The sequence below is a fragment of the Thamnophis sirtalis genome, unplaced genomic scaffold, assembly GCF_051295495.1.
Source record: "Thamnophis sirtalis isolate CommonGarterSnake01/CBP01778 unplaced genomic scaffold, rThaSir2_p1.2 scaffold_9, whole genome shotgun sequence".
NCBI classification, from domain to species: Eukaryota; Metazoa; Chordata; class Lepidosauria; order Squamata; family Natricidae; genus Thamnophis; species Thamnophis sirtalis.
In genome coordinates this window covers 45,580,960-45,702,240 of record NW_028261389.1, presented here as the reverse complement: position 1 = coordinate 45,702,240, position 121,281 = coordinate 45,580,960, and the positions used below count along the sequence as shown (strand labels likewise).

The window sequence follows — 121,281 nt, the reverse complement described above, 5'->3', positions numbered from 1 at the left end:
ACATCTTCCCTGAAGACACTGCCAACCTGTACACTACACCAGTACATGACTGGAATCTCTCAGAAGCAAGAAAACCTATCTTCCTTTTTCCCTCACAATTTTACTTCATTGCCAAGGCTCCACAACAATTCTAAACTTCCTGAAAATGAAAAAAATCTTCAAATGTTCACAATCTCATCAGCTATACAACTGCAGTGTAGTGCTGCCCTGCTTAGTTACCTGTGGTCTCCATAACAGGCCACCTTGCGTCTGAAGAGGCAACGTTCTCTTGACTTAATATATTCATGGATATCTTCAGTGCAGGGATATTGACTACATGTGCATAATTGCATCTTCTAAATGCCTCAGTTTATACATTTGTGTTAGACATTGAGCAAATATGTAATTGTTGTAGTCATATGAGATGATATTATTTCTGTTCAGATGTGTATTTCTAGGCACTAGAAAAACAAATGAAAATGTAAAACTTTTCCATTTGGAAAAAGCACATATATTTATCTGAACCACAAACTGCAGGAGGCCACACTACAGTACACCATCTTTTGAAAAGTGGGATCTAAGTGCATTCATGATACAATTCAATGTCTTTTGGTCTACAGTTTTATTCTATTTTTTTTCCTTGCTGGATGCTGCAGGGGAAGAAGAGTTTTCCTTTGGGGTAAAACCAGTGGTCCAACTTTGGGGTTTAGATTCTTAGTTTTCTTAATATCTGTGAAGTAAAAAGTGGCAATCCATAGTTTTTTGCCTCTAGAAATTTATGAGTACAAAAACAAAGCATTTCAGAATTTAATTGCTTTCCTCCTAGCATCAGTGAGACAAATAAGTTAAAGAAATAACAAAATAAGCCATACCTTTTTGAGTGAAAGTTGTCTACCCTTTTTGTCAAAGTGGTTAATAACTTCAAATCTTCAAAATGAATAATGATGTTGCTCACAATCAAATTACAGAATCCACATTGGGAGCGCAATACAACAATTTTGTTAAAGAACAAAATGATCAGTAGCTTGATATGAAAAAAACATGTCTTTTCTGTTGCATCCTCCTACCCTATGGAATACTCCCTCCTGGGGGGCTGACAGGCTCCCACCCTTTAACCTTCCACAGAGCACTCAAGACCTGCCTGTTCCTCCAGGTGCTGGGATAGGGTAAAGTCATAATGGAAAGAGAATGTTATGGGTCGCAGCAGAAATGTATGGTTGCAGTACCAGTCATGTCAAATCTTTATTATGGTAATAGACCAGCATAAAGATGGTAGGTATAGTCAATTAAATTAAATTAACAGAGGTGAAATGATAGAAGGTGTTGAAGCTACAGGAACCTTGGGGGTGAATGATCATGCAATATTGGAATTCAACATTATGCAAGCACAAGCTATAGAACAAAGTCAAACTAGAGTCTTGGACTTTAAGAGAGCTAATTTCAATAAACTTAGAGCTTGGGAAGGATTCCATGGATGAGAATCCCCAAGGGGGAAACAATTAAAGCTTGGAAAATTTTGAAAAGTGAGATTATAAACGCCCAGTCTAGTGGAAAGAGGGGCACATAACTAAGGCAGAATATCAGCAAACAGCCTGAGCCTGCAAAGATGAAGTGAGGAAAGCTAAGGCTCACAACAAACAAAGGCTTGCGACAAAAGTAAAAAAAATAACAAAAAAAACTTCTTCCAACATGTTAAAAACAAGGAAAAAGTCAAGAAAATAATTGGTCCAGTGCTCAGAGAAAGTGGCAAGAAGGTGACAAGTACCAGGGAAAAAGCAAAACTGCTTAACTCGTTTTTAGCATTTGTCTTTACACAAAGGGAAAAAACAGTCCAACCTATCAAAAAGAGCACCACAAAAAACAGATTAGGAACACAAGTTAAAATAGGGAAGAAAATGGTAAGTGAGCACCTGTCTACTCTAGATGAGTTCAAATCTCCAAGGCCAGATGGATTACACCCCAGGGTTCTGAAGGAACTGGCAGATGAGATCTCAGAACCACTGAACTATAACTTTCAAAGATCCTGGAGCACCGGGGAACTGCCAGATGACTGGAAAAGAGCTGATATAGTTCCCATTTTCAAAAAAAGGGGGGGAAATAGATCCAGGAAACTACAGACCTATCAACCTGACCACAATACCAAGGAAGATTCTGGAAAAGATAATCAAGCAATGAATCAGTGAACACCTAGAAACAAACAAAGTAATTGTCAGGCCTGCAGCCATTTTTTCTTTTTGATCTCAAGCCTGCCACACTTTCCATTATTCTACTATGCATTTTATATTGTGGAAAAATGGGAGGGGGTATTATACGGAATTGGATGATATGTAGCCATAACAAAATTCTTTCTAGAAAGCCAAGGTCATCCTTTGTCTCTGCACCTGGCCAGAACTGGATGGGTGGAACTGCCAGCATGGCAGTGGAAGGTTGGACCATGTGATGGACTTGTGGGTGTGGGGGCAAGATCTTGAACTTTGAACTGGGTGGGAAAACTGGGAAGCTTTCAGATTCGGGTTTTCCCAGACGTGCCAATGTGGCTCTCTTAATAAATTGGAACTTTGAGGAATCCTTTGCCTCGGACTCTAATTTATTTTTGGATGCTATTTGGAACCCTGACAGTAACCAAAAGCCAACATGGATGTGTCAAAAACAGATCATGCCAGACTAATCTTATCACATTCTTTGACAAAGTGACAAAATTAGTGGACCAGAGGAATGTTATCGATATAATTTACTTAGACTTCAGTAAGGTATTCGATAAAATAGATCTTAACTTACTACTAGATAAAATAGAAAAATGTGGGTTAGACAGCATCACCACCAAATGGATTTATAACTGGCTGACCAACCACACTCAATGTGTAGTCCTCAATGGAACTGCATCTATATGGAGGGAAATATGGAGTGGGGTACTCCAAAGCTCTGTTTTAGGCCCAGTACTCTTCAACATCTTCATCAATGATTGGGATGAGGGGATAGATGGGGAACTCATCAAATTTGCAGAAGATACCAAGGTAGCAGGAATAGCCAACACTCCTGAAGATAGGCTTAAGATACAGGTTATGATTAGGGTTAGGGTTAACCCTAACCTCACCAGTCCACAAAGCCGGAGAGGTTGGGGAACTCTGATGTTTTAGATCTCCTCACTTTCTATAATATTCAAATTTGAGGGCTGTGAATGCCATTCGAAACCTTCATTTTGAGCTAGAAAGGTTCTGCATAGTTGGAAGAGGGGTGGGAATGAAAATAAGAAAGCAAGAATTGATTTTTAGCTAACAATAGGAAATATTTGAAAAGTCTTATTCCTGGCAATGGTGGCATTATAAAGTTCTGACCAAAAAAGTAATTATTTTCTCATCATGAACCCGAAAACAACCAGACATGAAGTTTGTATTCAAATTTATAGAGAATTTGAAGACATTCACTGTTCCTCTTGAGAAGGGCTCCTATATTTTTCTCTTTCTTTTTGGCCACTTTAAAATACTAATCCTACCTCAGGTCAGTTATCAAAGAAACATTCTCAGGTAAAATCTTTGTTCTAGGTGTCCCATAGGCTATTCTGGAAAGAGGGTCTTGGTAGTACCCCTTGACCCAGAACAGCTTGCTTGGCATTTTGGGTGATTTTCTAGATTTGAAATTTGTGAGTATCTGCATTTTTGAACTGTAATATTTAGTAGCATACTGTCTTTTTGTGCTTTCTTTGTCTACTGCAGATATTTTTAATCTGAAATACATTTTTATTATTTTCAGTTTTTTTTAACTATGGTGTTTTCATTTCACATTGGCTGTATGCTGAGTAATAAGTTACTGGGTAGTATATAAATCCTATATTAACAATAAAGTCATTGTTTCTTTCAACACATACAGTATTGCTTTTTGAATGATGAATGTCTTTAAAAATGAAATAACACTTGCAAGAGTATTGCTAAAATTCTTCTTCTGTCTCCTGGGAAACAAAGGCAGGCTCTTAAATGCCTCTTGGTCAGTTTTGTTCCGCATAAACAGGTGCAAACATGAAAGGATTTTATGATCTGAGATAACGCTCCCTTCAATGGAAAAGTAAATAAATCACAGGGACCTTGCCAACAATTGCTCAAAGATTGATTTCAGTTGCAAATAATCTTGCTTTATTGTGCAAGATAGGCAGGCGTTAATACATCCCCAAGTGCAATAAATTCTAAAAAAAAAAAAAAAAACCCTGCCCACCAAATCTTTCTACTTTACTTGGAACATCTTCACTACTTACCCAAATCAGAATACAGCCATTTCTTTAAGAATGTAAACCTGAATTATCTTTGGCAAAGAAAATCTGCTTTTGAAAACTAGCACTTGGATTCTTTTCAACTTTTCTATGATTCTGAGTTTTCTCCAGTGATTCAAAAATGAAACCTCCGAAAGAATTAAGTGATCTATTTTTTTTGTTTCTTAGATTGTACTCTATTGTACAGGGCTAAACATGATGTATGTAGCAACCCTCATCTATTTTTTGTAACAACTCTGAATGGTAATATAGCTCGATTTCTATCTTGTCACCTTGCACAAATTTTGGTGTGTGGCATGTGGACCTGCTTTTACATTACCAACAATGCTGCAAACAAAGAATAGCATTGTGACAGGACTACTGTTCTACCTCTATCTTTCCCACCTACTCTGACTCCATGTAATTTGAGTTGGTTGAAAAGTGATGTCTAATTTTTTCAGGAAGTTCCCTTGTTTGTGTACTTGAATTTTCTTTTTTTTTTCAATCCCCCCATTTTAATTAACACCCCTCCTCCTGTATTTTATAGGCTTAAATTTGCTAGCATGTAAAGAACTAGCCCATGTAGAGATACAAATAACCATCATAGCTGAGGTGGGTTGGGCTGAGAATGGCCTAAGATTACCCAGCTGGCTTTCATGGCTAAGTGGGACTTGAACTCAAGTCTCTTGCTTTCTAGCCTGGTGCCTTAACCACTAAACGAACTGGCTCTTTGTCACCATCATGTCAGACCTCATTATCATGACTAGTCCCTGATAAAAATATAGAGCCAATTTGGTCTAGTGTTAAAGTGCTGGTCTAGAAACCAGGAGACTGAATTCTAGTCCTGGCTTAGGCCCGAAACTCCATTGTTTATTTTATAATTTTAACTTTTTAAAGTGTATCTTCAATACATGACGTGCGGCAGGGGTGGGTTTCGACCGGTTCGCACCGGTCCCTGCGATCCGGTTGGTCGCCGAACCCGGAAGTAAGTAACTTCCGGGAACGGCGAAACCCCCCCCACGCCCGCGCGCGCCCGCACACCCACGCCCGCTCCTTACCCAGTCTTTTTGAATTTTGCGCTTTCCACGCATGCGCAGAACGCCTGCGCGATCCTCCAGGAGCAGCTGGAGCATCGCGCAGACGCTAGTACGCATGCGCACGCCACGTGTATGCACACACGCGCCACGTGCGTGCGCGAGGACGACGCCGGCCTCGTTCCAACCGATCCGGTTGGAACGGGGCGAGAAACCCACCCCTGACGTGCGGTGAAGTTTATGGCTGGTAAGAAAGTCTTCTCCCCCGGCACCCCACTGATTAAAGCGCTTTCTTTCGCCCGCAGCAGAGCTCAGGTGGGCGAAAGGAAGCGCTTTAGTCAGTGGGATGCCGGGGGAGGAGAGAATGCCTGAGCCTGCCTCCCCTGACTGCACATCACTGCCTCAATATACCTTCTCCATACCTTTTCTACACTAATTTGAAACAAACCAGAAATTCTAATTCTGTTAGGAATGTCAGTTAACATCTAAAGGACATTAGGAAATATATCAATTTTGGGAAATATAATCAATACAATTTTTTTAACCACATTTTCTGAGTTTTTAATTCAACTAAGATACATATAGAAGAGTTTCTGGTGTTTATTTTTTACTTATAGTGGGACCATATTTAATGTTATACTAGCTCCTTTGCTAATAAACATTGATATAATTACCTTTCTCTGGAATAGCATCCTTTGAGAGAATGACTTGATGCATTATTTGGGTTTTAAACACCATTTTTAAAGGCTTTTGAATATAAGGTGAATTGAAATTTCTCCTGTGTACGAATATACCACTGTATGAATAGTTGATGTCTTGTAAGTAAATTACAGGAGAGTGAAAGTATGGCATAGAATAGGAAGCCCCAAATACTGTTCTCTACTGTCAACAAACTATTTAAGAATATGTTAGGAAAGGCCTACCAGTTGTGCTAAAAAAAATCAATTTAAATTTAAATTGATACTTATGGTATTAATTACAGTATGTTAGCAAGTTACATTTTTGCAGCTGTTAAAAATATGAGTGGTTGATTGATTTTGAGTAGTCATATTTGAGGGATCACCACTCCCTTACATTTACCAACCTAGAAGGTGTGGCAGGCAGGATTCCTTTGCTAAGGCAGCGGTTCTCAACCTGGTCCATGGACCCCCCCCTGGGGGGGTCATGATTGTCATCACAGGAGGTCTGTGAAGGTTTGAATTAATGCCATGATTTAAACCTTGAGTCTAGGTGGTCCGTGGCCATGGTCCGTAGCCCAAAATATATTTTAAGAGGATGTGTGGTAAAGAAAAGGTTGAGTATCACTGTAGTAAAGCATTCCATCTTGCAGGACTCAGCAAATGAGTGTTCTCCATCTATGGATTATCACCCTGAGGTGAGATTGGCTCCAACTCGGATTTTCTGGAAATCCCTTAAAGTGTTTTTTCAGGTATCAGCTGGCATCTTCGCTTTCTTTGAAGCACGCTAGCAACAGCCATAACCTGGGATGAGGGGGCATTTGGGAGAGGAAGAGTGTTGGAGGTGTGAAAAGAATGCTATGGGAAATTGGGGAGTATGGACTCTGACAGGAACTAGAAGTGCTAAACTGAGGTATCTTTCTGTCTTCAAGGACACCAGTCCTGGGAAAGGTTCGCCAAACATCAGAACAAGACCTGATTGGACTATTCTCCTAGGGGGGGTTTGGACATGGGGGATTGTTTTGTTAATGTGATTTTCGCAGTTTTTCTTCAGTGCTTGCCTCGCTACGCTGCAATTAGCATCCCTAGTAAAAGTACCTTTTCTCTCTTCCATCCAACCTGTGCTTGAAGCTAATGTTTATCAACCTTCCATCCACCTACCTTCAACACATACCTTTTGAGGTGATGGAATTAGTAAAAGTATGTGGACTCTTGATAGCTTCAGTTAAAAAAACCTGCTCAAAGGATACTTCACATCTAATCACCAACAGCTAGGATTCATGAAGATTTTTATTGTGGAGGTTTAATTAAGGGAAAGGGATACTTGAGTGACACTTGGGACTTAAATTTTCCAGCTATTTCTATAAAAGAAAATTTGGATTTGGGCATTCTTATGCAACAAATTCACTTTGGAAATATAACCCCTTTAAAATTGAGCCTGCATGGGTAAAATTGGTAATCAATCAAAATTATAGTTATTTTGTGAGACTATTCAGACTGGTTTCTCTAGGAACAAACACAAATAAGATGTCAAAGATTTTATAAGGTAGGCTCAGTTGCCTTAAAAAAATTACAAGTCTTCGTATTTATCAATACTAACTCTTGCATTCACATTTCTGGTAAATACAATTTCATTTCTACACATAATCTTAATTGGGTAGTCTGGATAAAGTCAGTTTAATTGAAGTGTATTTGTTGAACTTTTAAATTAATAAACGAAGAGGACTGTACTTGGACCATCAGGCTATGAAACTCTTTTCTAATTATAATTGCATGCTGAGTGTACCAGTACCCTTCGTGTATTTCCTTGCTAGTGGGATGCAGGCAAGTGTTTACTGGTTTGCAATGTACGTAGTCTAGAGATTTTAGTTGCATTGAACTGAACAGCATGAGCACACTTCAATAAAATTAGACTTTGGTTCCATTTGTGATACCCTGGCCCAAAATGAGCTTACTATTAAGGAATGATGCATGTAAGCATGGGTAAATCAGATGGTAATATGCAATGCGATGAATAAATCTGCACTTCCCCAGATAGGACCAGTACATTATCTGGGGCTCCTCCTAGACAAGGTGGCAACTGTGGCTAGGAGGGCCTTTTCCTAGCTTTAGGTTGTACAGCAGTTGCCCCTGCTCCTGGAACAGAAAGCTGTGCTCACAGTCACTCATACCTTAGTCACCTTCAGATTGGACTATTGCAATGTGTTCTACATTTGGTGGGTCCCATGTGGCAAGCCTTCTTTGCCATTGGTATGAAATATCCCCTCCCCTCTGCAAACTTTAGATTAGCTCCATTCCCTCAAGAGTGAATATATTTAGAGAAAGGGCAACAGCAAGGCAGTGCTGGAATTGATGACAGCCTCAAAGAGACAGGATTGAGGTGCTTAAAATGTATTAATTCAGGTACATAGTGGAAGCAAGGATGGTTTGTAAAGATAGAAATGTGTGGAATGGTATTGAATACAGGTAAATTTTCATAACTAAATCTAGCTAAATTTTCTTTTCCTTCCTTACCTTGTACCTTCAACTTCTTTTACATCTGTTCTTTTGCTGTCTACATGACATCCCTGATGGATAATTCAGAAAAGGAATAGCTCGTGGATTTCTATATTTGTATGCTAATCATGAATTATCACAAAAGATTACTGTATTTTTAGCTCCGTAAGACGCACATTTTTCCCTCCCAAAAGTGGGTGGAAATGTCTATGCATCTTATGCAGCAAATATGGGCAACAGGCAGCAGTGGCGAATGGTGGCAGCGATCCCCGCCACCTGAAACAGCTGATCAGCGGTATTCTGGGAGGCTGAGCCAACCGCCGATCAGCTGCTCGGAGGTGAAGGCTCCAGTGGTCCCGGGTGGAGGCTGCAGACTCAGAGGAGGCAGGCTGTTGGCTACAAGGATGCTAACCAGATGAATACCAGATGGACCAGTATTATGGTCAGGAGCTTCTTAAGGAACGAAAAATACAGTAATTAAAATCCACGGAAGACAATATAGTTTGATTCTATGATGCAAACATTTTGATTGTTTCTTATGATATACTTTCTCTGGTATTTATTTTCAGTCTGGATTTTTTAAAAAAAATTAGGCAAGTGTCTAATAGCCTGATCTATTACTATTACTACTAGTAGTATTTTAACTATTTTATCTTTATCACGATCTACTTTAACTTTCCAATTAATTGCTGCTGCTGCTGCTGCTGCTACTATTTATGGCTTGGTGCTCTTAAAAGATTGTAAGCTGTTGTGTGCTGTTTAAAAAACAGAATGGAAACAGAAACCACATTTGTAATATCTAGTAAAAGACAACAAAGACAACAGATTTTTGAAAACGTATATTCAAAATATCTTTGTATAAACAGTAATACTACAGTGTAGTATCTTAATACAAATCAGTTCAATATTATTAACTGTTAAACTTTTATTATAAATTAAAATTTCTTTACAAAAATTGCACATAATAGAATTGATCACTCTTGAGGTTCTGATGCACTGGCATTTGTAATAGAAACTGTACTCCTCAGGTTTTAGTCTCTGCCACAAGTCCAAAATGCAGAAAGGGATTAAGCTACCCTTATAGCCTCCAAGTACAAAAATCATACTTGTGGCCATGGCAGGTACTTTGTTTAAGAACGGTTGTTTTTGTTTAAATCCTGCAATCAAAACAAATCTCGGAAACAAAAAAGGAGACTGGGAAACAAGGACAGGGAAATAAAAAGCCAAATAAAACAGACTGGTTGTTTTTCATGTAAACAGGGCCCTCGTTATTAACTCCAAACATAGCTCTCTCAGGCATCAGTGTGAGTGTCAAGTGAAATCAGTAAATAGCACAAAAGAAAATGAAAAGGAGGTTTTTAAAAAATTAATGCATTTTATGTCTGTCATTGGGATGAGCTATACTTACGTACATGATGTTATGAGAGTCTGGCAGGGCCCAGAAGCAGGCCATAGAGGGCATCATTTATCCAAGGAGGCGCCATGTTAATTGTTTCCAGGTTCAAGGAAAGCAAGCCAAGAGACTTGAGCTGCTCAGCACGGCTCATCTGCTTTACACAAGCCTAAAGCCAGAGATCAGCCTGGAGAATCATTCAAAATGATTTTGGCATTTGAGAGGACTTAGTACTGACTGCACCCAGCGTTCAGTGATTCGTGCTTTCTGTTCTGTAAGTGTTTAAATTTAAAAGCTCATCTAGGCTGATTCCAACCTCTTGGCACTTGGAAACTAGTTTTCTCAGGTTATCAGTTTTACCTCCTTCTGATGCTTCAAATAGGAACTGCTGTAAGAGATGGGGAAGCAGACATGAGATTTAGCCAGAGCTTGAATATCACCACATCAATGGACATGGGATATGCAGAAAATTGAAATGAAACCTTAAACTGAAACATAAGGAGAAAACATTACATCTTTCCACAGGGTTGCACAAAGAGGTAACTTCTGAAAGGCTCTCTGATATAAGTGATGGACCTGTAAAGGAGAGACAAAAAACAATTTGATGTTATCACTCAGTAAAAAAAAATTCTCATTAATCTCTACATCAAACTATCTTAATCAGTTTATCATACTAACTCTCATATATACTAGTAACCTCATTAAGCACTCACACGTTAAATCCCGCATATTTGAATTAATACAAAAAATATTTTCGTTCTTAGAATGTAACTTCATATTGTCTTGTTTTAAAAATAAAAATTTGTGCATGAAATCCTTATAACTCTTTATCTGGGAATAAAGCTCACTATAGGTAGAATTATATTGTAAATGAGATGTCCTAAGGTCAAAGGGAATTGCATTTAAATCAACCCAATTAGCATGAGAAAGGACTTTGGGATGGTACACAAAGGTACTAAAGTGGTACAAATATATTGTTACTGCATTTAAGGGAAGAGACTGAACCACATGCCTTTTTTTTGCTCTTTCAAATGAACATAATGGATTGTTTGCAACAAAAAATAAAAAAAATTCTGCTGGAATGTATTTCAGGTATTTTATATTCACATCTAGCCTATCTGCTCCAGCTTCCCTTTCTTCTTTCAAGCAAGTAAACCAGGAAGAGGATAGTTTCACCTGTTGTCTGAATTGTGGACTGAGGACAAGAACTATGTTATTAATTAAGTATAATTAATGTATTAATTAATGTAAGTAAAAGGTTATTAATAAAACATACTGTGTTTGGCCTAAGGGCCCTGACTATTAAGGTTGGACATCAGATCAAACTATTTCACTTCTTGATTTATTTACCTGTACTATAAAAGAACAGCAAATTAATTCATATTTTGTAAAACCAGAATTCATGGCTTGTTATTATGTAAAATTTATCCAATAGTACAATCTCTGAATACTGAAAAGCATTTACTAGGTTTTTTCCCCCTACAAAATATACCACCATTGCTTTTATTCCTAAAATACTCCTTTTTCTTTATTAATAGGATTTAAATAATAGATGAGACAAATTAAGAACCTTGGAACAATTATTTCCAAATTATTTCAATTTAGTATATTTTCCTTACATACCTCTCTTTGTCCCTTTAAAAAGCATTCAGCAGCAATGGCTCTGAAGGGAAGAAATAAAAATGATTTATTTTTACTGAATACTGAATATCTTTAAGGGAAGAACACTGGATATGGAATGAAACTATAAAATCCTGGAAAGTAATAGTCTAATTCCCAATGATGATAATCTATAGTGAAGAGACAAAAAAGATCCATTTTATAAACAATCTTACATGAGCAAGACATTTCAGTTGTTCCCATTATGTACAAACACTGCAGACAATGATCAGTTCATCATCACTGGATAGTGCTATTATGATATATAAAGGGGAGGGTAGAAAGGAGGAGGAAACAGAAGTCAATAATTTGAATAGTACAACACTCCAAAGTAGCAACAAGGAAAGAAATCATTTTTTCCTTACCTATATACACAAAATATACTTACTTCTGAAAATTTTTTTTTTGTATGGCAAAGCAAGGTCCTCGCTTTAATATCGTGAACATTTCTAAACCAAAGAATTGGACTACAATGGAAAACCTTCCTAGTAGAAACTACTTTGAAGACTATTTCCGTTTTATGAAGCAAACCTTTTTAAACAAAGAAAACTACAACAGTATCTATCTTAACAGGTGTATGACTGTTGAATTACATTTTCCAGATGGCCAGGCATGTTGGCATATTATATGTAAACATCTTGGCTTGCAGTTTCAAAATTTGAATATTGTTTTCTTCCCAATACTGCTGAAGCAACCTGTAATTACAAAGAAGCATATGAGAAAATGTAGTAATAGCTAAATCAACATGTTAATAAAACTTTTGTTAAATTTTTATATGATAAAAATATGGTGGATTATGCAAAATATCTTCAAAAGAAGGATAAAGTTTACTCCACAGTTATTTTTGCTAGGTATAAGTACTGACGTTACAGCGGTAGAGACTAACTTGATCCTGCACTTAATAACGACAGCAAGACTGTTGGTGGCGCAACACTGGAAGAAGGAAGACCTGCCTACAACTCAAGAATGGACATTGAAAGTTACAAATTTAGCCGAGATGGCTAAAATATCGGCATATCTTAAAGATCACTCAAATGAGAGATATAAACGGACTGGAAAAAATGGATTGACTATATACAAAATAAATACGGGATACAAGAAATTCCAGTTAGCCTATGCTTAAGATCAGGAATAATTTAAATTGTTTAAAGTTACCTTAGCAAGAAGCTAAGATCAATGTAGAGATGTTAATTAATTTCTTTATTTCTTTTTTCTCATTAGATTTTAGACTGTGTTTGTTAAAAATCTATACCGTGTACAGGTTCTGGGGAGGGGAGGAGGTGGTGGTTGGGGGGAGGGTGGGGGGAGGGAGGGATATATCTTAGGCTAGACACGATGTGTTAGATCTCAATGCAATGTGACTTCACATGTATACTGTTTTTCTTTAATTTTTCTTTAAAAATAGGATAAGCCAAGTACATTAACATACAGTGGAAATACACCAAGGGGAGGAGGAGTAGGGAAGAAGAAAGATGGGTAGAGAAGGATGGGAGAGAGGGTGGGGGGGGAGGCGAAAAGGAAGGGGGGGAGCGGATCACTGTTCCCTCTAAGGTGCGCGGCTGTGTGGCCGCGCACGTGGCAAGAAAACCCCGCGCAGCAGTTTCTAACTGCCGCGCAGTGATTTCTGCCAAAGCAAACGTGGGGAAGTCCTTTGCAGGCAGCTAGAACTGGCCGCCCGCAAAGGACCTCCCCAGACTTGTTTTGATGAGCAGAGCACGGAGCAACTGGTGGTAGTTTGTGCCGGCCGCGACCCCTCTTGTCCCTCGGGGCGGCGCTGATGTCTCTCTTGCGGGGCAGGGAGTTGCAGTGAGTTCCTGGAAGCGAGGAGGTGGGGGGAGAGATAGCCAGGGTCCGCGTTTGTATCTTTCTCCCTGCCTCCAGCTCTTTTCCCAGAAGGAAACGTCTTCTTTCCTCCGCGTTATGCTGAGCCTCGTTTAAAGGCTGCGGTTTTGAGCTCAGGCAAGATGGGAACAAAGGGGGGGGGTTGCACAGAGCTTCTTCAGCTCTGACAGGATTGTGGGGAACGGGAGGATTTATATTCCTTGCGGACAGCTGGGCATTTGCATCCCCCACTTCCTCCCTCCTCACCATTGCAGCCATTGCTGGTTCAACACTATTTTCCTCCCCTGGGATGGGGGCTCCTCTCATCCATCCAACTCCCAGCCGCCCCCTTTCTGGTCTTTGCCCGCTTCCCTCTTGTTTCCTCCTTTGCAGGGCTGGTCGGTCCTCCGGTACTCAGGAGGACAGAGTTGTCTCCTCTGCTCCCCCCTCCCTTTAACTGAAATGCGTCTCTTCTGCCTTTTTTGGCTTCTGCTCTTCGCAATTTCTGCCTTCCTCTCTCTTGCCAGGAGCCTGAGCCCCCCTACTACACCCCAAACACACTGGGGAGTTTGAGAGGCAGTTGTGGGAGCTCCTGCAAAATGCCCTTGGCCCAGATTTGGCTGCTACACCCGCTGCCCCTCTGTCGTGGAGTGAGAGCCTCAGCTCCAATCTCGTGATTTCTCAAGATAATTACTGCAGGGCGCTCTCCCTTGGGCTCCCCTGGAAGACTAGGCTGGCTTGTGGGAAGGGAAAGTGTAGGCAGAGGCCCAGAAGTGGCGCTTTCCCAAACCCTCTGGCATAGCGCGCGCACGCACACATGCACACACACACACACACACACACACACACAGAAACAACAAAGATGAGGTTTGCATAATTCCTGTTCTCGTGGCTGAAGATAAACAGCTGTGGCTTCCCAGTTTCCACCCTTCCTTGCGCCTTTTATTACCGTGCGAAAAAAACTTATTACAGTTTTACAAACCGCAATCTGTGGGCTGGAGGAGAATTTCCGCTTAGCTCGGAGGGGGCGGGATAGGGGTCGAAGGGGCGGGGCGAGGGTGAAGACCGGGCGCTATCATTGGTGGAGCGAAGATACCATCCGTTGCAAGTGCAAATGCTCGTTTTGCCTGGCGCCGCTTTTGCTCCAGGAGCGCCGCCTTCGTGTCCTTCGTGCTGGGGACTGCGGGGGTGAGAAGCATGAGGGGAAAAGGGCGCGAGTCCCTCGTGAGTCTTGCTGGGGCCCTTGGCGGAAAGGGAGCGGGGTCCAAGCCTATCGCAGCGACCCCCTTCAGATCTTCCCCCAAAGCTCTATGGGGCAAAGATGGAATCGATCGGTAGCCTCGCAAGCAAAATTAGCGAGGAAGGCATCGCGGTGGCTGCATTCACACCACCGGGGTAACCAGAACTTTGAGCACTACCGTTGCCCGGTTGTGGGCAAAGTCTCCCTAGGAGCCCTCTCTCCCTCCCTCCAGGGCCTCCGGAAGACAACAAGGGAACAGCGCTCTTTTCTCTCTTCTTCACGACCCAAACCTGGTGGATCTTGTAACTTGACAGCTTTAACACTTGCATGTTTCAATGCCAGAGTTTCTGAGCCAACATGACTGGAGGAGGAATTCTGGGAGTTGAAGTCCATAAGTCTTAAAGCTGTCAGGTTTGAAGACCCCTGAGGTTTTTTTTCTAAAGGGTTAGGGGTGCAAGGATCTTGTAACTTGACAGCTTTAACACTTGCATGCTTCAATGCCAGAGTTTCTGAGCCAACATGACTGGAGGAGGAATTCTGGGAGTTGAAGTCCACAAGTCTTAAAGCTGTCAGGTTTGAAGAAGACCCCTGGTTTTTTTTTTCTAAAGGGTTAGGGGTGCGAGGGTCTTGTAACAACAGCTTAAAGATTTGTGTGCTTCAAATGCGAGACTTTCTGAGCCAACATTTTGGTTGCTAAGCAGGAGCGTTGTTAAGTGATGCTGATATTATATAACACTTTTAATTAAGTGGGTACCTTGAATAAACATAACTTTGAGTTTCAAATAATACTGATTTTGTTGTTGTCTTAGGTGACATCTGTGAAAAAAATTCAGGTGTTCAGGCATGAAAATATGCCGCTCAAACACTATACTTTTCTGCTCACACTGAAAAAAAATTAGAGGGAACATTGGAGCGGATCTGGAGAGAGGAGTGGTAGAGGGCGAGGGGAAGTAGGGTAGAGGGGGATGATGGAGGGAAGATAGAAAGTTGGAGAGTGGGGTAAGAAAGAGGTGTATGAAGAATGGAAGAGGTATATTGGGCTTTTATTTTCTGGGGCATTGTTGACAAGAGGAATTGATGCAATTATTGTTTAATACTGTATGGTGTATACATGTGAGTGTATGAAAATGAAAATGAAATATACTAAACGAAAAAAACCTTTTGTTAAACTCCAGAAAAAGAAAACTTATTGTGAGGGTTCTACTTGATATGCATTAGGTGATTGAGTCCAATCTTCTGCTCAGAGCAGAAATCTTAATCACTCAATGGGTGATTGACAAGTCTCTGCTTAAAACACTTCCAGTGAAGGGGTGTTTTTAACCTCCTTCAGTAACTGATCTATAGGTAAACCACTGTTATTGCTTGACATTGTCAGGATAACTTCAGCAAAAATCACCAGGCTAAATTACACCAGAAAACATGTTACTAAAACATATATTTATATACTCTGTATTTATTTTGTTTCAAAAGAAATTACCGGTATTAAAGAGGATTGGGACTCTGCTAGTTGAATAAACTCTGAAAACTGAACAGAAAATTTGGTATGAAGGGAGAAATGATGAAATGAAAAGATTGGGATGAAAAAAATTGACCTGGTCAGAAAGATAATTACTTAGACATCCCAATGTATCTCTGGGGGTGACTGTTTTTAATATTGGTAATTGCAGCACAACAAATGAACATTTCTATGAAGAGTTTAAAAAAATGCTTACTAAGACTTTATTTATTAGTTATTACTAATTGGTACTAATACTAATTAATTAGCTAGAAGACAACAGGCATACCTACTCAAAAGATTGAAATCTACTAAGCATAATGGCTGCCTTAATGCTAATGAAACCATTTCTTCAGCCATCTGCTTGCATTAATTTCCTATATTGTCAGTTTCTGAATCCAATGTATGGCATTTGCTTCTTTTAGTGCCTGAACAAACTTTCAATTGTATATTCCAAAGGTGCTTTTTCGCAAGAGGTAACTGGACTTTCAGCTCTCCAGACCTGAAGAAGCTTTTTGGATGAGAAGTGAAATATCTTCAAAGAAAAACAAGAAAGTCCAGTTGCCTCTTGGAAAAAGCACCTTTGGGACAACCATGACCTGGATGACTGAGAACCTCCATACTTTGAATTGTGTGATTTTTAAATGAAATCAAGTTCCATCAAAGTGTTCCTCTAGGTTGTACAGTAAGTCCAAAAGCCCTGAGAAAAACACATTAACATAACAGTTTGCTCTAGTTTAACACTAAACTATTAATGTGCCCAATATTTTTCTTATAGACTTGCTTGATAACATTTATAGTTTAAGAACCATATTTATATTTAGAGAACTAGGATGATAAGATCATTTTCACCATTCAACAAACTTTCTAAGCTGCAACTCTATATTGGCTCAGTACACTGGATTGGATGACTGGGTCACAAGTATTTTAAATACTTGTCCAGATGCTTCTCCTACAGGACTGCACTGATTTTTTCATAGCCCCCCATCTGATCCAGCCCCTTTCAGAACCTATTTTGTTTATCATTAGCTTAATCTCTCATGTCAAATTCAGTTTAGTTCAGTTTTCAGACAGTTACTAGTCACACAGCTCATTTACCTAATTTCTTTCCAACATTCCACTGGATTTGAAAGAATAAAAAGAAGCACACATAAACTTTTAGATACTCCCAGTAATATTTCTTACTTGAATGCAAGTCCAGGATTCGAAGGCATGGTAGAACAAAACCGTTCCAAAGCTTTGGAATGCTGAGTCTTTGGAATACAACTCAGATAGAAGGAAATTACCTGAAAGGTTGATTTTGAAAACATTAGAAGTTCCATTTATTTATTTTTAAAACCCTGTTCTGTAGTGTAATGAATGAGAAAATAGCATGCATACTTTTGAATTCCGAGTTAAGTTGGACTGACCAATACCTATCAAAATAAGATTATTTTGGGATATTACATCATACATCACTGTTAACCTACGTGTTTCACAGGAAGGAGAAGCATGCCATCTAATTTCAGGTTGGCATGCATAAGCAACTCTACTAGGGGTTTGTTTGTTTGTTTTTAATCCTGCTTTTATTATTTTTAAAAATAATTTAAGGCAGCAAACAATACACCTTCCTGGCCCAAAATAGTGAGAGAATCAGAAATAACATCATTGGAAGCTATATGGTGTTGCTGCAAAACCTGGGAATGATTACGTTGATTTTTGCATTATTTGCAGATTTTAATGGCAAGAACTCTGCAACTTCTGGTTTTTGATAAAGGGGGAGTAAGCCAAAATGAAGTTTGTGCTATGTGATGATAATCCAGTTGATCTCTGAAACAGAACTGATGCCTTTGCTTCAGGACCCAGGTGGCATTAACATTTTTCTGGGCAGTCTGAAGAGATGATATGGTGGTGTAGACAATCTTCAATACCTGACCACACAAAAGTATTCTCAGTCTTGAAGACCAACTGCATATGACTTGCTTTGGAAGGTTCTTTCCTTTCCTCCAAGCAGAATGGAGGAAAGTAATTTCCTTAGATATACAGCAGCTTACTACTATATTTGGTGCACCTATTAACTGGTGCCTTCTGGGTCATCAGTACATGGAAAACAGTGAAGCGGAATAAAAAAAGGGAAGATAAAATAAAAATACAAAGCAGAAAAACAATACCTAGCAGATGGAAATAATAAAAGAACAAAGAGTCCAAGCAAATGTCCAAGGAACTCTTGGATGTACTATTACAGCAGTGATGAAAAGGAAATAAAGTAGATAGGCATCAATCCTGCTGAAAAGTAAACTTTCTAATCAATATTTCAAGAGATTCTGATTCCATTATCTTGAACCATAGACACAATGAAAAAACAGCCACGATAACTCTCTCAATGCAAGTAACCTGAAACTACCATAATATCATTAAGTTTTGATGAGGACAATATTTATATCTCAGGGTTGAAATGAGGGGCCCTTAGTACTCTATAAACTTGGTTGTTTTCTTGCAAACATTTCATTAAGTGTAGGTAAATGTGAGCAGTGATGATGTTACCTAGATGGATAATGACATGTCTGCAAGAAAACAACCAAGCTCAGAGAGCACCAAGAATCCCTCATCATTACATTTCTTCCCCCATTCCACCTGAAAGTGTTGATTTCAACATCAAATTTTGTCCTGCCTTCTCCCAAGCTCTGATCGGTCCTTATAACGTTTTGACTAATTGAGGATCTCAAAAATTTAATTGTATTAGGTTTGCTTTATTGTGACGTTTGAAATATTGTACCTTGTTATGAAATTCATAGTTGGTCCAGTAATCAGCAGTGCTAAATGGAATAGGGTAACGTGTTGGGACTGTAACAAGACATCTGTTCACAAGATCAGTAAAAAGCTTGAATTCTTGAACTTGATTGTTGGATTTGACAATTTTGTCATTCATGAAAACAAGGTAACTGGAAAATACAAGTAAAACTCCTATTTGAATACGTCTGAATATGCTATTAAATACCCTTAAAACATAGATTTTTCATAGCCTTGGGGATCCCAGGGAGTGTGTCTATACAGTGGTTATATAAGATCAGGTTCATCTGCATTCTTGGGTTTTATACGAGAGGCAACACAGATCCCCACCTTCCTGGCATTTTGGAAGAGTGTTAAAATAATGGCTTTGCCAACTGGCTTGGGGGTCCAAGGGTACCATGCAACGTGGAGGTGACTGGTGAGCTGAAGGTACTTCCTCTTCCTTTTAACTTTGATAGTGCCCTTTTTAACTTTGTTTTAATCTGGTTTTTAACTTGTTTCTAACTATAGCTTATTTTTTTATCTATAAACTACCCAGAGGCATGCAAGTATAATGGACAATATAGAAATTTGATATATAAATAAATATGCTAGCTAAATAAATAGTCAAGTAATGTCTCATCATTTCTACTTACTCCATCCAAATCTGCTGAACTATTTCCTCTTGCATGACTGCTCCCAGTGCTGCTTCAAATGCATCTGTTGCTTCTATAGAACTTCCATGAAGTGATTGGTATAAACTATAAAAAAGAAATGTTTTTGTAACCAAACACACACTTTTTGTTAAAAGAAAAGGGCAATGGAGGAAGCGGACATTTAGAACCAAATGGTGTCAAATATGTTTCAGTCTGCACACAACACTAAACTGGTTTAGTTTATGCGCACAGATTGCTAAAGAACTCAAGTAAAGTTTTGAGCTCATTTTCTTTACCTCTCAAAACACTGCATAACAGAACAAAAGTTCCACTTTCCTTTATTTCATTGCTTACTAGTACTTTTTATATAAAAGACTGTTTTAACACAATCTGAACTCCCACATTTTAGGCATTCGAATTTTGAAATAATAAAACAGGATTAGTGAAAAATCAAACTTAATTTCTTTTCCTAGAACTATAATGACAAAGGAATAGTAAATTCATTCTTATGGACATAAACCAAATCTGTATTTCAATTTTTAAAAGTCAGCAGACAGCATATAATAGACAAGCATACCAGTCTTAGATATAAATGATTACATTCAAAACCAAGAAGCAAATTTTATATTTCAATTTAATACTTTCAAAACAAACGTTGCTGTCAAAATATAGAGGTTGTACTCAATAGGAGAATAAGTCAAAATGTGGAAAAAGTATTCACAAGTTACAATTTCCAGAACATACATTCTTACGTTCCTTCCTTTTTGATTACACTACTGAAATGAAGAATAAAAGGCTTCTTATAAATGACAACTTTTATTTTTAAATGTGTTGGAGGAAGTGGGGTGGGGCTTTAATCATTTGGTCGCACCATCGCGTTGACTTTTTAATACCTCATACAGACATTGATGTGGAAGATATTGAGCTTTGTTTTCTTTGAATACCCAAAATAAATATTTGAATTCTGAATTTTTAATTAAAAAGCATATACTACTTCTTTTCATTAGGTAGAATTTAGGATTGTAGGGAAAAAAACTGACATTCCCATCCTTACAAATTTTTCCATTCTTATCTCCTAACACTAACTTGTAAACTGAAATGCAGAAAGGCACTACGCAAAGGCATGATACACAAAGAAAAAAAAAATCATACCATAGGAGAAAGCTGCATTTATCAAGTATGATGAATATACCAGGAACAGAAGGGCTGCTCTTCAAGAACTGGTTTAGTATAAGGCATCTTATGCAAATTGATATTAGCATTAAAACAATCAATCTCACCAGTATATCTGCCACAGGTAAGGAATCTGCTGGTTTAAAACATCTTCCTTAAAATTTCCCTTATACAAGGGTGGTGTAAATTCAATCGGCATTGGAAAATTCAAAAAATACCTACAATAAAAATCTGCTTTTAGTATATAGAATTAATATTATATAACAGAAACTTTATAAACATATAGCAAAAATCAAAGTCCAAATGCTATGTTAGCTATTAAGTAGGAATCCAATTAGCTTCTGCAACAAATGCATAACTGCAAATTAGGGCGGGTGCAAAATTTTCGTCCTTACTACTAGCACAATATTGTATTTAGAAGTTGCATAGAATTTTAATTAATAAGAGGAATTGTATGTACTAATACACATACAAAATCTAAAAGGTGGTAGCTGCTAGGGTTTATTTCAGAAGTGAGAGAAATTCATTTTAACATTTGCATCATTGTTTTCTTCAGTTCATCTAATTAACTTGATTAGCTCAGCCAGAATTTTCAACTGAGAAAAAGAATAGCTTCTCTGAGTGAGTGAGTAGTTTCAGCACTGCTTTAAGTAAGAGAGAGTTGAATTCAATCTAATGAAAACAGAAAGACTACCAGAAGTGGCTATGTTCCAATGAAAATGGACTGATGTTAATGAAGAAACTATTCCAAGCAAGTCCCAGTTGTGTGCTGGAATAAAATAGTGGATATAATATTGACACAAATCTGAAGATAAAATTTATTAGTAACAAAACTATTGTCTAGTGGAATGAGAACCTAAATGCATGAAGCACAAAGTAGATATGCAAAATCCTTTGACAAATGGAAATAATTGATTTTCCTGAAAATATGCTTAGTAGTTGAACCTGACAACATATGACTAGAATTTCTACAAATACATGTATACTACAATTTCTACATCAAAAATGAGGGTAATTCAATGTAGAATAAAACAGTAGCCAGGCTTACCGTAATAATTCTACAGGATGATTTTCTTGAGGAACATACTCAAAAAATGCAGCAACAAAGGCTTGCAACAGTGCAGGAATACTATCTGATCTATTCTGTCATAAAAGAATTAAATCTGAAGTTAGTTTACATGACAGAATCCAGTACAACTTATGTAAAACATTTCAATGATTTTTGAAACTAACTCAATTAAATGAGCTGTCATATGGAAATATTAAAAGTAAAAGTTTGGTAATTATATAAAAGCAGAAAAAGAGGACACCTGAATAGTCAAGAGAGATTACTCAGCAGCAGCAACACAAGACCAAATTAACGTTTTATAATTTATATATAAAAAGAATACAAAAGATCCTTTCATGTATAAAACAAAGGTATGAAAAATCTGTCTAGTATGTTGTACCTTTGTCACAAAGTTCTACATCATCTACCCAATAAACCAGAACACTCAGATTCGTATCTCAATCTTGTAACATGTAAACAACTAATTTGGGTAAGATATATTTTTACTCTATTCTACAGCAATCTCTACTATATCTCATGATAAAGTTGTCATTTTGCATTGGAAAAACTGGAATAAATAAATCAAATATGAAACAAGTTGTTTTACCTGCATCATGAAAAAATTGCACATAAAGTAAAAAACCTGGGCATTCTGAGGATTCTTCTCAAACGCTGAGAGCCACACATCACAAGCTCTTTCAATCTCTCCTGTTCTCAAATACAAATCAACTAGAGTCTTCAAAAGATGACAGTCAAAAGGATTTAATTTCAGAAGTGATTTACTCAGTTCAATAGCAGCTTCCCACCTTGAATGAAATCAGTGAAGTTTTCTATGAACATCTTCATAGATTATTTAAAATATTAAAAGAATGAAATATAAAAGCCTTATACATTTTTTTAAAAAACCACTCCACTCTTAAGGGCAGTACAACTAATATTCCCCGGCCTATCTAAAAGCACTAAGAAGAGTTGGCTCTGTTTATTATTATACAGGAAACTATTAAGAAATGTAAGAACTGCAGAACTGAAACTTCCCAGAAAGCAATGTCAAGCCCTATATGGGGTGCTGCATAGTGCTGCCAATAAAATCTTTTGGCCACACCCAAAGTCAGCAGGAGCTGAACTTGATTCAAATTTGTCAACAGAAACATGAACATGGAACCTTATGATTCCTTGGGGTCCTTATGACCGTGAGCTTGGACGCCTGCTCTTCAGACCATTCCCCTGCCTTGTTTAAGTACTTCGGAGAGGGGGGGCAGGTTGTGTGAATGGGTAGAAGGAGGGACTTGTTCCTTCACATCTTCAGGAGGTCTTGGTTCGCCTCCTCAATAAGCCATTGCTCATTCAGTACCTAACCTTCAATTTTTAAGGAAAATGACTTGGTACAGAATACAGCAGTATGAGAAATTAAGTGTATTCATTGAAATGGCAGACATTATATTTCTGCTCATTCTGTGCACTGGTGCACTGCTTCAAGGTCCAATTCAAGATGCTAATTTTTACCTTTATAGCCCTCCCTGGCATGGGCATCAGGCCCAGAACTTAGAATGACATGTAGTAATTCTTCCAAACTGAATTCTATATTGTTTCACATCTACAGATAAAATCTTGGCAGACTGAGGACTCTATCATCTGCATCTACAACATACCATATTTTTCAGAGTATAAGATGCACCTTTCCCACCACTAAAAGAGTGTGGAAATGTTGGTGTGTCTTATACACTGAATACAGCCATTTTTCGCCTCCCGAAGCCCTGCCCCGCACCCCATTTTTGCAAAAAATGGGTGAAAAACTGAGGCACTTTTGCCATCCCCCAGCCCCCAGAAGCACTCTGCAGGCTTCAGCAGGGCTGGGGGAAGGCAAAAATGCCCCTGTTTTTGTGAAAAATGGCCCATTTTCTGCTGTTTTTCTAAAAAACGGGGCATTTTTGCCTTCCCCCAGCCCTGCTGAAGCCTGCAGAGTGCTCCTGGCGGCTGGGGAGGACAAAAACATTTTTTCTTACTTACCTCTTCAACATCTTGGTGGGTCTTATATTCTGAAAAATATGGTATTCTGTGAACTATTAGAGAAAGGCTGTCTGTCCCAGATGTAATTGGGATGGGAAAAGATCCAACAGAAGAATTACAGATGCTCTATAACCTGTCTGCTAATTACATTTGGCAGGACCCTGGAGGCAGACCATTTCTGCCATAGTGCCCAAAGGTTGGGTCCATTCCTGTTTATGTTTTACAATGCCATCAGGCTTGGGAGCTGAGCCCTTGGTGAGCTGCTGAGATGGCTTTACTGCTGTATTTGTTACTCCCTCCTTGCCTCTTAAATATTGTAATATTTTTTAATGGTTGATTATTTTTATATTGTTTTTAATGTTTTATTTTGTGCCACCTAGAGACACATTTTATGAGATGGGCAGTATAAATAATAAAACTCTTTCTTGTCTTCTAATATAAGTGATATTAGGATAGAAACAGCTGGTCCTAGAATATAATGGAAGGAGCATAAAAAAAAAGTAGGGTTTTCAATAACAAACCTTTCTAACAGCTGCTGCAAAACAATCATGTTTCTGTACAAGGGAAGGCAAACAATTCTTTTCTCAGTGGAAGCATCCTCACTAGTACATGATTGGATGGCATCTAAAATTCAGAAACAAAACAAAAATTACACTTAGAAATATAAAATTTTGTCACTGCATACATATATGTAATTGCCATCCACATTATTTACTGCACTCAACTTTAGCACAATCTTCAACATTAGTTTTATAAAACTGATGTTTATGAACCAACTGAGTAAGATTGCATTGGTGCTCTCCAGTTATATTGAGACCTCCATTTCCAGAGTTTTTCTAGAGAAGGGTTGGTTTGCAGTGATGACTTTCTAGAACAATATTAAGGTTATCTGTGCCTATTTAGAAAGAAGCTTCACTAAGATAGATATATTTACTCTAAATTAATGTATGAAGGACTAAAATCAATGCTTGATAATCAGTAATACCACACTGTATCATAATTATAGTATACATACTATTAAGTATTATTTTAAGAATTAAACCAATTACCTTCAAACAAAGCTAACAGAGTATCAGGATTAGCTTTAACATCTTCCATTGTTTTCCAAGGTATCAAAAAGGACTCCTTTTTCATTAGTTTTGAAGGGTTGCTATTGGCTGGATCATAGAATTTAACTGGAAGATTTCCAAATTCAATCAAATGTATGTAGGATAGCCAAGCTAAGCAACGGTCACTTACAGTCAGATGTTGCACTATGATCTTATCACTTGCTGACTTCAGAGCATTCTGTGGAACAGAAAAGGATATAGGCTTAAAGAGGAGGCCTCATCAGGGAGATTGAAACTTCACAACTGGAAGGTTCAATCTCCTGGAGCAGATGGCTCTACAAGTCATAAACCTCAAAACTGGATCTTCTAAAGCACGGATGTCAAACTCGCGGTGTCACATTGTCATGATGTTACATTGGGGGCCCTTTTTCCTTTGCGAAGCTTGGGTGGATGTGGCCTGTGTGTGATGCATTCAGCCCACAGGCTGCCAGTTTCACACTTCTGTTCTAAAGGCACTTTTTCAGATCTAGACTTTTTAAAGGATAAGAACTGTCCAGATCAAAAGGCATCATTTCAACCAAGATGCAGATCTCCCTGTAAATAAATGCTGACTTGTGAGATTTACTTAGGAAGGAAGGAAGGAGGGAGGGAGGGAGGAAAGGAGGGAGGAAAGGAGGAAGGCAGGAGTAATTATGCTCATGAAACAAAATCAACAGCCGCAAGAATAAGAACTGGAATTTCTGTATACTGATTTTTTTTATCCTGTCTTGCATTCTGAACTATTACATTATTACCATAATTTTAAAGGGACCAATTAAGCATAAAGCCAAGGGTAAAAGAAAGTAATTTCATCTTCTGAAGGGTGGGGGGGAAGGAGCTGCTATACATTTTATACATAAGTCTGTTTATTTTAAAAATACTTTGATTTCCAGTCATCATTTTTGTGACTTTTGTGCATTATACAACAGTTGTTAAAAATGACTAGTGAACAAACAGGGATTCCTTTTTTCACATTATTTGATAAAAATTAGAATGTTCCCATTGCTGCTCATTTTTTCTTTCTTCTTTTTATTCAGAGCATGGACTAGCCTCTGCAAGATATGTCAAACTATCAATAAATTCTAATTATTTGGATGAATTTATAACATAATATAAGCAAATACCTGAAATAATGCAATGGCGTTTTGATACTTTCCAGTAAAGAGACTTAAGTGAACTCTATACAGTAACATCTCCAGCAAGTGAAAGGACGAAATATTCACATTCTCCTCATTCTTTGCAGCTTTCATCAGGAATTGTAGCATTCTTCCACATACATAATCTTTTCCATCATATGAGTTTTCAAGACTTAGAAACTGAACAATAGTTGACAGAAAACATTCACTCTTAACCATAAGAATCACTTTAGCTTATAAAGTAAAATACACAAGATTTCAAAAGATAAGATAAGCTCTTAAATTTATTCAGGTTATTTTTGAGACTTTCTGTCCCCAACTGTGTCTGGGTGTACATGCTCTGGGTCCTTCCATGATACAGGGCCATTTAACGGGACCCAGAAACACGAGTTCTCTGCCATGGCACATGCCCTATGAAACAGCATCTTCTCTGAGATCCAGGAAGCCCTGATCCTATTAGCCTTCCAAAACGCTCAGAACATTTGATTTTTCCATCAGGTGTCAGGATCAGGTTATTAACAGAATGTTTGATAAAATTCTTCAGCTTCCAAATTTTCATATCAGATATACAAAAACTAATAAGTAATGCCAAATGTTTTAATAGGGGAAATATTTTTGTACAAATTAAAGGACTTATACTAAGGAGTTCTTAAACATGGCAGTCAACTATATCAATATATTTCAAAAATACTCCATAGTAACTTTCCATGCACATCTGCAGGATCACTTTTCCCCAAGGACATCTACCTGTCCTATCAGAATATTGCCACCTTGGAGTAGAGTAGAATAGAATAGAATCAGCTGGAAGGGACCTTGGATGTCTTCTAGTCCAGCCCCGTTTAAGCAGGGGAACTTGTGAGTAGAAAGTATCATATTTTTCTGAGTATAAGACGCACCAGAGTACAAGACGCACCAAGATTTTGAAGAAGCAAATTTTTAAAAAAAGTTTTTGCACTCTGCAGACCTCCCAAAAATGGCCCGGTTTTTTCCCCCCCAAAGAAGAGTATGAATAGCCTTTAGGAGGCTTGTAGAGTGCTCCTGGAGGGTGGGGGTAGGGGCCAAAAACGAGGAAAAAAAGGCTCATTTTTTGAGAAAATGAGCCCATTTTTGTCAGAAAAAGGGTATGCATAGCCTTTAGGAGGCTTATAGAGTGCTTCTGGGGGCTGTGGAGAGCGCAAAATTGAGCAAAAAACAGGACATTTTTCACTCATTTCTGCCCTCCCCAGCCCCTAGGAGCACTCTGCAAGGCTCCTAAAGGCTATGCACGGCCATTTTGGTGAAGGGGGCGGGGTTACCAGAGGCAAAAAATGCTGTATTCAGTATATAAGACAAACCCAGATTTTCAGCCTTTTCTGAGGGAAAAAGGTGCGTCTTATAGTCCGAAAAATATGGTATGCTTTTTCTACCCTCTTAGCCTTATGAAAAGCACCATAGAGCTGCCCCCTCCCAAGCACTGGGACAGGAGAGGTAACTGCATTTTTCTTGCCTAATTTAGGCAAGAAAAACAAAATGCACAGGTACAGTATAGGTGGTACCTTGCTCAAAAGTAGTAACTGTGAGAGGGATCTTGGAATCCTAGTGGACTACCATTTAATATGAGCCAGTAGTGTGCAGCAGCTGCCAAAAAAGCCAACACAGTTCTAGGCTACATAAACAGAGGGATAGAATCAAGATCACATGAAGTGTTAATACCACTTTAAAATGCCTTGGTAAGGCCACACTTGGAATACTGCATTCAGTTTTGGTCGCCACAATGTAGAAAAGATGTGGGCACTCTAGAAAGAGCGCAGAGAAGAGCAACAAAGATGATTAGGGGACTGGAGACTAAAACATATGAAGAACGGTTGCAGGAACTGGGTATGTCTAGTTTCATAGAAAGAAGGACTAGGGGAGACATGATAGCAGTGTTCCAATATTTCAGGGGTTGCCACAAAGAAGAGGGTGTCAAACTATTCTCCAAGGCACCTGAGGATAGAACAAGAAGCAGTGGGTGGAAACTAATCAAAGAGAGAAGCAACTTAGAACTGAGGAGAAATTTCCTAACAGAACAATTGATCAGTGGGACAAGCTTGCCTCCAGAAGTTGTGGATGCCCCAATACTGGAAGTCTTTAAGAAGATGTTGGATAGCCATTTGTCTGAAATGGTATAGGGTTTCCTGCCTAGGCAGGGGGTTGGACTAGAAGACCTCCAAGGTTCCTTCCAACTCTGCTATTGTATTATTGTATGTTGGAAGTTCGACTTGGCAGCCATGTTTTTATTTCTAATGCTTATGGGTTTTAATAATTTTAATGTGGTTTTTCTGCTGTTTTGATTCTTGACTGCGAGATACTCAGATTTTGGTATAAGATGGGGAGGGTTATATGAATGTTTTAAATAAATAAAATATAACTTACTGTCCACCAAATTTTATAAGTAGGAGCATATTCCACTGCTGTCTCACACATTTCCTGCACTTCTTCCTTAAGCCCTCTTTTTGAAAACAGCTTGAGATAATGACACCAGATTTCAGAATTGTCTTTGTTATTTTCTAGTGCTCGGGCCAAAACATTTAAAGCTGAATCCAAGCATTCAGCAGATGATCTTTGTAAAAATAAATGGGAAACAAAAAAATACTTTAACAATTTATAGAGAGGCAGCCTTATTGGTATGTTGTTGAAAAAATTGTAGTACCTTAAATTAACAGATTTATCATGATATAAACTTTCTTGCATTGCAGCATTTGCAACTAAGATTTGCTGCCAGCTAACGTTCTTAGAGTATTGCCAGTTATTTTCTGAAAAAAATAAGTCTTCTCATGAAAGTGGTTCCTCAATTATCATCACTTTTAGACAGATATTTCCGATTTTATCCAAATACATTTTTTAAAAAACAAAATAAATATTTTATTTCCATATAACCTTTGAAACCACTGAATTGTGTAATTCATTGTTTTAACAAAAGAAGCCTTCCTACTACAAAGCACTGAAAATAAACAGACTTTATCTAAGAATATACCAATGTTTTATTACCTTTACACTGGATTTATAACACAGCAATACAGCAAATTGTTTTTCAATTGCTTTTAAACAATAGCTTACTGTCTTTTGAGCAAGGGCATAAAAGACTGACAAGCCATTAACGCAGCATAAGTGAGAAGATACTGAGCAAAAGTACAACTGACTGATCTGCACAGTAAGAATTACCTACCCTTCATTTTGATTCAGGTACTTATAAGCAAGTTTGATCCAAAGCTGAACATTAGAAGGATTCTCAAGTACACTTGCTTCCAAGTTTGAAATGTCATCAGTCTCGTTGGTAAAATACCTCACATCATCTGGAGTCACAACAGCATCCAGAGCAGGAACACTTATTTTGTTTTCTACTGGAGGAGCTAGAAATAAAAGTATTTTTTTTCTCATGGCTATCATAATATCCAGGATTGAAATTATTCCTAATTTTAACTACAGGTAGTCCTTGATTTACAACAATTCATTTAGTGACTGTTCAAAATTACAACACCACTGAAAAAAGTGACTTATGGCTGTTGCAGCATCTCCATGGTGACATGATCAAAATTCAGGTGTTTGGCAATCGATTCATATTTATGAGGGTTGCAATGTCCTTGGGTCCTGTGATCAGCTTTTGTGACCTTTTGACAAGCAAAATCAATGTGGAAGCCAGATTCATTTAACAACCAGGTTATTAACTTAGCAACTGCAATGAGTCACTTAACAACTGTAGCAGGAAAGTTTGTAAAGTGGGGTAAAACTCACTTAACAAATGTATCCCTTAGCAACATAAATTTTGGACTCAATTGTAGTCATAAGTCAAGAACTACCTGTATTTCAGCAAGGTAGGCTGGCATGAGCAGCTGGCCTGCCTTCTAAGTTACAATGAGCTGCAGAGAAGAGGCATATTTAAATTTCAGGATTAAAAAAACCCTTAAAAATGTGTTTCCCCAATTTTACTTTGAAAATGAGAGTCAAAGAGAACTAACTTGTGGAAACAACAGTTTCAGTCTGTTTTACTAAAAATCTGATTAAATCTGACTATCTTGTTTTTCTGAGGATGTTAACAATTGTTGAATAACTGTCATTAATACAACAAGGATTCTGCTAGAACTGAGACAAAAGATTCTGAGTAATTATGTATTCTCTGCAATCAAGTTAGAATCAACAATCTTTTGTTAACACTCAGTTTTGATTTCCCAACTTGCTTCTTACATTAACATTCATATAGGATTATGAGACATAAACCAAAAAACTATGTGAAGCATAATTTTATAAATAATTTTTGGATTGCTGTTTTCTGTTATTACCATATTTAATGGGGCCAGAAGATAGTTCCTCTTCATTGCTACTATCACTGTCTGGTGTTTTTTTCAAGTACTTTACCCTCCATTTCCTTTCTTCTTTCCAAGTTGTAAATGGAGGGGCTATTAATGAAAAGAGAAAGAAGAAAGTTTTGAAAAACAATGAGTTTTTAAAAGAAACTCCTCAAGCAAACGCAAAATGCATCTTAAAACACTTAACAATTGAAACTGTTAAAAGTTACTTACTATGGCCCTTGCTTTCATTGATATTGCTAACTAGAAGAACAGCAATCTGATCCATTGCCATGCGATCCTTATTTACCCCGAACAGCTTTTCTATGTATTTTTCTGAAACAAGATGACAATATTGAAGATTTACACTACAATCAAATTTTTACAAGAGTACATTCACACACCTAGGAAGAAATCCACAAAAAATTTTTGGTGAAACTTATTACAATGAAAATAAATACAAACATAACTTTTATAAACTTAATCTTTAACACAGAGAGTCACAATACTAAATAACAGCTTACATAAAACTAATACTGTATAATAGAAGGTTGCTTTATATTTTCTTATTATCTTATTACAAAATAAACTGGAAGCATTAGAAAGCAACTTGTTTTTTACATGTAAAGCAAAAAATTTAACAAGTAACATTACAGAACTGAAAAACTTTATTGATATACTAATATGCACATACCTGTTGCGGTACTTATCTCCTCATCAGTACTTTTATCTGAACAGCCTATCAAACCTAAATTGTATGAAATAATATCCTCAAATAGCTGTCTCCTGCTAAGAGTGCAGTCTTTCATGTGTTGCCTAAAAGTAAATAATATACTTTTTACAAAATGCAAGAAGAAAAATTGTGAACACAGGATCACAATATGTGAAAATTTTAATAAACATGTAAAATTATTTTAGCTATCAGAAGTTGAGAATTTGCTATATAACAATGACCTTTTCTCATAAAGGACATTTTTGATGCTCATTTGTAATACTCAGATATATTAATATATTGTGAAGCATTCAATATTAAAAATAACATTTTGATAGTATTTTTTATAGCCAGATAGATTTTTTTTACAAACCTGCTGTATGGACTACCTTAATAAGCCAAAAATAAATCCAGTGAACAAAATCGATTTCAACACATGAAACACAAATTCTGCAATAAAATGAGCACTAATGATTCCCAACGTGCTCCATCACAAACCAAATGTGACTTTTAGTATCATTTAGTAAAAATATGGAATAGGTAATCCTCCACTTACAATCATTCATTTAGTGACCATTCTAAGTTATTACATCACTGAAAAAAGTGACTTGCAACCATTCCTTGCTCTCACAACCATTACAGCATCCCCATGGCCATGTGATCAACATTCAAGTTCTTGGCAACTGGCATATATTTATGGTTGCAGTGTCCTGGGGTCATGTGATTGCTATTTGAGACCTTCGTAGCCAGCTTCAAACAAACAAAATCAATGAACAGAAGCCAGATCACTTAATGACCGCATGGTTCACTTAATAACTGCAATGATTTGCTTAACAAGCATGGCAAAAAAGCTGTAAAACTAGACATGACTCGCTTAACCAGGTTGATCAGCAACAGAAATTCTGGTATTTGTTGTGGTGGTAAGTCAAATACTACCTATACAATCTTTTTGTCTATAAGACTTCTTATGCCTTTATCAATTTTCTATAAAAGGTGTTTCAAATACATATGTGAACATGAGAGTCATTTCTACAGAACTTGTTAGTGTTTGAAGCCTGGAGAGTTGTATTGTGGATAAATTTGAAATCTTGGTTGCTTCTCTTGTTCTCTTTATATAAATCATATTTTATTGATTGATTGATTGATTGATTGATTACATTTATATATTATCCATCTCATCATCAAGCAACTCTAGGCAGCTTACATTAATGATAAAAGCTGCAATATAAAACATCGAAATAAAAATATTACTATTAAATTTAGCTAAGGAAAACTCAAAATACAGCAAGATAGAGGGAGAATCTTAATCCATTTAATACCTTCAATATGGAATGCCCTGATTAGGACCCCAGTATACAGGTGATGTATTTAGATAGATAGATGATAGATAGATAGATAGATAGATAGATAGATAGATAGATAGATAGATAGATAGATAGATAGATAGAGACAGACAGACAGACAGACAGACAGACAGATATAGATAGATATAGACAGACAGACAGACAGACAGGACAGACTTATCTTTTAACTATGAACGTACATTCTTCAACTTAATTCTATAGGCACAAACGGAAAACAAGCATGATTTTTTAAGAATATGTCACCATATTTAATGATTCTTAAAACTGCTTATGCTGTCTTTGCTCAAACAGTCTGACAATAACAAATTCATTTCAACTCTACAGGCAATAACCTTCAATCACTTAATTTAAGATACAAAGTAACTCACCATTGGCACTCGTCGTCATTGCATGTGCCTGTTAAATCAAAACGGCAAAAACACTGTTTGGGTTCAATCTTATTGCTGTAGGATACTGAGCTGAGGTAAAGTTTTTCTTTTGTTCTAAAATAAGGACTAAACCTAAAAAACATAAGTAAAATCAAATACTTGTCATCAAGCAAATATTTTCTAAAAGCAAAAATGGGAAAAGTACTAAATTGCATTCAAATCAAAGATAACTGTAATCATAGTAAGATACTCAAAATATCATTTGTTATTCAGTCCAAAAAGAAGATCAATTGTTCTTATGCAAAGAACCTGTTAACAATAGATTAGCTGGGATTACAACAATTAACCAAATTGATACTTGGTAATGTTTTTATCTAAATGGTATAATCCAATGTTGTCACTGGAGATGTTTTTTTAAAGTCTAAGTTCCCCCAAAAAGCAAGGATGCAGAGGAATTTTAGTACATTTATATCAAAAAAGAGGCTACTATATTTAGAATAATATGAAAAATGAACAGAAAAAACAATGTCAAACTAGTGACTATGTGGGAATGGATGAGAATAGAGTAGAGCAAGTGTATGGGATATTTAGGTAATTGTATTACACTGCTTACTTTTGGCTAGCTCAAGACAGCCATCTACCTTTAAAAAAAATACAGAGCAAATATATCCCCTCTTTTTAAAATATGTCCATCTCCCACTGATTTTAGAATAGAGACTATTTAAAAGGAGCTCAGCATCTCTGTATGTCTCAACTTTTGAAGGTGCACTTGGGCACCAATTCTTATAAACCTTATTTCCACCCTCAGAATAGTAGGTATTTTAAATAAATACGGGTAGTCCTTCACGACCATCAATTGCTTAGGTACCATTTGAAGTTAGATCAGAGCTCCACAATAGGGTACCAAATTCCAACAGCTGCCACTCACCACAATCAAATAACTATATTTTGCACATTTGGAAACTGTCCCACATTTACAGTTGTTTGCAGCACCCTGCAATCAAATGACCATGATTTACTCCCCCCCCCCCCAAAAAAAACAATATTTAGTTCCATTCTGGGTTTCAGTAAAACCTCCCAATAGCGAACGAGTTTGCTTTCCGACCATGGCATTTATTTTACAATCATGGCGTTTGCTTTATGATTGCTGCATTTGCTTTCCAACCGCTGCAAAAAAGTCATAAAATAGCAATAGTAATAGCACTTAGACTTATATACTGCTTTAGAGTGCTTTACAACCCTTTCTAAGTGGTTTTACAGAGGCAGCATACTACCCCACAAAAATTGGGTCCTAATTTTACCCACCTCAGACGGCTGAGTCAACTTTGAGCCTGGTGAGATTTCAATTGCCAAATTACAGTCAACCGGCAGTCAGCAGATGTAGCCTGCAGTACTGCATTCTAACCACTGCACCACTGTGGCTCATATATGATGAGCCACTTTTATGATAGTAGTAGACAGGCTCCATCACGGCTATAAGTTGAGGACTACCTGTACTTTTTTCTCTAGTCCTTCCCCAGTCCTTGTACTAACAGTGCAGTTGAATTACATTTTTCCAGTATAACCCAGTTGCTTCTAAGAAAACATATATTTACACCTACTTTGACAATAGGACATTTTCTGATTACATTAGACATTCCCATGTATGTTCTAAAACAACCCTATTACAGTATCCATTGGTGTCAAACAACTTTAACAACTCCATGTTCATACCTGTAAGATTTAAAAACAAGAAGAGGACTATGATATGGTCCAAATGGGTATGGCTTTCCTTCTGTTTGTTTATTTGAAGCTGTGAATTGGTCTATATCCACTGTTATTTCCTAGGAAAGAGTATATGTGTGTATATGTTGAAATACTATATGAAGATTCACACCATAGAAATTAAAAATGTAATGCATCAGAACTAAGATTAGAATCTTCCTACTTTTTCAAGAACAATAGTAATCAAGTAAAACAATCTAATGAATACCAGCCTAACTCCTATTCTAAGCATTATTAATTATAAGTTGAAGTCATCAATTTTTTATTATTTAATATATAACTTACTTGACCACAAGGATTTTCTTCAATAGAAATAATGAATGGTGCATTTTTTTCCAAGACTTCTTTCAAACCATCAGCTTTCACATAAAGATTTTTTAGTTCATCAATATTCAGTCCCAAAAAAAGCTCTGGTTGTTCTAATGTCTTTTTAGAAAGTTTGTTTGCAGCTTCTTGCTTGGGAGTGTCCACATGTTTAAAATTAGGTTTAGTAAAAGAATTTGATTCTCTGAAAGACCTTCTTCGTTCTCTACTACAATTGGATGAAATTTCATCATCAAAACAATTCTCTTCAATATCCAAACTCAATTTGTCTTGTGTAAGATCATGAAGGGAAGGCTGAGGTAGTGCAAATTCAGATTCTTCTTCTACAGAAGGGACAATAGTTAGCCGATCCTTACTCTGGTATGCATGGGCCTCTTTCAGTTGCTGGATTTTCAAGGCATACTCATGTTGCAATTGTTGCAGCCTTTTTTTCTCCTGTGCAATCAACTCTGCAGAATGCTTCTTTGGACTTGATGAAGGTGATTTCTCGAGTTTCAATGTTTTGTTTGGCTGCAAAGAAACAGATCTCTTTCTCTCTCATGAACTCAATTATGGGCAAGATAAATTAGAAACACAGTATTTGACTAACTTCATCATTATTATTTTTTAGGTAAAATTTATATGTTCAGCTGAAAAGTGCAACATTTTGGCATATTTATAGAAGTTCAGCTGAACCATTCTACAATAAGTATATTTACAATGACCCACAGTTTTATTGATTACAAGTGCTCATTTGGCCTCTCACAGACTGCCTCTTCACCCGTCATGTGAGAAAGATTTTGTAGTTAGCTTGAGCCTGGCAGGTTTTCAGAACATGTACCAAATGGCTAGCAAGCATAGTCCTAAGTCTCTGTTTCTTTCATTATGCTATGAAGATGTTAAGAGGAAAAATTAAAAAAAGGAAAAAGTAGCATTTTGCTTACTGCAAACCTCCAACAGTCATTGACTTACTACAACTTCCTTTCTTTTTCTTTTGATCTATCTGGGCAGGAACAGTAGGCAAATAGCTTTTGGCCTCCACTACCTGCTGTATTCTGAGAACCGAATAGCTCTGTCCCTGCTAATTATTGAACTGTATTGGGTCTGGAATATGTTTTGATACTAGATGCAACCCCTCCATTCTTGTCTCAGTCCTAAGGATAGTAGTAGCCATGTATATTTTTAAGGCATATTATAGAGGTAGACAACAAGCTTATTTTGCAACAAACTGCAAAATAAGCTCAAATCCTCCTTAAAAATTAAAGTTATGGGGTTCATGGGATCACACTAGCCAATGTTCAAATTGCAATATTCCATTCAGTTTTTACTTACATTTAAAATTTATGTTTTATAATTATATTTGTAAATTAATTTTCATTCATATTTCACCTTGTTTTCTGACTTCAGGCTAGAACAATGAGTATTTCAGAACAATAGTTCTTAAATTTCAACAACAAACTTACTCCAAAATGGCTGTGTTCAAGTTTTCGTTTTCCGATTTCTTTGCTAGCCAGGGCTTTGGCTCGAGCAAGTTCTTCTCCATATTTTAATGCCAATGCTTTCTTAACTGTTACTCGTTGCTGTACTCTGTGAATCTGAAGCATTTAAATATTCTTCAATAAATTCTATACTCCAACCAAAATTTTTAAATTAAATTTTAAAGACTCTTAAACACATTAATAAGATAAGCAACTCTTTAAAATACTACTCCATGGCATTTTTTACATACTTACTTGTTCCTGAAGTTTTTTTAAAAATATCTTATTAGCATTTAATATTTTTTCTGTTGCCTGTAGCTGCTCATTAAGCTTAGCAATTTTGCTTTCAGCAAGACGAACAGATTCTTTCTTCTTTGCCTCTTGCTGCAGAAGATGTTTCAACACAGACTCATCCTTCATCAAGAGAAGTCTAAAGAGAACAGTTACATTCTACATAAAAGCTCTATATTATCAGAACCACCATGAAAAGCAGTTGAAGCCTACCACATATTTTCATGATTTTTGATACATTTTCTTTCAATTAGCAGACTATGTTTAACAATAGAATAATATTATAAAACATTAAATTAAGGAGGGAAATATTTTAAAATTATAAAAAAATGGCACACTGATATATTGCAATCCAAATAGTGGTTTTATTTATTTACATTTATTGGCCATTCAACTTCAGAATCAACATTGTAGTCTAAAATTTGAATCTAATTTAGCAAAGGTTGATTGTGAAAAGATATAGAAAGCTACAACACTGAACTTTACATACATTTATTATATATGTATCACAATTCCCACCAAATGAGCTAGTGTTTTTTAGGGGGGAAAGGGAGTATTACTACAAATATTATTTTTAATAATGCAAGCATGTGTCTATAAATAAACTCCAACACAAAATATATATTACAAAAAATATATGTGGAGCATAATGAAACTACCGTATTTTCACGACCATAAGCCGCACTAAAAATCCTAAATTTTGATCCAAAATCGGCAGTGCGGCTTATAACCCGGTGCGCTTTATATGTGGAAAAAGATCTCCCAGCTGCTTTGCTCCTCGCGACTGCAATAGATGTCCAGAAGCGGCCCCTGGGGCCAATGGGGACCGGACCCCCAGCTCGACAGCCCCTGTCGCCTCTGGACGTCCACCGCAGCTGTGAGGAGCCGAGGAGAGCGCGGAGAAGAGCGCGCGACGGCCCCCGGCGCTCCGGGAAGCGGGAGAGGCGCGCGGCCCGGCCTCTCCTCCCTGGACGCCGCAGCAGCAGCCCCAAGCGCACCGATCCCCGCGCCCTTCGCATCGGGGCATGCTCTTGCAGCACGCCCCGATGCGAAAAACACAGAGATCGGGCGACGTCCAGGGAGGAGAAATCAAACCGCGCGCCTCTCCCGCCTCCCGGAGCGCCAAGAACCGTCGCGCGCTCCCCTCCACACTCTCCTCGGCTCCCCACAACCACAACAGACGTCCAGAAGCGACAGGGGCCACCGAGCCGGATATCCAATCCCCAACAGCCGCTTCTGGACATCTGTGGCTCCCGGCGCTCCAGGAAGCACCGAAAGCAGCTGGGAGGGGCGCGCGGCTTGGTTTCTCCTCTCTGGACGTCGCAGCGGCGGCCCCGGGCTCACCGATCCCAGTGCCTTTCGCATCGGGGCGCGCTGCAAGAGCATGCCCCGATGCGAAAAACACAGAGATCGGTGAGCCCAGGGCCGCCGCTGCGACGTCCAGGGAGGAGAAACCAAGCCGCGCGCCCCTCCCAGCCGCCCTCGGCGCCCCCCGGAGCGCCAAGAACCCTCGTGCCGCTCCTCGCGATGTCCAGAAGCGTCGGGAAATGTGCGGCTTATAACCCGGTGCGCTTTATATGTGGAAAAAGTTAAAAAAATTAACGTTAATTGATACTGCGGCTTTTAATCCGGTGCGGCTTTTGGTCGTGAAAATACGGTAACTTTATAATATCCTATTTAGCAGGAAATTGTGTTATAGTAAAGAACTCAAATTTGTTTACATAATTTCTCAGTTTTTCTTGTTATATCAATAAATTGATAATACAGATCTTAAATGTCAAACATATTTCGTGTCAAACAGTACTTAAAGTGAAACATCCAAAATTTGGATGAACATCACATTTATATGTGAAACTGATACATGAAAATGTGTTGCCATTTTTAAAATTAAAATTATCACAATACAAATAAACCACCAAGGTCCCTTCCAAGAGTCATTCTGTTATAAAGCAGCTGTTGGAAGTTGGAATATTCAGTTTCTCATAAGTTGTCACATATTTTCTAATTTAAAAATAACAAAACACATAAGCAGACAGTGCATTGATAGTAACTATATAAACAAACTTATTTCCAGAAGTTGCAGTAAACTTAACTCCTTTCTCATTAGAGAGATATACTGGGTTAGAAGCAGTGATGGGTATCAAATCCCGTACCAACTGGTACGGTTGGAATGCGGCTGGCGGCATCCTCATGGGCACGTGCATGCACCTTAGGGCCTCTGTGACACTCCAGCTGCTCTGCGGAGTGTTGCGCAGGCACTGTATGCGCCATGCGCAGTAGCGCAGAAGCTTTAAAACACAGGTAAGGAGTTCGGGCGGGCGGGCGGGTGTGCCCTCTGGAGCACCGTACCGGAACGGTATCCGGTGCTCCGGACTGGCTCCGCTACGCCCATACCGGGGCGTACTGCCTGCAACCCAACTGGTTAGCAGTAACACGTGCACATTACTGCCAATTGCTGCCTCGGCACATCATGTTTTTGCCCTCCACATGTTGTATTTTTGGCCTCCATGCATCGCATTTTTGACCAGTTCCAGGCAGCAGAGATTGGCCGAAAATGCAACGTGCAAAGGCCAAAAACAAGGGGTGCAGAGGGCAAAAACACAACACAGAGGTGGCAATGTGCTGTGGTGATCCTGGCATCCTGGAATGGGTCTAAAACGGAGTGTGCAGAGGGCAAAAATGCAACATGCGGAGGCGGCAATGAGCTCTGGCGATCCCTGCAGCCTGGAGCAGCTGATTGGTGGTATTCTGGGAGGCCAATCCAAACACCAATCAGCTGTTTTGCTAAATCAGGCTGTAATAACGTGCTGAAGCTGACCATGCTGTTTGCTGCAAGGATGCTATCCAGATGAATACCGATGGATGCTGGCAGGCAGAGGGAGATTTTTTTTCTAGTTTTCCTCCCCAAAAAAGGTAGGTGCATCTTATAGTCTGGAGCATCTTATACTCCGAAAATATGGTATCTGTCAAGGATAGATGGTGGACATTATAGAGCCAGTTTTGACTACTGGTTAAGTCATCAGGGTTGAAAGTGGAATTCTGAGTAAAGTGCAAATCCTTCCTTAGGCATGAAAGCTAGCTGGGTGACTTTGGGCCAGTCACTCTCTCTTAGCCCAACTCACCTCACAGGGTTGCTGTTGTGGTGGGGAAAGTAGGAGGAGGAAGGTATGTTGGAAGGTTGCCTTATTTGTAAAAAGACAGGATGCAAACAAATAGTGTAATAACCAGCAAAATATAAAAGATTAACCCTTTTCTCCTATAAAACCACAATCCATAGAGATGATCACAGAGAAAAGACTTACTTGTGCTTTTTGAGTTTTGCCTCTGCATCTGTAACTTGCTTTGTTACCATGGCTATCCTACCAACTCCATCAATTTCAACATCAGAGTTTACAGGAGATGAACTTGTCTTCAAAGGTTCAGCTATTATCAAGCGTTGCTTCTCCCGACTAAAAAGATTTGAAAACCATTTTTTTAATGTTTCAAATTACAGAAATTCAGAAATCAGAAAAAATTTCCGAGAAAATAGAACAATCTCTGAAAAATAAGCTAAACCCAATTAGCAGAACTTAAACTAAAATGACCAAGTGAATCTACTCAAACAAGGGCAGCAATAATTCAGAGATTACTTTAAACAATAATTTGTTTTTTATTTGTTACAGCATTTATTTATTTATTTATTTATTAAACTTGTATGCTACCCATCTCACCAGAGGCAACTCTATGTAGCTTACAGACATACAGTATATTAAATATACCTAGCAATCTCTTCTTTTAGAAGTCTATATTCTATTTTTTTTTCTTCTGGTAAAGCCTCAGGAGTTCTCACAGGATTATTTTCTTTTTCTGACTTTAAAGGTGCTTTGGGTTTTGATGCCTGCAACAAAAAGACCCAAGAAAGGAACAGTATTAGAAGTTCAGAATAAAAGTTAATTTGAATTCATTTTTACGTAGTATAGTTTTTTCTGGTTTAAATACAGTATTTCCCTTCAGCTGTACTTTCTGGGAATTCTAGTAGTTATACTTCCAACATATATGCTTGTGAATATGGATTTAAGAGACAAGAGGACATCAAGGTAGCACTAACTAACACTGAGGAAAGACCCAATAATATTTCAGGGCTCCTTTCCAAAAGTATGTTCTGAAAAACTTTGAATGCTTCATTCTCTCCTACCATGTCAAATCTTTTTCCAACATGTGCTATTCTAAGGAATGGTCCAATTCCAAAACTGTCTGTTTCAATCAAATAATTTCTAGAATATCTCAGAGATCTTTAAGTTGTAAGATACAATTCTGAAAATTGCAGAACCAGAACTTCAGAGTGACTTTTCTTCAGAAGAAGATTCTGAAATTGCTTGCTCTATTTACAAGTTCAGAGGAAGAGCCATTTTACAATTTTTCTTTTAATAAAAACTATCCTATAATGAAAAATATGTGCATGTGAGAAATGTAAGAAATGTGTGGCATACATGGCAGCTACTCATCCATTTACCTCCACAGTTCTTCTAGCTTCTTTGATCATAGATTCTAGACCTCCAAATTCATTACTAGTAGAGTTAGGTTGTTCTGCATCTGATTCACTGTCATCTGAATCATTCAATGTAACAACAACTGACTTGTGCTTTGGAAGCTGCAGAAATAAAATTACTAGTCAAAGAATATAACAATTTTGACTGAAGATAACAGCCAATCTATTATTATTTGATTTTTAAATGTACACTGAACTTCCATTTGTTAGAGGAGAAGAGCATGTTAACCACTAGCTTTTTCCAGTTGACTTTATGTTGACTTTAATTCTTAATGTACACAAATCTGAAATCAGCTTTCCTCAGCCTCATCATCATCTCAATTGAAAACAGAAAAAAACAAAATATCAATTTTAGCCACTTTCCTCATATGACAATTTATAAGACACTTTAAAATATGAAGGCATTTTTTAAAAAGTTATTACCGCAATGACTGTTCGGGGGGGCCTTGGTACTCTAATAATTTTTGTGTTCTTTATACGAGGTTGACACACAGTATTAATACTGACTGCTGAAAGATTGCTTCTTGGCACAGAATAAGAATTATTGGGAAAAGGTGGAGAAGGCGGACTGTTATTATTTGAGTTGTCCTAAAAAAAAAAGATTACAACACTTAAATATTATATTAAAATTATATATTAAAATTAATAAACTGTTCAAACACATTATAAGTTTCTCTATATATCAATGTTTAAAATATTGTGCAATTATTTAAAAGTAGGAAACTTATAAATCTTTCATTAGCTATTAACTTTGATGTCTGCCATATGACTAAAATCATATTCTCCAAAATCCCCCACATTATTCAATCCTGCTACATTCAATATAATCTTTTTAAACAATTAGGTATCCAATTCAACAAATATCCAACTATTTTTTTAAAAGCACTTTAGGGGATTCAGGGATGTACAAAAATTGTATTTATCTTACAGGCTTTAAGAGATGAACAAAAAAATTCCTACTGTTTTTTTTTTTTAAATAAATTTTGGTGCCTATTTACAGCAGCCCTGAGGTTTTTGAAGATAAGGCTTCTTTCTCATACCACCCAAAATCAGCATGTGATCACACAACATATTCACTGTAATCAATGTAGGAACAGTAACAACCTGTCGAATAACAGAGGAGCCCATTCTGTTTTAAAGAAATGCGCTGGATTTTTCAACAGTTAAAAAAAAGTTATAAGTACATTGTAAAATCTGCAAACTACAATGATCTTCCCACTTCGCAAATCTCTTTCCAGGGTGGCCAATAGTAGCTGAATTTCATTCTTGTTAGTCCTTAAGGGGGCCCTGGTGCTCTCTGAACTTGGTTGTTTTCTTGCAGGTTGTTTCATTACCCAAATTAGGTAACATCACCAATTCTTTTTTTCTTCCTAGCTAGTCTAGCATTGATGACATTACTTAGTTGGATATGAAATGTCTACAAGAAAACAAACCAAGCTCAGAGAGCACCAAGGACCCCTTATTTTAACTGGGATACAAATATTCTTCTTTACTGGTAATCTTTATCCATAGATCCATTCTTACACTCCATTTGAACCTAAAGCTCCCATTTTGATTATACTGGGTTTATAGCAAAGCTATTTTAAATCCTTAGTAAATAGCGGAAATGCAGAAGAATCTTTAAAATTCTAAAGAACTCATAATCTTATCTGATTTCTACCATATATTCTACTTTTCCTCAAACAAAACAAAATGTACTAGGGCTTCCACCTAATGGCAGTATTAAAAATCTATTAAATACCTCAGGTTTGAAAGCTCGTTTGTTAGCTAAAGATTTAAGTAGCTCTTCCCGTAGTAACATTTCTTCTTCCTCCTCCTCATCTGCAAATGGAGGTTTTGGGGGTTGTTCAGGTTCTTCAGGTGGAAGAGGAGGAAGAGGTGGTGGCAGTTCCAGAGAGACAGTTGAAATACCCTCCATGTACAATTGGCTAATTGGTGGTAGAGTCTAAAAAAAGTGTAAAGAAAAAATACATGTTATTGCTACTAAAGATTCTCCAGTACTATGTTCTTCTCACCTCACAGATGGAATTGCTTTAAGACATCTACATGGAGTTGTCTTTGAAGATTCAGTAGTTGCCCTAGCCACTAACTAGGGACAGTAGAGCTAGAATCTTTAATATTGGGGTGGGAACTGCAATGATTATCCATTTGCTTCTGGTTCCATATTAAAATGGTGATCCCTTTTAAGGGTTACACAGTTTGGTGCCCAGATATCCTCAAGAGTGTACTGTGTGGTTTTTCCAAGGTAGACCATGTATTCCCACCTTGCATTAAGTGAAAGATCCATTTAATCACAGCTGCCTTTACACTATGAAATATATTAGTGTATTTTTCGGAGTATAAGACGCTCCAGAGTATAAGATACACCTAACTTTTGGGGAGGAAAACAAGGGAAATATCTCTGCCTCCCAGCAATTTGCCTCCTTGCAACAAACAGTACAGACAATATACACTGTTTGTAGTGTTATACTTCAGACTATACTTGTACAGATGCTGTTAAAATGTGCTTTCTGGAAGTAGTTATTCTCTGCTATTTAAAAGAATAGCACTTTTTAAAACAATAGCACTGGGCCTCTTCAGATCAAGCATCTATTTTAAAAAGCTTCTTCATTTTGTTAAGTTGTCTAGAACAATAATAAAGCAGTCTTTAAAAAATAAGTCTAATAATTTGAACATTCTATAGGCATTTATAGTTGTTGACTTATCTCCTTGCAGCAAACAGCCTGATTAGCACAAGAAAAAAAATCTGCCTCCCAGCAATTTGCCATGTGGAGCAAACAGCTAGTTCCACTTTCAATTTATCCCACTCATCAGCTGTTAGAGGCTTCAGGGATTGCTATACCTTATTGAAGCCTCCGCAAACCCCCCCCCCCTTTGCTGCAAAGAGGTAAATTGCTGGGAGCAGAGGCCAAAGGGTGGGGGCTGGTGGTGGGTGGGACTACATTCGGTGTATAAGACACACCCAAATTTTCACCCTCTTTTAAGAGGGGGGGGAAGGTGCGTCTTATACTCCAAAAAATATGGTACTCCCAAAGTATTCTTCAGCATAAAACCATTTTATCAAGCTTTTCTAGCACAACTTTTTTATACAATACTGATGATTAGTAGTGTTTTCAAACAAGGAGCAGAAAAGCTGTTTCAGAACTCCTATTATAATAGGTACTTTAAAAGAGAATTCTCAAAATGGCCAAAATGAACATACCAATGCAAAAAAAAAGATGCACAAAGAACTTCCATAATTGCATGTTGGAGGCATAAAAAAACCATATTCTTAGATTTTTCTACTTCAAAAATTTCATTTTGTATTATCACTTACTGAAATCTGTGGTGTAAGGGTCAGTGAGATTTGTTGAATAGCAGAAGGAAAATATCCAGCAGGACATTCAAAATAAGGAGGCTGTACTGGAGAAGATGCTAGAAAATATTTATCAGAAAAACTATTGTTACTACAAACTACCATTTATTAACAGCAGTGATCCCCAATCATACCATGATGGAAGAAATTATAACTATGCAAAATAAATGTCACAATTTAAACTCCAAGCTTATCTCATTCATTAATTGAATAAAATGAAAGATACCAGGATTCAATTAAGAATTATTTTTACACATGCATTATTCAGCTTCATGCTGTAATTCTTCAGTTACATTTCCAAGAGAGGGTGCGTGTGTGTGCATGGGGGTGGGTGGGGAGACAGACTGTCTGTCTGTCTATCTGCACAAACCAAGCAAAAAGAAAATTTAAAATTGAATCTTAAATCTGTTCCATAATAACACTACAATATAGTGGAGAGCTTCCAAAAATGGGGGGGAGGGGGTGGAACTACTTTTCTTCTACTGATGAAGAATTGATTTCACTGCCAAAGCCAGCTCTTTGGCAGCACTTGCTCCCTAGATTGAAATGGTCACAGTAAAGGTAAAGGTTCCCCTGGCATATATGTGCTAGTCATTCCCGACTCTAGGAGGCAGTGCTGATCTCCGTTTTAAAGTGCTGAAGAGCCAGCGCTGTCCGAAGACGTCTCCATGGTCATGTGACCAGTATGACTAAATACACGGAACACTATTATCTTCCCACCAAAGGTGGTTCTTATTTTTATATTCACATGTTTCCAAACTGCTAGATTGACAGAAGCTGAGACAAGTAATGGGAGCTCAGTCCGTTAAGCAGCGCTAGGGATTCGAACTGCCGACCTTTCTGATTAGCAAGCTCAGCGTCTTAGCCACCTCATCCAATTGAAATGGTAGCAACTAGGAAAGACCCCAGATGACTCTTGGACGATCGTACTACTTGCCCGTGAAGAGAAACCTGGTTGGTTGCAATTCATGAAAATCAGCTGTTTGGATTTTTAAGGACATCTTCCTTTTAATATAACTTTATGAATTTGGTTTTGCTTTTGACATATTTTGAATGTTACACATCTGGTTGAATATTGAACTAACTATCCTTTACCCTTGCTGGATTATGTGATTAATTTTTTCTTAGTGGTTTTGAAATGGATCACTTTTGTTTTCATTTCATGTAAATTGATGGCCCAAAGGTTTCTTTTTCCATAATGAAAGTGCTTTGATTTACACTGGACTGTAATAGTAAGGCATGTGTATTTCACTAGCTTTTACAAGAACTTTGCTGTTTTACTGTATTTTATTTCTGAGTATTTCTCTGCTTCTTTTTTTTTATTTACCTCAAAGAGACAATAAACTTTTCCCTTTGTCTCTTTTACTTATTTTCTGTTATGGGAAAAAATATCTCAATCTCTCTTGCAGCTTGTTGTGTGGTTTTTTTGGACTACATTAAAAATGAAAACATTAAAACTTCCTTGGAAGCCTTCAGAAAAAAAATGCTTTTTAACCGCCAAGCTTTCTTTGAAAATTTGGATAAAAAGCTTAATGAAGCAATAACAATTATATATCAATCTAAAGAAGACATTAGGCAGGTAATAGCAGAATTAGATTTGTAATTGGATGGACTCAAAATTGATTTGCTACTGACAAGAGTTGGAGAAGGAATTACTGAAAAATTACAGACTTGGTGGAAAAAGCTGAAAGGCCTATGAATCCAAAAAATTCAGAGATACCGAATGGAGTGACGAATTGGACTTGCTTAAGAAAATTTATGGACTTTTTAAACTCCATAACATTTATACTTATATGGAGTTACCTACAACAGAGATCTGAGACAATGACTGTAGTGGTTAAGGCTGAAATAGAAGTTGTTGCAGACTTCCTGCTAGTAAGACACAATAATGGATTGTTAACAGAGGGTTCTGAAGTGGGTTTCTACTGGTGAGGTTACCTGTTACCTGTGTCTTTTTATAGTAGATGATCAAATTGTTTGGGTAGATTTGTGGAAGCTTATATACTATAGATTTGTTTTGCAAAAGGGAAACTACTAATATATTATATTTATAATAAATATAGTAATATATTTATTGGTATTCAAATGGAAAAAACAATATATGTGTAATTTTATGCATTTACTTTTGTTTTTGTCCTGCTTAGTTCCTGTTTTTTGCAAGTTTGCATTTTAACTTTTGAATAAAATATTTTTTTAAAAAAGAACAATAACTCCATAATATAGTTTATATGACATAATTTAAACAAAACTAATTGGACAGAATAAAACTGAGGGATTGAAAGAGAAAGATACACACATAAACAGTGCCACAGACAAAATAGTATCTGAACACATCATTCAAAATAAGAAGCCATTTTCACCAAAAAAAACTGCCCATAAATACACTGAATGACGATATATATTTTAATATACAGGGCGGGCATAACCTTTTCCTAGGGGGTCACAGCAACACTTGTAATAACAACACAAATAATTCATACACCATTCGAAAGCCCATCAAAAACTGAGTTTATTGACACGATTTAATAGTCAGTATGACCACCATTAGCCCTTCGAACAGCATTCAAACGAGGTGGATAAGAACACAACAAATCTTCAAACAGTCATTATTTTGCAATTCTAGGGCGGGGCATAACCTTTTCCTAGGGGGTCACAGCAAGATCGACAGCAGTTTACAACTTCCGCGACACCTCATTTTAAAGCCCATAAAAAACTGAATTGAATGAGCTATTAAATGTTAAATTTGCTTTAAGAATGGCTGGAAAATTCAATTCGGAAGAACAAAGGATCATTGACAGAATAAAATGCATTGCCTTTCGAGAGGCACCTCGTTTGAATGCTGTTCGAAGGGCTAATGGCGGTCATACTGACTATTAAATCGTGTCAATAAACTCAGTTTTTGATGGGCTTTCGAATGGTGTATGAATTATTTGTGTTGTTATTACAAGTGTTGCTGTGACCCCCTAGGAAAAGGTTATGCCCCGCCCTGTATATCGTCTAGGGATATCAAACTCAAAACCTGCACACCAGATCTGGCCTGCAGGATGCTTAGATCTGGCCCATGGGGCCACCCTGGAAATAACAAAGGACCTGCCCGCAGTGCCTCTGCCAGTGAAAACAGACCTCAGGAAGGTCTGCATAGCCTTCCCAGGCTCCACTTTTGCCCATAAAAGCCTCCTACAGCCCTCTGCCAGCAAAGATGAAGTCACCTCCCCCCACCCCAAAGTTCCATTTTCGCTGGCAGAGGGCTGCTGGAGGCCACTGCAACCGAAAACTGGGTCCAGGAGTTCATTTTTGCTGGCAGAATACTTTGGCCACCACAGGTGCCCCAACACAAGTGATGTCATGCTGGCCACACTCACCCTGGCCATGCTCATCCCAACCCCTTGAGGTCAAACACAACCCTGATGCGGCCCTCAATGAAATCGAGTTTGACACCCCTATGTTAAACTTGTCTACAACAGAGGAAAAACAATGGAAAAAATAAAACTCCCAACAAAGATAAAACGGGTGAAGATGAATGGAGAGGTTGAAATCTTGAATTAAAGTACTTTTTATTTCATTTACAGTACAACTCCAACAATGTATCCTTATAAAAACACTTCAAGGTAAGTTAAGCTAAGTAAATGCTTTTTTCCAAATTTGTCTATAGAATTATGTTTCCTTCTAAGCAATATATGGGGCTTAGAATGTTTATTTATTAGAAAGATAAAAAAGACCTTTGTTTTATTTTTACCAATAAATCAAAATGTGATACAATAGTACCATTGTCGTTTTTTTTTAAACCTTCACTTGACATTCCTAAACTACCTTATTTTATTCATAATTTTTGTGTTTTGCACTTGATGCAGATGCAAAATTGTTAAGGCATTCCATTTTAATTTAAATCAACAAAACATTTTAGTAGTATTGCATGCAGGAATTAATAATGATCACTTACATATAGAATGCAAATATAAAAAGGCACTATTAGGAATAAAGCATAATTGCAAAAATAGTACTTACCAGGTGAGTTGGTTTCACTTTCTGTGTCCATAGCAACTTCATCATAATTATCATACTGATAAATTCCTCCTGCACTCTCAGTTGATTGCTTATCTAGGGACCTTCTCAAATCTTTATCTGAAGACTAAACAAAGTGTATTTATTAATCATATATGTACTTCAAACAATCAAATAGTTTTCCTTCTTCACTGCTAATAAAACTAACAAAAACCTGCCTGCTTTACTACAAATTGCTTTCAGGAAAAAAGGCTATAATGGTGCTATGCAAATTGATTTTCTTCTCGTACGTTTGCTTACAACTCCCACAAGGCTTACTTATTGACAGGTAATCAGAGAATAGATACCATGGACCAAAATTTCAGAAGGCAAAAATTCAGAAGATTGCCAAAATAACTTTGTACAGATGGTCCTCACTTAACAATCATAACAGTCATTAATTGAGATGCTCACATGACCACTTTGCTCAACAAATGCAATCCTAGCTCTCCCAGTTGTGGTTGTTAAGCAGACAGAATGAAAGAGCTGCTTGCACTCCTTTGTCAGGCAGCTCTTTTGCTCTGTGCATGGAAATAAACTCTTTCCCTGAGCAGGCTGAATGAGGCTTGGACAAATTCTAGTCCCATTCACCTGACCTGGGAAGGAGTTCCCTTCCATTTATAATGTAAAAGAGCTGCCTGCCGAATGAAGGTGGAAAAAAACTTTCCCAGGGCGACATGCACAAGGCTTGGATCTTTGGTTTAGCCTGTCAACACAGGAGTCATTCCCTTCCCCTCAAGTGTAGGACTCAGCTAGATTTTAAGAGTGAAAGAGCTCCCTGTGAGATTTGCTCAACACCATGCAGGGCACATAATTATGATTTGCAATATTTTTTGTAACATCCATTGGGTATGCTGTATTCCCCTAATAACCACATGGTTTTCTTAAAAACAGTGATGACTTGCTTTATGACCATTGTAAAAGTGGTTATAAAATTCAGTCAGGTCAAATAGTGACCCTGTTAATAATTACTCCAGTGTATGACCAAATTTCTGAGCATAATTTTGTTCCAAATTGAGGATTATTTGTAATTCATGTCCTAGAAATAAGCAGCTTTCTGAGTAACCTCATCCACTTCCTTGTTCTCTGCCAATCACTGCTTCTCCAGGCAAAAATACTTCTAGTAGATTGGTAGGGCAAGTAGGTTTTCCTTCTGTCCAAACAAGTACTTCTGCAGAAGTACACATTGCTTCTATTTTTTTAAATAGGATTATGACCCCACTAATGCCTTGAAAAACCATTAGATAATACAGAAGGCCTTTTGTATCTTGAAGACAAAGTCATGACTGTTAAAAATCAGCATAGCTTTGCCAAATTATCATGTGAGATACATATTGTCTCCTTTAACAAAGTAACTACCTTAGTGAACAAGAGAACACTTTGAAATAATCTATCTCATTTTTAGTAACAATTTACCTCAGTTTCTGACAAGTTTCTTGATAAACTGTTAAAAGTAAAATCTGGTAAATTCAAAACTGAGTGGCTAAACCATACGGACAGCATTAGTGACTTTATATTAAGTTGGAGAGAAGTAACTAGTAGTGTTTTTAAAGGATGTGACCATATTATTCATTGATCTGGATAATGGGATTGATAAGATTGCTTATGAAATGTGTAGAATGTTTCATGAGCTTGTGGTGAACTCCTGCACTGGTCCCACTAAACAAAAATTGGATCACAAAGATCCAAAACACTACATATACATATTACCTATATATTGAATAGAAGCAGTCTTAGAATAAATCTAGAAAGAGATGATCCTAGTTTTCAATCCCCCACCCCCGTCAATGCTTCTATTCTTTGCAGTACTGAAAAATATAAAATATCCCTATGTGTTATATATTTAGGATGCATTTCTTCAGAAGAAAATGCTGTTATTTATAAAAGTATTAACACTATTTTTGGTAATCAATTTAATGCTTTGACGATGTTATTTATTGCAAAGCAATGTTCCAACTTAAATTTTTGGTTCATAAAACATTTTGTATTTACAATGTTATCAATTTGAATCAGAATTCCCCCATGATTCATAAACCTCACACTGACTTTACTAAAAAACAACAACAACACAATATTGAAACATAGACCTTTTCATACACCATTTGGAAGTTTATCTTTTATTAATTGCTGGGGTTTTTTCATTATTATTAACTTTGCATGCCTTCCAGAATCATTTTGAATTGGGCATTGCTACAAATCAATAAATTAATTTTATCACCTACAAAATGTAAGAGATAAATTTCTGTCTATCATGGGCATTACATGATATTCCCTATTTCTAATTTTCTTTTACAATTTTGGCAGCTATCAGACAACATATTTCTAGAAAATGGATCAACAAGAGAAATATTTTAGCATTAATGGGATAGAAAATTAATGATACATGGCTTACAAAAAGTAACTTACAAAAGTTTCCAAATGTATATATTTTAAAAAGATACACCAGTTGTAATATTTTACATGGTATCACTAACAACCATTTATGTGTTGTATTCCTTAGAAAAGGTAGTATGTATGTAAATACCTTGCTTCTTGACCTCATCTTTCCACCAACCAGCTTCATGAACCTATTATACTGTTCTTCTTGATTTGAGAGATCACGAATTTTTCTAATTTCCTCTTCTCTTTTTCTTCTTTCCTCCTCTTCATCCTGTTTCCATTGTTCTTCCTCCTTCTGACGTCTTTCTTGTTCCTTTTGCTGCTGTAATTTTTTCCATACCTTTGTCTGCTGTTTTCTTAGAGCCTGCTTAGCTGTAAAAGAAAATTACTTAACTATGCTTTCTCCCCCGCCCCCAAAAAACCCCATAGAAAATCTACCAAGAATGTATCTTGTAAAAACCACCATTTACTAGGTTGATTATTTACCTGCAGTACTTGGCTTTTTGGCAGAATGAGATTTTGTATTGATTTTGCCTCTTTGCTGTACCGTTTTTGCTTTTGTTAGTTTTTCTTTGCTTTCTTTCATTACTTGCTGCTCTTTCTGCTGCCACTTTTTACTAGCAGACTGAAGAGCCAGTAGTCTTAGCTGTAACTCCGATACTTCTTGTTCCTCATCCAAGAGTTTCTATTATAGAAATAAAATAATAAATAAGCACTTTAATCCTTCATCCAATTGTAATATCTAACTGGGCAGAAATCCTGCCTTTCACTGAAATGGCTTATTATGTGAAAACCACAGGAATTAGGGACAGTTGGTTTAATGTCCAGGTTCCAACTGATAAACCCAACCAAGCAAGCACTGTTGAGATGCAAAACTTTATTGAGTACATTGTATCGGCAAAGATTGAAAGCAAAACTAACTCTATCTAATTCCTGCGGTTTTCACATAATTAAAGAATAGAATCTCCCTTCCTCTATTACTGCAGGTCACATTGTCCAATTAGATGGCCAGGTATTGTTATGGAAACTGTCCAAGTCTTTGCTGAATATCTGGTTAGGTGACCTTGGTTCCCATAGGACGATTCTTGTGCCAACTGGAACTGGCATTCCAAAGGTGGCTCTCACTTCCCCCTATTGTGGCAAACTGAAAAATGGCATTGGCTGCGACAGCAAAATCACACTTCAAAGTTGACAAGAACATTTTCATTGACAAGATAAACTCATTAATTCAGATTATATAGTGCCAAATATTTTTTTCTAACTTAGAACTTTGAAACATGTTAGGAATTACCCCCCATTAAGCTCAGTTGCACTTCTTTTCAAATTAAGACATATTGCAAATCTATGCTTTGCTAAAGCTCCTGATTTTAGTGGTGAAAGCAATGTTTTACCTTCTCTACTGCAGCATCAGAAGTGTCAAGCTTTTGTTCTTTTTCATCTGTTGGGGGGGAAAAGAGAGAACCCTGTTTTTCTAATTATGACAATATCATTCAAACAATTAATCTCCTAATTAACTAACTTTTGGGAACCAACTTCAAATTTGAAAAATAACAACAGAATAGTAAAAGAGTTCAAAAGGAAGGCTTCAAATTCCTTTTAATCAGAATAAAGATCAGTTGGAGATCAGCACCAAAGCAACACAAGTAATTTTTGACTCATAACCAAGTTGGGACCAAATTTTTTGTTGCTAAACAATGCAGTCATGAAGGGAGTTATCCCTGATTTTAATATATATATATATCCCCTGGTATGCCCCAATTATGGGAGGAAGCTAACTGCTTCCATTATCTGTCTATCGGCTCGTCACAAGAGTCCATCACGACAGAAACCCAATACTTTTTTTTACTGTTGCCTTTGTTTTACTGTTGCCAGCACAAAATAAATATAAATATAAATATAAATATAAATAATATAAATATAAATATAAATATAAATATAAATATAAATATAAATATAAATATATATATATATATATATATATATATATATATATATATATATATATATATATATATATATATATATATATATATATATATATATATATATATATATATATATATATATTCATATTCAGCTGATAAGGAGGAGACCTGTGGCTTGATGGCTAAGACGTTTGCCTAAGATGCAATACAGCACAGGTTCGAATCCCAGTAAGGGTATGGCTAGCTGATGAGAGCTAAATAGCTTGAAATAGATCTATACTAGTCTCCCTTTATTTATTTATCAGCACAAATAAAAACATATATATACATATATATACATATATATACATATATATACACATATATACACATACACACACACACACACACACACACACACACACACACACACATATATATATATATATATATATATATGAGCCTGTGGCCTAATGGCTAAGAAGAAGTCTGCCTAGTATGTAATATAGCCCAGGTTCAAATCCCAGTAAGGGTATGGCTAGCTGATGAGAGCTAAATAACTTGAAATAGATCTATACTAGTCTCCCTTTATTTATTTATCAACACTAATACAACAAAAAAATGTAACAAAAAGGCAACAGTAAAAATATTGGGTTTCTGCCTGGATGGTCTCTTGTGACGAGCCAAAGGACAGAGAATGGAAGTAGTGATCTTCCTCCCACATTTGGGCATACCGGGGGTTGTAAAAATCTAATAGATACCTTTCACCCTGGCCTCGCTGATAACGGATAAGAGCCTGTGGCCTAATGGCTAAGAAGTCTGCCTAGTATGTAATATAGCCCAGGTTCAAATCCCAGTAAGGGTATGGCTAGCTGATGAGAGCTAAATAGCTTGAAATAGATCTATACTAGTCTCCCTTTATTTATTTATCAGCACTAATACAACAAAAAAATGTAACAAAAAGGCAACAGTAAAAATATTGGGTTAACCATAACCATCGTATATAATAACTGTTGTATATACCCATTGTCGAGCACATGAATTTTGATCATGTGACTGAGGTGACACTGCAATGATCATAAAAGCCAGAACTGGTCATAAGTAACTTTTTTGAGCACTGTCATAATTCTGAATAGTTATTAAATGGATCATCCTAACTTGTGGACGTTCTTTCAATTTGACCAATGAAACCTCATTCTACTAACCATTGTTAAAAACTGTAATGATATTCAAAATATTTATGCCTAGATGACAGAGAACTATGTCTCATAAACTAAGTTTCATCTGGGTTGCAGGATTTCCAATGGTAAAGTAGTAGAAAAATGGATTACAGCCACAATAGAACATTCAGAAAAAAACTGCTGTATTCTCTTTCAATATAAACTATCAATACATAAATGATTGTATATATTGAATGATGTTCAGGAATAGAAAAAAGAAAGTTTCATAGTATGCATATAACATAAAACTCGTTAATTTTAACCTTTGCTATTGTTTTTATGACTTGAAATGTGCAAACCCAGTCAATTGGCTTAATCCAGTAAATCAAAGTTAAAATAACCCATACTTGGTTTGTTATGTGATTGCAGCCTATATCAAAGGAATTTTTAATTTGTAAGTTCGATGACTCATATTTAATACATTTTACTTCAACTTTTGGCTTTTAAAAAATTGATAGCTTCCTTAATTCTAATAACCAGAAAAAGCAAATAATTTTAATAAATCAAAAAGTTTAGCTTCTAAGCATTATTTCTGGTAATAAAATTGAAACTTTATTTTTTCATTGAGAAATATTTTTAAAAACTGAAGGAATCAAATTTCATTTTAAAAAGGTTACATATAATCAACTTAAAAAAAATACCTTCATTGATATCCTGGTCACTTTTCTGTGAATATTCTTTTATTCCATCTTTTGCTTTTTTCAACTTGCTCCTCTCAGCTAGCGTGGGCAGTTTTTGCCTAAGAGGTTTCAGTTCAAATGCCTGAAAAGTTAATACTTTGTTCTCCTCAGGAGACACTTCATTTACAGCATCTTTTGTAATACTGACATTTTCAATTGTTATTTGGTCCTGTGGACTGGATACTTCACTGTTGCTCTGTTGGGCACTGTCTTCTTTATTATTTAGAGCCAGTTTCTCATCTTTATTAATACACTCAAGTTCTAGTTGAATCTGTTTGTATTTCAACAAAAGATCCTCAAAACTCTCTTCCACTGAGTTATCATTTTTAGAAGAATAGTTCTGCTTGCGAGATGGGGACTTTCCAAATGTTTTGGCTGATGCATTAATTAAAGAATTTATCTAGGATACATTAATTGATATCATTACAATGAAGATATGCAAATATTGAAATGTAATGTTTGGCATTAAGAGATTTTACTCCATGCTCACATCATTATAAATCATAACCAATTTCATTGTATTTATTTTGTACAATGACAATAAAGCCTATACTACTATTATATTCTAAAATATTTTCAGAATTTAACATATATTGTACTTTGAATTTATTCACCATCAGTAAAATTTCGTGCTTGTCATTGCACTTAATTCTTCTCTGGTACTTTAGATATATCCCCCTGAAGATACTGCCACAATCAAGCTTGATCATTTCTTATCTGAAATATGTTTAACCTCAGTACATATCCCGAGTGATATTTTCTTGAAGTCTGCTAGGAATTTGGTCAAGTAATCAGATCTAAAAAGTATGACTGGGCATAGTGTCAAGATATGAGGCTACAAAATAATTCTACAACACAATTGTATCTACAATATTCTAATTATTGCAAATTTTCCTAAGGCAGACTTAAGTTTTTGATATTGGTAGATATTGTCTATTCACTTTCATTTCTGATGTTATTTATACTTAATGGCTCACATTTATACTTTTCAGTGATTTTCCTTTTATTTAATTACAAGGCATTTTAAACTAAACAGAAGACTGAAGAACTATAAACTGGATGATTTTATTCAATAATTATTGAACTGATAAAAATTGGAAGTTTCAAACTTACAAGAGTCTAACTTAGCTATTTGATAAGATTAAAAGTGTATAAGTTCTTCAGTATTTAATTTAATATTAAAGTACTATTTATTGCTAAAGTTTTTAATCTATCTGTATCCCACTTTTATTATTTTTACAAATAACTCAAGGTGTCAAACATATGCAACACACCTTCCTTCTCCTTTCCTCACAACAACCCTCTGAGGAAAGTCAGGCTGAGAATGTAATTTGTCAAAATACACCCAGCTAGCTTTCATGGCTAAGATAAGACTTGGACCCTTAACCACTACACCAAACTGGCACTAGACCACTAGACAAATGGATGGAACTCTCTAAGTTATAGGAAGACAGTACAGGTCAGATGTGTTGAATATTTGAAAGGGCAACACACAATGCAAATATATAAATTATTCCATTTTGCAAATTATCAACCCAGTGGCCTAGGCCCTAATGGCAGGGCAAAGTTTCAAATACAGGTATCAACATTTTATCTAAAATTTAATTGGCATTTGTAATGTTGAAATAATTCTCATAAGACAAGATGATCATGTAAAACTGTTTCAAGCAATTTTACACTTTTAAAATATAATTGAGTAGAATAATTGAATATAATTATATATTCATTAAACTAAAAACATTATGCAGCAATAGATGAGGACTGTTTGAGAAGTACTTTCATTCAAAATAAGAATACTAAGATAAATTGAAATACCCATTCAATAACAGCTCTCAAAATTTCTGAATGCCTCTTAATGCATCTTTATATATTTGAAATGCAGACATATTGACGAAAACTACATCCTACTCCATAGTTGCATGAATAAAATTACACAATTAAAACCAATCCAAACAAAAATATTACTTAAGTGATACGTATTGAAGATATAAGTGGTTGTAGTAATGTTTGGCAATGATATTCAACATAAACTCAAATTCATTAAATACACCTTCAATGAAAAGGAAGATATAAAGTCTCTAGTCAAAAGCAGCAAAAATCTATCAGAATTCTGTGTTAATATCTGACCCTAATTGGGTCAATGCAGGTCACATGCCCCACAATATATTCTTAGTAACACAAGCTTAGCTATGTAATTTGCAATATAATCTTTTGACTGTTTAGAAATCATTATACTATTATCAATATAGTATACAAAGTTGCATACTATATCTCCCTGAATTATTCCCACCAAATGCTTGAAAGTTAAATATTATCCTAATCATATTAGAAAAACACATCCAATGGACATTTTTTAAAAAAAAAATGGTTAATGTACAATATCTGACAAGGCTCCTTAGCACTAATGCAATGAAGAACACCCACTGTACTCTTCCAAAACTGAATAGTTAACAATCTGCATAAATGTGAAATTAAGTTCTAAATCTTTCAAAGCTCAACAACCAAGCAGAGCCAAAATGACAGCAGTGAATCTTTCTAATCTCTATTAATGTTCAATTCTTTAGCAGCTTTCCAAGCAGGTCAACATCTGCATGCCTTCCCCGTTTCTAAAACAGCTCTCCCAACCTGGTGATCTGTTGAGATCTGCACAATTCTCATTATTCTCTGCAAATCTCAACAACTCTGCCTTCAGATCCTCCATCACCCTCCAACTAGAAACAGCTCTTGACCCTTTAGGATGTCACCATAGTCTCCACCCAACCTTGAGCAAGCCGAGAGAGCAGGAGGGTTTCTTCCGAATTATCACTTTGTATGAGCTAATCCAGTGGTCTCCAATCTTGGCAACTTTAAGACTTGTGGACTTCAACTCTCAGAGTCAAAAGCAGCAAAAATCTATCAGAATTCTGTGTTAATATCTGACCCTAATTGGGTCAATGCAGGTCACATGCCCCACAATATATTCTTAGTAACACAGGCTTAGCTATGTAATTTGCAATATAATCTTTTGACTGTTTAGAAATCATTAGATGGGAGTTGAAGTCCACAAGTCTTAAAGTTGCCAAGGTTGGAGACCACTGGGTTAGCTCATACAAAGCAATAATTCGGGAGAAATACTCCTGCTCTCTCGGCTTGCTCAAGGTTAGGTGGAGACTATGGTGACGACATCATAAGTAGAGCCAAAATGACAGCAGTGAATCTTTCTAATCTCTATTAATGTTCAATTCTTCAGCAGCTTTCCAAGCAGGTCAACATCTGCATGCCTTCTGCAAATATTCTTTTAAACATTCATGTTTGCAACTTTTCTCAACAACTCTGCCTTCAGATCATCCATCACCCTCCGATTAAAAACAGCTCTTGACCCTTTAGGATGTCATCACCACAGTCTCCACCCAACCTTGAGCAAGCTGAGAGAGCAGGAGAATTTCTCCCGAATTATCGCTTTGTATGAGCTAATCCAGTGGTCTCCAACCTTGGCAACTTTAAGACTTGTGGACTTCAACTCCCAGAGTTCCTCAGCCAGCAAAGCTGGCTGAGGAACTCTGGGAGTTGAAGTCGACAGGTCTTAAAGTTGCCAAGGTTGGAGACTACTGAGCTAACCGACGCCTGTAATCAGACTTGAAGGAACCAAGATAGCACATTTAAGTCGCCTCATGCACAGCACCCCCTTCCCTCTAGATAAAACAACAGCAGCAGCAGCAAGAGGCAACTGTTATGACAAGGATACATTTCCGAGGCGAAGGCTCCCTCCAGCCTTGGCTGCCGATGTATCCACCACCTCCTCCTCCTCCTCCTCCCGAGGGCCTTCCAGGGGAATTGCCACCTCGGCTCCTTCCCCAGCGGCCTCCGCCCCGGTAGGCCCTGCCTCGAAAACGAAACCGGTCCAGCGCGTTGTGGCTGCGTTCCCAGAACGAGAGCCGCGGGCCGGCGTCGGGGTGAGGGCCGGGCGGCAGCCGCGAGCACGACGAGGAAGGAGGCGGCTGGGGACGGAAAGGCTCCTTCAGCCGGTACCCGCCGCCTCCGCCGTGCCCGTGGACGTGTCCGAGTTCCGGGGGAGGCTGGTGGCGCAAGTGAGGGAAGCGGCGAGAGGAGGACGGGAGGCTGTTCCGCAGGTCGGGAGGCGGCCTGCGTCGGGCGTAAGGGCCCCGGCCGCCACTCCGGTCTCTGCCGCTGGGCTCAGGGGGTGCATCGTTATTGTCGTCGTCGCTGATTTCTCCGTCCTCTAGTTCCCCTTCCTCTTTCGGGGAGAGGTCGCTCGGGGTCGCCGCCTTCTCCTCAGCCGCAGAAGCCGCCATAGGAGTTACTCAGCGCTCACTGGGCCGCAGACGCAGAAGGAAACGCCCCGGGCTGACCCGCCCACAAGCGCACCGCTCACTTTCGGTGCCTTTTTCCAAGTGGCGCGACGGCCCAGTCAGACCCCAAACTTGTACGCGCAACACCACCCTTCCCCTTTGCTCTCAGGACTCTCGCGAGACTTCGTTGTTTTTTCCGCTCTTCCCCTTCCTCAAAGGATAGCGGCGGGGGGGGGGGGGAAGAGGAGCATCACAAAGGGGGGCGGCGAAATGCACGTTGGGAATTGTAGTCCCCCCCGCCGTCAGGAAATTGAGGAGGTCAGTTCCACTTCAACGAAGAACTGGGAAATAATAACGGTTCTTTAACGGCAATTGTGCCTGCTCTAAAAATTATGAGGAAAAGAATGTCTGAAGATCTAATAAAGGCTGCACAGAGCTTAGTTTAGGCGTAGTTGCAGAACAGGACAAAACTCAGCTCTACCGATGGGTTTTGTATAGTTCGTATTTAACTTGTGGAATCCTTCGCTGTAAAATGTGGAGCTGATAGCTATTATCTTATAAGTTTTAAATGAGGAGTGGCCTTATTCCGAAGAAGATGAAGATAAAATCCCAATAAGAAGTGGGTATGTTTAGTCTAGAGAGAAAACCAGGGGGAGCAGTTCCTCAAATATTTAAAGGGCTGGGTGGGAAAAGGTGTAGCTTTATTCTAAGAAGGTAGGACAAGAACCAGCAGGTGCAGCAGAAGCTTTACCGAAGATGATCCAAACTTGAAAGGGGGAATACTCTGACAGTTGTTAAACAGTTTCCTAGAGTTTGAGCCTGATCCATCTCTAGAAAAAGAAATATTAGAGGATTCTGATTGGAGGGTCCCAGCTCAAATTCAGGAAGTTGGAGAAGACAACTGAGTCCCTTTCCAACCCTGTGAGTCTAAATCATGAAACCAATACTATAGTATCAAGTTTTATAAATGAAATGGCTAGAAATAGCTGAATGCTAATACCTTGTATGTGGGCTTTCCATGTGTATTTGGTTAGTCACTGTAGAAAACGTGGATGCAAAGAAGGACTTTAGAAGGTTTAAAATCCCAGAAGTACTTTATGTAAGTGCTTCCCTTCAGTTCATGAATGATGCAACAGAAAAGTGGAATACTTCTAATTGCAATGAGGCTAGTAATGCAATGTTGTGATACTGACTTTCCTATGTTCCCTAGGACAGGTTTAGAAAAGTAATGATTCTTGTGGGTTTGTTTCCATTCCTATTCAACATCATCTATTGTTGGAAAAATAATCACTTAACATGTGGACAAGTAGGAATAGGTGAACATAATCAAGTGTAGATTTTAAGTTTAGCCATCTACCAAGTTGCTGAACTAACTGGTTGTAAGTACAGAGAGGTATGAAATTATAATGGAAGAGCTGCCTTTCTGTTTGACACAACCACTCCTATGTGTCTGAACCTTCTGTGAGTATTTTTAAACAGGAGCCTAGAGCAATTTTGACATTTTGCTAAAATCTTGACCAGGTTTTGGGAGAGGATATAAGGTGACACAGAAGGAGCAAATGATAATAGCAAACTGTTCTTGTTTAGCATTGCCATGGAATAGCAACACCTGGAAATACGATGTGGAATACAGGTAGTCCTTAAGTTACAGCCATATTGGAGCTTGTCCATTAGGATCAGATGTCAGGACAAATATTAAAAGAACTGCCTCAAGTAATGACCAATCATCCCTGCTCTTCCCAGTGCATTCATTGAACACACAGGTCAATAAGTGGGCTGTGGGCTGCCTCAGGGATAGGAGAGATCCTGGGAGGCCTAATGCAAGTAAAAAGGCCACCTGCCTTGGCTCTCCCACAGCCTTCCTCACCACGAGTTACCCTATGCTCCATTTCCCATCCATTGGGTAACTTGCATACATGCCTACCACACAGCTGACTGGCTTGCTGGCAACAAACAATTTGGAAGGAAAAGATGGGGTGTGCCTGTCTCTCCTGATTGCTGCTGCCCTTCTGGGGCCAAAAAAAGGATGGGTTTCCTAGTCTTTCAGAGCTATAATTTCAATATTTGCATATCTTCAAATCCACCCAAATCCACATTTCTTCAATAAAGTAAAAAAAAAAGCTGGGATTTACAGACTTGTCTAATTTTTACCACCACCACCCATTAGGTTTTGAAATGAAACTCCACAACTCTGCCCTCCAATCTCTATCCCTTTTAATAGCTTAATTTGCTAAATACACTGCCTGCCTGGAAAGAGATGGCAAAATCTGTAAGTTATTTACCTTGACCCAGGCTGAAGAGCATGGGAAAGGGATGATGCAAGGAAAGAAAATATTTCTGCAGCAAAGGTCTGGGTCAGCAAGACAAATGTAGACATTGGGAGTATGGTTTTAAAGAAAAAAGACCAATAAAAAACACCAGATTAAAGGACTCAAGAACTCAGATAACCAACAATACTGTTTAATGTTCAATGTGCAAGACCAAATATCTAGGCTGTGGTCAGCAACTGAGGAAGCAGACAGGAGGGAATGGGAGAATGTGTCACTAGAACATTTTCTCACAATGTTTTTTTAACTTATGTTTAGTACTTTCTTTTTTATTTATTCTGTTGTCATTATCAAATGTAGTCTTTTTATTTTATATTTCACTATTTAAATAATAAAGACACCCAGAACTGTTTTTGTGAGGAGGGTGGCCATATACAGTAAATGTGATAAACAGACATCCTTAAAATAAGAGACTGGAGAGATACACGAAGTCCCACATTCCCTTGCCCTGAGTTACATGTGGGCTAAGGATATACACTTTTGGTACCATTCCAATGCATTTTGTGCACTTTTATATGAATCATTTAAAATAATAATTAACACAACAGGTGCAGATCATGCTGGCTCTCCAGCTTTAATTGAACCATGATTCTCTACAACTCCAACCAGTATGGTAAAGAATGCCATGTGTTATAATTCATCCATAATTAGAGCCACACAATATATCTCCAATATCTCCAAAATATTGGAATGAGACCTCATTCCAGAGGACAGGCACTGTGACAGTGACTGTGCACTTCCATGGTTCTGATAGAGAGTATTATTTAATGGGAGATAGTGGTTTCTCAAGTAATCAGGACCTATGCCATGAAGAGCTTTATAGATAGCAGCCATCACTTTGAATGGCACCCACATGCAAACCTACAAGGACTGCAAATTACAAACTAAAGATGCGACATAGATATCCTAAGGCCTGCCTGCTCTGCTACTTTCTGAACCAACTGAAGGCTCCAATTGGTCTTCAAGGCAGCCCATATAAAAGCTGTAGTCAAGCCATGAGGTGACCAGGACATGATCTACAAAAGGGTGCAACTGACACATCAGATGAATCAGTACAAACAGCTGTCACCTTCTTGACCACAGCTGTTACTTGCTTATCAAATGGGAGGTGTGAATCCAGGCCAGCCTGTAGATTGTGCACCACTCTTAAGTGAAGAAGTACAACCCTATCCAAAGACAAATGTGGAATTCCCTAGGTCTGGGTGGGCCAAATACCCAAAATGTTTCAAAACTGTGTTGGGGGACAGTTCCTACCCATACAAATCCATACAGACTATAGATACTGGGATAGAATTTTGGTAATCTCACGTGGCCAGGCTGGAATTGAGAGATATAATTGAGTATCATTAATATATTGATAATGCTGAACCCCAAACTGTGGATGGTACCCAGTAGTGGTTTCATGTAGATTTTGAAATGGAAGGTAGAGAGTAGAATCTTATGGCACTCCTCAAAGAAGAGGCCAGGAGAGTAATCGGTGTCCCCCCCAACCAATACCAGTTGGACCCAGTCCTGGAAAAAGATTGCTACCTTTAACCTAGCTCTACCATAGGTAATCTACAAGTGTGACCAAAGTTGCCTCAGTACTAAATCTGGTCCTGAAACCTGACTGAAAGAAGACCACATACTCTGTTGCCTATAAGGTTTTCATCAACTATAGAATCAATCACTTTCTCAAAAACCATCTCCCAAAAGGGAGGGAAACTGGATGATAATTATCAAAAGCAGATGGGTTCAAGGATGGACTTGTGAGGGGATAAGAGGACCACCACCTCTTTCATGATAGGTGATACTATCCCCTCTGTTAAGCTAAGAACACAGCATGAACATAACTGCAAGTTGCCTCCCTGGCTGCTTTTACAACTCAAGAAGGGCCTGGATCCAGAAACAGGTAGCCAAGTTAACAGCAGAGAGGGGCCCCAGGGAGGGATGATAGCAGTGATTTGAAAGGTAATATGTCCATAGCAATGGATGAGGTCAATGTCTGCCACTTCCAGATTCTGTATTAATCCCAACATGACCAACACATACTATATAATATATATATATATATGTAGGTCTCTAGTTATTTGGGTTTTCTCCCGCATAGAATTGGAGATGTCTTGGCTACGTCTTAATTCTACGCAGGAGAAAACCCGAATAACTAGAGATCTACATACTAACACCCACGAAAACCTCAGAAAACATTTTATATATATATAAAATATATATATAGTATATATATATAGTATTGCTTCTGTGAAGCAAAGTCCTTGAAAGTTTGTAACAACTCACAAATAGCAATAGTCGCCCTCCTCCCCTGGGCTGTCAGCAGGTACAGAACCTACTCCTATTCTTTTTAATATAGCTTTAGCAATCCTTCAAAATAGTATTAATTAATACTTTCTTTGAAGAAAAATCTAATGCTCTTCAAAGATCATTAAATCTGTGCTGGTCAGGAGCCTGTCAAAATCTTAAAAACACTATGGAATGGACCAGTCAGATATTATTTCCACAGTAGTATGTATCGGAGATGGTGACTCTTTGAGAGCTGTATGCGATGAAATTTCATTTAATGTATGCCATTTAGTGTACATTTAAAGTGAAAATAAAGTTATTCTAAGTCTAAATCTCAGCTAGTTTGCAAAAGCCAGGTATCTTGCATCTCCTGCAGTACAAGCGACATGAGTATGGAGGCCAATTCATGTAAACCAAAAGGGAAATGACTACAGACCAAAGTGTCCATAGGTACTGTGCAGATTCCAATTTCAGCAATATTGGTGAAGCATGAAAAATGTGTGTAGCACAAACTGTGTAGTAGAAGAGGGAAAACATTACTTTAAACCTAGACCAGCTAGGATGATTTTAACGTGTCTCAAGAGGTTGATATAAAGATAATGACATAATAATAATAAAAAAGCACTTATTGATATCTTCATGTAATGAATAAGGGAATGTGAAGAGCAATCTTGAATTTTTCCTTTTTGATTGGCCAACATAAAACAATTGCATTTAAAGACTGTATATATACATGCTTACTTGATAGTACATTGAATTTCATGCAAATGTATTTTTTAATAAATACAATGTAAATTTCTCTTGTCTCTATTGCCTTGTCTACTATAGAACAACAATTCTTAGAACTGAATTTCTCATAAATCTTTTGGATTTTCATCTGTTAGATTACACATTATCTAGATTAATGGATTCTAGTTTTGTGTTCTAATTTTGTGCTGAATTTCATGAAATTGAAATTCAATTTCTAAAATTGAAGAATTATTCCCATATTTTAAAAATGATTTAAAAAATAGTGTAATAAATAGTGTGATTTTATATTTCAAATTATACATAATGTCCTAGTTACTATTTGCATAGGAAGTGCCTTAAATCAGGGAAAACAAGCCCTCTCAATGTCATTGGATGTCCAGTTAGCTGGCCATATAGAATTAAAATCAAACAGCATCTGGAGAGCCATAGGTTCCCAGTCCTTGTTTTGAATGATTTTGTAAATGAAAACTGTATTTTTTGAATTGTGTTTATTTTGTTTTTTTAAATAATTATAAATTTACATTTATACTAAGATATATCACATTTGCTCAGCCATGTGTCTGAATGAAAAACAGCAATTATGTATTGCTCAATGATCTGTATCTCTAATTCTATGTATTTAGATGCAGTAATAAAGCCTATGTGATATATCAAATTACTACTCCATCTGAATTTAGTGTGACTTACTTCTGAAAAAACATTCAGACTATAGAATATGTGTCTATTGGTAGATCCTCCAGAAATTGTATAGAACTGGGTTATACAGACATGAAACAATGACAACAGTGGATAATCAGAATTCTGTTTCCAACAAAATGTGCCAATAAAATATGCTGGGTGGATCTCCAATTTCACAAGAGGAGAATGATGGAATAAATTATAGACATTACTTTGATGTGAAGCCTACATGTTAAGGCACACCCTCTTTCTTCTTCCAGTGCTGTTTTGTCTTTTAAGGAAGTGAGTCATGAGAGAGAGCCTAAATTCTTCCACATAAATGAAAGAACGTGAAACAAAATTAGAGTGGGCGAAAAGGAAATCCAGAACATTTTTCTATTCTATTGGAAATTATTGTTATTGACAACTTACTATGACACGTTTAACATTTTCCCAGGATTCCCAGTGGTGATTTTGAGATACATATTTCGCTTGCATTCCATAGTTCTTGGATTTCAAAGCTGTGCAAGATTCTCAGTAACAGGTAAGTGATATCAATTTTGCTATTCTACCTATTTATTTCTTCTGTTTCAATCAATGTTTTACATTTTTCTTTCTTACCTGTACCACTGTGAGAAATTCTACAAAATCTTCTAGCACAAATGAGGAATGTTTTCTTAATATAACTAGTGCAGTTAATATGCTGACATGCATAGATTACAGTCATGAATGTATAGGTATTTGCACAACAGTCTCATTGCATTTAAGAGAATTTTATCCAAAGAATTCTCATTCAAATATTGGATTTCTTATACATATCTCTTACTGTTAAGTAATTGCATTGAGATTTTTATTTATTTTTACTTTAATTATTAGCAATATTATTTCACACAATATTTCATATGTTCCTTTCTTACATTTGATGTGTGTTATATTTCTCATGTGTGTATAGTCAATATGTTTACCAATTAATAAACACAATTATGGGGGAAAAATGAGAAATAGTATGGAAAAGAAATAATAAAAGAAAATAGAACTGGAGGTGAAATGTGGTGCTGCTGAAACTAGTGATAGAAATAGTAGTTTGCAACATGAATATATGCAATTATAGAAAGGTGGTCTAAGATACTGCCCAAAACTGTTATTAACCTGTCAGTAGTAGTGATGCAAGAGAATATAATCCACTAGCTTCCTAGGGAAAACAACTAAGAGGAACAACTCCCTAGGTTCTTTTCTGGTTCACATTACATCTGGTACTTGCTGATCAACAGCAGCTTGATTATTGCTGAGATTCTTTAGAAGGTAAGCTTTGTATCAGGCATTCAGATAGTTTGGTTAGGACCAGGTTTTAAACTGTAATTGTTTATCAACTTCACATTTTTCTCAACCAGCTTTTTAGATTAATTATTCAATCTTTTAAGTGTTCCTTTGAATCTTAATCCTGTTTTTCCCATGTAATCTCAAAATATTTTATTGTTGGAAATGGAATCTTAAATGTTCTCTTCCCATCTTCAAGAAGAGCCAAGGTTTTGCATAGTCTTGATGTAATATTTGGATATCAGTTACTGTATTTATAAGATATCTCTTTACCTTGGTCTCCCAGTTTTAAATTAGGTATTGTATTATTTTAAAAGTATTTGGTTTAGGAGAATGTTATGTTGACTTTTAAAAAATATAATTCTTGGGCCAACATTTATTACAAATTTAGTTTTTCTTATTGACAGATTTCAACAAAGCCTGTAACAGTAATGTACATGTTAATGTGTCTGGCTAAAGGAGGCAAAAAGTTCAGGAACAGTTTTGAAGTTCTGTGATAATGCTTATATGTAAGCTTAATATAGGCAATACACCATATGATCAGAAAAAGAAGTCAAGTCTGTGAGAAGAAGAAAAAATTACATACATAAAGCAACTGTTGAGTCAATAGTGAATGGGATAATTGCCAAACAATAGTGATTACTTGCTATCAGAAATTTAACACTTTCAAGAAAGAAATATGACTACTTTTGATATGCAAGAACTGGATGTTTCAGGTCAACACTGGGTTTATTTTCTGATGGCATCCCAATAAATAGGCAGAAGTATTAGGAATGTTTGCTGCCTTGAGTTGACCTTTTTTTTTTAAGGCAGATGAAAATTATAATAAAGGACTAAGTGGATAAAAATGCCAAATCCAGTCTAAACATCTGACTGTGAGATGAACCATTACATTACATTACATTACATTACATTACATTACATTACATTACATTACATTACATTACATTACATTACATTACATTACATTACATTACATTACATTACATGTGTGTGTGTATAATCTCCCTTAGTGTGGCACTGCCTTGATATCATTAGGGGGCTTGTGTGCTCTGAGAAAGATGAGAGCTATGCCAGAGGTTCAACCATATTGGACATGACCCAGATGAAGAGTCTCTCCCATAAATAACATGGTGAAATGTAATTAACAGAAATCCATTCTGGATCAGTCATTAACTGAGTCAACAAAAACAAAGATACCATGTTTCCCTAAAAATATCACCTACCCCGAAAACAACCCCTAGTCTGATTTTTACCCCTGTGCCTAATGTATATCCCCAAAATAAGCCCTAGTTAACCCCTGTCCATTGTCTGGTTGTACAAGGTGGGATGAGCCACAGGCGTAAAAATCAAGCTGGGGTGGGGAGGGGGAGGTGCTCCACGTGTCCTGTACCTGCTTACCTGACGACTGCTGCAGCCAGGCCTCCTATACCCTGACACCTGATGCACCACTGCCCAATTTCTTCTGCAGCCTCTTGCAGCCACTTGTGACTGGATGTCATGAGGTGCACTGTGCTGGTGCCGCCACAAGTGGCAGAACGCAGCGAGACTCGTTGCATTGAGGACATCGTAAGACTTTTCATGCTGGTGCTGCCATGAGCAGGAGGATGCCACGAGGCTTGCCGTGCTAGTACCCCCATAAACGGCACCAGTGCGACATGCCTGGTGGCATTCTGCCGCTCGCGGCGGCATCAGCATAACAAGCCTAGCAGCGTTCTGCCATTCAGGGGGCACCAATGCAATGAGCCTCATGGCATCTTGCGACTCATCATGCCATGAGCAGCTGCGAGCAGCTGCAGAAGAAGTTGGACAGCAGTGCAACAGGTGTTGGGGCGTGGGAGTCATGACTGTGGTAGTCCTAAGACATCCCCTGAAAATAAGACCTGGTGCTTATTTTGGGAGCAAAATATGGTATGTGTTGGAGTTCCCGAACAAATGGCTACAGGACTTACGACTGTTAGCTTAAGGACTTAAGACTATTGGAAGACACACCAAATGAAACAGCTTTTTTTTTAAATGACCCTGAAATCTCTTGCATCAGTGTGGAGTTGGGATGACTGAATGGACCTGAATATTTATTGGCCGGATGCCCTTCCTGACACCTACACGGAGCTCACAGCAGATATATTTTTCTTTATGCCCGGAGAGACAAATATCTGCTGCTACCTAGGATTGAACTCACAGCCTCGTGATTGTCAGGCAAGGACTCCACCTCTAGGCACCACACTGCTCCAAAGAAACAACTCCAAAGATACTCCAAAGATACAACTACAACAAGATGCCAATATTGTAATATCAAATATAAATACAGACTTACTGCAAGAAACAAATCAACTAATGAGCGGAATGGCTGCAGTTATAATTGAACACCTTGAACACAAAATCAGAAAAGAAAAAGCCTGGAAAATAAGATAAGTATGCTAAGAGCAGATGCAAGCAAGTTAAGGCAAATGAAAGAAAATAAGCTGAAGAACAAGAAGAACAAATAATACCCAATCATCAGCAGAAATAGTGGGGGAACAGGCAAGAACGATCAATAGTTAGTTAGCACCAGCCCCCAGGTGAAGATAAACTGCATGGCTTTGAGGTAAAACATCTGACTAGTCTATAACGACTCATTGCCAAACAGTTTAACATACTGAGAGGATGTAAAATTGAAGATTGGTTAACATCTGGTAAAACCTATCTGATAATGAATAATCCAACAAAAGGGGCAGTACCAGGAAACTGAAGGCCAACTACCTGCTCACCAACAACTTTCAAATTGCTAACTGGTATTGATAGTTGATGCAGCCTAGTTGAAAACAAACTCTTTTCACCTGAGCCAAAAAGAAATCACCCCAATAGCAGAGGAACAAAAGATCAACTCCTAATTGACAAGATGATATTGGAAAACTGCAAGAGAAAGGAAACCAACTGGAATGTAGCTTGGATTGATTACAAGAAGGTATCCAACTCCCTGCCACATAATTGGATAACCAAATGCCTAAAAAAAAAAAACAGGAGTCAGTAGAAATATCAGAAGCATTGTGCAAAGATCAGTGGCATAATGGAAGACAGATATTGGTCAGTGATGAAAGAATGAGACAGATTAATCAAGAGAGGAGACTTTCAATGGGACTCACTGTCAGCATTCCTGTTTGTCATTGCACTGGTTCCTTTGTCAACAATGAAGAACAAGTCAGGCTATGGCTATCAAACATCAAAAACATTTGCCAGGCTATCTCACCTCCTTTACATGGACGATCTGAAGCTATATAGAAGTATTCTATTTTGAAATAGAATCATTACTCCACACTGCCCATATATAAAGCCAACATATTGCAATAGAGTTTGGATTGGATAAATATGCCACCCTTACTAGTAGGAAAAATAGTAAAAACTGAAGGAATCAAGATGCTTATGGAAATAACATCAAAAGTCTGGATGGACACGATCATTACAAATACCCAGGAATCCTTCAAGCTGACAATATCAAGCACACCATAGTCAAGAAGGTTAGAAATGAATACATCATTAGAGTGAAAAAGAACTTTAAAGTCCGAGTTCAGTGTGAAAATATCATCAAGGCAATTAATATCTGGGCAATTCCAGTCATTAGATGCATAGCTGGAATAGCAGACTGGAGTCAAGTAGAAGCAAATGCCCTGGACAGGAAGATCAGAAAAATGTCAATAATTAATGCCCTTCATTCACACAGTGAGGTTAACAAATTCTACTTTCCAAACAGAATAGGTGAGCATGGAATATTGCAAGTATACCTGACAGTTGAACCAGAAAAAAGGGCACTGGAAGAATATCTGAAGGACAGTAAAGAAAATGCACTGAAGCTAGTACACTACTAAGGTTTCCTGAATACCCAAGAGACTAAACTGGCCTACAAAAAAAATCAAAGGAAGCATAGAAAAGAAACACAGCAAGGCAAAGTATTACATGACCATTGCAGTTAAACAACAGCAACAACAACAACAACAACAAGATCCGGCAATGGTAATAGCAGGAAAACTGAAAAAAAGGAAAGGATGGTGGTGTTAATTCTTAAATGCCAACATTTAAGAACCAATGCATATAAAACCAGAATTGAGAAGACAACAACAGATGTGATTTCTGCAAAGAAGCTAAAGAACAATGGATCATCTGGTTAGCTGCTGCAAAAAGTTTGCATAGTCTCACTACAAGCAACAGCATGACAAAATAGCAATAATGGTGCCTTGGAAGATCCATAAGAAATACCATTTGCCTGTAAGCAAGAACTGTTAAAAATACAAAGTAGACAATTATTAGAAAATTAAGAAGTTCTGGGACTTTAGAACTAAAATGGAGAAGCATCTGCCACATAATACCCCAGACTTAACAACTGTCAATAAGAAAGTCAAAGATCTCTAGTGGACAGTACAGTACTTTGAGATAGTAGAATAGAGCAGAAAGAAATAGAGAAGATAACAAATACAAAGACTTGAAAATATACTGTAGGTAGAATGGCTGTGGCAAAAGAAAGCAAAAATATACCAATAGTAATAAAGGCCTTGGGTGCAATCCCAAAACCATTTTGACACCATTGGCATTGACACCAGTCAATTGTAAAAACAGCTTTACTTGGAACAGCGGTGGTGAACCAGTGGTGGGTTGCCAATGTTTTTACTACCGGTTCGAGCCTCCCACCACCACTACTACCAGTTCACCCAATCCAGGCCGAACTAGGAGCAACCCACCTCTGGCACACACATGGGAGTGCCAGAAACCCGAAGAGCAGTTTCCTGGTCACCTGGTCTTCCAGTTTCTGGAGCGCATGCGCATGTGAAGACCAGCTGGCCGATATGCATGCAATGTGCCGGAAACCAGAAGCTCAGCTTCCCAATGCGCACATATGTGCCAGGGAGCTGCTCTTTCAGTTTCCGACACTCCTGCGTGCACAAAAATCAGCTGGCCAGCATGCATGTGCATGCTGGAACCCAGAAGAGCAATGGGCGATGGCTGGCGTACCTGGAGATATGGCTCTGCATGCCACTTCCAGCACGTGTGCCATAGGTTTGCCATCACGGCCCTAGAGCCTCTTTGATAATGTATCATTCTACTTTGAGTTTATGCTTTTATATCAATATAAAAAATATCACTAGAATTTTCATCATAATGTAACTCCTTCACATTATTTTTGCCGTACTGTATGTCTACAGCATATTTATTTACAACCAGATCTTAATCATTCAGGCTCCTTTTTTCTGTGTAGTTATTCATTCATATTTGGAAAAAGTACCACTATTAGCACATAATTAGCCATTTCAAAGGTCACAGCTTTTATCATTATCACTGTTTTCTAATTTAGATTTAGAAGGCTGACCAGATTCAAAATTACCATAAATGGAAGTGCCCACCCTCCATAGCATTCACATGTAGTACCCATCCATCTGGTCTCCATAGCACTTTCCTGGGACACAATTTTAGCACCTCTGTCATGGTCATGTGAGATTCTCACTTAACAAAGCAACAGAAATCTCCAGGCTGCTGTCACTAAGCAGTACAATTTCATTGTCCTTTATGATCATATTGCTTATCCAATCCTAATTATCACCCTAATTCTGTAGTTACATCCAGATCAACAGGAAAAACAGATCCCATGGAACTTTAATGGCATGCTTCAAAAACTAAAACATGTTTGTAAGCTAATGATATGACTATAAGAGAGAAAATCTAATCAGATGTTTATGTATAGAATAAATAATTCACTGAACTGAAACATTAGCCACACTGTTCTGAATTAACAGGACAGGCTAGGCTAAAATGGTATTGGTAATTTGGGATGGAATGTGCTATGGAAACAACTCCCAGAGTGTTTTGCATTGGCATAATTGAGGTTTTACCATTACCTTTTAATTGACATGCATTCAGATATAAGTGATATGGTTTACCAGGAGACATTGGAGCAATATATTAATCTGAGTGATGAGTAGAACTTTAATGATTTCTAAATAATTGTTTACTTAGCTACACCACTCACTGTTGTTGACAAAGTAGCCAATTTCTTAAGCACTAGTGTTTGCAAAAAAAACCCAGAACATTAAAAATAAAGTACAATGTATTTCAATCGATAAAAATTTATAATACAATCTTATAGTTATCCATTTAGAACAAGGGATATGAAGAGAGTAGAGGGAAATCTGTCTTCCTTTCTGCAGCAGTGCCATCTTTGAAATGAAAGCCCATTTTGACTTAGCCTGTAGGAGAGAGAGCAGGCCACAAAAGCATCTGCTTGACTAATTTCAAGTGATCATTTCCTAGTTCTGGTGAAGACCAGTTGATTGATTATGTCCAATCAAGTCATTTTCAATTCCTAAGAATCACATAGATTTTCTTCATGATGATTAAACCCTAAACTGTTTTTTCAAGCCCGCCCCCCCCAAGTGCATTTGTCATCACTGTAACTGAATAAAAACCAATAAATATAGTTATGGGTTTCTTGTGAAAAAATGCTAGTCTTTAAACATGGGTTTAATATTCTGAAAAAGAATAAAAAGAAAAATCTGTCACATATAGCCAAGAACAGAATGAAACACTAATTGTCTAGAAACCTGTAATTTACTGAGCACAGGTGAACAGCCTCACACTTGCTGTTCAAAAATAGCCTGACCAACAGGTTACAGGTGCAAAGGAGGGAATCCAAAGATCACTGGGAGAGTTCCTAATTGCTTTACCCCACACCCTTTTATGCCTGAGCATATTACTTGAACTACCAGACAAGTTTGTTAAACCTGTATTCTAATCATCCAAGTTCACCCCATCCTGCAATCTTCCACTTTATAAAGAGATTGATGGTTGCTTTCCCCCAGTAGGATGACACATGGTAGAAAGAAAACTAAGATAGTCACAAATCCTAACTTGCCTGCATTATTACTGTGGCAGAATAGATCTCAGCAATGAAAGGACACGGTATATGCCAGCATGAATTTTTGCTAGGTCAAAGAATAATAGACTTCATGGTGAGGAACAGCTCTTAACAGTATCCCTATGGGTATTTTTATATAATAAAAATTAGGATTGTGGGAAGTGAAATATCAGTATTTATATACATACATACATACATACATACATACATACATACATACATACATACATACATACATACATACATAAATGTAACCAAGCCAATATAATCTTCATTAAGAGAGACAGAGAACAGCCAACATACACTTTATTTTTTTACTAAAGTAATATTTCACTTCATCTAACAGGGAAGATCATGATTTTGTCAGAATAAATATGAACGAAGAAATAGAAAGATGATGCATTAATCATATTATCCAGTTTATTCTGCGCCCTTTAGGTTTTAAATTGAGGTTCTATTTCAAGCCTTCTGGACACATTCATATTTGATTGTTAGCATTGACACAAATAATTTTAGCCATACCGATGAGGTTTTAATCACAGATTCCAGCTCCTTGAGTAAATTGATCAGAATTATAGTCTTAAATTCTTTATGAATAGTTGTCATAATTGTACTTAATTTTGAACAATAACAATAGCACTTAGACTTATATACCGCTTCACAGTGCTCTATAGCAGTGGTCCCCAACCTTTTTATCGCCGCGGACCAGTCAGCCTTTGATAATTTTACCGTGGCCCGCTGAGCGCGCGCAGGGGCGCACGGGGCTCTCTTCCCTGGAGCCTTTGCGCACGACCCAGGAGCTTTTGCGCACGGCCCAGGAGCCTTTGCGCTGCAGCGATCATGTCCCCCGGCCGCTGCAGCGATCATGTCCCCCGGCCGCTGCAGCGATCATGGCCCCCGGCCGCTGTGCGGCCCGGTGCCAGGTACTCCACGGCCCGGCACCGGTCCGCGGACCGGGGGTTGGGGATCACTGCTCTATAGCCCTCTAAGTGGTTTGAAGAGTCAGCATATTGCCCCAAACAATCAGGGTCCTCATTTTACCCACTTCGGAAGGATGGAAGGCTGAGTCAACCTTGAGCCTGGTGACATTCGAACTGCCAAATTGCAGGCAACTATCAGTCAGAAAAGTAGCCTGCAGTACTGTACTCTAACTATTGCATCACCTCAATGAAAAGGTTTAATGCAAACTTATGTTAAAACAATATCGTTTTTATATATTTTGACAGTATATCCAGTATTAAATACCAATGGTACATTATTTCATAAAAATATTTCAAACTATAATTTAATGTAAATTTTAGATCCTTTGCAAAATATCTTCCCATTGTTTAAGCCAGTGGTAGTCAACCTGGTCCCTACTGCCCACTAGTGGGCGTTCCAACTTTTCATGGTGGGCGGTAGGGTTTTGCTGTATCTCTGCTTTATAAATTTTATAAAGTAAAGTTACTTGCCTACTTTATAAATCACCATTATTGTGGAACTGGTGGGCGGTTAGAAAATTTTACTACTAACAGAGATACAAAAGTGGGCGGTAGGTATAAAAAGGTTGACTACCCCTGGTTTACGCATTATATCCCAAATTCTTTAACCATTGGATCAGGGGTCACCAAACTTTCGGATCTCAGGGACCACTAAATTCATAATTTTAAATCCCATGGACCATGATCTGCCTAATGATCGGCTGGGTGAGTGTGGCAAGGTGATCATGTGACTGGGTGGGCGTGGCCAACTCAGTGTCACTCACATCAAGGGGAGCCTTGCCAGTCTCTACTTGCCACTGCTCGCCTGCCTGCCAGGGCTCCGTAGGGCCTCAACAGAAAGCAGTTGCTGGAGCCTAATCAGCCACCATGAGAAAGAGTTGGCAAAACAGCTGGATCAGTTCAAATTGGATCTGACAAAGAAGGAGGTTCAGCAGAAGCCTCACTGAGGACTGTGAGCATAGGCTTTCCAAGCAGAGAGAAGACCTGCAGGAGTGCAAGGCCACCAGCGCCTAGAGGCTCAGTGGGCTAAGATGGTCAGCCAGTTGCAGACCATGATGTAGTCCCATTGGAACGAGGCCCTCCAGCTCTTTGCCACCAGTGGCATTTCCTTCCAGCCTTTGCCCAAAGCCCTGCACCAGGAGGCTGAAGCAGACCACAAGTCGGAATTTATGCCCCACTTCGACCCTCACAAAAAAACCCAGAAGGGGGAGACTCTCTGCAGCAACACAAACATTCCTTGCACCTATCCGGTCCAGAGGCTGTAATTTGAGGACCCCTGATTTACTGCAATATAAAAAATGCAAATTTTTCTGCGGACCACCAAAATTTTCTCACAGACCACCAGTTGGTGACTGCTGCTTGGATCATTCAATGCTTTACATATTCAGTCTCCAAATTCAATTTCAACAACAGTTTCCTAACCTTGGCAATCATTACCACACAGTACAATTTCCAATTCATTTTTTACAAAGTCAAATCCATGTGTTTTCTAATTTAAACCTTTCAATTGTAAATATTTAAACCAGTGACAGACACATTCTTCTGATTCCAGTTCTTCTTTGGATTTGAGGGTAGGTTCACCTTGATTAAAAAGTATTATTTGACCATAGGTGCACCAGTCTGACCTAGCCATCATTTCTTTTCTAAAAAAGGCTTCTTGAGGTGATACCTGAAGAGTTGTTTTTGGAGAGATTATTTTACATTTGTTCCAAACCCTTAGAATGGCACATCCAACAATGATTGTTAAAATCAACATTTAACTTTGTCATACCATTAGGCATGCCATCCAAATCTTAGTTCATGGCCTTCTAATTCAAGTAGTCTCTTGTTTTAGAGTCGCCCATTCTTTTATCCAGACCAAACAGGCATTTATTATTAAATTATTAAAATTGTTATTAAATTGCCGCTTTGACTCTTTCAAACTAGCTGTTCTCTCTCTCCAAAATGTGGACTTTGCTGTCTTCAAAAGAATGTCCTTTGTCTTTGAAATGCAGATGTTGTGATGATCTCCTATGTTGTACCATCCATGTATGAAGTGGCTGTTTCCCCAATTTACAGATCTGCACATGTCTCACTGCATTGTACTGCATATCCCACATTGCTCAGTTCGTGTCTGGGTGTTTTATCCCTGGGATGGACAAGCCTTAGACTTAAGAGTATTCTTGGGTTTAAAGTGTGCATGTATGTTGTGTTGGCTGAAGATCCTTTTGAGTTTTTCAGATATTCCTGCAATGTATGGAATGATGACATTGCTTCATCTATTGTTCTCTTCTTCATCATTATGGAGGAGCTCCTGTTGGGTCTTTTTGGTGATTTGATGAAGGCTCACTTGGGATCGCCACAAGTTTTGAGGACTTCCTTGATGTTCTTTTTCTCTCCCATCTTTTCTGGTAGGCAGGCCTTCAGCTCGGTGGTGTAGGGTTCTGTTAACTCCCATTTTCTGCTTCAGTGGGTGGTAAGAATCAAAATGTAAATATTGATCTCTGTGTGTGTGTGTGTTTTCTGTAAACTTCAATGTTAAGGGTCCTGGCTACTGGCTTCCTTAATGTGTAGTGCACAGTCCAGGAAGGCTAGGCTATTTTCCTTAACATCTTCCCATGTGAGTTTAATGTATCTGCCCACAGAGTTATGTTCGGTGAACACTTCCAATTCCCGTGTTTTGATCTTGACCCACATATCATCCACATACCTATACCAGTGAGTGGGTGGAATTTTTGTGAAGGAGTTTAGGGTAATCCTGAGGACACAGATAAATCTCTGTGGCCTAAAAATCTCTCTAAAAGAATGCAAATGACCAGCTGTCTGCAAGGAATATAAATCCTTCCATTTCCTACTATCCAGTCAGAGCTGAAGAAGCTTCTTGAATGAGAAACGAAAGGTCTTCAAAGAAAAACATGAAAGTCCAGTTCCCTATTGAAAAAAATCTTTGGGACAACTATGACCTGGATGACTGAGAATCTCCATAGACATACAAATCACTTTAACTCCTTGAATAAATTTCTCCCTGAAGTTCATATCTTCCAGGGCTTTAAATATACAGACCCATTTAAATTGTCAAAGGCTTTCTCTGCATCCAAAAATATTATGCTTTTAATTATAGTAGTGTAAGTATTCAATAATGTTCAAAACAGTTGTCATATTATCTCTAATGTCTTTTTGGCAAAAAGCCAGATTGGTCTTCATAAGACTAAGACATTCTTCATTTTCATCATTACTACACAGTATACTTTCCAATTCATTTTTTTTACAAAGTCAAATCTATAACTTCTTTGATCTAATTTAAATCCTTTTTTAAAAATTGTAAATATGGTAACCACCGACAGAATATTTCTTGATCATTCTGCAAAGGTAAATTGTATGATAAGAGGTTTTCCAAATTCAACTTAAAACAAAATTACCTAAAATAAACAGGACATATTCAGGGTCAACATTGCTTCCCAGCAGTACTGTTTAAAATTACCCAAATAATTTTAAGGCAGGGTTCCCCAACATGATCAATATCCACCCCCAAGGATCAATTATTTTGTTATTATTAATCATATAATTATTATTTAAATAATATTAAAATATTTTCATATAACAGATTTTTGGGGTTGATGAACAATCTAAAGAATCATGAAGAAATTAATCAGCTGAAGAATTTGTGGACCACTGTTTTAAAGATTGATAGGCCTTTTTGCGGAGTCACTATAATTTTGAAACAACTTGCAAAAAAAATTGTTTATATTCACTCAGAGCTGGATGCTGGAGATATTTTGGGAAAGGAATGGTGACCTATTAAGAGAGGTGAAATGGCAACTTACATCTGATAAAGTGGAAACCACAAAATAGCCCTGCCTTTATTATATTTGGTATAAGATGCAGTACAGCAAAACTCTTTAGAGTTTTTAAAGTCTTTAGAGCCTCTAAAAATCTTTCCCTAAAATCACCTCTACATTCCATTTTACAAAGGTTATATTTTACCAGATAATCACAGTCCACTTTGATCTTCAGGGAGTGGTCCAATTTCTACATTGTCTCTTTCATGTGGATTTATAATTACCTCGTGAGATAGTCCAGGCAAGTACACACAGAACTACTAGCTCAATCTTTATTGTAAGGTTATTAACAGAATTTCACAAGCCTGAATGTATATCTCTCCCACCTCACTTTTACAGTCTCAGAAATTAGAGTTCTTTCTGAGGCAGTTGCCATGCTTCCATTCCTTCTGTGGGCTCAATTGCTTCATATCTGACCATAGCAATATCAATAGCAATTAGACTTATATACCGCTCCATAACACTTTACAACACTCTCTGGGTGGTTTACAATGCAGAGCATTTTTTGCATATTACACCCAACAAGTTGGGTCTTCATTTTATCAACCTCAAAAGCATGGAAAGTTGAGTCAACCTTGACTCTGTCACAATTCAATTCCAGGCTGTGGGCAGAGTTTGCCTGCAATAATGCACTTTAAACACTGTGTCTCGAGGATTCCTATAGACCAGTGATGGCTAATCTTTTTGCCATCAAAAGCAGGGGGAGCGCAGGGGGGGTCGTGCGCAGGTGTACCCACACCCATGATTCTATGCGCGCAACCCCTCCTGCAAATGCATGCATGACCCCCACCCTGCCCTGCTTTGGGCATGTTTTCTGCGGTCCCAGGCTCTAGAGGCTTTCTAGGAGCCTGGGAGGGTGAAAACGGTTTCCCCTGTCCCCACAGAGGCTTCAGGAGGCTTCCCTTCCCGGAGGGCAAAAAATGGCCCTACAAGCAAATTGGAAGTTTGGGAACGGACTTCTGGGTTGCCCATAGGGCAGTTTTTCACCCTAAAGAGGCTTCAGGAGGGCGAAAAATGGCACAACACGTCAACCAGAAGTCAGTTCCCGAACTTCTGGTTTGTGCGTTGGGTTGTTTTTTGCCCTCCGGAGGCTTCAGGGAAACCTCCGGAGGTTGCAAAACAGCCAAAAATGAAGGGCGAAGTCAGCTGGCCAGTGCGCGCATGCGCCCTGAAGCTGACGAGGCAACCTGCCACAGGTTTGCCATCACAGCTATAGACCATGCCTATTATGTGGTTCTTCCTTCTCTCTCCCAAGATCATTCTCACACACCATTAAAATTGGGCTGTTGTCTCACTTGGTTGGTGAAAGCAGCCAGAGAAATAATGGATGGCTGAGTATGTGTGGTAATTAAAGGCATCCTTGGGAGAAAACAACCTGTCTTGAGGTGGTGACAGTGGTGAACTTACCCCTTGGGAAAAACATAGCTGTCATAGTCCCATCAAAGCAGGTGCAAAAATGCCTAAGATTAACATCAAGACTAAATTTAGAAATACCGGAAGGCTTGCTCAGAAATTTCTTTTAGTGGTAATTATTATCATTACATAAATTTATCATGTGTGCCTATTTTGATGGACAATTGGGAACAATTTGTCTTTACCCAATCTCAACAGAATGGGAAGAAATTGCACAGTACAATGATGGCTCCAATTATTGTTAAAACTAAAGTAAAATGCACATATGCACACTCAGAGAATAATTTATTTTAAATCATTCCCAGGTGAAAGTAGGATTGTCACCCGTGGGTTTTTTTATTGTGCTTTAAACAAAGAAAGGCATTTAATGTTCACAGGTCTGACTAGTTTAAACATTTAAGATTCACCATTTACAGCTTCTAAAAAACACATTAGGAACACAAGTTAAAATAATGAAGAAAATGGTGAGCACCTGTCTACCCTAGACGAGTTCAAATCATCAGGACCAGATGGACTACAGACGAGATCTCAGAACTACTGAACTATATCTTTCAAAGATCCTGGAGCACCAGGGAACTGCCTGAGGACTGGAAAAGAGCTGATGTAGTCCCCATCTTCAAAAAAGGGAAAAAAGCAGATCCAGGAAACTACAGACCTATCAACCTGACCTCAATACCAGGGAAGATTCTGGAAAAGATAATTAAGCAACAAATCAGTGAACACCTGGAAGCAAACAAAGTAATAACCAAAAGCCAACATGGGTTTGTCAAAAACAGATCATGCCAGACTAATATTGCATTCTTTGACAAAGTGACCAAATTAGTGGACCAGAGGCAGGGCCGGATTTAGATGAAAAGAGGCCCTAGGCTATTCCACTTATGAGGCCCTTTCACCTCCCATTTTTAAGCTTGTAAATTACATGAGAGACAATAAAATACATCATTACTGTGATATATATCAATATATATCAATATATATAGCTGGCCTCCCGACGGAGGGCGGCTCTGCTCTGCGGCAAAGGCAGCGAGGCCAGCCGCCTCCCCTGCTGTGCTCAGCTGCAGGGCTCAGCCCCCTTGCCCTCACCTGCCTGGCCGCTGGTGGGCTCCGCGTCGACGGGGCGGCTACTGGGAGTGGCCGCACCTCTCGCCCGACCGCCAGTGCCGGGAACGTGGGTGGGCTCCCAACTGCTGCGGCGCTGGAACGATCTTAACCAATACATTTTTATGTTTGTTTATTAGTCATATGCGTAGAATTTCTCCTTATTTTCGGTTCAGTGTTTTAGTGTTTTTAGAATAGTGTAATTTTAATTTTGCTAACAATTTGAATGTAGGCCCCTCTTGATCTTGAGGCCCTAGGCTGAAGCCTAATTAGCCTATAGGAAAATCCGGCCCTGACCAGAGGAATGCTGTTGATATAATTTACTTCGACTTCAGTAAGACATTTGATAAAGTAGACCATAAACTATTATTGATAAAATAGAAACATGTGGGTTAGGCAGCATCACCACCTAATGGATTCGTAACTGGCTGACCAACCGCACTTGACATGTAGTCTTCAAGGGAACTGCAGTGGGGTACCCCAAGGTTCTGTTTTAGGCCCAGTACTCTTCAACATCTTCATCAATGATTGGGACAAGGGGATAGATGGGGAACTCATCAAATTTGCAGATGACAACAAGCTAGCAGGAATAGACAACACTCCAGAAGATAGGCTTAAAATATAGAAGGATCTTGACAGACTTGAACATTGGACTCTTATCTAACAAAACAAAATTCAATGGTGAAAAAAGTAAGGTTCTACATTTAGGCAAGAAAAACGAAATGCACAGGTACAGTATAGGTGGTACCTTGCTCAACAGTAGTAACTGTGAAAGGGATCTTGGAGTCCTAGTGGACAACCATTTAAATATGAGCCAGCAGTATGCAGCAGCTGCCAAAAAAGCCAACTCAGTTCTAGGTTGCATAAAAAGAGGGATAGAATCAAGATCACGTGAAGTGTTAAACCACTTTATAATGCCTTGATAAGGCCACACTTGGAATACTTAATCCATTTTTGGTCACCACGATGTAAAAAAAATGTGAAGACTCTAGAAAGAGTTCAGAGAAGAGCAACAAAGATGATTAGGGGACTGGAGGCTAAAACATATAAAGAACAGTTGCTAGGACCGGAAGCGGGAGCTAAGCTATTCTCCAAAGCACCTGAGGACAGGACAAGAATGTGGAAACTAATCAAGGAGAGAAGCAACTTAGAACTGAGGAGAAATTTCCTGACAGTTAGAACAAATAATGAGTGGAACAGAAGTTGCCTCCAGAAGTTGTGAAAGCCCCAACACTGGAAGTCTTTAAGAAGATGTTGCATAGCCATTTGTCTGAAACGGTATAGGGTTTCCTGACTAGGCAGGGGGTTGGACTAGAAGACCTCCAAGGTCCCTTCCAGCTGTTTATTTTATTTATGGAGAATTCAAATAAAATGCCAACTTTGCTTAGAAAAGTCTCACTAAATTTATTATTCTTTATGCATTTAAAAGTGAAACTTGTAAAACTAAATTCTTTTGTACTTTAAGGGGTTTGATTTGGTTACACAAGGACAGAATTTTTTTTAAGTACTGAAAATTGCTGCTGGGGCGATTGAGCTTCAGTTGTATATAGCAGTTGTAGGAGAAGCCAGCCATATAGGCGAAAGGAATGCAAATGAAAGGAAAGCAAAGGGGGCTTTTAATGAGGAAGAAAGCAGCCTAAGAAACGCCCGCAGCGATCTTAATTTTCCCTGATGAAAAGTAAAGTTCTAAAGCTCAACTTTAACCCAGTGGTCTCCAACCTTGGCAACTTTAAGACTTGTGGACTTCAACTCCCAGAGTTCCTCAGCCAGCAAAACTGCTTTAACGTACTCACGAAGACGCATGCGCGTAAGAAGTAGACAACTAGAGATAGGAAAAAAGTAGAACGACAATAAATGGCCTACGCTGAGTTCACGCTTGATTTGATACTATTTATTCCATTATCCATGATCACTAATTGAAAACGATGGCTGTTATACATCCTTGAACTGCCGGTAACATTATAGATTAAGAAACAATTATAATTGTGATTCATGGGGAAACCGCCCAAATGAGATAGCTGAGTCGTCCTAATAAAGGCATCAGATTCTCTGCCTTGCAAAACCCGATGTTACTTTTAGTAACCTTGTCTGAACCTAGAGTTTCGTTGCAAACTTTTTGGTGGAGATGCAGCCCTATCCATGTTTCTCAGAAGTTATTAAATTATAACTGGTTTTGATTAAAAATATTCTCAGATATATTCTATATGTGATATATTCTATAAAAATATTCTCCCTCGCGTCCTCTGTTGCTGTGCTTTGCGTTTTGCATCAGCAGAGAGGAGGGCACGCTGCCGTCCAAAGAATTGACTTTGTTCCTCGTTACTCCCCGGAAGGACGAAACCGAAGCCGCTCAAGATGAATTCGGAAGAGTCAACCTTCGTACGAGTCTTCAGACTATGAATCTATGGCCTCGGGTTAGAGTTGCTTAGGGTTCGGCGCTGATGGGGCTCCCTTGCCGTCTTGCTGGTTCGATCCGCGGCTTGCTGGGAAGAGGATGGAAGAGTATTTGCTTCCCCAAGAAGGTCGGCTGAAGCCAGGCGAGGCCCCAGTAGCCCTGAGGTGTGTCAGGAAGCTGAGAGGCAAGGCTCTGTCTGCAGGCTCTCGGCGCCTTTTAGGCGAGCCGCTCATGCTTCCCCAGGACCGTCAGAGACGGCGTTGCCTTACTCGCAAGACCTCCGGCGCTTTACTATGTACCGAGCATCTTGGATAGCGAGCCCAACAGAGGCTATGTAAATGATTGAAATTAAATAAGCAGCCAGAAGTGGAAGCGTATCTTTAAATACGCGCGCATTGTATACGTAGAGCGAATTCATCGCAGTAATTTCACACCTCGCCCCTTCGCAGAATGCCGGGAAGAACGGCTTCCTCGTAGTTTGCATTGTTGGGGCTTTCCCTAGGCCAGTGTTTCTCGACCTTGGCAACTTGAAGATGTCCGGACTTCAACTCCCAGAATTCCCCAGCCAGCATTCGCTGGCTGGGGAATTCTGGGAGTTGAAGTCCGGACATCTTCAAGTTGCCAAGGTTGAGAAACACTGCCCTAGGCTCTCTTGAGTTGTGTGCTGCCAAAGAGTGCTCCATGATCCTGTACTATACATATATGCCAGGGGTTTTTCCAAGGGATATGACATATGCATATTTCCAATATTAAAATGTATTGAAAGTAGCCAATGAATTTTATACATTCTAGATATCTATTTCGATTAGGATTATACTTTGAGTTTTGCATTGAATTGGTAGTGGATTATTTTTTAAATATATATTAAAACTTGTAAGTTAAAAGCAAAGAGTATAGTTGTATGGAAGATGGTAACTTTTGACTAGTTTCTTGTTTGCACAAGTTCTTGGTTGGTTTTTTTAAAAAAACAATATAGTGACAACAGTTTATAGGCTGTTGCTCCAGATCTCATCTCCCAGGGTAGCTTTAGTAATCTAGGATTATCAGGTATTTTGAATGGGCAAGTGGGGAAAAAGGAAGTGACAATGTTTACCTTTCTTGACATCTGTGAAAATATTTACAGCAAAAAAATGTACTTAGGCCTTCATGTATACAAAATCATTTTTCCAGCACCAAAAGACTTAAGTCCTTCAATTGTAATATTTCTTTCAACAAATCTTTATTTTCAGGAACATATGTAGCTATAATACCGAATTTGCAACAATGTGCTTTGTGAATATCACCATAGAAAGGTATGGCAGATCATGTGGTCTCACAGACTACAGTGAGTGATCATGGATTTCATGGGGCTGAATTGAAGCCAATTGCTGGAATCAGGAAATAAAGTACAGTAAGTCTAGGCTATTGATGAACAGAGAAAAGACAGAAGAGAATTTACAGGGCCACAGTATAGGAAAGTTTGACCACTGTTGTGAAAACAGTTTAAAGTTTTAAAAAACCCAGATACTAAAAAAAAAAACCTCTGTGCTACACTTTAAGACTATGCCTGACATGTCCTCTTTTTGCTGAATGATAACTCTGTATTAGTTTGAGTCTGGCAAATATTTGCAGTAGTAGTAGTGCAAGGTGAGGAAGGATTCTATTTTACTCACCTATGCATCCTTTTTCTGCTATGCTGCATTCAAAATGTACTTCCTGAGATGAATTGCCAGCATTTATATTACAGGTAAGCACCCATGCCAAGTTACTTGTACAAACAATAACAAAAAGACAAAATCTGAATGGTTCCCCTATTAAAAACTTATGGCATTGTATTATATTTTAACTGGGCAGATTTGCACACATATATTTTCTTTTATCTCCACAAAGGTAACAAAAACCTCTCTCCCAATTGAAATGTGTTTCTCATCATGGAAATTTACTTCATTCTTTCTGACTTTCTATAATTTTTTAATATATTTTATTAACCTAAATATATATATTTTATTTATCTAAACAATCAACATTTTCTGCTTTCTTCTATACACAGGTGATCAATTCTGGATTTTCCATGCTGTTTTATTCCTGGAATGATTTTAATAAAGATTCCTTCAAAATGATAACAAACATCATCATTTTGAGTATACTTATATGTATTTCTTTATCTTTCTGGATTGTGTCCATGACTGCAAGCACATATTATGGTAAATTTTTAAAGTCGTTAGATATTTATGAAATGTTTGTTTATTGCTTTCACATTTTAATTAATAGCTAATGTTGTTATGTAAGCAAATTTTTGCCATATATTTCTATAACTGAAATATTTTAGGTGACTGCTGAAGTTTATCAATATATTCAACCACTCATAATATTATATACATACATACATACATACATATATATAATGTCAATAATTTATTATAACTGATACTCCTTCCTTCTCCTATTTGCTTCACAATTAGGTACATATATTCAAAACCTTAAATTATTTATAAATAATAAAACCTCTCTCTCTCTCTCTCTCTCTCTCTCTCTCTCTCTCTCTCTCTCTCTCTCTCTCTCTCTCTCTCTCTGTGTGTGTGTGTGTCTGTGTCTGTGTCTGTGTCTGTGTCTGTGTACACAGCTGGTACTTTGAGAAAATAAAAAATGTCTGTTTTTTTAATTAAAATATTGTCATCTGTATGTCGCAGTGATATCTATCAATTAAAATAACGTTTGCCAACAGATTTTGGCAATGTAATTTCAGATTGTATGAGACCTCAAAACCAGTGTTTCCATCTTTAGCAGCTTTAACATGTTTGGACACCAACTCCCTAAATTCCCTAGCCAGCTTAAAGTTGCAAAAGTGAGAAACACTTCTATACAATGGTAACATATATTAGCCAATAGTCTAAACTGGTTTGTTGCATAAATAGAATGAAAATGATTAGACAGGATATGGTTTCCTAACCTTTTTCAAAGAAAATGGATAGTGTTACATCTGGTATGCTTGGAATCCAGGTTGCACATGTTTGTGGTCTAGTATGCATTACTTTCTGTTGTCTTTCCTAAGGCTTACAAAGCACTCTGTAATTTCAAATTCATTTAGTATATTATAGCCTAAAATAGAGGGGAAAATATGTTAAGGAGGCTATGAAAAAAAAAAAGAGTAAAACATGCTCCCAACAATCTGGGTCCTCATTTTTCCAACCATCGAAGGATGGAAGACTCAGTCTACCGTGAGCTGCTCAGGATCAACTCCTAGCAGTGGGCAGAGTCAGCCTACAATACTGCATTTTAACCATTGTGTCACATACCGTATTTTTCGGAGTATAAGACACACCTTTTTCCCTCAAAAAAGAGGCTGAAAAACGGTGCGTCTTATACACTGAATACAGCATTTTTTGCCTCCCGAAACGTCTGCCCTTTCACCAAAATGGCCCTGCAGGCTTGTAGAGTGCTCCTGGGAGCTGGGGAGGGCAGAAATGAGTGAAAAACAGGCCATTTTTTGCTCATTTTGGGGGTGACCCACCCACCAGGAGCACTTTACAAGCTGCCTAAAGGCTATTCGTGTAGCTTGATTTGAAAAAAAAAATGGGCCTGTTTTTGCAAAAAAAAATGGGCCTGTTTTTGCAAAAAAAAACAGGCTGTTTTTGGGAGATCTGCAGAGTGCAAAAACTTTTTTTTTAATTTGCCTCTTCAAAATCTTGGTGTGTCTTATACTCTGAAAAATATAGTAGCTCACAATTCAAATTCTGCTTTTAACATGCAGTCTTTATGTCTCAGTCTTTAGCTACTGACAGGGACCAACTTGATCAGTTCATTTAGGTCCAGAAGGCCATCTTGAGAATTCAAATGAAATCAGCAAAGGGGCTAGAATATGGTGGGTTTTTTTTTTCATATGTTGCCCCTATGCTTAACATTCCAGAGTTCTGGATGGCGCTGTCCCTTCTAGTTTTCCACTTGCCATCATAACAGAGTTTTATCGTAGCACATTTGATTCCTGAAAATGAAAAGTTGCTTTTGTAGAGGGCTGTTATGATTTTATGTATTTTGCTTGATTATAAACTGCCAGGAACCTGTATGAAGTTGTTCATATAAATGTAATTCAAAGTGTTTCTAGATTCTACAAAAGGTAAAATTACTTCCAGTTTATGTCCAGAGCAGCAGCCTCCAACCTTTTGGGCACCAGGAATCTGTTCCTTGGAGAAAGAGTTTTTCCACGGACCAGAGGGGGCGTGGTTTTGTGTGCTGCCTGCATCCTATGGATGGGGCTTCACTTGTTTGCATGGCCCGGTTGCTGGCATGCTGCAGACTGGTGCCGGTCCACAGATCGGGGGTTGGATCCCCTGCCCTACAAGGTATTTCTTCAAATGGCCCATTGCCATTAGTTTTTTCCCCCCAATAACCTAACTGCTCCCCTATCCCAATAGAATATTTCACTGTACTTGTATATAAAATGATACAAGTATATGTTACTTAAAAAGGAATAAAAACTGCTTTTACTCTTCAACAGTTTTAAAAAACATTATGGTTTGTACAATAGAATATTGGTCTTGACATTGTGTACTGTTTTCAACATACTTTTTAGGTAGCTTGCGGCCAATTTCTCCATGGCGCTGGCTTTTTTCAATTTTGATCCCGCTAATAATTGCTTCACGAGGATTTAGGAAAAAGAGTCTTGATCATGGTGGAGCAATAGGAGGTATGGCACTTAATGGCACTTAACTTCATTAAGAATCTCTTAATGTTGGTTGTATAGATTTTTGAGATGTAAGTATTTTCCTTCACTTTTCAACTTAGCATTAAGATGTGTTTTTTTTAATTTATTGTCATTATGCTTTTTTTTAAGTTACCTGCATGTGCAAGCTTTCAGTTAAAATAATTTTCAATTATTATTGTGGTCATAATCTGTTCCCATCATTTTGAAGGGATAAATATATGTCAATTATTTATTATTTGATGTATCATTTGGCAAATTCTCTTCTGCTTTCTGGATGGAAAATAAAGTAGAATTCAGGAGGTGGCTTGACTCTAAATCTATGCTGTCTTTTAAACCTCATATGATGCTATCTAATCTAGTGTTATGCTGGGCTCCATAGACTTGGATTTGTTATGAGTTACTCATTACTTGAGTAGATATTTATGTTCAAATTATGTAATTATTGTAAACATAAATGTTACTCAAATGAGTAACTCATAACAAATATGTTATATTTATGTGTGTGTATATATCTAAAGCAATTGTAATAGCACTTAGACTTATATACCGCTTCACAGTGCTTTTTACAGCCCTCTCTAAGTGGTTTTACAGTCAACATATTGCCCCCAACATATACATACAGTACATATATACACAGATCAAATTTCATCTGATATCAGATGAAATTTGATCTGTGTATAAGTGGGTGTGTACTAATACATATTCAGTCAAGTTGTCCTCTACCCCTAAATATCGAAAATAGTGTGAGGAATCTTAGGATCCTATGTCTGATCAACCACAAATAAGACACTGGGGTGCTTTTAGAAGAAATTTCATATTTCTTCTGATATCTGATATCAGAACAGGCCAATAAAAGTTATTGGCAGTAGATTACTATAGAATGTAAGCATTTTTCTTTATATGTTTTAGCATATTCAAAATAGTTTAATATAGTCATACTAATTCTTTATTATTATGGTCAAGAAAATTGCCTATACTAGAAATACTGTGCTAAAAAGTTGGGACTTAAAGGAGGAAAGAAGTTTCAAAAATATCTGGAGCATCCAGCCTCATATAATTAGGGTGAGAAAGATGCTTGGTCTATATTGAATAGCAGAACATAATAATTTGATGGCTTTTTACCCCTGAAAAATTTACTATCTCTATGCCTGATCATTATTGTACAACCTTTTCTAATCTACTTATGATTCTTAGCAAGTTTAATCTAACTCGCTTAATAGAAACCAATATTGATTATTCCATGCTGCCTCTTCAAGATGGCCTACACAGTTTTAAGTTACATGGGAAGAGTGGGGAATATGAGTTATTTCATTTAGTTATGGTATTTATGACAGTTTATATGAATCTATATCTATAAACTGTTTATATAAATCTGTAATCTATAAACATAAGCATTTATAATAAAATTTGGAATACTGAGAAAAAAGGAATTTATGAGTCATACCAGATTCAGAAACTTTCAGATACCATATCAGAAACTTTCTGCAGGATTGCTTTAACTTGCACAGTCTGTACAAAACAATAAAATTATTGGATTATTATTTCAATGGTTGATGCCAAATACAAAGTAAAATAATTAAATTAAATTTCTGGAAGAAAATGATTGCAAAATATAAATTGTAATTCTTTCTCCAACTGTCACTTTTCCTTCAGGTTTAATTGTTGGATTTATCCTCACTGTTGCAAATTACAGCTTTTTTACCTCCATGCTCATGTTTTTCGTTACTTCTTCCAAACTCACCAAGTGGAAAGGAGAAGTAAAAAAACAAATAGATTCAGAATACAAAGAAGGTAAGGTTTTAGCTTTAAGAATTTTAATAATGATGATTTCCCCTGCTTTTAAGGAAGGAATGGTGTAATGCTTAGATTGGATCCGGGTAGGAAGAAGCTGGCCTTCTCCACTTCACTTTTGCCCTTTCCTTAGCAGTCCAAAGATCCTGGAAATATTTCCTTGGGGAACAGGATTCTATTGAGAGAAAGGAATATGTTTGGAATAAGAAAGCATTTGTGAAAAATGATGGAGATTTTTTTGTAAGCCAGCACTTTTAGAGGCCATTTTGGTGGTCTTTGGAAAGTTCCAAGTGCAATGGGTAGAAAAATATATTTAATTACCATTATCTACTGGATTGCATGTATAGGCTAAATCCCAAATAAATATTTCTTGACATCTTTCTAATGAATCACCTGAAATGCATGTAAACAACACAACTGTAATGTTTGCTTTGAGTTAAAATTGAAAACACTAGTGATTTGAAATAAGCATAGTATTATTCAATTTTTCTCTTAAGTGTGTACTCTTCAGGCTACTAAATGTTTGTTTCCTCTTAACAGCTTATAGCTTCTCTATTTGTATACAGGTGGACAAAGAAATTGGGTGCAAGTATTTTGCAATGGTGGTGTACCTGCAGAATTGGCTCTGCTATATATGATTGAAAATGGACCAGGTGAAATTCCAGTAGATTTCTCTAAACAATATACAGCATCTTGGATGTGTCTATCATTACTGGGTGCTTTGTCCTGCTGTGCTGGGGACACCTGGGCTTCAGAAATTGGCACTGTCATGGGTCATGAACCTCGGCTAATAACAACCTGGAAAAAAGTTCCTATAGGTGAGCTTGAATTTCAAAATTATCTCAGCTGAATGACATTTTTTCTGTGGTTTTGGTTTAATTAATGTTAAACATTGTTTTAGCAACCGTAGTTTATTATATAAACCATAATTGTCTAAATTCCTACATATTGAACTATAAACCATGATTTATAGATCATAGTGAGTAGAGTCTCATTGTGCAGAAAGCCAGAATCAAGTAAACCCTCATGATTTAGCATGATGTGTAAACTTAATCACTGGACACAGCCTTGAATTTGGCCTGAAAGATTTGGACCTTTGCCTTTTTTCCCCAGTTACCATATATTTGAATCCTTGATGCAATAATACAATTGTCCAAAATATCTCTGAAAATTACATGTTGTCAGTCCTTCCAGGTAAACCAGATAGGAAACAGAATTAGATGAGTTATTATAACTATTATAAGGTGAGAAAACAAATAGAAATAGATCTAGAAAGATGGAAAAACTTACAGTTATCATTGATGGGAAGAATAGCAGTAATAAAGATGAACATACTACCAAGACTGCTATACCTATTCCAAACAATACCGATAAAATTAAAGAAAAAAGATTTTGAAAGTATCACTAAAATAGTGGGGAAATGTATATGACCGGGGGGGTGGGGGGTGGGGAGCAAGAATTAATATAAAAATGTTGCAAGATCCAAGAGTTCGAGGTGGATTTGGATTACCAAACTGGGAACTATATTATCAAGCAGTGGGATTAGCATGGATGAAAGAATGGATCTTACTGAGTAATACAAGATTATTGACATTGGAAAGTCATGATTTGCCACTAGGTTGGTGTGCTTTTTTGTGGTATGGTAAAAGTAAGGCACATGGCTATTTTCAAAGACATTATGTAAGGAATGGATTGTTAACAATATGGAAAAGAGTGAAAGGAAAACACTATTTAAAAATACCAATGTGGCTTTCAACAATTGAAGCATCGACACATCCAAATATTAGTAGTATGAAAAATATCATTAGATACAAAGATATTTTAACAGAAAGGGGGTCAACTAAAACAAAAACAAGAATTAGAAAAACAAGTGATTGATATAGGATGTTTTTCACAATTGCAAATAAAATCAAGATATGAAAAAGATAAAAGGGAATACAGTTTTAACTTAGGAAGTTTGGAGTTGGATAAAATACTTATGGCAACAGAATAAAAAATAATTAAGAAACTATATAGCTACCTACTAAGAACTAGGTTAGAAGAAGAAGAGATTAATGATACAATGATAACTTGGGCAAGGAATTTTGGTCACACAATTGAGTTAGAAAAGTGGCAACAACTATGAGAAAGGAACTATAAATTAACCATGTCAACAGCTTACAAAAAAAAAACTTACACAAAATGTTTTATAGATGGCACATGTCACCGGAAAAATTAGCAAAGATGTTTAGAGATAAATCAGTGAAATGTTGGAAGCGTCAACAAGCAATAGGTTCCTATATTGGACTAAGATAAAAGTATGGTTAAAGAAAATGTTACAACAAGAAATAGAACTTAGACCAGATATATTTTTATATTATCCCAGAGAAATTTAAGAAAGAGGATACCTATTTGATTATACATCAACTACAGCAGCAAGAATCGTATTTGCCCAAAATTGGAAACTAAATAAGCTACCAACAGATGAAGAGATAATAAAAAAGATATTAGATTGTGCAGAGATGAATAGGTTGACAATGAAAATAAAGGATAAAGAGGAATCAGTACTTCAAGACATGGGAGGATTTTATGATTGGCTAGAGTATATATTATTATGAATATAAGTATATATTCAATAGCAAGATATAAAAGGGGGGAAACATAGTTAGGATAGATTAGCGATGGTAAGGAAATAAGAAATGATACCAAATTATATTTGGGTCTGCGAAAATACTATCCCTAGGAAACATAAACTGAGATTTGAAAGAGACACCTACAACAGTGTTTCCCAAACTTTTGACATATGTGTACCCCTTCTATAATTTTCGTAATGCTGAGTACCCCTCATAAAAACATATGCTTTAATAAAAATCAAAATATTTTTATTTTTTATTTTTTTGGTACATACGCAAAACCGTTAGATAACACTGCAATTCTCCGGCGTTTAAACAGCTCCACGGCTCAACGTAAACTGTTAATGTTCCCGCAGTTTAAAAATGGCCGAACCCGAGCTGCGCGAAGGATGCGCAGAAGTTCCTGCCATAATGAGTTGTGATACGATGTACGATGGCCCCAGTTCCCATGTAAAAACTGCGATACGCACCTATTTCTTTCCTTGTTCTGTGGGCGCAGCTAAGCACGGTGCAGTGGATATTCCCACGTGATCCCCACCAAACTCCGGTGCAACGTGTACCCCCACCAAACTCTTCCCGTACCCCTGGGGGTACGCGTACCACACTTTGGGAAACACTGACCTACAACAATAGCAAAAGCAAGGGAGAGAGGAGGAGAGAATGAGAGGAAGACAGGGGAAAGAAGAAAGAGGTAAGGAGAGGCAGATGGAAGGGAGAGGAAGAGAAGGAGAGAGAGTAGGAAGGGGAAGAGGAAGAGTAGGAGTAGGAGAAAGGTAAGGGAAGAAGTAAGGGGAAGGAGAGGAATAAGGAAGAAAGTAGAGAAGGGAGGGAGGGAGAAAAGAAAGGGAAAATAACAGTGTTACAACAGGCGGAAGGGATAGTAAATAAAGCAACCCAAACTATATATTATAACCTATTAAATGAAATAATAAATGTATAAGAATGATAAATGTAAAGAAGAATAACCATTATGTGAATGTATACTTAAAATGGTATGTAAGAGAATAAAAAAAAATTATATATGAAAAAAGAATTATATGAGCTACTTTATTGTAAGGCCACATTAACAGACTCTTGGAAGTCTAAAATTAAAAACTTCCCACCAACCTGATAGAGATAACCAAAGAGGAAATCTTAATTCATACCAGAACTATTTCTGTTGGAAATCATAAACAATAAATATAACAAGGGGATAATTTACTTAACAATACATATTATTACGGCAGCAAGAATGGTCTTTACCCAAAACTGGAAAAACAGGGAAATTCCACAACAAGAGGAAATAATTAGGAAAATTCTGACTTGTGCTGAAATAGATAAATTAATGTGGGAATTGAAGAATAAAGAGAATCAGAATATTATAAGATCTGAGACAAATTTTATCAGTTGTTGGAGCAAAAAAGGGAAAGACCCCAAATAAGGAATGACTAAGATTTATAGAATGGAGATTAGAATTATGTATGAAACTATAACAGGGAAAATGTGTAAGATAAAAACAGCAACATGGTTGGAAATAACATATTTTTATACTTGTAAATACTGAATAGACAAAATGTAAATAAGTATGGTGGTTATAATGTATAACTTTATATTTTAATATGTATGGCAAAGATTTTGCCAGGATGGTTACACTTTGTCCAATGTTTTAATTTGTGTTCAATTAAAAACTTTTTAAAAAAAAAACAACTTCCCATGAGCCATTTTTAACTGCCTGATCCATTAGGGCAGGCCCTTTCTCAGTTTCTTCTATGACACTTAAGTGATTGCCAGCTCCTGCCCGTCTTGTCTGATTTTTCCTAGGCAGCATCTCTCTTCTCCTTTCTTGAGACTAATGCATTCTATTACAGATGTTTGCAATTATAATAAATCTGTGATTAATATATTATTTGGTGAGGGGGTGTAATAGCCAAGTAGCCCTTAAATAGAAAAAAATGTTTTTCTATGGCTGAAACCATTGGAGAACCTGGATTTGGACTCATGACCATGTGATTTGCTTAACAACTACAGTGACTTGCTTAACAACTGTAATAAAAAACTAGTAATAAAATCAAGTCTGTTCACATAGTGACTTAACTTACAATCACAACAACTTACAACTTACATTCTGGGTTCAATTTGGTCACAAGTCAAGGATTACCAGTGTCTTCCCATTGTGAACTTTCTCTCAGGGAAGGCATTTTTACACATAGCTTTCTCATGTGCTTTCTGATTGAAATATGCCAGGCATTAATTTTACTGTATTTACAATGCCAGACAAAGGCCTTTTTTTCTTGCAACTTGCTGCAAATAAATTTTCAGTACTCTGTTGCTTTTATGTTATTATGCACTGTGTATTAATCTGTTCTTGTGATATTGTAAATCACCTTGGAAAACATGGGTTTGAGCAAACACATACACACAACACACATAGACGTGTGTGTGTGTGTTGCATTTGTGCTGATAAATAAAGGGAGACTAGTATAGATCTATTTCAAGCTATTTAGCTCTCATCAGCTAGCCATACCCTTACTGGGATTCGAACCTGGGCTGTTTTTCATACACATATATATGTGTTATATCAATATAAAATATTGATATAACACAATTTTTGTCAGTTCAACTATAACAATATTATCACTTGCTACAAGTATAATGCAGTTGTTTGGGTCCTGAATTTGTATCATGTATTAAGCAGGACATTATTATTTAAAACAAGTCTCAGTTTAATACAATGTGATAATCTGGTCACTGAAATGAACACTGATTGGAATGTTGTTTGAAGTCGACTTATGGGTATAGTTGGTATCAGTATTAATAGTGCATTTCTGGGAAGAGAAAAGTTGAGGTTTGTTCAGAGTTTTTTTTTAATTAAGTGGATTCAGCTAAAATGCTGCATTAGTGGTAGCACCTGGTATTGCTGAGGTTAGTTTAAAATGGATTAAGGGTTCCTGGGATTCTCCTTTTTGTCTTAGTAGTTTTGTGTGCTGCAAAAAGAACAAAGATGGATATTGTCAATGTTATTTCATTTAAAATAAGATGATATTGTCCAAATATGTGCAATATGTCAGGTGCAAAATTATATTATGGTGTATGTAATGCAAATTTTAAACATTTATAATGCTAATTTTGGAACATTTTATTTTAGGTACTAATGGAGGTATTACTTTAGTGGGTTTAATTTCAAGTGTGCTTGGAGGCACATTCGTTGGCATGGCTTACTTCATTTCCCAGTTGATTTTTGTGAATGATTTGGATATATCTGCTCCACAATGGCCAATTATTGTGTTTGGTGGTTCTGCTGGTTTACTGGGCTCTATCATTGATTCCTACTTAGGAGCAACAATGCAGTACAGTGGTAAGTTTCTAAATAAATTTTTAGATTGGTAGAAAAGTAATGTAATCTTACCATTTAGAACATGTAGAATTGATAATCATATCTTAAAATGTTATCTTAAATATTTTTGTTTTACATTAAATAAATTAGAAATACTAGTTGATATTGCTATTTCATCATACACAGTATATTCCATTTAGCATCAAATAATAAAGACTAATGCTGAAAAATTCTTAAGACACAACAAGCGTTATACTGAAGGTAAACAACTTAGCTGGAAGTTATTAGAGTTAGATTCTATCAGCATTTGGGGGAGTGGAAGTTGATATTCTACCTAAATCTAAATTATTAAAAAATATTCTAGTGAGAATGGAAACAAAGCATTTGTCTGCAACTCTTTCATGAATCAATGGCTTTTCTTGGATTTGCATAGATGTTGCCTTAAGACTTGCACTGTCCATGAGCACTTTCATGCACTTCAAAGTTTCTAATTGCAGTCAGATCCAAAGCTCTGTGCAGCCCTGCTATCTGCAACATTCAGATAACAGGAAATTGAGGTTTATAAATCCCTTGGCTAACCAACAGAAATTTAACAATTACACAAGAACATATTTATTCCCTTCATGTTTAGATATTGTTTAATCTAAAAAAGAACATTTTCCCTGTCCAAAGTGGAATAGATTGAGATCAAAAGTTGATGGAACATTACAAGCTGCTTTTGAAAAAAGTATATATAGGATTACAGCGTACACTTGACTTTTTTATGGTGTCTGCAACCTTATCCTCAGATACATTTTTTTCAATCATTTGTTGCTCTGATGGTTAATGTTCCATCTTCCACTAGCAATAAATCTCACAATTTGTCAATAGCAATCTCAAAATGAAATAAACTCTTACCTGGGAAACTCTTCAAAATTCACAATTAATAGAAGAGTGATTTAATGGCATGTTTCTTCAATAACGTATGTGTCTCTTAGGAAAGTTAAATTAGTTGCCCTCTCAATTCCTGGCAAATAGGTGGGGAAGAAATGGAGGTAGTGACAGATTTTATTTTTCTGGGCTCCAAGACCACTGCAGATGGGGACTGCAGCCAAGAAATTAAAAACCGCTTGCTCTTGGGGACGAAAGCTATGGCAAATCTAGACAGCATACTAAAAAGCAGAGACATTACCTTGCCAACAAAAGTGCATATAGTCAAGGCTATGGTTTCCCCAGTTGCAATGTATGACTGTGAAAGTTGGACCATAAGAAAGGCTGAGCACCAATGCAAGATGATCAAACTGGTCAGTCCTAAAGTAGATCAATCCTGACTGCTCTTTAGAAGGCCAGATCTTGAAGATGAAACTCAAATACTTTGGCCACCTAATGAGAAGGAAGAAGGACTCACTGGAGAAGAGCCTAATGCTGGTAACGATTGAGGGCAGAAGAAGAATGGGATGACAGAGAATGAGGTGGCTGGATGAAGTCACTGAAGCAGTAGGCGTGAGCTTAAATGGACTCCAGAGGATGGTAGAGGACTGGAAGGCCAGGAGGAACGTTGTCCGTGGGATCGCAATGGGTCGGATATGACTTCGCAACTAATAACAACAAATCTTCCACTATTGTCCTTTCTACTCAGTCAGGCACAGGTCTTAGTTTTGATCTTAATAATTGGTGTATTTAGAAGACCTTATTCTTTTACCAGGCAAGTCACATATGAACGCTAGAAAAGTGGCTGAATTTTGTTCACTTGCTATTGTGGGTTATAGTGCTACTGTAGAATATTAATCTCACGGCTGGTTTTAGGATATTGGGGTTGATGACCAATAAATATTCTAGCCTTAAATTCTTCGTAATGATTGATTCCTGATGAAAAATAAGAAATACCATTTTATGTAAGAGCTTTTTAAACAAGCATTTTGAGTGTTGAAATATTGTTTTCAATAAAAGTAAAATTAAGACCTTTACAATGTTTTTAATTTGTGGTCATTGGAACATATAGTTGATGCCATATTATATTGTTGAAGACTGTTTTCTCCATTTGGTTAACATGCTGGTCTTACTGCTTCTTCAGGTTTTGATAAACGAACTGGAATGGTTGTCAACCATCAGACAGAAAATGCAACACACATTTCTGGTAAACCAATCCTGGATAACAATGCAGTGAATCTCTTCTCCTCTGTAGTAATTGCTTTGTTATTGCCAGGAATAGCATGGGGATTTTGGCCAAGAGGATGAAGACATGTCTCCACTTGCATTTTTTTTCTTCAAACAAGCTGTGACCTAAAGGATTCTCTGCCAAAAGTCTTTATAATTCTGGACTGGAATACATTCCTGCAACTGTTCTGAAAGCATGAGGAATCACTAGGTTATTAAAGTGATACTTCCTGCAGCAGTTATAGGTAGCTAAGACAGACAGGAAGAGGAGGAGTCCTGATTTAATATTGCTTCTTATGTAATAGACTATAGTTATCACTTGAGTTATTTACTTGATAGAATATTTGATTGCACTTCATTCTCCATAATCTATTAGGCAAATGGGAACTGGGAAGACTAAAATAACAAGTGGATAGAATGCCACTACAGCACCTGAACAAGTAAAGGATCTTGGTCTAGTGACTAAACTAAATGCTAAACTTTCTATATTATTTTGAAATCTATTTTTTGTGGGGACCTATTGTACTATAGCTAGTGAATTGACCAGTCTAGGTACAACATTCAATACAATCACAACTTTGCTTTTTGCTGTTCAAATATTTTTTTTAAATTTATATGGTATGAAAGCTAATACTAACCTATTGGTGCTTAAAGTTTAAAATTTAATTTATTGGGTTTAAAATATTATGTTTAAAAAACAAGAATGTACGTTTTGGGCACTGTCTGTAATTACTAGCTATAGTTTTATCCTGGCATATGGAACAAATACTTATATTTGTTCAAAATTTGTTTGATCTTTGAAATGGATCTTGCATTTTAAATTGTAATATCTTACCACTGATATCTGTATAAATAGGTTTATTTCTTCATAAAGATTGGGCCAAAAGTGAAATTCAATTAAACTGAAAGCAACTCTTACTGATAAATTACTTTTTATTTTTTTTGTATAATTTAAAAAAAATCTATTGGCAAATTATATTAGAAATGCAATGAAAAATTTGTCAGGTTTGTTTGCAAGTAGATTCATTTCCATAGACTTATATTTGTCATTTTATATAAATCAGATACTAGAATGTTTAATTTTACACTAATCTTAAAGGAAAAAAGGTAAGAAGTTGGTGGATGCTTCAAAGAGGCTATGCCTACAGTTTTTAATATTGTTTGTAGAAATTGACTGTTTTCAGTTGTTTATCTTATCAGTTACAACTGTAGATAAGAATTCATATTAATAAGGAATGTGCATAAAGCAAATTTGAAGAACCATTTGTAGAAATTGATTAAAACAACACAATATGTACATATGTAATAAAGGACACTGGGAATTTCTGCAAAAATTAACATACAGATTTCTGTAATATAGACATGGCATAATAAAGTCAATACAGCACTAACTAGTGTTGATACTAATGTTGTTTTCTTAAGCATCTGAAAATTTGGGTATTTGTTGATAGTGGCAAAATAAATAATAAAATCTTAATGCAACCCAATAAATTGATTGGATTGGATGAAGATCTGGTTAAAATGTTATAGATATCAGTGAAGCATTGTGAACAAATTATAAATAAGAAAAATGGAAAATATAATATTTAATAGGATTGTATGAGTTGAGGAGAAGAATGTAAATTGAAATATTTTCTGAGCCTCGATGTATTTATACACCATGATAAATAGAGCAGTAGACAACTTTTTTGAAAATACATGTAGAAAATGTGTCCCAAATGAGGCTCTTATAAATATGTTCAAATAAAAATGACTTTAAAGTGGCATTCAGTCTGTTTTGTTTAATCATTACAGAAACAACACTGATATGTTACATTGAGAAAAATCATACAACTTTGATATAATTTTGTTTTATAAAATTAACACCTTAGCTAGGATCAATTCTAAAAAGTAGCAACTCTTTTTGCTATCAAGAATCATTACAACTTATCAACAAGTTCAACATTTCCTTTAGGATTAGGATTGATTTGATGTCCTTGCAGTCCAGGGGACTCTTGTAAGTCTTCTCCAATATCATAATTTGAAAATATCAGTTCTTTGGCGCTCAGACTTCTTTATGGTCCACCTTTTACAACCATACATTACAACTGGGAAACACAATGGCTGGTTTATGTAACAAGTTGAACCCCAAAAGAAGTGCTTTTGGAACAGTGCATTTGTATAATTATCTTCACTTGGATTCCTGTTAACTAATATACTGTCAATGACTTTTACATCCTTTTCTAGTTAAATTGATAGAAATAGCATTTGGCAATAGCGCTTATACTGCCTCATAATGCTTTACAGTACTCTGGGCAGTTTATAGAGCCAGTGTATTGCCTGCAACAGTCTGGATTTACATTTTACCAATCTCGGAAGGATGGAAGTCATTGAGCCCTTTCAGTATCAAACTCCAGGCCGTGGGCAGAGTTTGCCTGCAATATTGTATTCTAACTACTGCGACAATAGATAATTTTGCTTAAGATTTCACTTGACTTGACTAGCAGAAACAGATTTTGTCTTTCCATTTGCAAAGATACCCACTTCCCTCATTTTTTAATATGGACATTTGTTCTGAACCCCCCCCCCCCCCGGCCTGTGAATAAACCAGAACACAGGCTTGACTGTTTGCTACTATTTAATTAACGTGATAACAAATCCTTTGGCTGAAGGCCCAGGCAACTTACGTTCAAGATAATAGCTTGGCAGCAACCCAGAAAGTTCAAATGAAGCAACGCAGATAATCCACATGACACGGCTAGAATACAGACAGATTTCTTCAATACTAGTTTGAACGGTTGTTTCCTGCAAATGTCCCCTCCCAACGCCTCACTTATAAACCTCTTGGGAGGGGCCAATCCACAACTATCTGTGCTTTATTATCTGGCACAATGGTTAGAGTGCAGTACTGCAGGCTACTTCTGCTGATTGCTGGCTGTCTGCAATTTGGCAGTTCGAATGTCACCAGACTCAAGGTTGATTCAACCTTCCATCCTTCTGAGGTCGGTAAAATGAGGCCAGATTATTAGGGGCAGTAAGATGACTCTAAACTGCTTAGAGTGGACTGTAAAAGCACGGTGAAGTGGTGTATAAGTCTAAGTGCTATTGCTATTATCAAGCTACATTTGCAGAATAGCTGTAGTAGCATTAAGGAAGGGGGAAAGAAATCTGTTCCATGTACATATAGTCCTGGAAATAAGGATCCTAGCTTAGTATCTCTTTAGTGATTTTTTTAGTGATTTTATTAGAATTTATAGGCCGCCCTTTTCCCTGAGGGGACTCAGGGCGGCTTACATAAAATAGGGAAGGGAGGGTACAAGACAATAAACACAAAACAATACATAAAAGTAAAATAGTAAACAACATTCATTCATCATTCGGGTGGGGACATATTATCTTTATCCCCAGGCCTGACGGGATAGCCAGGTCTTGAGGGCTGTGCGGAAGGTCTGGACGGTGGTGAGGGTACGAATCTCCACGGGGAGATCGTTCCAAAGGGTCGGAGCTACTACTGAAAAGGCTCTCCTCCGTGTGGTTGCCAGTCGACACTGACTGGCAGATGGAACTCGGAGGAGGCCTAATCTGTGCGATCTAATTGGTCGCAGGGAGGTAATTGGCAGGAGGCGGTCTCTCTCTTTGATATTCTAATGAGTAGCGGTACTACTTTAATGTAGCTTCTATTCAAACATGCAATCTATTTTGTCTTTAGCCACTCTTAGAAATGAATTCTGAAAATATAGGTATTTTAGGCTGATCCAGATCTTATGTTTTTAACCTTAAAAAAAATACTATTCATGATTATTGATTCTTCCCTTTTCCTAAAGCATTTATGAATGCATTGTCCTGTTAAATCTAACAAATACATTTCAATGTTAGTGAAATAGAGTTGTGTGTTAAACTCATTCTGTTAGATCCATTGATGTAACGTCAGTATTAATTTCCTCTGGTCCAGGAGTAAGCATACTATGTCTTATAAAGGAAGCCACTACTACTGTTTCTATATATCAAAATTGAGATCTTTCACCAAGCAAATGTAGCTGATATTCCTTCATATGTATCATCATTGAATAAACAAATTAATCGTATATGAATATGGAGGAGTGGAAATGCTAATATACACCTAGTATAAACATAGTTACGGAGCCTTTAATTCTGCCTCAAAATTTAAAAAGTTAATGATTTTCATAGAGATGTTATCATTGAATAACAAATCACGTTTTAAGTTAATGAAAATATTTTAGTATTTCCAAGTGAAAGAGACTAAATCCAAAACACTGTGAAGCCCTATTTCTCATAAAAAGAGCAAACAAAAAAAAATAAGCTGTTACCCTAAGACTTTTTTTAAACACTGACGAAATATGCCATAATAGGCAAACTTATACATCCCAGTTCTCCATGGTATCGACGGGAGAATCCAGGATGGGGTTATTCTAGGCTGCTAGCTCGTTGACTGAATTGAAATTCTGAAGACACGCCTCCTTGCCAACGGTCCCCAGTCTTTCAATTCAGTCTCAGCTCGCAGGACTGGTTTCCTTGAGCTCTCAGCTCAGGTTGGAAGATTGTTGGATTACTATTTAAAAAAACTTTGAATATCAATTTAATTGGAAGGAGGATTGGTTCGCTGCTGTGAGGAACGCTGTAGGCACGGTTTGAAGGCTTACTTAGCCCAATTTAGAGCGATTGCGATTGTATGCGTTGAACGGCAATATTTACCTCACAAGACTTTTAGTAGCTGGACAGAAATCGCGCTACTCAATTTTGCAAGTCGATTGCAAGGCAGCTTTAAGGTTGTAAGGAAACGAAAGTGACAGCTGCCCTGTGCACTTGTATCATTGCCAAATTTTAAAGTGAAAATATCGGCTGAGGTGTTGGAATCGGCTAACCAATTCATCTGTTAGCTGAGCCTTTTTACTGTAGCAGCAGGGGATGGAAAACTGAGGCTTCAATATTATACAAGGCAAGAAGACCTGTCTGACTTCGCCACTAGATTTTCCCGTGAGCTGCTGCAGCAGCCGTTAACGGTCAATTCGAGCCTCAGCTGCAGCGGTGGCCATTTTCTGTGCTATGCTTCATTAGATCTTTCTCAGAGGCTCAATTAAGGCAGTGGCCACTTCTAATTTCCTATAACGGCTATTCCAATGCTCTGTTGGCCATCTAATTGCCTCCAGCTGCTATTACATTGTATTGAAGAAACATCAGTTTAGCTGTGAAATAAAATATGGGGATTTGGCCATTTTACCTACCCTGTTGAATGACTATTGTATTACAGGGATTCAGGCCACTTCAGTCTACCCTGTGTGATATTTACCGTTCTGCTGGCAGCGGCTATTTAGACAGTCTGATCCAGTCAGACACAACTATTGACTAACTTAATTACTGTCATTAGAGTGATGTGCAAGTACTGTCATGGCAGAAAGCAATAATAATTCCACGTCTGGCCAAATTGATTCTTCTCCAGTGCCATCAGAAGGACATTGGTCAAAGGACTTACCAAGCCTCACTCAGCCAGTTTGGCTGCAGCAGCAAAAATTAAAACAAAGGCCAGAGTTCAAAAAAAGGTATCTAGAGCTGAGAAGGCTGCAAATCAGAGTCAAAAAGCCTTAGATAGGGCAATAGCTAAGGCTACTGAACAACATACTAAATCTAAGTCATTAGACACTGCTTCGTTTTCAGTTGGTGTAGACAAACTCGGACCTGTCAGACAATATACAAATTGGTCACCTGAGGTTTCAAGTGAGCAGAGAGATGGATTGGGCCTATGTATGCAGGCATGGCCTTCTATCTCTCATGAGGGGTTTTATGTGGCACAGCCCTATGTCAAGATTACTGAGGTGGGGAACCGCCAAGCGGATGTGGAGGAGCAGGAGATACCTGCCTATTTTAGAAAATGGATGTCTCAGGCAATTAGACAGGAGATGGCTATATTTTAGCAAAGCCAGACTTCACATCCTTACTATACTATACAGAAATTCAGTACCCAGAGGGGGATCCAAGAGATGAACAAGAGCTTTGGGCTGGAACTTTATCACTTAGAGATTCTGCTAGGAGCCCATCTCCCTTATCGGAAGGTGAAAAACCTGGGGAGGGGGAGTTTTCTGAAGGCGAAGGTGAACAGCAAGTTTTGCCTAATTTTAAGGGCCTATTTAATCCATTTCTTTTTAAGTCTGTACTATCCAAGGTGAAGATGACTGCACGTATAGGAAAGGATGCAGTTGCGCAAGAGTCTGGCCAGGGGTCGGTGACAGAGGATGATTTCCTTTTCACAGAGAAGACAACAGTGTCTGATACTATCCCTATTCCTGGGATGTTCATGGATGTAATTAAAAGGCAGTGGACTACTCCGGCCACTCTTCCCAGGCCAAGTAATTCTGAAAATTCTTTGTATGCTGTTGATTCTGATCTTTTGACAGGTGCCCAAGGTAGATGCACCGGTGACCATTTTGATTTCTACTTCAGTGTTGCCACCTGATGCTGAGGATGCCTTGAAGGCGGAGGACAGAAAGGAGGAAATGGCTCTTCAAAGAGCACATCAGGCCGATTCTTGGACTATTAGGGCCACGACCATAGCTTCATTTTTCATCAGACCATCTTTGCATTGGCTTTGACATCTACAGAGTATGATTCCAGCAGAGGACGTACGTGTTTACCAGGACATCACTAAGATCATGGCTGCAGCTGAGTTCACCGCTGATGGGTCGTTGAATGCAGCTATGTTTGCGGCTCGAGCTATGGCAGCTAATGTCATGGCACGTCGTATGATATGGTTGTGTCATTGGTGCATGGACACTAAGCATAAGTGGAAGTTGGCTGCTTCCTTTTTGGGGGGACAACTTTTGGGGGAGTCTTTGTCACCTTTCCCTATTGAAACAAAAGACAAGAGGAAGGTATTACCTACACAGGGTAGAAGATCAGATTTCCGTGGCGGGGACAACAAGCCATGTCACTGGCAAAAGTGATTCAGAAACATCACTGTCGATAGGGGGCTGACTTACATTTTTCTTAGAAAGGTGGAAGGAAATCACAACCGATGTCTGGGTATTGCCCACTGTAACATCAGGGCTTTCTCTGGAATTTCGTTCCCCTCCTCCAAAGTTTTTTCTCCGCTGTCCCATATCAAGAAACCCAGAGAGAAGGGGTCTTATGGAAGCGGAAATCGAACATTTGTTGCAAATTCGAGCCATACAACTGGTTCCTCGGGAACAGTGGAGACAGGGATTCTATTCAATGATGTTTGTAATTCCGAAGGCTTCGGGGGGGATGGAGGGCAATTCTAAACTTGCGGGGTCTCAACAGGCATCTGGTTTACAGAAGGTTCAAGATGCATTCCCTTCAATCTATTCTGGCGGGAATCTGGCACGGGGACCTTTTGACCTCAGTAGATCTGACAGAGGCATACCTCCATATCCCTATACATCCAAATTACAGACAGTATCTGAGATTTTGTTACAACAACAGACATTTCCAATATGCAGCCCTCCCATTCAGACTTGCGTCGGCCCCCAAGGACTTTCACCAAAGTACTAGCAGCACTGGCTGCCTATCTTCGGACATTGCCCATCCGAATACAATGACGATTTATTCATTCAGGCCTTGTCTTACAGTCAGGCTGAAAAGGACCTTCAGACCACCATTCAGGTTCTAAGAGACCATGGATTTTCCATAAATCTGAAGCAATGTCATCTAGTCCCATCTACAACACTGTTACATTTAGGGGCGATATAGACACTCTCACCGGACATGTCTTTCTTTCCCAGGAGCGACAGGACAGCATCAAGGCATTAGCAGACCAGAGTGGTATCATTGGCGCTGCTGTCTCAGCTGCTGGGAAAACTAGTATCTTGCATCTCCCTAGTGTCCTGGGCAAGGTTCCATCGAGACTACAGTGATTCATGCTGCCAAAAAGCACATCGGAGTATGTCTCCAGTGAAAGTGCGGGTGCCACCAAAAGTATTACGATCGCTTCATTGGTGGGGGTCCAGGGCCAAATACAAAGGTTGTGTGTTCAGGGATATGTACAGGTTGATCATTGTGACAGATGTCAGTCTGTTTGGCTGGGGAGTACAGCTGGATCAGGGTCAGTGGACTCCTCAAGAGGTATCTCACAGTATAAACTGACTGGACTTGAGGGCGACATGTTTAGCTCTCAGAGCATTTCATCAGCAGATCTCTGGGGGCCCTGTAATGATTCTAACAGACAATGTGGCCCCAAAGGCTCACATAAATTGACAAGAGGGGACTCAGTCAAAAACTCTTATGAAGGAAGCAGAGACATTATGTCGGTGGGTGGAGACTCACCTGCTGTCCATCAGGGCTGAACATATAGCAGGGGTGAGAAATGTACAAGTGGACTGGTTGAGCAGGACCATGCAGAGTGGTGTTTGCATCCCAGACTCTTCGCAGAAATGTCTCACAGATTCGATCATCCTGTTCTAGATCTATTTGCCTCTCCAGAAAACACTCACCTTCTAAGATTTTTCTCCAGGTTTCCACCCCTGGAAGCGGAAGGAGTGGATGCTCTAAGATGCCCATGGCCTATACGCATTTCCCCCACTGCCTCTGATCTGGCGGTAGTGGGAAGGATGCTATTGGAGAGGGCGGAAGTTCTATTAGTGGCTCCCCATTGGCCAACGCAACCTTGGTTCGCTGATCTAGTCAGCCTATCAGTGGCCAGACCATGGATCATTCCTCCAGAGAAGATTTTTCTCAGCCAGGGACCCATGCAACATCCAGAACCCCAGTAGTTATGCTTGACTGTTTGGCAATTGAGCGGAAGCTGCTAAAATCTGAAAGATTATCTAATAAGGTCATTAATACCATTCAGGCAGCAAGAAAACCTTCTACCATCCGCATTTATAATGCAACATAGAGGGTATTTAGTATCTGGTGTCAGGAGAGAAAAAAATATTCTACATTGGCCTCAGTGGTGGAGGTACTGGAATTTCTGCAGGAGGGTTTGGAGAAAGGACTTCTTCAAACACATTCCGCAGACGAGTAGCAGCATTAACATTGGTGATTACTGTAGAAGGTGTTGGTTTGTTAGGTCACCATTCTAGAGTGAAGACCTTTCTCAAAGGACCTTCTAATTTGAGGCCACCTACGATACACTGTTATCCTACCTGGGATTTGCCCGAAGTATTACAGGCACTTACCACGACACCTTTTGAACCTTTGAGGGAGGCTAGTCTTCACCTCAACTAGCAGGTAAGAATTTATATTATAAAATAGAATTTAAGGGATTTCACACTTACTATATAGTTAAATGAACTGATGTCCATATTCATGCTTGCTCAAAATATACACTAAGGCCACTGTTCCCTCTAAGGTGCGCGGCTGCGCGGCCACGCACATGGCAAGAAACCCCCGCGCAGAGGTTTCTAACTGCCGCACAGATTTCTTTCAAAGTAAACGTAGGGAAGTCCTTTGCGGGCGGCTAGAACTGGCCGCCCGCAAAGGACCTCCCCAAACTTGTTTCAGCGACAGCTCTCAGCCTGGGCGGCAGCGTCATGCAGGCTGTGGAAGGAGGGGGAGGAGGAGGGAACCAAAGAGAGGCTTTTACCGAGTCTGCGCCCCACAGCCAGGACCGTCCTTGCACCTCAAGCCGCGTTTCTTCCTGCAAAGCCCTTCTGGCGTCAAGCGGAACTCTCGGGTTGCCCGAAGGGCTTTGCAGGAAGAAACGCGGCTTGAGGCGCAAGGACGGTCCTGGCTGTGGGGCGCAGACCCGGTAAAAGCCTCTCTTTGGTTCCCTTCTCCTCCTCCTCCTCCTTCTTTCTGGAGCCCCTTCCTCAAAGATTTGGTACCAAAGCAATGGCGGTGAGGAAGTTGTGTCTTTTGGATTTTGCACTGTTGTCTTTTCAATGGTTCTCAGACTGGTTGAACCTTTAGCAGCTGGGGTGATATTCTTTACTGTTAAGGTTACAATTGGATGTGTTGGACGAATCTTAAAAGATGAAACTTTTATTAAAACGTTTGACTTAACTAAAAACGTCTTCCTTTTTCTTCTTCTTCTTAAATATGATTTATTTATTTATTTTTACTTCAGAAGTTTGATGACCGTTGTACAAACTAATCCAACCTAAATGTAGAGGAGGAGAAGAAGGGGGGGATTTAAAAAGAGCAGAGGAAAAAGAAAAGAAAGCATGAAGAAAACATAAAGAAAGGGATGGGAGGGAGGGAAGGAAGGAAGGCACTTTATGTTGAAACAGAAAATATTATATAAGGAAGAAAATGGAAATAACTTAGGAAGGAAGGAAGGAAGGAAGGAAGGAAAGAAGGAAGGAAGGAAGGAAGGAAGGAAGGAATGAATTGCACTTAATATTGAAGGAAAAGAGAATGAAGGAAAAAGTATTGGAAGGATTGAAAGAAGGAAGGAGGAACAAAGAATTACACTTAATATTGAAATGGAAAAGAAAATATAATGAATGAAAGAAGAAGTATAGGAAGGAAGGGAAGGAAGGAAGGAAGGAAGGAAGGAAGGAAGGAAGGAAGGAAGAAACAAAGACTGTTGAAACAGAAAAGATAATATAAGGAAGAAAATGGAAAGACGTATAGGAAGGAAGGAAGGAAAAAAGGAAGACAATGTTGAAATGGAAAAGAATATAAGGAAGAAAATGGAAAAAAGTATAGGAAGAAAGGAAGAAATGTACTTAATATGGAAACAGACAAGGGAATGAAGGAAAAAATATTGGAAGGATTGAAAGAAGGAAGGAAGAATGGAAGGAACAAAGACAATGTTGAAATGGAAAAGAATATAAGGAAAAAAATGGAAAAATGTTAGGAAGGAAGAATTACACTTAATATTGAAACAATTGAATATAATGAAGGAAAAGGAAACAGGAATAAGGGAGGGACGGAGGACTTCAGCTCCCAGAATTTCCCTGGCTGAAGAATTCTGGGAACTGAAGTCCACCCCTCGTAAAGTGACCAAGGCTGGGAAAAGAATCCGCACTAGGGACAATGCAAGCTATGCTTCACCCCGTCAGTCCATCTTAGCGTGCAAGAAAGACATCAGACAACGCCATAGTTGCTATGGTAGCATTTGGCTATGCGCAGCGATGCTCTCCTGGTCTTTATGGGTGGGAGGGGGGCAGTTGAGCTGTGATGCTAATCCCCTCGTGGGAACACAGAGGGTGGGAGAAGAGAACCAAAGAACTTCAAACTCCAAGGTTCTGGAGTGGAGAATAAGGGGATCAACTTTGTCTAAATGACATTGACATATAAAGAACGGTTGTAGGAACTGGGTATGTCTAGTTTGATGAAAAGAAGGACTAGGGGAGACATGATAGCAGTCTTCCAATATCTCAGGGGTTGCTCCAAAGAAGAGGGAGTCAAACTATTCTCCAAGGCACCTGAAGGCTGGACAAGAAGCAATGGATGGAAACTAATCAAGGAGAGAAGCAACCTAGAACTAAGGATAAATTTCCTGACAGTGAGAACAATTAACCAATGGACCAACTTGCCTCCAGAAGTTGGGAATGCTCCAACACTGGAAGTTTTAAAGAAGATTTTGGATAACCGTTTGTCTTAAGTAGTGTAGGGTTTCCTGCCTAGGCAGGGGGTTGGACTAGAAGACCTCCAAGGTCCCTTCTGTCATTCTATTCTACGATTAGGGGACTGGAGGCTAAAACATATGAAGAATGGTTGCAAGAACTGGGTATAATGAAAAGAAGGAATTGGGGAGACATGATAGCAGTCTTCCAATATCTCAGGGGTTGCCACAAAAAAAGAGGGAGTCAAGCTATTCTCCAAAGCACCTGAGGGCAGGACAAGAAGCAATGGGTGGAAACTAATCAAGGAGAGAAGAAACTTAGAACTAAGGAGAAAATTCCTAACAGTTAAAACAATTAACGGAACAGCTTGCCTCCAGAAGTTGTGAATGCCCCAACACTGGAAGTCTTTAAGAAGATGTGGGATAGCCATTTGTCTTAAGTGGTGTAGGGTTTCCTGCCTAAGCAGGGAGTTGGACTAGAAGACCTCCAAGGTCCCTTCCAATTCTATTTCTATTGTATTCTCTATATTCTATTCTTTCTCTATTCTATTCTAATCTCTTCTGAACTAAATGTTTATCTAGAACTCAAATAAATAGCTGCTTTTTGGTTTTATTTTTTTTAATATTTATCAGTCTCTCTTTTATTCCATACTTCTGGTTGAAAGACTATTCTATGTCATGCTAAACAAATGCATATTCTAGTGGCGGCGGGAGCTCGTTGGCATCTTCAGCAGCAGCCCTGCCCCCTGTGAAAAAAACAAAGATGGAGCAGATCCACGCAGATGACGTTGCTGCAACATGACTGGAGGAGGAATTCTGGGAGTTGAAGTCCACAAGGCTTAAAGCTGTCAGGTTTGAAGACCCCTGGGGTTTTTTTCCTAAAGGGTTAGGGGTGCGAGGGTCTTGTAACTTGACAGCTTTAAGACTTGCACGCTTCAATGCCAGAGTTTCTGAGCCAACATTTTGGTTGCTAAGCAGGAGCATTGTTAAGTGATACTGATATTATATAACACTTTTAATTAAGCGGGTACCTTGAATAAACATAACTTTGAGTTTCAAATAATACTGATTTCGTTGTTGTCTTAGGTGACATCTGTGAAAAAAATTCAGGTGCTCAGGCATGAAAATGTGCCGCTCAAACACTATACTTTTCCGCTCACACTGAAAAAAAATTAGAGGGAACATTGACTAAGGCTTGTACACATATTTTGCAATGAACCATATTCTATAGATTTGTTACTATGCATGCATTTCCAGCTTCATTCCTAGCCATTCACACCCTCCAAGATTTTCCATGGTGGTTGTGAGTGAAGGGAATATAGCATTAGCAACAAACATGATAGAAATTTGGGAGTTAAAGCATGGTGAGAGTTTCAATTAGATTAGCTCCATCCCCTTTGATATTCTGAAAGTCCTTCAAGAACTAGTTATGTAATCAGGCTTGGGGCTGCCAGGAAACCAGAGATAAACTCAAATGGGTCCTTTGTTAAGTGCCTATTGTTATAATTTCTATTTTAATCTGGATTTTATATTTTTATATTGCTTATTTTTATATCTGTTATTTGATTGTTTATACACTGCCCAGAGACAGTTTGTAAAAAGGGTGACTATATAAATTGGATCAATAAATACATAAACAAGCATTGCCTGCCAAAAGAAGAGGTTCATAATGCATACCTTTGTATTGCACTTCAATTAAATAGAAATTCTATTTATTATACAAATGTAAAATGATTTATTTCAAATGCTTCTATAGTGGTTTGTGTAATTCTGAGCAGCTTATTTGTAAACAAACTTTTCTGGCTTTGTCATTTTTAATTACAGTGATAAAATGCTAATTCATGTCATAGTCTCTTGTTCCCCTGCAGCCCATTTTCACAGCTTAAACCATGTTATGAGAAATCTTCAACTTGCCGATGGTAGAATTGAACTGTACCTCCTGCTAATCCAAATCAAACATTGCGAAGATGCAAGTTATAGTTCAGCAACAACTAGGGTAATAGATTCTCACAACTGTGAAATAAAAATAAAAATCAATAGAACAAGCAATACACAGGGAGACTGTTTTTATAATATTTTTGAACAAAAGAAATTATAAATGATAGTGGCACACAACATTAACACATGGGAATAATGCTATGTACACTGCATTACATCATTGCCTCAATCTCTGGTGCTGACCTTTTCATATGTATGCAATTATTTTGGCTGTTTTTTCTGTCCTGGCTGAAACAGTAACTATGCTATAGTTAAACAACTAAACAAAGAAATACAGATGCTTAATGCTGTCCTGCTTGATATTTAGAAAGTTACCTGATGTAATTTTCAATCATGAATAAAACTAGGTTATATAGGCAAGTACTGGTATAATATTTTTATAGGACTTTCTCGTGTACATTAAGTTCTACTGTTTGTTTAGAAGAAATCTCATGAGTGTTGATATAAGAACATTAAAAATCCATCACAATAAACATAGATTACAATTATTGATTTCCTAGGTGCATTTGATTGCAATCTGAATTTTCATTAATATTGCATAAGCTGTCATTTTAAACATGAAAAGATGTTTTGTTCAATAATGATTTACCAATGGGAACACCACCACCTATTGGTTTCTTTATGCTCCAATTAGCAGTATGGAAAATCCAAAATGTGAATTCTCATTATAGCCAAATAAGAAACATTAATATTTGAAAATCCATTCATTTTGCAGCATTCATCCTCTTTCTCCTGAATTTAGGACATCAGCTTGAAGGCATATATGGCAATGATTGAATATTTTTAGTCAAAAATATTTATACCCCCAAACTCATTAGAAGTAAGCAGCATTGTTTTGAACATTATGCTTGCACCAACTCTCCATTATTTAAAAAAAAACCAATTTATTTCATAGCTAAAAGATGTGACAATAAGAAATTCTAACATACCATATTTCTGGTGCAAGATGAGAGACCGTTTCTGCCTAAGCTTAGGCAGCTCTAAATCTCCTTTTAGGGAAACAGATTTTTTTCACAGAAATAGATTTACCTTGTCAAAGGTATGTCTCGCTCAAGTCAAGTTCCTCTCCAGGTAATTACAAATCTAAATCCAATCCGTGATATTATCTAGCTATTAATATATTATGTTGATAGCTGTAGAGCTTTGCTGACACTCATAACCTAGCCTACAGCTTTGGGAATTTGAATTAAATCTTTCATCCAAGTACTAACCAGTCTGACTCAATTTTCAAGATAATTCAAGGCTGCGCAGCTGCTACTCTTTGATGATGCCTTGATTTACCATGATCTGAAGATTAATATGGACAGATATTATTATCATGAGGTCATGAGTTCTTGTCATAAGTGCTCTTTCTATAAAAGTTCCTATAGCAATTCATCTGAAATTAGAACTTTTCACCTTGAAAACACTTCTCTTTTCCTTCAAAGACTTTCTTCAAAGCACATTGGAAGGAACTAGAAAATTAACTACCCTAAATTTCACAATGTAATATTTAACAAGCCTTAGTCTGAAATCTGTGAACAATTTAAAACTATGTTGTGGCCAACTCACTTTTGATAACTTCTTTGCTTTGCTTTTGACCTCTTATTTGGAATTCCTAGTTTTGTAAGAGCTGTATTTCCATTTGGAAAAAAATTAAAGACATGTACAATTTAAACTTAATTTAAGCTAAACTTAAGTTTAGCACTGCATCATGTGAAAAGCCATTATGATTTATTCAACCAACACAATTAAAACAAGTCACTTAGTCTGCATGAAATCACAATAGAATGGAACACCATAGCTACTAAATTCAGCTTATTGCACTATGTGCAGCATCAGAAATATATAAAAATGCTTTCCAAAGTTACATGGGCATAATTGAAGGCAAAGGTAAAGCTATAAATCAATTGACTTTCATATTGTATCTAATTACATTATTTAAAAGTCACTCCTAAAAATAGAGCCTTTGTCATCCTAGCTGGATCATAAATTTCATTTTAAAGTACAGATGCAAATAGATAAATGTACATATTTTAAAAATGTGTGCAAATTAATCTAAGTAATAGCATGAAATGTACTAGAAGGGTAAGCATCAAGGCTGACAGTGTTTGATGTATACAAATCTTGCAACCATCCTTGAATTAAAACATTCTAATCAACATAAAAACTTTAAAAATAGCTTTCTTTATATAAGAACTTCTCAGGAATCTGTAGGGACATATCAGATGTCGGTAGCTATGATTATCTTAGGAAATGTGTGAAAAATTGATGGTTTGGAACAAATTTTTTAATATTTCATGCTGCCTGGAAAACTTCACAAAAAAGCAATCTAGAAACCAGTCTAAACCACTTGGGGGGAAATCTAATTTTAAATAATTACATTGCTCAATCGCTAAATGCATTTATACAGAGACAAAGATAGTAGTTTGCTGAATAAACCACAAGATTTAATTGTATATTTTTCCTAAGCAGACAGAATATGTATATGCAAGTTCAGGTTTTACATGCAACAGAGTGGCAGCTGGACTTCACAGGATAACAGCATCAGGTTGATAATGACAGCTGGCAGCCTAGATTTTCCTCATACTTTCTGGTTTCATATTTTTGTTGTTTGCATCAGGTTGGTAGAAACAGTAGGTTAGGAACATATATAATCTTCGACATGATCCTATGATTTTCACATTATCTAAATTGCTTTTTGAAAATCTTTAATGTAAACAGGAAATATGTGGTCACCTTTCTTGCCACCAGATGGATAGCCCCTTCCATAACAAATTACAAGGCATGGTGTACGAGTTCTTATAACGCTAAATGAACTATCAACTATCAATAATCTGCATTTTATCAGTGACCGTTTTTAAACGGCTACTTATAAATCAGCACTAATTTCTTCCGTTTTACTTCCTTGGGCTTCAATCTTTACTCCCCCGTTCGTTGTTCCGGAGTCTAGGCGCACGCAGTCCTTTAGGGTTACTACACTCTCCTCCGTCTGATTTAACTACAACACGTTTATGAGCCTTGAAGGGACCCAAAAATTCTTCATGCAGTTATAGACGGTACCAAGGCCTTCCCTGTAGAAAAAATATGAGTGACACAGGCCCCGTCCCCAACGGCACCATCGCGTCCACTTACAAGACATCACACGTTCACTACGTCATCTCCACCCGGCCTAGTTTACCTTGGCAACTTTAAGACCTGTGGACTTCAACTCCCAGCTTTGCTGGCTGAGGAACTCTGGGAGTTGAAGTCCACAGGTCTTAAAGTTGCCAAGGTTGGAGACCACTGGTTTAAGGGACTCTGGGTTTTTCGGGCGGAGCTTCGGGAGGCCGAAACGTCGCTGGCGACGGCGTGTCGCGTGACTGTCCGTCGAATGACGTAGGAGGAGGAAGAAGAAGACGCCATTAGAAAAGAGGCTGAGCGAGACACCCCGGTGCGGGAGGAGGGTGGCTCGGAGTTCCTCTCTCCTTTCCGCCCCGCTTCCGTCTCTCCTGTGGTTCGCTTCCCCTGGCGGTCTTCCTCCGCGCGGCCTCCTTTCCTCCTCCCCTACCCCCCGCTCCCCTTTTACGGTTCTCTTGGACTCTGCTCGGCGTCCCGTATCAGAGCGGAGCGGGCTTGGGCGGTTTGCCGATGTGAGGCCGCGGGAGCGGCGGCCACTTCGCTGCGGATGGCGACGGCAGCGGCCACTTCGGGCGCGGTAGGCGGCGGCGCTGCTGCCGTTGCTGCCGCTGGCGGGCGAAGTTTCTCCTTCAAGGTGGTCCTGCTCGGGGAAGGCTGCGTGGGGAAGACCTCTCTGGTCCTCCGTTACTGTGAGAACAAGTTCAATGACAAGCATATCACCACTCTGCAGGTAGGCCGGGAGGCTGCAGGAGGCCGCTCGCCAGCTTCGGGCAGGGGTGAAACTCGGCTTCATTAAGATGGGTTCGTTTCTCCTATCGCACTCGGTCCTTTTGAAGAGGGGACGGCAGTAGGTCCCCGAGCTGCTCCCCCCCAGTCCCCTAATCCGAACAGCGAGAGATTGAAGCGCTTCGAAATTTCCAGCCCGGACCACGCACTCTTTCCAGAAAAGTAGCCATTAATGTTTATCAAACCCACCTTTATTGGAGATAAATAAAATTGATTGTGTCAGATAACATGGAAACCCAAAACAGGTAGTAGGAAAAGCTGAAAAAAATAGGTAACATCGGTTCTAGTTTACGAATGCTGCAGTAAACTGACTACCGTTTCTCTGGAATTTGAACATATTGGGTATTTTAATGTATGCATAAACCAAAGCCTGCTCAATGTTCTGATTTTCACCCCTAGTATTGTTTCATAAGTAAGTCCCTATGTATAGGTTTACTACTGTAGAAGCCCAAACTTTAGAAGGACGGTATCATTAAAATAGTTGTTGCATAAAGAGTTTTGCAAACTGATATTTCTGAAACACTGTAATTCTTGAATTAAGATAGAAATGATAGGTATTGAGAATAGAAGTAAATTGAAGTGGCTGTGTGGCCTTCTTGCTGTTTAGAACTACAGTATGCAATGTTAGATCAGCAGGAATTAATAAAACGTAATTGTAGAAATTATTTTATTTTTCAAAATTGCAGAAATCTCTAAAACAGCTTGGTTGTTTATTATTTTTTCTTTCAAGAATTTCACATGATTATCAGATGTTCTGGATAAAAATGATCATACCCTGTAATTATATTTCTCTGACATTAACAAGACTTAAAAAAAACATGTTTATCTATTTACTTTCCACTGACCACTATGCAAACTAGTTAGTAAACATGCTGATTTATATATAGTAAAATCTTAAATGGTTCTGTAATTTGAAACTCTTGTTGATACAGTTCATTTGCTTTGCCCATACTTTTTAGAGAATAGTAATGGAATAGTTTGTCAGATCCAGTGTATAGTCACATGCAGGACTGAAATAGACTCCGAATAATTCAGATTACAGAAGGATATATTTGTAATGATGTCTCTCCAAGGATACAAATAAGACCATCAAAGGAAGCTGAGTTTCCATAAACGTCTATAACTAAACGATTAAGTTTAACTTTCATTATCAGCTGTTAGAGTCCACCTGATTCTTCAAAGTAATAGATTTCTTCCATACCAAAATTCTATGTTCCATCTAAATGTCTGTTTAACATGGCTTTAAGGATAATTATATTGAGTTTATTAATTACAATACAGTACAGCAGTGCTGAGCCTTTTGCTTTCTAAAACAAACATGCAAGAGAATATATTACATCTTTGCAAACAATTATTGCAATTGTTTCTGTCTACAGTACAGAAAAACACTATTCCCATTATATTATGTTCATTAATAAATCACAGGTTTGTTTCTTAGTATATATAGTATACCAGTACTTTTTTTTTAATAAAGAGTTTAAACAAATCTGCTAGACTTGTTAGGTAGATTCTTGGGATTTCCCTTTTATCAATATTAGTTGAGTGAATAGAAACTTTATGCACTTGCATGTTAGAATTGTTCTCTTGTGCTAATGACCACTATAGTGGGAACCTAGCGGTCTGCAGCTAAGAATTAGTTACTGGAAGGCAATCCATGCTGGATATGATACTAGTTAAGGATTTCTTTTAAAATTCACAATTTTAATTGTAACTTCCTCTAAAGATTAAATTTGTTGTTCTTTAACATCCTGCTCTTTCTCAAAGAAACCCCAGGAGATTTACATAATTCTTTGTTTCCATTCCACACCAGTTTTATTGCAACACTCCTACAAAACAAGTTATGTCTTAAAGCAGTCAGTTTTATTTTGTTTTTTTAAAAAACTACTGTAATATAATCTAAAATGCAGTATTCTACAGTTCTATAAATCTATAAACAGATTATTTTACACAGTGATTAATTAACCTGTTATGAAATTGGTTATGAAGGTAGTGCTTGGCTTATAAGAGTTCATTTAGTGACTGTTCAAATTTACAACGACACTTTAAAAAGTGATTTGCGACTGTTTTTCACACTTACAACTATTGCAGTATTCCCATGGTCACAGGATTAAAATTCAGATATTTGGCAACTGGTCCATGTTTATGATGGTTGTGATCACCTTTTGTAACTTTCTGACAAGCAAAGTCAATGGGGAAGCCAGATTCACTTAACAGCACTGTTATTATTTTAACAATTGTAATGATTCACTTAATAACTGTGGCAAGAAAGGATATAAAATGAAGCAAATTCACTTAACTGTCTTACTTAGCAATTTAAATTTGGGTCTCATTTGTAATCATAAGTGAAGGACTACCGGCAATATGCTTAATGTAAATTGATAAGATTCAAAGTACTGGTGATTGAAACAAAGTTAATTTCTTAGATTTAAGACATTTTACATTCCTTTGAAGTGCCATCTAGAATATATTAGATTTCTCAGAATTGCTTTATTATAAACTGAAAAAAGATGTCCATCTTTATTCATTTAAATGCCTCAGACCAATAATGCATTGCAAGCTTTTGCCTTCTGATGTTAAAGAAAGAAGAGAGAACAAGAGGTTGGAGGATCTCATAATTAAAAGTTTTTCAAGCAGTCTGTTATCTGCCATTCATTTTATTGTTGGTTTGACATTGGTGTTGGGATAGGCAGGAGGTTCTCTTGTTGAGGAAATATCTTTACTTATGTCCCTTTTCTAAAATAATATGAACGCTTTGTTCCAAATCAGATTGATAGGCTGTTGTCTGATTAAATTGGGTTTAATCAGGTAGCCAGTTTTTATATCTTACAAAATCTGATTCAGAATGTTAAACTAATGAAACATTTCCCAGTTTTGAAATATCAGTTTATTCAAAGTTTGTTTTATTACTGTATAAACATGAAGTTTGAATACATTAAAGGTGACTCAAGGCAGTATATAGAATCAGTTAAAACACAATGTAACAATAAAAGAATTGAAAATAGTGTGGTATTTACAGTATTTACAGAACTTCAGATATGATCTCCAAAATGTTATTTAGAACAGAAGTAGTGTTCTCTGCAACACCTTAAAGCAACCACATCTTTTTCTGAGAAAGGGAGCTTGAAGGCAATTGTGCAATAATAGAAAAGAGTGAGATGTTTTAAGATGCTGCAAGTAGTGTTTTATTTGCGTTCCTTCATACTTCAAGGCATCTTTTGGAGTTTGAATCCAATATGCAGCACAGTCATATTCACTGGAAGAACGGTTTTATTCAGGAGTCTTTATTTCTTCTCCATTATCCAAAAGAAGAAGTACAAAATAGAGTTTGCAACACCATTATATGCATCACAGATAACAATAGCTCTTTCACTGTGTTGAAATTTCTTGAAGTATTTCTCTGAACTAATCCATAATTTTGCCAAAAACAGAAAATTTAATTGCCCAATTAATATTTTTCACCCCCGATCTTCATTTCCACAATAGACTTTCTTATAAATAACATTGTACAAATTGAAGAAAAGGAATAAAAAGTCATTAGTCAAAACTATAATATTGAAATAAATTAAAGGAATTGATGAAATCTTATTAAATACGAGAAAAATATAGGTAATTCTAACACCATTCAGATCCATTTTTTTTTATTCTTGCAAAGTATCATTTCTTCTACATCTATATATTAGTCATATTTTTATATAAATTAATATGACATGGGGTTGTTTTACTTTTATATTTACAAACCTCATTGAAATATTAGTATGAATTAGCAATCTAGGCATTAATTTTATGAGTGTTTTTCCACTTGCAGGCATCTTTTCTGACCAAGAAGCTAAATATTGGAGGAAAAAGAGTAAACCTTGCAATATGGGTAAGTGCTGTAATCATGTTGTCATATACTGCATTTAAATATCAAACTTTACTTAGGAAAACAATTTACTTTTTGAGTAGATTAAATAAGATCAGTATTTTTGTATCATGCAGGATACAGCTGGACAAGAAAGATTTCATGCACTAGGTCCTATTTACTACAGAGACTCTAATGGAGCTATTTTAGTTTATGATATAACAGATGAAGATTCTTTTCAAAAGGTAACTATACCATTTCCCTGTATCAAATAAGCAACCACAGGAAGTACATTTTTTTTCAAATTAAATTGCACTCATATTTTAGAAATAAGCTGATGGATAAACTTATCTCATTGGTATCTAAGTGGTATCAAGTGGTATCTAAATGGACATGCCCTGGAGGAATAGCATTAACTAGTGAAATAGTGCTCCTGGATTTCACTGCATGATTCTGAATGTATGCTGAAGGTTGTATTGGAGAAAAGGTGCAAAGGAAGTTCCATTTTATAAATAGAGTATCCCTATGTGTCAGTAATAGACTTAAAATCATTTTTAATGTACAATCCAGAAGTAAGTTCCATTAAATTAAATTCAGTAGGATTCACTTCCAATAAAGTGAACCAATACAACCAATTTCATTGTAGTTAAGTACAATGGCAATAAAGATTATACTTATACTTATAAAGCAGTTATAGGATGGCAATTCTTGTGAAGATTGAAAAGAGACTGGTATTTCTGATTGGTAATTTTAAAATAACTTTAAAAATTTAAAAACTGTAATATTGAAATACATTTTCTTGTTACTTTCATAGGTAAAAAACTGGGTAAAGGAATTAAGAAAAATGTTGGGAAATGAAATTTGCCTATGCATAGTTGGTAAGATTACATCTTAGTTTTCATTTTTAGTGGAATGTTGCATTTAAATGATTGTATAAAACCTATAAGTGCTTTTAAAAAACCATTTAATTTTGGTACTCATTGGCTTCAGTAAGAAAAATACTATTTGAGGATTGTAAAAGTAAACAGAAGGAAAAAATGGAAAGCAGAATGGCAGTAGCAAGAATATGAGAAAGTTTTTTGAAAAATTTCTGAATGTTTTTATATCCTTATTAGAGTTCTGACTCCATTTAGTTCTACACTAGATAATCTTTGTGAACAAGTTAATATAAAATTGCTTTAGAAAATAAGATTGAAAGGTTTCCTCCAAACTATACAAATTACTTGCCATTTTGGGAAGTTCTTTGGTATCTCAAATTAAGTTTAGCTGCAACTTATGTGTTTGAAATAACCGAAGCTTCCTGTTTAATTATACAAGCGAAATGTCTTTTAGAGATTAACTAAAGATTTCAGGATGGAGCAGGATTCTATCATGCTATTTAATACTTTCATGGTGAAGAATTACAAAAATGTTTCGGCGTGTTCTTTTGTATTCTTGCTGCTTAAGTTATAGTCTTGATAATGTGAAGTTGAGTTTGACAATTCTGGATACCTGAATGGATACAGATGTAGAAGAGTAAATGCCACTCATGCTAGAAACAATGAATACTAGAAGTCAGTTAGAAACATATTGTTGATATTAAGCAGATTGTATCTTCCTGATTTATTTTGTATATTAATGGAATCTGAATTCTTGATAGGTAACAAGATAGATTTGGAGAAGGAAAGACATGTGTCTATTCAAGAAGCAGAATCGTAAGTTTTTGACTCTTAATTTCAATACTACTTTGACGATGCCATCACATATAGAGCATACAGTAATCCTCATTTAGCAATTATTTAGACAGCAACCAATCACAGTTACAACAGTGATGAAATAGTAACTTTGTGACCAGTGCCCTTGCAGCATCTCTCTCTCACATGTTCATCATCACAATCCGTAACCTGTTGTCCTGTGCCTGACCTGATCCCCCCCCCTCAAAAAAAAAAAAAAAAGGCTGGAGAGATTGCCTAAAGGTGATATTGTCCTGAGTTGCATTTCTCTGCTGCACAGCCTATTCCTAAAAAGGCTTCAGCCACAAGTTAAGAAACCTAGCTTTGTGGTCTTAATTAGTTGATTAGAATGTTGGGTGAGCTTGCAGTTACTGCCTAAAATTGACAAGACCCTAATTAGTTTTACTCTAAAGGATTTAGTTTGCTTCCTAAATAGCATTTTAAGTAAACAATTAGCAGTAGCACATTTCTTTCACTGTGTACTTCCCATTGAGTACCTTATGACTCTCTTATAGTCCCTCCCTCTCCAAAGAATGTAAATACAAAAATAAATTCTGCTAAGTACCCCAACACTGGGGTGACTATTCAAAAGGATATCAGGGTGGGGAAAAGGCTATAAGAAATATCCTTTTGTCCAAGTTCTTCACAAGTTGAATTCTAGAAAGCTTCCCTACTGTTTGGCCTCATCTGGCTGTTTGTGGTTATATCCTTCAGACAATCTCATTTATTTTGGCCATGTCATGTGGGGGAATTCACTTATGTTAGGAAGAGTTAGCAGTAAAAAAGAAATCAGTCCTCCAAAAAACACAGTGGATGGACACCATCAAAGCTGACACCAGCAATTCAAAGAAGTAGTGCAAGATTGGCAGATATAGAGAGAACTGGCTCATAGAATCACCAAGATTCTGACATGACTGAATGGATTACATCATCATCATCATCAACCTTCTCTTTCTGACATTTTAAAGCACAGGAGAGGAAAGTGAAGTAAACTTGCAAAGCCAATCATGGTCATGTGATTTTTCACTTAGTGACTGCTTTGCTTAACAATGAGTTGCCAGTCCCA

The 121,281-nt window shown here is 37.6% G+C and overlaps 3 protein-coding genes across 7 annotated transcripts in view; 2 read left to right on the top strand and 1 right to left on the bottom strand.

Moving 5' to 3' along the window:
* Positions 1–9,250: 9,250 nt before the first annotated feature.
* On the bottom strand, positions 9,251–58,998 carry ZFC3H1 (zinc finger C3H1-type containing). 4 transcript variants are annotated; one of them, XM_014066991.2, is made up of 35 exons: positions 58,306–58,997; positions 54,543–54,956; positions 52,169–52,215; positions 51,264–51,462; positions 50,923–51,149; positions 48,363–48,486; positions 44,319–44,416; positions 42,744–42,947; positions 41,426–41,590; positions 40,967–41,104; positions 40,233–40,351; positions 39,777–39,923; positions 36,439–36,613; positions 36,169–36,300; positions 34,688–35,236; positions 34,352–34,461; positions 32,639–32,770; positions 30,889–31,010; positions 30,429–30,530; positions 30,189–30,305; positions 29,078–29,261; positions 28,285–28,471; positions 25,879–26,070; positions 24,716–24,953; positions 24,188–24,290; positions 22,267–22,465; positions 21,660–21,754; positions 20,719–20,829; positions 19,439–19,543; positions 18,790–18,955; positions 17,220–17,320; positions 12,072–12,173; positions 11,443–11,482; positions 10,333–10,395; positions 9,251–10,207 (listed from the first exon to the last, which is right to left on the bottom strand). In XM_014066991.2, the coding sequence occupies exons 1-35, from the start codon at positions 58,871–58,873 to the stop codon at positions 10,070–10,072; spliced, it is 5,913 nt and encodes a 1,970-aa protein (XP_013922466.2). In that variant the 5' UTR covers positions 58,874–58,997; the 3' UTR covers positions 9,251–10,069. The 4 variants fall into 4 exon arrangements, 2 of the variants coding, with proteins under 2 accessions (XP_013922466.2, XP_087579562.1); XR_001313582.2 differs by lacking the exon at positions 9,251–10,207 and adding an exon at positions 11,655–11,731 and having other exon boundaries at positions 58,306–58,998; XR_001313581.2 differs by lacking the exon at positions 9,251–10,207 and having other exon boundaries at positions 10,279–10,395; positions 11,443–11,731; positions 58,306–58,998.
* A 23,783-nt stretch (positions 58,999–82,781) lies between these two features.
* TMEM19 (transmembrane protein 19) lies at positions 82,782–99,081 on the top strand. 2 transcript variants are annotated; one of them, XM_087723433.1, is made up of 7 exons: positions 82,782–82,909; positions 84,812–84,965; positions 87,332–87,445; positions 89,117–89,254; positions 89,821–90,072; positions 94,991–95,200; positions 97,233–99,081. In XM_087723433.1, the coding sequence occupies exons 1-7, from the start codon at positions 82,829–82,831 to the stop codon at positions 97,394–97,396; spliced, it is 1,113 nt and encodes a 370-aa protein (XP_087579559.1). In that variant the 5' UTR covers positions 82,782–82,828; the 3' UTR covers positions 97,397–99,081. The 2 variants fall into 2 exon arrangements, with proteins under 2 accessions (XP_087579559.1, XP_087579560.1); XM_087723434.1 differs by having other exon boundaries at positions 82,791–82,946.
* Positions 99,082–114,002: 14,921 nt separating this feature from the next.
* Positions 114,003–121,281, top strand: part of RAB21 (RAB21, member RAS oncogene family) — an 11,914-nt gene continuing 4,635 nt past the window's right edge. The window contains exons 1-5 of the mRNA XM_014057200.2: positions 114,003–114,606; positions 118,468–118,527; positions 118,641–118,748; positions 119,318–119,381; positions 120,143–120,197. Of these exons, the coding sequence (XP_013912675.1) occupies positions 114,424–114,606; positions 118,468–118,527; positions 118,641–118,748; positions 119,318–119,381; positions 120,143–120,197 (470 nt within the window). The 5' untranslated portion in view covers positions 114,003–114,423. The remainder of the gene's footprint in view (positions 114,607–118,467; positions 118,528–118,640; positions 118,749–119,317; positions 119,382–120,142; positions 120,198–121,281) is intronic.

Bases quoted from the DNA above. Each gene is read 5' to 3' on its own strand.
- ZFC3H1 (XM_014066991.2), bottom strand. From the start codon at position 58,873: ATGGCGGCTTCTGCGGCTGAGGAGAAGGCGGCGACCCCGAGCGACCTC. The intron at 31,011-32,638 runs GTGAGTTACTTT...ATTTACTTTTAG, and splicing joins AATGACGACGAGTGCCAATG to GCAACACATGAAAGACTGCA. The intron at 10,208-10,332 runs GTAATGTTTTCT...CATCTCTTACAG, and splicing joins GTGCAACCCTGTGGAAAGAT to CAGTTCCTATTTGAAGCATC.
- TMEM19 (XM_087723433.1), top strand. From the start codon at position 82,829: ATGGGGCTCCCTTGCCGTCTTGCTGGTTCGATCCGCGGCTTGCTGGGA. The intron at 89,255-89,820 runs GTAAGGTTTTAG...ATTTGTATACAG, and splicing joins AGATTCAGAATACAAAGAAG to GTGGACAAAGAAATTGGGTG. The intron at 95,201-97,232 runs GTAAGTTTCTAA...CTGCTTCTTCAG, and splicing joins AGCAACAATGCAGTACAGTG to GTTTTGATAAACGAACTGGA.